General features: G+C 41.1%; 16 protein-coding genes, 1 long non-coding RNA gene and 1 pseudogene across 20 annotated transcripts; 5 read left to right on the forward strand and 13 right to left on the reverse strand.

The window, feature by feature from the left end:
• The first annotated feature begins 2,549 nt into the window (after positions 1-2,549).
• Positions 2,550-8,936, forward strand: LOC139223223 (kelch-like protein 33). Its single transcript, XM_070855199.1, has 7 exons — positions 2,550-2,573; positions 2,723-3,215; positions 4,701-5,143; positions 6,784-7,026; positions 7,140-7,390; positions 7,660-7,830; positions 8,408-8,936. The coding sequence occupies exons 1-7, from the start codon at positions 2,550-2,552 to the stop codon at positions 8,934-8,936; spliced, it is 2,154 nt and encodes a 717-aa protein (XP_070711300.1).
• Positions 8,937-11,439: 2,503 nt separating this feature from the next.
• On the reverse strand, positions 11,440-16,089 carry ltb4r (leukotriene B4 receptor). Its single transcript, XM_070854638.1, has 4 exons — positions 15,964-16,089; positions 14,438-14,948; positions 13,263-13,539; positions 11,440-12,439 (listed from the first exon to the last, which is right to left on the reverse strand). The coding sequence occupies exons 2-4, from the start codon at positions 14,923-14,925 to the stop codon at positions 12,053-12,055; spliced, it is 1,152 nt and encodes a 383-aa protein (XP_070710739.1). The 5' UTR covers positions 14,926-14,948; positions 15,964-16,089; the 3' UTR covers positions 11,440-12,052.
• Positions 16,090-16,795: 706 nt separating this feature from the next.
• Positions 16,796-20,676, reverse strand: ltb4r2a (leukotriene B4 receptor 2a). Its single transcript, XM_070855200.1, has 4 exons — positions 20,113-20,676; positions 19,343-19,543; positions 19,164-19,204; positions 16,796-18,335 (listed from the first exon to the last, which is right to left on the reverse strand). The coding sequence occupies exons 1-4, from the start codon at positions 20,674-20,676 to the stop codon at positions 18,044-18,046; spliced, it is 1,098 nt and encodes a 365-aa protein (XP_070711301.1). The 3' UTR covers positions 16,796-18,043.
• A 4,272-nt stretch (positions 20,677-24,948) lies between these two features.
• On the reverse strand, positions 24,949-29,040 carry LOC139223024 (E3 ubiquitin-protein ligase TRIM47-like). Its single transcript, XM_070854955.1, has 7 exons — positions 28,789-29,040; positions 27,900-28,277; positions 27,654-27,749; positions 26,936-27,172; positions 26,244-26,400; positions 26,106-26,165; positions 24,949-26,022 (listed from the first exon to the last, which is right to left on the reverse strand). The coding sequence occupies exons 1-7, from the start codon at positions 29,038-29,040 to the stop codon at positions 25,487-25,489; spliced, it is 1,716 nt and encodes a 571-aa protein (XP_070711056.1). The 3' UTR covers positions 24,949-25,486.
• Positions 29,041-29,631: 591 nt separating this feature from the next.
• On the reverse strand, positions 29,632-36,710 carry LOC139222980 (protein mono-ADP-ribosyltransferase PARP14-like). Its single transcript, XM_070854900.1, has 7 exons — positions 36,473-36,710; positions 35,553-35,674; positions 33,380-35,368; positions 32,249-32,485; positions 31,928-32,152; positions 31,681-31,750; positions 29,632-31,299 (listed from the first exon to the last, which is right to left on the reverse strand). Exons 1-7 carry the CDS (start codon positions 36,645-36,647, stop codon positions 30,185-30,187), a joined length of 3,933 nt encoding a protein of 1,310 aa, XP_070711001.1. The 5' UTR covers positions 36,648-36,710; the 3' UTR covers positions 29,632-30,184.
• Positions 36,711-38,221: 1,511 nt separating this feature from the next.
• LOC139222920 (E3 ubiquitin/ISG15 ligase TRIM25-like) lies at positions 38,222-42,357 on the reverse strand (annotated as a pseudogene).
• Positions 42,358-43,664: 1,307 nt separating this feature from the next.
• LOC139223073 (GTPase IMAP family member 7-like) lies at positions 43,665-44,633 on the reverse strand. Its single transcript, XM_070855000.1, has one exon. The coding sequence runs from the start codon at positions 44,631-44,633 to the stop codon at positions 43,710-43,712; it is 924 nt and encodes a 307-aa protein (XP_070711101.1). The 3' UTR covers positions 43,665-43,709.
• Positions 44,634-47,309: 2,676 nt separating this feature from the next.
• Positions 47,310-48,140, reverse strand: LOC139223225 (GTPase IMAP family member 7-like; the record flags this gene model as incomplete). Its single annotated transcript, XM_070855201.1, has 1 exon — positions 47,310-48,140. A coding segment is annotated over one exon (765 nt), but the record flags the coding sequence as incomplete, so codon positions are not given.
• A 172-nt stretch (positions 48,141-48,312) lies between these two features.
• On the reverse strand, positions 48,313-51,448 carry LOC139223226 (GTPase IMAP family member 9-like). Its single transcript, XM_070855202.1, has 3 exons — positions 51,400-51,448; positions 49,463-50,506; positions 48,313-48,344 (listed from the first exon to the last, which is right to left on the reverse strand). The coding sequence occupies exons 1-3, from the start codon at positions 51,446-51,448 to the stop codon at positions 48,313-48,315; spliced, it is 1,125 nt and encodes a 374-aa protein (XP_070711303.1).
• A 1,780-nt stretch (positions 51,449-53,228) lies between these two features.
• On the reverse strand, positions 53,229-56,964 carry LOC139222713 (myeloid-associated differentiation marker homolog). The gene is made up of 2 exons (XM_070854557.1): positions 56,859-56,964; positions 53,229-54,836 (listed from the first exon to the last, which is right to left on the reverse strand). The coding sequence occupies exon 2, from the start codon at positions 54,698-54,700 to the stop codon at positions 53,843-53,845; it is 858 nt and encodes a 285-aa protein (XP_070710658.1). The 5' UTR covers positions 54,701-54,836; positions 56,859-56,964; the 3' UTR covers positions 53,229-53,842.
• Positions 56,965-57,503: 539 nt separating this feature from the next.
• On the reverse strand, positions 57,504-60,395 carry LOC139222906 (myeloid-associated differentiation marker homolog). The gene is made up of 2 exons (XM_070854811.1): positions 60,335-60,395; positions 57,504-58,954 (listed from the first exon to the last, which is right to left on the reverse strand). The coding sequence occupies exon 2, from the start codon at positions 58,813-58,815 to the stop codon at positions 57,937-57,939; it is 879 nt and encodes a 292-aa protein (XP_070710912.1). The 5' UTR covers positions 58,816-58,954; positions 60,335-60,395; the 3' UTR covers positions 57,504-57,936.
• A 1,966-nt stretch (positions 60,396-62,361) lies between these two features.
• arhgef11 (Rho guanine nucleotide exchange factor (GEF) 11) lies at positions 62,362-80,157 on the forward strand. 2 transcript variants are annotated; one of them, XM_070854438.1, is made up of 41 exons: positions 62,362-62,970; positions 64,771-64,862; positions 64,974-65,078; positions 65,301-65,350; positions 65,439-65,496; positions 65,596-65,795; positions 65,891-65,962; positions 66,185-66,292; positions 66,685-66,733; positions 66,867-66,904; positions 67,029-67,121; positions 67,369-67,437; positions 67,599-67,703; positions 67,803-67,901; positions 68,011-68,053; positions 68,194-68,290; positions 68,400-68,522; positions 69,126-69,149; positions 69,337-69,463; positions 69,726-69,819; positions 70,172-70,201; positions 70,393-70,525; positions 70,667-70,873; positions 71,132-71,179; positions 71,388-71,536; positions 71,746-71,886; positions 72,454-72,530; positions 72,678-72,797; positions 73,095-73,212; positions 73,316-73,464; positions 73,584-73,659; positions 73,755-73,937; positions 74,040-74,121; positions 74,211-74,291; positions 74,481-74,536; positions 74,630-74,764; positions 74,997-75,230; positions 75,684-75,791; positions 75,944-76,251; positions 76,482-76,614; positions 76,705-80,157. In XM_070854438.1, the coding sequence occupies exons 1-41, from the start codon at positions 62,936-62,938 to the stop codon at positions 76,752-76,754; spliced, it is 4,299 nt and encodes a 1,432-aa protein (XP_070710539.1). In that variant the 5' UTR covers positions 62,362-62,935; the 3' UTR covers positions 76,755-80,157. The 2 variants fall into 2 exon arrangements, with proteins under 2 accessions (XP_070710539.1, XP_070710540.1); XM_070854439.1 differs by lacking the exon at positions 75,684-75,791.
• A 4,125-nt stretch (positions 80,158-84,282) lies between these two features.
• LOC139222848 (vang-like protein 2) lies at positions 84,283-88,485 on the forward strand. Its single transcript, XM_070854739.1, has 7 exons — positions 84,283-84,566; positions 84,796-84,919; positions 85,009-85,616; positions 86,835-86,971; positions 87,131-87,266; positions 87,493-87,742; positions 88,226-88,485. Exons 1-7 carry the CDS (start codon positions 84,496-84,498, stop codon positions 88,481-88,483), a joined length of 1,584 nt encoding a protein of 527 aa, XP_070710840.1. The 5' UTR covers positions 84,283-84,495; the 3' UTR covers positions 88,484-88,485.
• A 2,280-nt stretch (positions 88,486-90,765) lies between these two features.
• On the forward strand, positions 90,766-97,135 carry LOC139222849 (CD48 antigen). Its single transcript, XM_070854740.1, has 5 exons — positions 90,766-90,844; positions 92,980-93,189; positions 93,281-93,388; positions 95,283-95,558; positions 95,682-97,135. The coding sequence occupies exons 1-5, from the start codon at positions 90,805-90,807 to the stop codon at positions 95,822-95,824; spliced, it is 777 nt and encodes a 258-aa protein (XP_070710841.1). The 5' UTR covers positions 90,766-90,804; the 3' UTR covers positions 95,825-97,135.
• Positions 97,136-98,203: 1,068 nt separating this feature from the next.
• On the reverse strand, positions 98,204-108,002 carry LOC139222786 (SLAM family member 5). 3 transcript variants are annotated; one of them, XM_070854652.1, is made up of 9 exons: positions 107,923-108,002; positions 106,999-107,301; positions 106,588-106,857; positions 106,313-106,417; positions 106,169-106,184; positions 105,977-106,044; positions 105,810-105,860; positions 105,488-105,532; positions 104,704-105,373 (listed from the first exon to the last, which is right to left on the reverse strand). In XM_070854652.1, exons 1-9 carry the CDS (start codon positions 107,999-108,001, stop codon positions 105,366-105,368), a joined length of 945 nt encoding a protein of 314 aa, XP_070710753.1. In that variant the 5' UTR covers position 108,002; the 3' UTR covers positions 104,704-105,365. The 3 variants fall into 3 exon arrangements, with proteins under 3 accessions (XP_070710751.1, XP_070710752.1, XP_070710753.1); XM_070854650.1 differs by lacking the exons at positions 104,704-105,373; positions 105,488-105,532; positions 105,810-105,860; ... (2 more) ...; positions 106,313-106,417; positions 106,588-106,857 and adding exons at positions 98,204-98,665; positions 98,913-98,984; positions 99,101-99,159; ... (1 more) ...; positions 100,005-100,274; positions 100,416-100,718; XM_070854651.1 differs by lacking the exons at positions 104,704-105,373; positions 105,488-105,532; positions 105,810-105,860; ... (4 more) ...; positions 106,999-107,301; positions 107,923-108,002 and adding exons at positions 98,204-98,665; positions 98,913-98,984; positions 99,101-99,159; ... (2 more) ...; positions 100,416-100,718; positions 102,365-102,476.
• Positions 108,003-109,921: 1,919 nt separating this feature from the next.
• LOC139222492 (uncharacterized) lies at positions 109,922-111,470 on the reverse strand. Its single transcript, XR_011585920.1, has 3 exons — positions 111,433-111,470; positions 111,276-111,338; positions 109,922-110,333 (listed from the first exon to the last, which is right to left on the reverse strand). It is a non-coding gene; the product is annotated as an uncharacterized lncRNA (long non-coding RNA).
• Positions 111,471-117,869: 6,399 nt separating this feature from the next.
• Positions 117,870-121,940, forward strand: LOC139223227 (B-cell receptor CD22-like). Its single transcript, XM_070855203.1, has 6 exons — positions 117,870-118,103; positions 118,265-118,564; positions 118,687-118,959; positions 119,483-119,725; positions 119,909-120,019; positions 121,933-121,940. The coding sequence occupies exons 1-6, from the start codon at positions 117,884-117,886 to the stop codon at positions 121,938-121,940; spliced, it is 1,155 nt and encodes a 384-aa protein (XP_070711304.1). The 5' UTR covers positions 117,870-117,883.
• A 1,903-nt stretch (positions 121,941-123,843) lies between these two features.
• Positions 123,844-137,172, reverse strand: LOC139223228 (Fc receptor-like protein 5). Its single transcript, XM_070855204.1, has 22 exons — positions 137,093-137,172; positions 136,652-136,908; positions 136,017-136,280; positions 135,563-135,829; positions 134,913-135,191; positions 134,525-134,803; positions 134,064-134,363; positions 133,526-133,798; positions 132,760-133,002; positions 132,513-132,623; positions 128,613-128,645; positions 128,102-128,374; positions 127,705-128,019; positions 126,903-127,166; positions 126,315-126,562; positions 125,755-125,884; positions 125,588-125,603; positions 125,404-125,492; positions 125,213-125,242; positions 125,036-125,086; positions 124,849-124,911; positions 123,844-124,468 (listed from the first exon to the last, which is right to left on the reverse strand). Coding segments are annotated over exons 1-22 (3,870 nt in total). The 5' UTR covers positions 137,095-137,172; the 3' UTR covers positions 123,844-124,385.
• Positions 137,173-138,209: the final 1,037 nt, after the last annotated feature.

Here is a 138,209-nt window from a genome sequence, read left to right on the forward strand (position 1 = left end):
GCTGGTTAATGTTAGTTTCACCGATATTGATTCATACTGCTAGAAGGAACCTTTGACTACTAACTGAGGCAGACTGGTTGCTGGTTCAATAGGAATCTACAATGCACCCATATAAGAAATAACGAACGTGCAAGTGTTTGTCTCTAACCCGCTAGACAGAAGTATTGACAAAAGATAATAAAATTGTCTGTTAGGATGTTGTGTGAGACAACAAATGTGTTGTTTGTTTCCAGTCAGAACTGAATTTTCAAATGTATATAACCTAACATTGACATAATATTGTAAGACATTCCTACAGGCTAATGGTGTGAGTTGGCATATGGTTTCAATAAACCTACATTTCTATGAATAGCTTATGGTTGTTAGTATTAGCAGTGATAAACACTATTAAAACTCACCCAATAACCAAAAATGATCCCAATCAGAATACAAATGTTAAATGGGATTAAATTTTTACACTGTAAGATTTTAAAAAAATCTAAATTGAAAATCTAAAGTAAGAACTCATTAGATGTACTCACACAGGTTCTTCTATTCCAGATGAAAAATATTCCCTCTTTCACTTCATACTGCACTCTTTATAGATAAGTGAGGTTGGGGACTTCCCCTCCCATCTTCCTCAGCTTCCTGCCTCCTCCTCACACACACCTTATCACGTACACTGAAAGAAATTTTGAAATATCTTATACAAGATCATTTTGCATCGCAGTTTTTTTCCATAAATTGTTTGAGACAAAAGCAAATGACTCAGTTTATGATAAAAAAAAAAAAAAAAAGTTTGGTCTTTAAACAAACTGCTTCACCCACTCATTTGTACACTATTATCATCCTCACATGGCTGCATACAAACACAACATCTTAAATCTAGCATAATATTTTGACACAGGTGTGTAAAAGTTACATACAGTGTACTGTAAACTTTTTTATTTCTTTGATTTTCTTGGAAGCACACAGTGAAAAGTCACATTAACAGTTATTGATATGTTAAGAATATTAGTTATTGTCACTTATGCTAACACTGCTTGAGGTTTTTTGTCTTAAAATTTTCCAAATACATTTTTGAATTTGTTTTGATCTTAAAATTGTTAATCCTGTTATTCTAAATACAATTTGAATCATAAAAAGGACAGTGCGTGTTTCCTAACGTTTGGAGATGAGGCCGAGCTGTTTCTGCTGACTGTCTTTTTTTATAAATGGTGACTGTATATGACCAAGCTATGTTTACGACGTCAATTCACAGGAAGAAACTCCAGGTCCTCCTTTGCGGTCACAAGCTGCGCACTAAAAATAGTATGAGGCCCTCCTCTATTCTATTCTTTTCTATTTCCCACCAAATCTACTGCACGGACTTTTAAAATTCTGGAAAGTCTAAAAGCTAATTTTAACACACTTGCCACACAGCAGATAGTGATGTGAAATATTACACATGTGGAAACCCGCTCACTCTCACACACGAAGCATCTAATCTATTTTACCACACACACACACACACACAATTGATAAAATAATATCAAAGGTGTCAGAAAACCTGTGTTGATGATGTTGACATTTCTACACTGCAAAAAATGGGTGATTTTATTTCATTCTAAGGCCTTACAATTTGAAAAGCAACAACTTTGTCCACAAACAAAGGAAGCTTCATGAGGTTGGATAGGTTCAATTACCATATTCATCCATATGTTATTCACATTCTACCCAATACACCTAAACTTGTGAGGGCAGGTTTGAAATCTTGCCGACTACTCCTTTAATAACATAATCTCTCTTTCTTTAATTCTAGATCTGCTTTGAAAAAAAAGTTATGTCAAATCATTCTCCCTTTTTTTCTTTAAAAAAAAAAAAAAAAAAAGACTCCATACTGAGTGGCTTCTTCAAGGCGGAAACTTCTTGCAGTGTATTATTCACAGTGCCAGTACCCAGCTATTTTTAAACTTGCTCCATTACCTCCTTCACCCTACATGTTCACAATTCCATTGTGCCCTGGTCAAAGTCACTTTTTACACCCACACTGGTAGAGGAGTCACTAAGGTAGGTGTCTACGCAGAGTCTTGTTCCAGAAATGTGGTATTAACCGTTTGCAAAATGTGAAGACACTGCTTACATTAAACAGACGCTGGGGTGCTGGTTATCCCTCGTCTCTAAGCTGGTACATTTTAAAAATACAAAGTGCTTTAATATTTTTACTGTCAGAACTGGATAGAACTCCTCAAATATTGACCTCTGTGGAGTATGAGGCCATTCAGATAGTCAGGATGGCGCAACAGAGCAACATTTGGGACATTTTCAAATCTTTTAGCGTTGCTAAATCGAGTGACTGACAATTACAAACGGAGTAAATAAGTGCAATGACTACGTATGTGACGGTTCCAGGAATGCAGCGTTCACACCGTTCCTCCCTACTGTCTCTGCTCTGTCCTCATCTTTGCCTCTCCCTTTTCGTCCTGTTCAGGAAATGTCTGGTCGTCTGCATCGTGACGAGCAGGTGGGCGCTGCGACCAATTGTGGAGAGAGAGAAAAAGGTGGAGGGATAAGAAGAAGAGGAGGTGGAGATGGAAGAGGAAGAGATAGGAAAAGTAAAACAGAAATGGGGGATGTTAGGCCGAAAACAGCATCGAGAACTCTCCTCCAAAATCAAAAACGTGGTACAGACGCTGAATTAAAGCACATCGCAGACTCAAAGGCCCATCACCCTCTTCATGGTGCCCCTTCTCCTCTCCCCAAGGTCCCAGATCTCTTCTCTTACACCCTTCCCTCACACTCAGACACCATCTTCACTCGCCTACATAGCTTTCAGGAGGAAGAACTACTCCTGGACTGGATTTTTCCCCTCCATGGAAACTCCTTCCAAGCTCACAGACTTGTGCTGGCAGCTGCCAGTCAAACCCCCGATGCATTTTTTGGCTCAAAACACAAATTTGGGCTTGAAGTGGGGAACATAGCCGCTTGTTTGACACCAGTTGGGTTGAGGGCTGTTCTGGATTTTGCGTACCGTGGAGATGTAGCCGTGGACTTGAGCGAAGAGGAGGTGATGAAGGAAGTGCTGAATGCCTGCACGTGTCTAGAGATGGAGAGGCTGAGGCAAAGGTGCACGTCAAAGGTCACGACCTCGGCAGCCAAAGAGAGAGAGAAGAACCTGGCGGTCATCAAGGACATGCGGGAGAGAGCTGTTGGCTGTGACGTCACAATACAAGCAGAGAGCGGGGAAAGATACCTGGGTAAGAGGCATTCGCTTTTGTTTCTTTAACTAGGGCCACTTAACGTTAAGTACCAAATGCAACCAAACCAGTGCCAGATCAGAAAACAGTCAAATTAATCATTTTTTGTAACTGTTATGAGGAAAGGGGTTTCAAATTAGAAAAAAAGAAAAGTTTTTTATGTGAATTCTAGAAAAGGAAAATTATCCTTCAAATGCTACATGGTCACACATCACTAAACTCTATTAGGAATTAAATTGACAAGCAAGCAGTGATGGAAGAAGTATGCAGATCCTTTAAGTAACAAATACTGCAATATAGAAATAGTGCATTACAAGCGCTGCATTTAAAATGTGACTTTAGTGAAAGTGTCCTGAAAGTATCAAATGTAAAATTATACTCATGTAGCAGAGTGGACCCTGTTACAGTTATGATATTCTAATATTATTATAGCCCTGGAAAGTGGACAGATTTTACACAGTAAAGTCTGTTTACACGTCTTAGGGAATACTGTACGACTGCACATGTGAGAAAAGTTGTTTGAAGCCTGTTTTGGCTCCAGAGAGTGTTAAAAGGTAACGGACTACAAAATGACAAAAACCTGGGTGGGGGTGTGGAGATAATAGTCGTAGCGGCCCGCCCCTCATCTCTGCTTAAGGCTTCTTGACACTACTGGCAATAACATCCCCTTATCTCCAACTAAATGGTCGGTGATCGAGTTGCATTGTGGGTAATGTAGGCTGACAAGAAAGACTGTTTCTCGTTCTGCTGGGTCGATTTTGATAATATTAAGTGTCTATGTGAGTGAGTCCGACGATGTTACAGGAGTGCAAAGCCCTGGAGATCTTAACTGTTTTATATACTGTTGGGTATTCTAACCAATAACAATTTCGTGAAATTATCTATCAAAGCAGATCAAATGCTTTGTACGTGAAATTTGACTCTGCAAAGTAAATGTAGCCTTCAGGTAGGAGCGGAGAAAGAAGCAGGCTGTAAAGTAGTATCAAATAGACCAACACCTGCTCAACCTCTCATGTGCTCCCACCTCATTTGCAGATTTCCTTTATTTTTCTAATAACCCTTTTCCAGAATAATTCTGTAACCTGCTCCTATCACCTGTTGGTTATGCAGACAGGAGGAGATAGCAGTGTCAGTGAACGCAACTAGAGAGTCAAAGGTTTTCCTGTCATAAATAGTGAGTCACTTCTTTACTTAAGAATAGTTTTGCCTCCTATTATTTCTCCATGACACACGCTTACACATGTGCTGTTGTAAACGAAGAAAAACGCCAATTATTTAACGATGCGGTCTATATTTCCCTACTCTGCAGTATGACATGCTGGTGATTAAGTTGTAAGTGCATTTTTCAGGGGGCTGTCATTGGGTGGCGTCACAGTTTGTAGCATTTTGTAGTATTTTTAGACCAGTCATCCACTGACATTGTGTTTTTTCCCCTCATCCTTTATCCCTGTCTCTGCCTGTCTTCATCCCTCCTTTATCTCTCAGCACACCGTGTGGTGTTGGCAGCAGGAGGGGACTACTTCCGAGCACTGCTCTGCGGAGGATTACGGGAGTCCAGTGAGGACACTGTGTGCCTGAGGGGTGTTTCATCCCACGTGATTGAATCCATGCTCGACTTCATCTACACAGGTCAGCTCAGGCTGGGATGGAGCCAGATCTGGGAGCTCACAGATGCACTGTTTCAGTTCCAGCTGCAGGGGGCGCTCTCTTTGTGCATTGACTTCCTGCAGGACGGGATGGATGAAAGCACCTGTCTGGATGTGCTGGTGCTGGCTGAGACCTATGGGCTGGTCCAGCTGGGCCAGGCTGCAGAGCAGTATACCCTAGCCCACTTCCAGGGCATCTCTGCTGGAGAGAAGTTCAAGGATGTCCCCTGTTCCCTCCTGGACAAGTTGCTCGACAAAGACTCACTGTGTGTAGAAAGTGAGGTAATATTTTATATTTCTTTTGGTGAGTCGTCCCTTTGAGGCCTAAATCTCCCCATTTGGTCATCTTTTCATTTCTCTGTCCCTATCATAAGATCATAAGGCTTGCCATGCCCCTCCTATGTTTAGTGGGATTTTGTCAGCATGATGTCTGTCTATGCAGTATATTTTCTAATTCTCATCTAAAACTCTCTTTATAACCATCAATTTTCACTTTTTGATCTGAAAAAAAAACACATCTTCAAGCCACTGTTGGGGCTTTTGTTCAATTAGACTTTTCTACTATCTTAATACTTCTATAATAATAATAGTGGGGTCCCACAAAATGAGTATGCAGTTTGAAATTTAGAAACTTAGAAGCAACACTGTCGACTTGTTTTTTAGCGATTTACTAGTCAAATAGTACATCTCCAATGGAGAACTTGTTTTTTTTTGGCGCTATCTGGTGGAATATGTGGGAATGATCCTGTGGCAGATAATCTGCGGTTCCAGCTGGTTCTTCTTTTACATCAGGGGTGTCCAAACTTTTTTCACTGAGGGCCACATACAGAAAAACATACAAAGGGCTGGGCCACTCACTAGAAGTGAGCTATGCTGCTAACTTTAATCCACTAGAGGTGATGTATATGGCCTCAGCTCTAGTGCATTAAAGTTGGCAAAATCAATCAAATGTTGGTAAATTCTGCTTGATAACTGAATATGATTCAAGAAAAAAAAGAGCCTTTCCATTAGTGGGCTTTCATTTATTAGTTGTGGTACAAACTGGTCTTTGCCTTGTAGGCTCTTGTTCAGGTGATCAGTGAGATCCACTAAAAATGCCAACCAGAGAGGGTCACTGAGTTCATGAAGAGCTCCTTGTCTTTTCAAAACTGGTCCATTTCTGATCTCAGGGAATAAAACCGCTGCAGCACAGAGCCACGACTTAGTCAGCGCACATGAGAATGGTAGAGCAGCCTTACCTCCACTTTCTTGACCCTCAGCGGACACCGTAGAGGCCTGTCCCAGCTGGAGCCCCATCCCATTGTACCTCCACAAAGCCAGTCCCATTCAAGTCCCATCTGGCATGATGGGACCTGGCACAGCTTCAAAAACATCCTCACCCGTCCTGGTGCTCTTTAGACTGCTAACATCAAGCAGCTCCTCCATAAGGCAGAAGTGATCTTTTGCAACTTTCTAATCTCTTAAATTCCCTTAATTCGGCCATGTTGGGTCACCTGTAGCACATTTCTTCTTCTATTTCTCATTTTATAGAGAAGCTGCCTCGTTCAAGACAGTTACTCCACCTAGTGGTGAGACTAAGAAGTACAACACAGTCCAGTGCAGGTTCCATGTGTGGGCCGTGTTACAATACACTTTTAGGCCGTAGTTTGGACACCCCTGTTTTACATTTTAGATTGTGTACTTCAGATTTTTAACTGTTTTGACACAAAATAAGAAATTTAAAATTTTAATTTAAATTTACTCTGTAAACTTTTTCCAGTTTTGTTATTTACTCAGTTATGATGTGACTAATTACTGGAGTCCTTCATGCCTACTTTTTGCCAGTATTGTGGGTTATCCTGACAATTTTCAAATCAAAAGGGACAGTGACATTCTGATAAAGAAGTTGCAAATTGACATGAATTTTCCCTCCTTATACATAGATAGTGGTGTTCAGGGCAGTAGTGAGCTGGGTGGAGGACAACCCTCTAGAGAGACTACCAGCTCTACCAGGCCTGCTCCGCCATGTTCGCCTCCCCCTCCTCAGCTACTCTGAGCTACAGGAGGCCCTGAGCTGCCGCCTCCTCTGCCGGAGCCCCGGGGCCAGAGGGTCACTGGAGGCCATCCGAAGCCTCATGGAGGGACATTACAGAGGGCCTGAATGCCGACCTCGCACCCTAAACCAGGTCGGCATTCAGTGTGGAGTTTGATAAAACTGAAAAAAGATGTTTTCAGTTCAACTCTCTTTAGAAATATAGTTGATACTTATGCTTTAGAAACACCTGATACCCTGGTTTAGGTCCTGGTCCTGGTCGGTGGGGACGCTGTCGATGATGAATTCATGAAGAGGGTTCCCAGCCGGACGTTGTGGTTCGCTCAGCAGTTCCACCGTGGACCCGGTCTGATCAGAAGCATAAACTGGAGGCCGTTCGCCAAGCTCCCTGAACCAGCCCGGTTCAGACACTGTGTCTGTCTCCTCAACAACAAGCTATATGTCCTGGGGGGGCGCAAGTACTATGGAGCTCTGGACATCCTCAAATCTGCCTTGAGGTGAGGTGTGTGGGTATTAATAGGATGGCCTGTTTTGACTGATCAACAGTCAAAATCCCCAAAATATTAAGTTTAATATCACAAGACTTTCCCTTTAAAGCAGTTAAATAGTTAAAGGACAGCATCCACATCTTCTCCATTACATACTGTTAAATTGGGAATAGATTAGGACACCACAGGAAACTTGTTCTACCTTCTACCCAACATACCTGCAGCAAAAAGTATTTTCAGCATGTGAGCCTCTTCCATTTTATTCTCTATTGCTGTAGGTTTGACCTGTCTCTGTGTAAATGGGAGCGACTACCTGACATGCTGTGTCAAAGGGACTACTTTTCTTCTGTGTGTCTGGACGGTAAGGTCTTTGCTCTGGGCGGTAACCGTGACGACAGCCAATACCTGGATGCTGTGGAGTACTACACACCTGAGGAGAACTCCTGGAGGTACGGCGTAACGCTAGAAAACACTTACAAAACCTGTATTTGCACTTTAATGCACTTTCCTGAAACCTGGACATGACTTGGATGGAACAAGTCATACAGTCAGCTCTGGCTATGTTATTTAGCCTATTTAATGACTTATTGTCATTAAATCTACGCAAATTCTCCCTGTTCTATTACAGATACTGTGTATATGTACTGTACTAATAATGCAAAAGCAGCGCTTGAATGCTGCTTTTCTTTATTACCTGTGTAAGCTGTTTTTTTTTTTATTTAGACGATTATCTCCCAGATCCAAAGTTACTGAACATAAACTATGAACATGTTTCATCCTTTTTATGTTCAACTATGTGTAAGAATTTTACATTTGGGCAGAAATCTGCAGTCTGCAAAAATCACCTTGGGTTCTCAGCAGAAGAAGATTGTATCTTTAAAAAAGATGTCGTAGAAGGTTCTTTCTCACATTGAAGCCACGTTAGGAGACGTTTGAGGGACAGAGAGTAAAAATCATGTGTGATTTATCACTTTTCTTTGATACAGTACAGACTCGGCTACTAACCTTTGCTCTTCTCCCCTGCAGGCAGGCTCACCCTCTGGACACAGCTGTCTGCAGCCACGCTGCTGCTGTTCTGGACGGACAGATCTACATCTCTGGAGGCTGTGACCCCCATCAGCGCTGCCTTCCCCTTATGTGGCACTACCATCCTGCCCTTGGCTCTTCCACCAGGGCGCCCATGACTGTGGGAGCGGGACGTGCCGGCCATATCATGTTAGCCATGGGGAGGGGGTTAGTGGTAGCTGGAGGACTGCAGCCACTCTGGATGGGCTTCGGAGATCAACTCCTCTGTGAGCTGTACGACCCCACGCATGACTCCTGGTCCTCGATCCCCGCTCTGCCTAAACCTCATCTGTCGCCAGGGGCAACTGTGCTCGACGGACGGTTATACGTGGCGGGAGGGTCCTCAGCAAACACAGCAAGGGAAATCAAATGGGTGCATCGCTATGACCCTGTGGAGGGGTGCTGGGAGAACCTGGGCGCTATGCCACACCCATACACAGATCTGGCGGTTTGTTCCTTGCCGATTCCTCATCTGGTTCATGAGCTTTGAAGAAAACCGCTTAAAGAAGCTGTTTAAGCAAAATCTGATTGATGTCATTCTGCTGAAGGAGCTCTGATACATAGCCAGAAGTGGGTGCTAGAGGGCAACCAGGCCCTCTGCAGCAGGGCTGTAGTCAGAAACACTTAAGAAAGTCTGAGATGAGACAAAATCTCAGCAGTTTCAAGACTGAGTCAAGACAGAGCTTAAATATACACCAAAGACACAAAACAGAGGCCATTCTTTAATGTTCATACTGTGGAATCAGCAAGTCCTTTGGATTTAGAAATGTGATTGGAGACAGGAAACCACTAGTTGTACAGTCTAATTAAATACGGTCAACAGATTTAAAGCTACAATAACTTGGAAGCTGTGGAAACAAGTTGTGAACAAATCATTGACACATTAGGACCCTGTTTACTTGGAGTTGTGTTTGTAGGCTGTTGGCCTGAGGGCTAATGCACATGAAGCACAGCACCCCAGGTACCAACAAGTCCATGAACTAGTAAAATAAAGGGGAATGTCACTGATTGTACACATCGATTCACACGTCATACCGAGGACTCATCAGCCTGTAAAACTGTTGTACAATTTTTTTCTTACATCACCCTTGGTGATCTCATTATGACGTCATCTGGGTTACGAGACTGTACATTTATAACAGAAAACCTGAGATACAAACAGGGGCATGAAGTTGGGCAAGATATGGACAGGAAGGCTTGGAGGGTCAGACAGAATTGGTTGCATTATGGGAAATGTAGGATCTGTGTTTTGGAAGCTTTTAGCTTCAAAGTAGGTACTTGTGCCTCTTGTGCTTCAGTTTTGACAGTATCTCGTGAGGGTTAGGATAATTTTGTGTGTCTGGGTATGTGCAGTTTTCATTTTGTCTATTATGTGTTGTGATTTTATTCATGTTGTACTGGTCAAATGTTAAATTAGCTCAAAGTTATCTATATGTGAACACCAGCAGAGCCCCAGTTATGTACAAAATGTGATTTTTAGCTGGTGAAATAAAACTGTAAACAAAAAAATAGAAGAAAACACTGTGTGCACCAAAGCAGCGACCGACATCAAACTAATTCAACTGACATTTGTGTAAAAAATTCCACTTATTATTACAATTTGACTCCCCGACCACTTCAATCCAAAATGATGCTAAATGACGTCACACAAACCACAATGAATCCTCTGCTTTGCTATCTAATGCGCCACTGTTAGAACTGTGTGTCTGTGTTGCGCAGGCAAAGATAAGATGCAATTGCAACAACAGCTGCAATTTGTCATAGTCTTTTCTAATCTTGATTTTTTTTCTTTCTAGATTTTCCTTTCCAGCTTCTCATAAAACTAATATCCTCAGAAGGACAATGCTGTAGAGTTCATGATCCGCAGCTCTCTGACCTTCAGGTTTGGGGTTCTTCGCTTTTTATTTCATCATCAAGTCCTATTTCTAAGACTGAGGGGAACCACTTCAAACACCGAGGGAGTTCTCTGCCTTATTTGTCCTCTTTCCTGTATGTGAGTGGGACATTTTTTTAACATGATGGTGACCTAAATGGTGTGTTTGATCTCCTTAGTCAATGCAGCAATGTGAAAGAGGAAGACTAGAAAGGAAATTACACAAAAACCCATGACCGAGTCCGATTCCTCTTTGGCCTCTTTGGCCAAATCTAACGGTTTTGTTGCTCTGACTTTAGAAGAATAAAAGAAATGATTTATCTTTTGACTGTAGAAGACTTTCTCACCCACCTGCTCCTGGGTGTACTTTTGTCTTTTGGTACGAAATTTGATCCAAAGTTTGACATCAAAATTAATCAAAAATCAAGAATAATTCCCTTTCAGAAAACGGGAGGCTTGCATGATATTAAATAGGTCCATGCAGTATGCTTTCACAATCAAATGGGGTTCTCAAAGCTTGCGTTCTATTTCATAGATTGTTTGCCCTGTTTTTCCTGCCAAAGAAAATTATGCTTTTTATCTATCTTTTTATGATTTTATCTCACAATCCTAAGAGTTTATATATATTTTTTTAAATTAATGGAATGGAAATTAATGGAAACTTTTCTCAGAACTTGAAGATAATAATCTCATTCATTTGTAAAAAAAACAGAGCAGTTTGTTTTTCATGAACACTTTTCTTGGAACTTTATCTCATTAATTCAGAAAAACAGAGCAGATTTTTTTGCCATGAAAACTTTTCTATTGTCTATTTACTCCCACTAGCTAGCATTATCTATGATTCATGTTTCCTCTAAAAGTGTTTCTTTTTAGTCTTTTGCTCTATGAATCTCACAGGAAATGGAAAGGAAACTTTAAAGGAGATTACATAAAATGTTTCAGTCAGGTGTTGTGAAATAATGAACAGAGACGAGCAAAAGAGAGAAAGGACGGATGCTTTGGTGAAATGTTTCTTTTGCAATGTTCTGTTCATGCTTCTGAACATTGCATCAGTAGTCACAGTCTTTCATACATCTGTGATGCGCTTGTCTTGACCTTGTGAAAAGTACAGTTGCAAAAATTCAATATTTAAAAAAGCTTTATTGACCATTTTGACTTGTTGTTTTTGACTACAAACGACCATGCGCATTACCATTAAATACCTTTGCATTTAGAATAGATGTGATAATTTACATGGCTGAAATTATGTATACAAAGTCAAACATGACTTTTAGGTTATAACAAAAAAAAGAAATCATATCATTAGAAATCATATGAAATATACAAACAAATGATAATGATTTTATACATTTCTAAACCAACAATGATTTCATTAGAAAATGAGAAAAGAGCCATCAGAGGATCATCGAGCCATTTGGATTCAATGTCTGTACAAAATGTTGTGCCTGTCCACTGGATAAGAGAAAACTTTGACCCTCTGGTGGAAAAGTCTTTAGGGTGCATTCTCTGGTGACCATGACTTTTAAGATTTCCTGGTAATCCATTCAATAGCTGTTGAAATATTTCCAGATCTCAGTCTGGTCCAAAGCGGTGGACAGACCCACTGACCAACAAACCATGCCGCTTGCAAACTGCAGTCATTTTTGTTTATTAATATAAACAATTAAATATATACAAAAAAATATATACATGCCTTTGGCACGAAAACTTTGGTGTGGAGCATACCTTAAGTGCTACTCATGTTGCTCAACACTGGCCAGAGTCCTGAGTTCTGGCTCATAGATCTCTTTGCCTGCCACACTGCTGCTCCCATCCTTGTTCTTGCTTTTGAAAGGTCTCCCCACTTTGACCGACACCGTGTGCAGGACAGAGCTCTCATCTGGTGAAGAGCTGCTGCGGCCACCACGGGTGAAGGTGGACGTGGTCCTGCTTTCTGAGTTGGTGGCCTCGAAGAGCTTGCCCATGAAGCTGAGGCCGGCCTGGCGGATGTGAGAGCTGCCGGCGAACACGTAGAGGATGGGGTTGACGGCGCTGCTGAAGTAAGCAAACGCTGTGACGTTTGGACGGGCTGTAAGAGCAGCCTTGATCACTGAGTCATTGTTCTGCAACAGACCAACCACCTGTAGGAGGGAGAGGAGGCAGGGAGGTTGGAGAGAAGAAGTATCAGCAACACTGTAAATTCTCAACGCAAATTCTTCTTTTAATAGGAATACTGTTCTCACTCACTACTTACTGTGACTGCTGTCAGTAATTCTTTGCTTTTTTTTTTTATCATTTGGCTTTTAACTACTACTACTATGAAACTCAGCAGTTCCTGCAGCTGTTTTGCATTGAAAGCATAAAAATGTGACTGTTCAGATCAGGTTGGCCTCCAGCATTCCTGCTTGCTGCTTTCCCAAGAACTGCCCATCCAAATAAACTTTCTCTTAACCTGTTATACCAAGCCTTTTTTATACCTAGTCATTGCTAACAAATAGCAAAACTGAAAGATTAGGGGTTTGAGTAAAACAGTTTTACAGTAGACTCAGATAGAAAACAGTAAAAGAGTTAACTGAAGAGGAGCATTCACGTCACGGCATTCTCTCATTCTGGTTTTACTTCTCATTTAAAGACATGCAATATTACATCATGTTCACGACTATTCAGTGATGGTGTAACCGCATTGATATGCTTCTATTTTTTTTCATAGCTGCCTAAATCTTCATACAAATATGTGTGCTGTTACAGGTTTAAAGACTGTTTGGTTTACTTGCTCTGAGCATTATCCTCCTCCAGACTTTAATGTCCTGTTAGGGAAGCATTTTACCCTAAAACTGACGAGGGGAAGCACCACACACCTGTGTGGATACTTGCACATTTCTGGTATCTAATGGAATCAGTAGCTTTTTCTAGCCCAGTTAGGTCTCACTCTGATCCTGCCAACAAATAGCTTAATAAAGTCACCTCTATGATGTTGACGATGTGGTAGGGAAGCCAGAATATTGCAAAGGTGCAGATGATCAGCAGGATGAGGCGGCTGCCTCGTCCTTTGCTCTTGAACTTGGCACTTTGCAGACGGCAGACGACGGAGGAATAACAGGTGTTGATGAGGGAGAAAGGCACCAGGCAGCCCAAGATGGTCTCAAACAGGTACTGGAAGATCCGGTGACCCGAGCTGTTCCAGTGGTATGGGGCGCAAAAGCGCAAAGTGATATTGTTTGGTAGGGTCTTCTTCAGATTACTGTCAGAGAAGAAGAGAATGCGCAAATAAAAAGTGAAAAAAGTGTGACACAAGATAATCTCACCAGAAAAAAAACCAAAAACAGCAGGCAATCCATTTTTTCAAGGGGTTAAAATGAATAAATTTATGGCTAGCTTTATGTAATTCCTTGTAATTCCTCCACTATCTTGTAGGCCTGTCTATTACGCTCTGCTCCTGAGCTCTACAAAACATAAAAATATACAAAAACTTCAAGTTACATTCTAAAAACATAAACAAGTTGATTTACAGCCAAAAACAGTTACTGCAGACGAAGTATTTTCAAGAACAGCAGCAGTAATAGACTAATTGTAGCCTATGAATTGTAGTTGAAATATAGCTTGTGATACATGATGTATAATTTAGTGGACATGTGATTAATCATAATTTCTCCCCAAAATAAAGCCAATACTTTAAGACTCCTTAGATGTTACTTGATGTCCCCATATTTTGACCTGCAATGGACTCTGTCCATTACACTGTTGCCCATGAAGTTGGCATAAAATGTTTTTTACCTCTTCTCATGAAATGATTGTGACAATGTGATTTATTCTTGATAAATAAAGTGTATATCTTCTCAACTTTATTGATCAAACTCTTCCAAACATATCACAGTGAAACTTAAACCACAATTAACGTTTGAAAACTGTGTAGTCAGGCTTTAACAAAATTGGGGGTATTATATATATAAACAATTATTCCAACTTCATGTGCAACAGTGTAGAAGATTTGAACTGAACTGGCTGATGTGCAACTATGCCATCAAAACTCATGCATATACAAGAAAACAGCTTTTGAATAGCTGTACACTGTAGTGACCTCTATGCATGAAAGGGTTAACATAATACGTTCAAAGGGTCAATGGAAACGTTTGTCTCACCTGCGGTAGAAAGGCATCGGCAGTGACAGGATGAACGCCAACACCCAGACCCCCAGGAGGAGAACCAACAGAGAGCGCTTGGTTCTCATCCTCTGAGACAGAAAAGGCTTTGTTACAGCCAGCCAGCGGTCCATGCTCATCAGGCAGATGAGGTAAATGGAGACGTACATGTTCACGCTTGACAGGTAATGCACCAGCTTGCATGCCGCCGAGCCAAACTCCCAGCCCCGGCCTCCAGCCAGGTAGCGCAGGAAAAAAGGGGCGCTGAGCAGCACGAAAGCATCAGCCAGAGCCAGATTCAGCACCAACAAACAGGTCACTGAACGCTTCTTCACCCGGCAGAGCACAGTCCAAACCACAAACAGGTTCCCGGGGAAGCCCAGCACCAGCGCCAAGGTCAGGATGATGATACCAACCTGGGCTGAGACACTGATGGGCAGAAAAAAGGAGGCAGAGTCCTGGGTGTTGGTGGTGATATTGGTTGCCATCACAAAAGATTCTGAGGAATGGACTGTGAAGAAAACGCAAAGAAGCAGGAAACAGGATATAATGTGTGATGATGTGAGTGTGTGTCAGTGCTGTAAAACATTGCGCAATACATATTTTTTGTATTTCTGTCACTGTATGTTTCTGCAATATATTTCTGGAACATGGTGACAGCAGAGTTCAAAAATCAAGAGAGATCATTTGATAAAAATGTGTAACATTTATTGCATAAGATTTGTGTCCAGCCAATAAATGGAAGATTGCAACAAGTACAGTAGAAAGTACCATGCACTGTAAAATACCTATTTATACCTTCGTCATTATGACTCTAATATTGGCGAGACTGATTTTTCTTTTCTTTTTTGGTTTTTGCCATTTGATTTGGCCAAATAAGTTCAACAAAGAGGGGGAAGCTTCAAATTCTGATGCATTATTCTATTTTAGGTTTTACAGATCAGAGTTTTAGGACGTCAAAATGTGCTGAGATGTTGGAATAAAGATATCCCCTCCTTTCTTATATCTGTAAACCTCAATAGCACATTATTAGTACAAATTCATTTTCCTTCAGTTGTCCAAACAAATCTGTCAATTTAACGGTCTTATGAAGGAGTGTAGTTGCTTAATTAATCTTGCCAGTAATCAGAATTAATGTAGTTCTGTTAAAGGCCACATAATTACTAGGGAGTGGAAAAGACAGAGGATCACAGTTAACTTTCACAACTTTTAATCTTCTTGTCTTTAAAGACACAAGTTCCAGATAAAACTTTGTGTTTCAAAGCAAAATACAATTTACAAAGAGTCATGAAATATTCGTGAGTTGTCTTTAAATATTCCATTTCAGTCATTTTGCCTCATTTGTGTTATACAAATTCAGGAAACCCACAGCTGAGATTTGAGTTCCCGCTCTAACACAAAGTTGTACGAGACACGATAATATTTTAGCCCAAATCATGTGAGATCAAGAGGAAAATCTGTTTTGAAAAATGGGAAAGGTTTTGCTATTAGAATATTTCAAATAAGCTGAACTGCATAAAACTCACATGCTGATCTTCAACACCAGATCTCCTTTTTAAAGCCGGTAAATCCACTCGAGACGTCCACCACTTTCTATTTAACACCTTGCGCCTGATCTGTCGCTAACTCCAGACCTTCCCTCTTTGCTTGGAAGACTGCGTGTGGAGAGAAAAACGTATAGATATTGAGCAAGAGAGGTCATGTGAGGGGAAATCAAGTGACCACAGAAAGACAGTTTGAACTCACTGGGTTATGATGTAGCCATTGTTCCTCCGATACGTTCTATTGCAGATATTGCACCAGCCTCATGGAAAAATGTGTTTGCTTTGCAGTCATCCAGAAACAGACTTGAATGAATATGAATGTAAAAATTAAGCTGGTGCTGTTTTGTAATGTGATATATGCTAACAAATTAAAAGTCACAGAACTACAGCAACAACACAGCTTACTGACTCAGAAATGCAGTTGCTAGTAGAAGATAGTATTGTCAGGGAGAACGGGTATCGTTGAGAGTGTTGTGAAACGGATGGTGTCATTTTCAAGGAAGAGCAGGAATGAACAGCGTTTTGAGGGTGAATAAGTGGGAGGGCGAATATTCCAGTAAACTGTCAGGATCTTGTTGTTACATGAGATTTTAAAACATACCTCAATAGTGTGCATCGTCTGCAAATCTTGCACCAGAATGTTTTGAAGTATTACAGCATATTCCTCTCTGCTCAACGACTCACTGTCTGTCTCAATTTACTTACTGCATTAGGGACAGGGCGTACCGATTTACACAAGAACGTTGTTGGTGTGATGTGTCATGTTTTCAGGAAAAAAAAAAATGCTTTACATCATCTTGTATTTTTCTGTATTTCATCTTTTTTTACTGATTGCTTGTTCGCAATGAAAATATTAAAACACACCAGTTTAGGGTTTCCTCTTTAAAGCTGCACCAACAAATATTCTCATAACAACACTAGAAATCATTCAGTCATTCACTGGAGTGTCTTAGCGTTTTTTAGTTGTCATTGACACAAGGCAGTTTATTTCAGTGAAAGAAGCTTTGATAAACACCTGCGCAACTGCACAAACTGCCCAGCGTCAGACAGCAGACAGGCAAGCAGTAGGATTTTCCCCCACATGAGTGGGTTGAGACCATAACAGAGCTAAAAGGAGAGTGAGTATTGGACTTAAATTCATCAGACGAGCAGAAACATGGCTTCAAATACATTCTCATAGAGCTCTGTCTTAGTGGATATTCAAACACGACTGTTTGCTTGCACATTCACCACAATAACTTTATAAGGTCATGTGTTTACTGCTTGTTCTGTTGCCCCCAAGTGGACAAAAATGAATTCATTCAAATGTAAAAAAAAAAAAGACAGTAAAACATACCAACAAATGTAAAAACAATCACATCACTGTCTGTGTTGTAAAAAGTCAAGTGCTTCCGTCAAACCTGAGCTCTCAATTTGTCCTCGACATATAATAATATTCACTGTTTCAGTCCATTTTGACATTTCGGTGCTTCCATCCAGGGCCGGATTCTGGTACTGTGCGACCCTCTGCACATCTTTTTGAGGACACTGTAGGTGCAGAGGAACTCAAAGGCTCTGGTGGTCTGCTCACTGTCTAAACACACAGGGACCTATGGGTCCTCACATTGTGAGCGCCAAGGGGTCTGGGGGTGAGTAGCTAGCTCACACAATAAGCACCAAAGGCCCAGTGGTCGGCTTGTACTGTGTGCTGAGGGTGCTGGTGTCCCTTCCTCTGGAAGTCTTGTGCCTCGCAGGCAGCCTGAGGCTTGGAGGGGCCCCTTGCAGTCTGAGGCCCTGGGGCATTAGCCCCCACTGTCTGTAATCCAGCAATGCTTCCATCAGGCATTTTGACGGATAAATCATTTTATAAACAAAGGGGCAGAGATAAATCTTAGAAAAGAGGGTACAGTGACATTACAGTAAATATGTACAGTAAACACAAGTCACCACCTGTCTTTGAGGGATGGATGCTGAATTAAACAGGGCTGTTGTGGTCCTGCGTAATACTCCACATTTTTTCCTTATGAAATAGTTCAGAGGATCAACACCGGCTTCAAGCCAGCTGATTCTTGTCCTGTGTCCTCTACTTTCCATTCTTCATTTGATTGACATTAAGGTTCAGGTCTGGATCTTTCTCCTTTAGCATGATGGCATCTGCATCTCTGTCTTTGTCGCGGCTGTTCTGGCTGTTCTGTCTGCTCTTCCTGGTGGCTGAGTCCAGCCCTGCGCCCTCAAACAAGCGGGCCATGAATGCAAAGCCCTCTCGCCGGATGTAGGACTTTCCTGCGAAGAAGTAAAGCACTGGGTTGGCACAGCTGCTGATGAAGGCTATGGAAGAGGTGACAGCACGGCTCCTGTGCCATATTTTATCCAACCTGGTGCGTGGAGAGGATTTATTAGATTAATACACACAAATGACAGAAAATAAAACTGTTGACTTATTTGATTTTCATCAGTGTGTATGTTAAATATGTATGTAATGTATATAAAAGGGTCACAATGTAATACTAGCTTCAGCTTACGAGCTATCATTTGATATTTGAATTATTTTATTTTGTTTTATATCCATTTTTGGGATTTTATCTACTTTTATAATGTATTTTTACCGTAAAGTTGTTAAAATCATTATTATTTGTGACACTGTGCAATTTGCATACTCTATGATATTAGTATAACTGTAAGATTGATCGCACTCATATATATGTGTCTTATGTACGTCAAGTATGGCGCTTGAACCAGGAGGAAATTAGTTTAGCCTAGCAGAAAGACTGAAAGCAGCTAGTCTGGCTCTGTCTAAAGTTAGAAAATACAGCCTCGAGCACTTTTAAAGCTCAGTAATTATCATACAGTTGGGTGATGTAAGCATTTTTAGTAAACACCGGTTTATCCGTGTGCCCAGAACTTTTGTTCTGCATTGACAAGACAAGAAGGAAGGAAGGAAGAAGGAAAATCACTGCACCCAGCTGTTTTGCCGAGAAAGAACCATAGCACGTAATTCCCAGTGAGGCCACAAAAGCAATTATGGAGAGATGCCAAAATTTCACCCAAAAACTATCATGCCTAATTCATTTCTTTCCAATTGTAAGACCTTTCGTAAACAGCACTCCTTCACCCTGTAAAGGATGGTGGCACTGATGATTGGTTTGTGTTATTTTAATGTTCGCTACACAATAAGATGCACACAAAGTGTCATCATCACTTACGTGTTTTTTATTAAGCCATCTGGACACAATGCCCATGTAACCTGAGAAAGACAAAATTAATAACAGTAAAAAAATGAATAATCAGAATCTCTTTACACTTTTAGAAATAAAATCAAGCCTGGGTGCAAAGTGAATACATTTAAAGACTCTATATACTCTGTATGTACTGTGTGACATACTTGCACCATGTTGATGATGTGGTAGGGTAACCAAAAGAGGCAGAAGGTCAACACGATGGCCAGGATGAGCTTCTCGCTTCGAATGCGACGGGTAAACTTGGTCTTTCGGATCCGTTGTAAGATGCGGATGTAGCTGACTACAATGATTGTGTAGGGAATTAAAAACCCCAACACGAGCTCCAGCGTGTACTGGAGCACCGCCTGTGCAGAGGAGATACAGAGGGAAAATATAATGTGATATTTTAACATTCTGCATCATGTGAATATATATTCCATAGTGTAAATATTTATTTATCATCACAACATATTTATTTTGCTATTGCTTTATTTTCCAATGTGGCTTTTATTCACTGTTTCTTGTCTATTGTTGCTGCTGTAACATGTAAATTTCCCCCTATGGGGGATCAATAAAAGAAGTCCAAGTCTAAGTCTAAGAAATTACATGCTGGTTGCTCCAAAAAGGCAGCAAGAGCTGTTTGTCCCCACCAATGAAAACCGAATCTGCCATTGTTTTACCCTCACTACCGCCAGAAGGTACTTGGAAAGAGACTGAAAACAGCTGCAGCAGCTGCGTCTGGTATGAGAAAATTAAATCAAACCATGTCAATTTATTCTAGTTGGACCTCTAACTGAATTAGAAGAATATGGGATCTTCAAAGGTACAGCATTCTACAAAAATCAGCATGACTGCGTGTCACCATGGCTGTTTTACTTGTGCAAGGCACCAATGAAATGATGATGGTAAAATATTCAGGTTGTTGTTCACTCACATCGTTGTTTTTGTCATGGAATGAATCGCACACCGAGGTATTCCCCAGATTTCTCACTTCTCTGAAGATCATCGCAGGGACAGAGGCGACCATCACCAGCACCCACACCACCGCCAGCACCCGCAAGACAGTCTTCCCGCCGGTGATGACACTGACGCGCTGCGGCCACAGCACCGCCACCAGCCTGTACAAACTCATGAGCATGATGAGCTGGATGGAGGCGTACATGTTGACCAGACACAGGTAGAAGAGGATCTTGCACATCACGTTCCCAAACACCCACTTCTTCATAACCAGGTAGATGATGAAGAACGGGGTGAGAGCCATCAGTGAGCCGTCGGCGATGGCCAGGTTGAGGATGAGGAGCGTGGTGACGGACTGCTTTCGGGCACGTGCCAGGATGCTCCAGATGACGAAGAGGTTTCCAGGGAAGCCCAAGAGAAAGACGAGGCTCAGGATGAAGGCTCCTATACCGGTGCCAACTGAGTTGTCCACAATGGTCTCATTTCCTGCACTGGGGTGCGTGGGGTGTCTCAGGGGGGGAGAGATGTTACTCTGGCCCATCTTTGTTACCTGCCAGACAAAGAATATTGCTGAATGATTCTTATCAAAGGTTATACATAGAATATTTATTTCTACATTTTAAGGGACATAGAATACAGAAAGCGTGACAATACTAGAGAGCACATGACTATTTTTTGCTATTTATAATGATACAAATGCTAACAAACGCCACAATTGTGCTCAGAATGAGACAGTATTTCACGGTGAACTGACTTAAACAACTTTTAGGTGATTAATAAAGAGCCTCATCTCTGGGGTGTTTAATCTGGCACAGGTCTCAGTTTGAGAGTACACGTACGTGAATCTGCAGGAAAGCGTGGGAGTGTGTCGCAAGTGAAACAGGTTGCAACGGCGATTCTTAATTCCTGAACAACGAGACCAGACATGAGTGCAGAGCAACAGTCACTGTGCTAGTGTCAGGATTTGAGCAATGACTCGCTCTGAGATTTATATTCTCTCTTTCTCTTTAGGCCTGAAGAGGCAATTTTATTGCATTTTATAAAACAAAAGCAATTTAAGATGACAAAGAAATATATTAGTATTTAGAAATGAGAGAATGAGAAAAAGTTCTATCAATAAAGGTACAATAAACTATATAGAATAGGACGTGAAAAAAAAAATATATATATAGTTTATTGTGCCAGAAATCTCTGTTCTACCCAACAAATTAGCTTTTTTAATCTAACTGTTAGGGTTAGGGGTGCCAAACTCAAATTAGGGGGGATTATTTGTCAATGAAAGTACATTTAATAAATCATTTCCAATCATTTATCTCTTTAATAGAATCAAATGGGATTGGGGATGAGTGCAACAGACACAGTAGGGACTAAGAAATGTACTTAGAGATGGACAAACACATTGTTGGCTGTGGTCTGTAGGGCTGCACCATGTGTGGGACATGCAGACCTTGCTGGAGTGGGTGCTTTGAACTTTGCTGCAGGTGGTCAGAAAGTAAGATGCAGGATTTTTGCAGAATGAAAATTCTAGACATTTGTTCCTTTACGTGTGAGTCACTGATCAAAATGTCTTGGAATAACAACTACTTTATTAATTATAAGTGGCCCGACTGTGCATGAGACTGAACCCGGGCTCACTGACTTTGGCATAGACACACATACAAGGTACGGTGGCTCATAACGGCCACAAAGGACGGTCATTTAGCCAATGCATCTGCAAACATCGAATCCAAGTGTTTAGTTTAAATGCAGAGGAGAAAGTAATTTCACAATGTTATCACCCACAAGTATGCATCTCTTTACTAACACTACGAAGTAAAATAACATTTTTCCCCTGCTTGACTGTGCAGGCTGTAATGGTCAGAACCCGAAGCGGATAAAAATTTCAGGAAGAGATCCGAGTTAGCTGTCAGCGTTCAGTTAACAGAAGTACATCATTCAGTTCATACAACAAATGCAGCTCTTGCATGTATCCTATAGGCTCCTGAAAGGCAACATGTGTACAGCAGCTATTTCACGTTAGTGGAAAACTGTTTTAAAAAGTAACATGTCATCACTTGTTCCACATATCTTGACTATTAGTTTAAGAGCACGCCCTTTAGGCTGCAGACACCATGCAATTTTACTGCTCTTGTGCACGTAATCAGATATAATCACACCCACATCTGCTAAGTAAACCTGTGCGATATTTCTTATCAGCTTGTGCAGTAATTATGGATGATTACAGTGTGTAATTGTTGAGTTGGAAAGACTGCAGAGATTTGTTGCGTTTTTGAAGACATTTACTTTTAGTAATGCACAGTAATGCATGCTGCTGCTGTCTGGCTCACACATAATCTGTTGTGTTTATTTTTGTGGGGGGGTGGAGTCTTTTTGTTGAAATGAATAACCTACTGCTATCAGTTAAATCAATGAATTCAAAAACAACACAAAAGTGCTTTAGAGAGACATTAGATAAAATGCACTTAGATCATATAAACTAACAAACAGGTAAATAAGTTAATAATGAATTGCAATAGACAAAAAGAAAACTAGTGCTTTCACTATTTTTTGAATGAAAGATTAAAAAATAGACATTTCCAGCGGTACATGCGTGAAGATGTCCCATCTTTCTCAAAAAAATACACTCTATTCTTCATGCTAAGAACATCATAGATATTCATTTCCTTTTCGTCCTTTTCCTGCAGATGTATTTGCACCACTTTTCAAAATTCACAAATGTCAAATGAAAGCATTTTCTCCAGATTTCAGAGGCAGAGAGAGACCAAGAAATGTGACCACATGGCCAGTCTTTACTGAAAGCCGGTCAAACCGCACTGGCAAAGCAGCAGCAGCCGGTAAAAACGACTTATTGTGCAATGGGCCGACAATGAGACACTTACACTGACTATAACCTGGTAGTTGGTGTTGTTGTCATGTTGAGCATTTTCTGTTTCCTTTCCTCTTGTGGGTGTCTGTTGTTTGTTTCTTTAACCCTTCGTTTTCTTACAAAAAGGTTAAAAAAAAGTTTGTTTTCTTTCACTATTTTATGGTATATTTGTTCAAACAGATCTCCCTGTAAAACAAGTGACCACATCACATAATTTAAAACCTGACTGACTGAAAAGGTGTGTTTGTGTGTATTGTGTGACTCATGCACATACCTACTATAACGCACCTGTTCTGCCTACAAAGACAAACCATACAAACAGAAACTGTACAACATACAGAATAAGAGCATAATGCATTTAAATAAATCACAGCTGTCAAACCTGATAATAATAATGTCACAAGAGCTCAGAGAACACTTTGTATGTTCTCAAAAATATACAGCAACATATCGCAAATGAACAATTCCTGTAAGTCCTGAAAAACAACAACTAAAGTCACTACTTTCTCCTCCAACAGTAGCAGCAGCTATGATTGACTGCACCGATTTGTTGGCAGCTGTAGCCGCAGTGTTGTTACTGACAGAAGGCAAAACACACACTTGCGTTTGAAAAATGAGAGACTCACCAAGTCATCGACCGTGAATTCCAACAGAAGAAAGAAGACACCAAGAGCTGGAAAAGAAGTCTGAATCTGATGTAAATGTTCCTCCTGTTCTTTTTACCCTTTCTTCTCCACACCCACTCTCTCTCTCTCTCGCTCCCTCTCTCTCGTTCTCTATCACTCTCTATTGATTGATTTGTTATGCCTGCTGTAACATGCAGCGTAGTGAGAGGTGAAGGTGTGTCCCACTTACCTGGCCAGCCGCTGCCTTGGCATTCTGTCAACACCCTGACACGTCAGGCGAGGAATTTCATCTGTGTAGTGTCGACTGAAAGGGTTAATCCATCCAAAGTACAAAAAGACTTTTCCATAATGCTATCTAGCCATGCAGATCTCTGCTTGGAGTTCTGTTCATATGTCAAAACCACATTAACAAAACAAACCACACTACATGGCCAAAAGTATGTTTGCACTTAAATATGACAGATATGATTACTGAACAAGTCATTAAGTAACCATAGGCATAAATCTGCAGTTACAACTGCCTCCACTCTTGTGGGAAGGTGTTCCACAAAATTTTGGAACCTGGCTGATCCCATTGAGACACAAAGAGCATTACAGAGGTCGGGATTAGATGTTGGGCAATAACGCCTTGTTCATCCCTAAAGGTGATGGCTGAGGTTAAAATCAGGGCTTAGTTCTTTATACCAAACTGGGAAAAGCAAATCTTTATAGACCCTGCCTTGTACTCGGGGGCAAAGGGGCCAAAACCATAAAAGAGCTGCTCCAGGCCAAAAGTACACAAAGGCAGGTGCTGCATTTCTTTCGCCACATACTGACCACTTTTTCTCACTGCAATACATTTGTTTTCTTTGCATATTTGCTGTGTTGTTTAATTTTTGTTGTTCAAGCACTTTTGATTCCCTCCATCTTTGTAACGTGATATACAAATAAAAGAAGAGAAAGAAAAGAGAAAATAAAAACCTCCGAGCAGCCCAACTCAAACCATTAGAAAGTAGATCCAGTCCTGTAGTGAATCTTTATGGACATGCTTTAAATATTTAGCATGAAAACGCAAATCTGTGTATTTTACGGGCTGTCTTCCTGACCGGTGAATCCTGTGGTTTGTTTTGGTGCGTTGTCTTATTTTGATGTTATCTTTCAACAACAGTGCATGAAAATCCATCCATGCTGGGCCAGAGGAGGGGTACAAACAGGACACATCGCCAGTGTATATCAGGGCTAACACATACGCTTAAAGTGACATGCCGACACTAGCTACCGCATGAAAATAAACTCTCTTCCGTATAATCAATGCAGTTAAGTTTATTTTTTAAAAGCACCATCGATACTCAAGCTATTACAGTGCATTTTACAATTGAAGACATTTTAGAGTGTAAACGTTGTCTCATCCCAGGTTGGTTAACTGCTTCAGGCAACTTGCAATAACTTGCAAGTTGCATGAAGCCTTTTCTTAGGAAAACAGACACACACCATGCAGTTGCGTGGATGTACACTATTCGTGTTAAGGCAGGCTTCATCACTGGTTTAATGCTCTGCTACCTTCCCTCTTCGATTAGATGAAAGTCTGACACCACTTCTCTAATGCCAGCTCATCAGTCTAGAACAAAGTCCTGCAGGGGCATGAAGGTAGTTATGATAGATTTGTACAAACTTCTCCTACAAAGTGCTTTCTACGCCAATGGAGTGGTTAATAGAGGAAGCTAAATGTTTCATGGGGCAGGGCAAAAGTTTTTGCAGAAGTGTTTTTTTCACACTCCCATCTGTACTATTTCCCCCCCATTTCTCCTCTGGAGCGACGGGCTAAATAGTTATAGATAGTAATAGTGTTGTTTGGTCAAACTGCCACCACACTCACTATTTTACTCCCATAACTTGACCAGCTGTGCAAACACTCCAGCATCATACCATTCATAGTTCAGCCCAAGCCCAGGATAAAGAGGCTGGATGAACGTGGTCTGGACTCTGTGGAGCAGAACCATCACCTCATCAGAGACGTGATAAAAACACAGCGTGCCCACTTTGTAATCCAGATACACTCCAATCTTGGAGGAGCCGGGGCCTGGCACGTTCGTCTCTACATTATTGTGACGGAAAGTGTAGCCATGCGGTCCGCACTCCAAACTCCAGGACTTGTCATTGCTTCCGAACTGTGACTCATCCGACGTGCGGTCGATGTCGCTGTAAGCCACCGCCGCGGACAGAGTGCGAGCATGCCACTCCACCTCCCAGTAGCATCGCTCCGACAATCCCTCTTTGCACAGCACCTGCGCGAACTTAGAAAACCTGTCAGGCTGAGCAGAATACGGGCTGGCTGTGGGCCTCACCCTGAGGTTGTCGGCTATCGGGTGGAGATAGGGGTAGTTTGTGGTCACATCCAGTGTGAGGGGACAGCAATCTGCCAGGAAATTAAAGTGAGTATCAATATAAAAGCCACTAAAATGGTGATTACTACATTTGAGTAAAAAGGACTTATCTTACAGCGTAAAAATTCTTGTCTGGTTGTTGGTGCAGGCAGAACAGAGAACTCAACATAGGAGACTGTAAGAAAGAAACATCTTGAGAAAACGCCACAGGACATGAATGTGGCCACTGTGGGAATCAGAATTTGCAGGTTACCTGTGGCAGAGATCCTGGGCCATGCGTCACTCAGGACAATCTCTAATTTATCCCTCAGGTCAGACAAGCAGTCAGTCACCTCTGTGAAGGACCGCAGGGGACCGGCACCAGGTGAGAGGCCTCGACAGTCACAGGAAGTGGACAGAGATAAGAAAGTCTGAGGAGAAACGGGACAAAGTCAAAGTCAGAAAAACAATATATTAAAAAAATATATAAGGTCAAAATACAGGAAAGTAAAGATAGAAAAAAACTGGTCAGAAAATTAACTACTTTATCATGAATTTGGTTTGTAAACTAGGAATTTAAGACAGATGAGGCTTTAATTAAATTACAGTGAGATATAGTGTTAACATGCAACAATCGGTTCTTGTATATAAAAACATAACTTTCCTTTTAGTGTCTTTTATGCATATAGTATAATTAAACATCGTCACCCGTTAATAGAAATCTTTTTTTTTTTTTTTTAAATGATCCCATTCATCATTTCTATTTTTTATTCATTCACCCTTGTACTTTATGTGGGAAGCCAACTGTCACCCGACAGGTTTAGTTCATCTGCTGTAATATCCCTTTAGGCCATTCTCTCCCAACTGAATGTTCTAAAAAGGTTACAGTTAAAAAGATGAAGCTTTTTCTGTTTCTGCTCCACAAACAAACCCTTAAAACTTGAGATAATACTAAAAACTGTCTGCTACCTTAATCAGAAGGATGTGATCATCAGCGTGCGACAGCTCATTTAGCTCTACGTTTCTCCTCCACAGCTTCGTGATCTCCTCCAGCAGCCGCAGCCGAAGCTCCTCAGCCTGAGCGACGGCAGTTTTCTCCTGGTCTCTGATCAGCTGCTTCACCTCGCTGCGTCTCCTCTGCATGGAGGCGATCAGCTCTCCAAAGATCTGGTCAGAGTCCTTCAGCGCAGTCAGGGCACAGCTCTGTTGGCACACGTCAAGTTTTTTCCTCTAAATGTTGCTGAAACACGACACACGCTTCACAAGCTGGTCTTGACCTTTGACCTCCCAAGGGCCAAGATGAAAATGACTTCCCCCCTTCTGGATCAAATCACAACTGTATTACATTTTACACAAGTACTAATTCATAATAAACTTAAAAAGGGTCTGCTGCTCTGAAATGGCCACTAACCCCCCTAAAAAACTCATCATTTAAAGACCTAAATGCAAGTAGAGACCCCAAAATACAAATATCACTTGACATTGTTGTGCCCATTGTTTGGCTCATGATACTGAATGTAGGAATGGTTTTAAAAACATGCACTGAGAGAAACCTGTTCACATTATTATCTTCTGTGGTATTTCACAATCAAGATCTACCAATCGTAACAACACATCCCATTGAACTGTGAGCCCCATCGAGCAGCCCCACAGACTCGTACACCACTAAATCCTTGTTTCACACCTTGAGACTGTCCTCAGCTTGGCTCAGCTCCTGCAGCTCCTTCTCTCTCTGCTGAACCGTCTTCTGGATTTTCCTCTGACTACGAACCAGATATTTCTGGAAGGAAGAAAACACGATTATTTCTGGCAACACTGGAGGACTTCAATTTGCACCGGATTAAAATTAGGATTTTATTTCCCCATTTGACGTGAGCTCAAGAGTACTAACATACAACAACCCAACAGGCTTCAGTGTGAGAGATTCTACCTCCATCATAGCCTTCAGTACTGAAACAGGATTTGTTTCATGGCCCTTATGCTCCTCTACAGCGCACAGAGAGCAAACAAGCTGCTGGTCTGTCACACAGTAGATCTCAGTCAGCTTGTTGTGCTTCGTGCACATCTTTTCCTGCAGAGGGACTGTAGCCGACACCAGCTGGTGCTTCTTCAACACAGGAACAGTGCAGTGAGGCTCCAGGTGAGCTGGACAGTAAGACGCCAAACACGTCAGGCAAGACATCGTGGCTTTGTTGGGTTTGGTGCCGCTGCAGAAATCACAGGTGACATCGTCTGGGCCGACACAGGCCACAGCAGCGGCGGGGGGGGCAGGCATCTCTCTCTGCTGGGTCCTCAGCTTCTCCACCACCTAAGGATGACAGGAATGTTAAGATCAATATTAAACTTTTGACAGAAATTAGGTGAAGGAGTTAATTAGCTCAGATTTCTGAGGCAGATACCAATAGATATTTGAATTAAATAACACTTTACTAGTCAAAAACAAACAAATAAAACAATGCATCATGTAAAATTTTTTGACCTCTGATTTTTTGTTTTGTTTTCAGCTCTCTTTGTTTGTATTTCCACACTGACATTTTAATTATGTTAACATTTTATGTTAGGGGGTCAATGAATGCTGTACGCTGATACTAGTAGAAGTATACACGCAAAGTCAGTCAGTCTCTCCCCCCCCCCCCCCCACTCCTCCAGTGCAGTGTTTCCCAATCCTGATAACATTCATTTGAATGTGTTGTCAGGCTTCTGCTGAGCTTGATGACGAGCTCATCATTTGACTCAGGTGTGCCGGAGTGGGGAAACACATCAGGCCTCCAGGACCAGAACTGGGAAACACTGATATACTAATGAACATGCCATCTCACCTCAGACAGCGTGTTGTTCCTCTTTAGAAGGGGCCTGGGACTGAAGGTCTCTCTGCACTGAGGGCAGCTGAACTCTCCTTTCTCTTCTCTCTGATCCCAGTAACTCTCAATACACATTTTGCAGTAATTGTGTCCACAGTGAATAGTGACTGGATCCTTCAGCAGCTCCAGACATATAGAACAGCAGAACTGAGCCTGGTCCAGCTTGACTCCACATTGCTCCTCCGGCTGATGTTGTTGCTTGCCAGCCATTTTTAGCAGCCTTAGTCTGACTTATACTTGGAAAAGACAGGTGACTTTGTGCTCCAGCCTGACGAGGCGGGGCTGAACAGAGCAGGGGGAGGTCCACTGTTTTTAACCCTGCAAAGCCTGAACCATGAAATGATTGCCAGAAAATTCTAATTTTGTTTATTGAACCTTCTGACACAAAAAAATTTGACATATCAATTTGCGTATTTATATATTGGATGTCTCAATTGAAGGCCCTCTGGTGCATGAATTACTGATCCCGTGCACTGCATGTGTCTGATTGTATACATCAGGTTTTTCAGGAAAAGAAATATCGCACTGATGATCATGAAATCATTATTGCTGATTTTTTTATATCACATAAAAACAACATAAGTCAACTTGAGTTAGGCCTGGGCAAAGTCTGCACTGCACTGGATGCACCCCCACCTTGTTCTTGCTTTAGGGCGCCCCCTGCAGGTGTACTGTCACAAGAGAAATCCAAGTGTAACGATAACCAAGTCAGACAAACAGCCTCAAAAAACAAAACAAACAGAAAAAGTTATGAGCAATCAATGCTTTTATTGTTGAAAAACAGATTTATGCAAAACACACGATTCCTTAAAATAAAGAAAGTGATCAGTGGAAAAATAGTAAATCATCAAACATCTTGAAGTTAAGTAGTGTCTGTCAGATAATTAAACACTGTATTAATCATTGTTCGCTTTAATTGTATAAATATATATTTTCATTTATTGCACACTTTTCTTAAATTAGAATGATTCTTGCACAACTTACAACTTGAGTAGTGACTTTTTCCCTCCACCTTTTTCATCGCGTCTAGTTTTGATTCTGTTGCAGTTCTGAGTTCCCAAATATTCTTCCCCTCAGATAAACCAAAGTTTGTAGTATCACCCGACCCCTAAACTCTATGGAGCTCATTTAAGCTAGTTTTGGTTTTCTGGCCAGGAAACTCATATTCACCCTGTTTTATTGCTGTTTCATTTAAAAGCTCCAAACTGCAGACAGACAAAGTTAGTGACCTGCTGGTGAACATAGTTGAGCATTTAACATTCAGCATGTAGTGAATTTTGGATAAATAAATAAATAATCACGAGGTGGCCAGAAACCTGACGAAAGTGTCTACTAGATGTGTAAATACTCCTTTTCATAATTTTATGTTGCCTAACTGCTCCAAAGAAGTTTTTCCTTTGTTGAAGACGGCATTAGCTGCCCTCTCTGCTGCCTCCCATGCCGTTTCTGCTCCCTCGGCTGCATCATGTCCGATAATGCCCCCTACAACTCCTCCTGCTGCAGCGAAGCCTGCTGCAGACACACCTACCGCCACTCCGGCAGCTGTCAGCCCTGCTGCTTCTCCTCCTCCTGCTACTGCTGCTGTGACTGCCTTTCCTGCTCCTGGAACTCTATTCATAAGTTTCATTAATGCTGCAGAGTTACACAGAGCTGTGATAACTAATCCAACCATCGCTGCCACACCAAAAAAAGCTCCTAACATTGTCCCTGTTGCAGTGCCTGCCAGTTGGATCAGAAACCTATCAGACACTCTGGCTTTCGCCTGCTTTCTGATTTCTTTCAACGGCATGTTCCCTGATGACCGTATTATTAGCTCTTCTTCTTTCTTTATTTCTTGCTCCACTGTTTGTAAAATCCTGTTGATGTAGTAGCCTCCGTTGTTTTCCATCACCATCTTGTCTATTGTGTTGAGTAGCTCCTCCACCTGGAACTGGTTGCTCCTGTAGCTGTTCTGCCGTTTGTTCTTCCAGTATTCATTATCAACGACGTGGCACCGGCTGCCGCACTTCTTCACCAGATCACTCAGATTCTTATTCTGACTGACAAACTCCTCAATCTTCATTCCTTTGGGGAGCTGGTTACCATGAGTGAAGACAATTACAGCATATTTTAGAGCCTCTTCAGAGAAACACTGGCATACTTTAGTAATGACAGCCTGCTCGTGCTCTGTGAATTTCTCCACTTTAAGCACAATGAGAAAAGCATGAGGCCCAGGAGCGCACTCTGTGATACAGCTCATAATCTCAGGCTTCAAATCCTCCTCAGACCTGTTCGGATCAAAGAAACCAGGCGTGTCGATCAGAGTGATGCTTCTTCCATTGACACATTTGGTTTCTGCTTGGCACATCTTTGTTCCAGAGTTGGGAGAATGGTCTGTGGTGAACAACTCCTCTCCAAATATGGTGTTAGCTAAGTTGCTTTTCCCGGCTCCAGTTTTCCCCAGCAGGATGATCCTCTTTGTAGTTGACACTAGGAGAGAATAATGACCAATGTTAAATGCATTTGTCTCTTACTTGCTTTCTTTCTTTAGCTGTTCTCGTGCGTTTGGGGAAACAGCGGCCAGCACATGATGTAAAGTTGGGATCAAAAAGCACTCCTTGACGATGACATTAGCATGCTCCTATCTAGCAAATGAATACAACAATGATGTTAAATGCAAGGTATGCAACTTGAAATGGTTGGAGAGTCGACCTGCCTGTCTGCCTAAGCAACAAATACTGTTTTGATTCTGGTTGACAATATACACTTTACTGTATTACAGTCAAATCAAATTGATCTGAAAGTAAATCAGTAACAAATGCACTTGAAACATGAACAATTGGTGCCACAGGACTGAACATCTATACCTACCTGGATCTAGTTGGTGAACATCGTCAGTGAGTCCCTTGAATGGGAAAGCTTCCTCGACACACTTGAAGGCCTGCAGAAAGGAGGTACAGGGTTTATTACTAATTCCAGGATATACTCACCAGATGCAAATCCAAATCCAAGTTTGTAAAAGGCAGATTTGCTACCTCTTACTATATTTCATGCAAAAAAATTAGACATGAACACTCTACATTTTCATTAAGTTATTGGGGCAATGCATTTGTAGTACCTCACTGGCCTCATTGTCACTGGGATGGAGGACGATGCGGACCAGGAGTGGCCTTTTGCTGGCTCTGTTCTGGCCAAACGCATGAACTTCCTCGTGCAGAACCCTGGCTACCACGCTGTCAGGAAAACGCAGGGCAAGCCCAGCTCCGAGTACAGGGAGAGCTACAGATCCAAACCCACAACTCTCACAGGAGCTTAGGATTGTGTTGATGCCCAGTCTAAGAACCTGCAGAAGGTCAAAAATGTAATTAGTTTTAAGGCTAGACATGAAAATAGACAGTATTCTGTTGTAGAAAACTGGAAAACCCCTCCACTATTTCACCTGCACTGCTGTTCCATCTTGGTCGCCATCCCAGGGAACAAGGTTGAGGAAGAGCACTGCATTAGATGGAAGTCCAGACATGCCCTCCACCAGGACTGTGTCTCCAGGCAGCGTTTCTTCTCCTGCTTCCTTTCTAAACACTGAAGTCAGCTGTGATCCAACTATTTCTGACAAAGTGTTTCCAACACGGGTAGAAAGAGGATTGTGTCCAACCATGGGCGAAACCAGGGCATCCACCTAGAGCAAGAGCAGATTTAATGTTATTGTCTACTCATTTTCTCAGATTATTCCTTGTAGTGTTTGCTTAAGAAAATCAGCTGACACCCATGTTATAAACACATCAATCTCTCCCTAAGTTGGGTGCCCTGGTTTGCAGGCACATTGGATAAATATAAAACAGATTTCAGAAACAGGCAGTAAAAAGTACCAGACAGAAGTAGGTAGTCACCTTGCATTAACGGATTGATTGTTTGGCCACTTGGGGACAGCAGAGACGAGACTCTTGGTGATTATTTCCACACCCAACAGGCATTGGGCAACATTAAGACTCACTGGGAGTCACTTGGTGAATGTAAGTCGAAAATTCACCCTCCTTTTAGCTCAGTTTTGCTCTCAACAACTCCTGACTGAAATATTTGCCTCTTTAGCTGCTAAATGCCCCACTGCGTTCACCAGCTAGTCAACAACATTGTCTGCCTGCTGTTCGATGCTGGGTAGAGGGTTTAGAGGGGTTTTTTTTATTGCCACATGCTGCGTCTTGAAACAACACTGATGACAGCAATGACCAATAAAGCAATAAAAAAACAATAAAGCTACAGGCCTGAAAACCAAAGCAATAAGCTACAAGATACTGAAACGCTTCATAGAGCAGGAGGACCTGTGCAGACTCGGATGATTCTGTGGATTTGTCACTATGTGCGACCTCTTTGACATGTCTGATTACAGCAGCTCTAACGGACCAGTAATGTTACCATTGTATTATGCTGCATTTCCATTATTTCCACTGTTCTACTGATCATTTCCAGGAGCTTTGTGTAATGTTGGAGCTCATGAACATCAAACTGTTAGCAAGTCATCAAGGTAAGCAAAATTGGATATAATACCAGTCATATGGAGATAAAAGTTTCTCACCTGCTGAGTCTCGATGGTTCCCTGAACGATCTCTACACAGACACCCTCTCCAGGAGCTCCACCACTGTCTGTGTCTGGAGCAGCAGCACCCATCGGGAATCCCAAATCACCTGGAGCACTGTTTCCAGTACTGATCCCTCGCAGGAGCCGGTCACAGGCTTCATGCATGGCCCTCACCACCTCTCCTCTGTTATCAATCAGGATGATTCTGCTCAGACTTCGCCCTCCCTGACTGCCAAACTCTTTAACAACTGTTACAATGGCCTCACAGCACACAGCGATAGGAATCCCGAATACCCCTGAGCTGATACAAGGAATGGCTATAGACTGAAATTCCATCATTTCTGATAAATTCAGAGCAGAACGGACAGCTTTTTCCAGTAGGATCCTCTCTCTGCCGCCTGCTGTTCCAGCTACAGGCCCAACAGCATGCAGCAGTTTCTTGCAGTTTAAGTTCCCCCCTGTGGTCACCACCACTTCACCTGTAGCAACTTTCCCGATATACTTCACTAAGTTCGTGCTCTCACTCTGTACTTCAGGACCACCTGCTTTACTCAGAGCAGCAGCAACACCTCCACAGTGGTCCAGATCTTCATTGGCAGCGTTCACCAGGGCATCAGCATCCTGTTTGGTGATGTCACCATGACACACCAGCACCTGGAGCCCGTCACAAAGACTGTAGCTGGCAACTGTTGTGGCTCCTTCACCCAAATTCAATGATGCCATATTCTGTGCAACACTTGTGAGTTCATCTTCATTCCCACTGGGAAGGGAGTCCACTAATGGACCTAATCTGTTCCTGACCTCGGCCACTTTACTGGATGGACCTTCCAGCACAACCACAGACTCAGAAGATGTTAAAGGATGGAAGGTAACACCAGAACAGTCAAAACCATGCAGCCGCTGTGCTAACTCTGGGAAAGGGAGAATGACTTTGCCTTCTATGCTTGACTGGTCCAAAATAAACTGTGTGACAGCTTCACTCAGCTCCTCGACCTCTTTGGTGTGGCCCAGCAGGCACACCGAGGCGTCAAACACGACCTGAGCCCTATGCTGCCCTCGGTTCATCTCATTTGTCTTGAGCTTAAGCTTCTCCTGAAGCTCAGATGGCACAGAAGAGCAGTTAGGAACATTAATTTTGACTTCTTTGAATTCTTCTTTCAGTTTTTTTACTGCCTCATCCAGTTTATCAGCAGAGAGGGAGAAGAAACGCAGCTTTGTGTCTCGTAACTCGACTTCCACGTTGTCTCCAACCCCTAAAAAGCCCCCAAGCACCCCTGGACCTCCATACACTTTCCTTAGGAAGGCCAGAAAATGCGGGCTCTTGTCAGAAACTGTCCTTCCTAACACCAATCTTTCCATATCAGAGATCCTATCTCCAGCCTTCAGAATCTCCTCTGCAGAACCTTCCAAAACTATCTGACCTGCACCTCCCTGCATGACCTTCACTCCTGGAAAGTCTTGTGACAGACTGTGTTCAATGTCCTTCCAGAGGAGACGGACTTTGGCCTCGCCTAGTCTACGGATACTGGTTTGCCTTTCACATAAAGTTGAAGCTAGTGACACCTCTACATCCACCAACCGGGCGTTCACCTGAGAGCGTTCCCCAACCACAACAGCCATCCCAACCTCGCTGTACACCTTCACCTCATCTGTGGTCTGACGAGAGCTGCAGGACTGAAGCAGAGCTTTAACTTTATGGGAGTCCACCTCATAGTAGCACAGGTAGCCATCAAAAACTTTGTCTGCCTCGGCTTTCCAGTTTCTACCTTCAACTGCAGCACCAGGTTGAGTTAAACTCCTGACTAAAACCTTCTCCTCCTCTGGGTGAAGCTGAGCAGAGCAGGCAACAGAGGCCAGGTCTCTCTCTAGTTGCTTCCCAGCCTTGGGACATTCGTTTAGGTATCGAATGAGGTAAGAATCAAGTCGTAGTTGATAATTTTTATCACTTGGTGGAGGAATTGAGGCAGAATTGGACTTTGGGCTCTGCTGTTGGAGAGAGATCAAATATCAAAATGATGATAACAATATGATCATAGTATGCCCACATTCATTCATATTGTGTTTATGGTGCAAGTACACAGTTTCTTCGGTGATATATAAATACATCAAATGTGTAATTTGTTTTTTGAAAACACAGCTTTGACTGCGTGACGTAAAATGTTGTGCTTACCTGTGCTGGAGCCGAAAGATCTTGGCTTGCAGTGGAGGTGGTAATGGGAGAGGAGGCATCTCGCACAGTGAGCACCAGACCATCGACGACGTGCTCAGATCTCTGCAGGACACCCTGCTGATCTACAGCAGAAAAAATGACATTGTGAGTTTAAAAAAAAGGGGCATTGCTGCTTTTTTTTCCTGTTGACTAAAACCACAGACTTTATGTTAAATGAGACGTTCTTTCTCTTTTCTCTATAACTTATTGGTAGGAAACCAGGAACTTTAGGTTTTACCCTCTGTCTTTCCATATTCTCTCAATCTCCTCCCTCTATTAATGCCACAAGGCTGAAATGAACAATATTTTGTGCCCAGACTTTAAACCCAAGTCATAACACAGCTTCAACATGAGTGTGCTGTGCTGCTTCTCATACAAACATGCTTAATGCTTTAACAGCTGGTTTTAACTCCTCAGGTACTGTGCATCCAGTCAGCTGGTGCAGTGATTCCTTTTGCCTTGTGCTGTGGATCATTGTTGCTGTATTCCTTAGACATGTGCAGGGTCCACTTTACATTTCTCACTCTTAAGGGCATCAAGAAATCTCTCCTGCAGCTGCAAGTTTCACTACGTGGGGAAAACGAAACTTAAGGGTGAGCTATCCATTTCCTGTTGACTCCTGTTGTTGAATCACTGACCGTGTGTGTGTGTGTGTGTGTGTGTGTGTGTATACATACATATATACACATGCATATATATGCACATTGATTTTTTTTTCTTTTTTTTTTTTTTTTTACACATAATTTCTTTATCATTTAGGCGAACAAAATTAAAATGAGTGTGTTAATGCAGTTGCTTTACAGTTCAAACGCATTTCACCTACATTGAATCTAAATATTAAACCAGTGTAAATCCAAGCTGATTGTTAATCCACAGTCTACCTCTCTGATGTTTGAAAGCAATGCTGCACAGCTGATCTCTGACTCTCCTCAGACGGCCGCAGTCTCCTCCGCCTGATCTGCGTCGAATACGGAAGTAATTCTCGATCCTTTTCCTCTTCTCCTCCGTGAGGCTGTAGCACTCAAAGAAAACGGGATATTGGTAAGCATCAGCCATGTTTCAGCTCTGCTGGAGAGACGAATGAAGCCGAACATTTGCTGTGTTGTATTTAAGGAGCGGTGTTTTCACTCCTGCTGCGAGCCGAGCTGCGCCCCCCAGTGGCGCAACAGGGAGGCACACCATCACTGTTAACCCTGGAATAGCAGCAAACATTAAAACATACACTGACAGCCTGAATACTCCAACTAACAACAAGGTAATACACACAAGTTATTGGAAAAACACACTCTGACATTTGCATTTTGTTGATTTGGGCGTTATTTCCCAGATACATTTTTTAAAATCAATATATGTGTTTTCTTTTATTTTGACCTTATTAAATGTAATATGTAGATGAAAATGGGATTGGTAAGACTTCCCTTTGCAACAACCTGGATATACATATAAAGGAAAAACCCACCTGGAGTCTGGAAAAGAAATCTCTTGTCATAATACAAAACCAATTTCCCTGCACTGAAATCTGGGCTCTTATAGTCGAGCTAAATCATGATGCCCAAGGCCGTGATGTCTCGATTGGCTGCAGCAGCTCCCACATGATGGGACAAACTGGGCACTGCTGCATACCGTATCATATTCAGAGCTGTTATCTGTGACGCCAAAGCAGCTAAAAAAAAAACACTGCGCTCAGTGACAAAGAATATTAATAGCATGATATGCTGACCCTCTCTACTCATCATGATATTATAGTTATATAACCTTCACATCCTAAATGCTGCTAAATAGCAGCTTTAAAACTACATAAGCAGCACATTCAACAAACGTTAACTGATGGCAAAAAGCAAAAGACAACCATTAACCTAGCCAATACTGTGAGCCTGATACTACGACTAATAGCAATGATTCAGTTGTGCAGAGAATTAAATGCTCTATTACATACATGCCACAAAACATGGCAAATGAGGAGGATTGTCCAGAAGTTTTTATGAATTATGAAGTATTTTGAAAAAAGAAAAGTTCCTTTAAACCTCGGTGATGTGACTGTTAAGTGGTTTAATTGACTGAATCTCGTCAATGTGTCAAAATAGCACAAAAAGAGCAAATATTTCAGTCCACATGATCTTCCCTTCACACCGACGCCAATCGAGATCATCAAGATAAATCTTTGCAGAACCACGCCTGGCTGTTTGAGCTGTGACTCATCCTACAGGTGTGTCCTTTAACTCACATCACTAACTCATCCACACAATAGGGAAAAGGAGAAATAGAGCTACGTTGTGAGACACAGACGCCCTCTGGTGTCCATGCGACAGATCTCTCTTGACTGACTGTGACCCTTGACCTCTCGGTGAACAGGACAAAGACCAGCTGCTTGTCCTCCAGTTTGTACTGCTGTGTGGATGCCATGTAGGGATGACTACATCCCACTGAATGGACTAAAATCACCTCACAGTAAAACATGGCATATATAAATAATAAGGACTGACCAGACTAATGTTTTTCCCTACACTGTGTAGCTCCCTTCATAGAACCGTGTGAATTCAATTCAATGATTTTAGACGCAGCATGTGATGTAAAAAACACTCATTAGCCTACAAATGCTCTGCTGAGATGCAAATGAAAATCAGAAACAGTGGGATACAAACATTTATTTATTCTTTCTTTTAAAAAGAAAAATTATGAAAATGGTCCAAAACCAAATCTCCTGCATATGACAATGTGGTGGATTAATAACTATCACATGTCCATTCTTTATAAGCAGAGAATCATATTTGTAAAAAAAAGTAAGATAGTTAGCTGTAAATACACGTAAACAGATATAATGTTGGCAGGGTGTGCAAAAAGAGTTTGAAACAAGTGAACACATCTAACAAACATCAGCAGAACATCTTTTAAAAAAGCATAGAGCCACATGGTGCCTAAAGGAAAACATCTGTAAGCCCGAATGAGCAATGACTTTCCACTTGGAAAGCCAAAGTGAAAGGAAAAAAAATCCAAGAAATTAAAAAAGAAAACCTCTTTATGACAGAACTCCACTCGACCCTTTTACATTTAATGTGAAGTTGCAAACACATTTTCATCCAAGTGGAAGATGATGTATTTTTTGCAGCGTTTCTGCAGCTGCACTGAAAAGCATCAGAGAAAATTGGCACAAAACTCTGCCACAAAAGACGAGACTGAAAATGTGTGACTTTAGCAGGGCCTTAAAATTTGGGGCGAGGCTTGTAAAATCACATCCTCTCATCTGTCAGGTGATGTCCAGTGATGCAGGGGGGCCAATTATATCAACAGATGGCACACACTGACCGTCCACACTGTACATTTTATCACCACAACTTGGTCAGGTCTGCGTAATATCCATTCACAGAAAGTCCACTCCTCAACCTGAGGCCAGGATAGAGAGGCTGAGTGAAGGTGGTGTGTTCAGTGTGGAGCAGAGTCATTGTGTCAGAGATGCTATAAAAGGACAGAGTACCTGCCTTATAATCTAGGAAGACTCCAATCTTGGAGGGGGATCGAGGGCCTGACACCATCTTTCTTTCTGTGTTGTGTTGGAAAGAGTAACCATTTGGGTGGCACTCCAACCTCCACGACTTATTATTCCCTCCAAACTTGGAGTTCTGTGTTCTGCTGATGTCTTTGTACGACACGGCCACAGACCAGATACCTGCACTCCTGACCTCCCAGTCTCATTTGTAAACCTGTCTGAGTGAGCAGAGTAATAGTTATCAGCACCAAAAGTCACCCGTCGGCGTTCTTGTGAAATGGACAAACTTCTGTGTGCTGAGTTTCCATCAAGTGTTAGAGGACGGCAATCTGTCAGAAGGAAAGGTAGAAGGTAAAAAAAAATAAATTAACATTCAGGATTCTGTTCATTATTAAATGCACTGGAAAATTGTGGAACTACATTGAATAAAATCTTTTACTTACAGCGTAAAAAGTCTTCTCTTGTCTTTGGCAAAGGTGGCAGCACAACATCTATAGAGGACACTAACGGAAAAAAGAACATTCAAATAAATACCACTGGACTGGAATAAAACCACGATGTACATTTTATATTTCCACCAGGTACCTGTGGCAGAGATCCTGGGCCACTTGACCTTCAGGATGTTCTCCATGTCCCCCCTGAGCTCGGACACGCACTCGGTCACAGCTGTGAACCAACGTCGAGGACGAACCGGAGGACCAAGCAGCAAGTCTGGAGACTCAGAGGAGGTGGAGAGGGGCTGGAAAGACTGGAGGGAGTTCAATGAGTTAGAGGTCAGAGGAAAAACAAAGTAAAAAGCAGAAAACGTAACAATAATAGTTATACCTCATAGTTACTTTGAGGTTGTAAAAAAATCATTGCCTAATTTGGCCAGCAGATGTCATGTTCACTACATTCAGCTCTGGTTTATTTTACATGTTTGAAAGGTCCCACATTTTCAAGCTCCTACATGTACTTGGAGACCCTACCAGAAAAGATTTACATGGTTTAATGCTGAAATAAAGTAATCATTATTCTCATACAGACATGTCTGTTGCATCTGTTTTCAGCCTCTGTGTAACCCTAGCCCTACGTTTTAAAGGACCAGAACAATCTGCTGCTTTGCTCTCGCCTTCGACATCTTTTTTATTCCCTTTCTTTGTATGTGTGAACTGCTGCTGACTTGAAATTTCCCCATTGTGGGATAAATAAAGGAATATCTTATCTTATCTTATCTTATCTTCCTGTTAACATGAGCTGGTGGCGGAGAGGGGAAAATAATGGGCGGACAGCGAGGTTTTCAGTCTGCGGCGTCAGCCAGATTGCTAACGTGCTGGAGGAGGTAACGTGATCAACAGATCACGTTTCTGACATCATAAAGAGAGCCAAATCTAAATGGAGCATTATCACACACGTTTGCTGAAAGATGGTGCAGGAGAAAATAACTTATTTAGTTGTGTAGAATTCATAAGAGACATTTTTTCTTTATCAAAGTGACAGAGATATTGAAAAAAAAAAACAGATGCAGTTACTGCAAACTACACTGAGATGTGTCTGGTACCTGAATGAAATGGATGTGGTCGTCTATGTGAGAAAGCTGTTCCAGGTCGGCGTTCCTCCTCTTCAGCCTGCTGATCTCCTCCTCCAGCTTCAGCTGCAGCTCTTCGGCCTCAGCGACCGCAGCCTTCTCCCGATCATTGATCAGCTGCTTCGCCAAAGTGCGTTTTTTCTTTATGGAAGAGATCAGCTGATCAAAAATCTTGTCACTGGTCTTCCCTGCAGTCTGGCCACAGCTCTGTAGAAACAAGAAAAAAAAAAAACATCAATTTATCTTTTTGAAATGCACTCTTTTAAGCACAATGAGATTTGTGTCAAAACAAAAGAAAGACTTTTTCTCTTCTTCAGCATTCACACAGGATCAAATACTGAATTTCCAGACCTTGAAGTCCTTCAGAGCTTGGACCAGCTCATTCAGTTCCTTTTCTCTCTCCTGGAATCTCAACTGGACTTTCTTCTGACTCTCAAACAGCTGTCTCTGAAAGAAATGTTCAATGGTCCAACAGCAAATGCCTCATCATGAACAATTTTATCAATTCAGTAGTTACATTTTCTATCTTTTAAATTACATCTGAGTAAAACTAGTAATAAAGATTTAACTGACGGTCTAAAAGTAAAGAATGTTTTTTCTGTTGTTTTTGGAGCAGTCTACAGTTTCATGTTCATTGTTCTGCTGTGTTTTTGTTCCTACCTGTTCCTCAGCCCTCTCTGCTGCCGCTGACACCGTACAGTGGCTCTTATGCTCGTCTATAACGCACAGGTAACAGATGCACTTCTTGTCTGTCTTACAGTAGATCTCCATCAGCTTGTTGTGCTTCGTGCACATCTTTTCCTGCAGAGGGACTGTAGCCGACACCAGCTGGTGCTTCTTCAACACAGGAACGGTGCAGTGAGACTCCAGGTGAGCTGGACAGTAAGACGTCAAACACGTCAGGCAAGACATCGTGGCTTTGTTGGGTTTGGTGCCGCTGCAGAAATCACAGGCCACAGCAGCGGGGGGGGGAGCCTGCTGGATGCCTGACTTCTTCAACTCCCCAATAACCTAAAGATGGTTAAATGGAAGGTGATAATACAGGATATGTCTTATTGTACGTTATTCTAGACTAGGACTTCTTCTCAGAGTCGTAACTCAGTCAACGCACAGATTCATTTAACGGTTCCATGGCATCATTCCACTTCCTGTTTGCATCACCATTAGCAGGCTAGGCTAGTTTAGCTTAGCACAAAGTCCAGATAACCACTTATAAATAGTAATACACTTATAAAATATAAATAGTTGGATAAAAGTACTGGATACACAGCGAAAGTGGTTGACTAAAAGTTACGAAAAAACACTGATTTGTCATATCATGTCATGTCCAATTATGAATTTCAGTTATATTGCTACTCCAAACATATTGTAACATGCTGTGTGTTAATATATATACATATAAATAGAATCCATATTGTGACAGATAATGCTGAGTTTTAAAGGTGCTAGAAACTCTACATATATGTAACCATCACCTGAGCCAGCATGTTGTTCCTCCTCAGAGCAGGCCTCGAACTGAAGGTCACTCTGCACTGAGGGCAGCTGAACTTTCCCTTCTTCCCCTCTTTCTGCTCCCAGCATGCCTTTATACAGTCTCTGCAGTAACTGTGTCCGCAGGGGATGGTGACAGGATCTGTCAGCAGGTCCAGACACACTGAACAGCAGAACTGGCTCTGGTCTAACCCCGCGCCGCTTTTCTGCTGCTGCTCAGCCATTTTGAAGAGTTTGCACGAGGAGAGGAAACCCCCAAGTTTCAATTCCTCTTCAGACACTCGCACACATGGTATGCGTTTGTGGGTGTGTGACTACATGTGTGCTGCTTCTGCCCAAGTGCTTAATACTTTGTACTAATTAAAGTACCTAAAGTGAAAGTACCCAATTCACAATTGTATTTATTACTATACGTAGCGTATCGTATTATTATTATTAGTATAATTAGAGATACATTCATGTGCCTCACTTAATGTCACTTGTTTAGTCACTTTATATAAAGCTGGGTGGGTAAACCTATTATGATATAGGCCTTTATCATCATTTATGAGTTGATTTATATTTCGTGTTAATAATCTGAATCAGCGAAGTAACGCCATCAAACAAAATGGGCCTAATGGAGTAAAAAGTCCAATATTCTCTGAGGGAAAATACTTATTATGTTACTTACTATTTCTAATTACTTAAGGTAGTTATGTTCCACTTGTTTGAAAAAATACTTTTTCATTGTGGTTAATTAAAAGCCAAATATGTGTTAAAAATGATAAATTGTTATTATTAATAATGATAGTGTTAATAATAACAATGATGATAATAACATTATTAAGCACTTAACATTTTGGGTCATAACACCGGAAATGCATAGAAATAGTGCTTGTGCTTTTTATACATGATTCTTCTGTTTGAAACTCAATTTGGTCGTTAAATTTATTGTAGTTCAGAAAAACAGCAAATGAAAAAAGTTCACGGGCACATAGCAGTTTAATTATCATGTAACTTATATCACAAACAAAAACTTTCATTAAAAATATAAAATAAAAAAACAAAAAGGTATAAAATGTATATTAAAAGTATATTCCAGCAAGTCATGGAAACTGTAAACTACAGAGTAGAATATTTCAAAAATACCAAGATTATCACAATATCATTATAAATGTAAAGTTAATATTCATCAGAGCTGACACAACAAAAGAGGCACAATGAGACACAGCTGTTTACGTTTTGAATTACTCAAAAGTAAATGCAAAACCTATATAAGATATATATATATATTATCCTCCATCTCAAAATTATATTTTCCTACAAAATTATTCAAAATTTAATAACTTGTCATCACCAATATTCAGATTTCCTCTTATTATTTACAGTGTACTATAGAGCCCTAATCACACTGATTCTCACAGCTTGATTGCTAAATCCTTGTTTCCAAATAATGATTTACATGTCTTGCATGTGAATAAAACAAGTAGCTCATTGTTCACGAGTTGGTTTTAACGTGATATGATTTATATAAAAAGCATCAGCATCCTGCTCCACTCTGTTAATTCTCAATGATTTATTGGTTGTTTTGATCTGCTCAAACAAACTGGTTCCAGACGGCCTCTGCTGTCTTCTTTATGGCTTCCACTGGACCTTCTGCGCCTTCAGCTACATCAAAGCCTATCTTACCACCCTTTACTGACCCCTTTAAAGCGACTTGTGTAGCTGCTGAAGCTAGTGCTTTAAAATCTGAAAGGTTCTTAACCCTCGGCAAAGTTGATGCCACCATCGCTCCCACACCAAACAGAGCTCCTAACAATGTACCCATTAGAATACCTGCTGCTCTGGTCAAGAAACGGTCAAAAATAGTCTTTTTAGCCTTGTTTCTAATCTCTTCCTGAGACAATTTTCCTGCTGATGACTGTCTAATGCGCTCTTCCTCTCTCTCTATTCCTGTTTTCACTTCTTGTAGCATCTCATTGGTGTAATAGCTTCCTCCATTTGCCTCAACCGCCTTGTCAAGTGTGTTGAGTAGCTCTGCCACCTGAAACTGGTTACATCTGTAGTCGTCCCCTTTCTTGTTCTTCCAGTGTCTATTATCAATGACGTGGCACCGTCCTCCACACCTGTTCACTAGATCGCGGAGAAGCTTGCTCCGGTCAACAAACTCCCCAATTTTCATTCCTTCACGTAGCTGGTCACCGTGAGTGAAGACAACCACCGCATATTTTAGAGCTTCTTCAGAGAAATATTGGCATATTTTTGTGATGACAGCCTGCTCCTGCTCTGTGAATTTCTCCACTTTGAGCACAATGAGAAAAGCATGAGGCCCAGGAGCGCACTCTGTGATACAGCTCACTATCTCGGGCTTCAACTCCTCCTCAGACCTGTCTGTGTCAAAGAAACCAGGAGTGTTGACCACAGTGATGCTCCTTCCATTGACAGATTTGGTTTTTGCAAGAGAAAGACCTCTTTGAGAATTGGGAGTGTGGTTAATCTCAAACACATCCTCTCCAAACATGGTGTTAGCCAGGCTGCTTTTCCCAGCTCCAGTCTTTCCTAGTAGGACGATCCTCCTTGAAGTTTGCACTAAAAGAGAACAAGGAATCAGTTTTACTTGTTCTGTTTTTTTAAACCTGATTAATCTGCCGATGATTTTATCATTTAGTTGATTATTGTTTGTAAGTTCTTTGAGCCAAAGCTACCATCAGCATGCTAACACGTTCATAGTGGTTCATAGTGGTCACATGTGGATGTTTGACAGGCGTAATGTTACATATGTAGTTATATGTAGCAAAGTAATATTTCAAGTATAAAGTAGAATGAAATAGAAATACTTGTTCAAGCACCTCAAATTTGTACTTCAGTGCAGCAGCTTCTCCTGTAAATGGACTTTCACAGTATCATTAGTGTCAACACTGAGCGACATGCTGCACTTGAATCTGCCTCACTGCAGAAACAATTTCCATGATCTCTGGTATTCTTCAGGTGAATTGTGGTCAACTGTTGTATGAAATATTACTTGGCTACATATAACTGACGGATATAGTTATCAGTTACTTTACCAAGATTGTTCATACAAAACAAATATGGCCCACTGTTAAACAGCACTGAAAGTGTTAATAATGGCTCCACGTCGACCACCAACAACAATAAAATGCTTCCTCCACCACTGCACCTATAGATAAGGAAAATTCAACTCACCATCCATATTGTTATTTAAAAAAAAGTCCCTGTAGTCACTCGGACTGGTAGATCTTCGTACTGGATGATTTCTCTTTCTGTGCTTTGCCTTCACTTCAGCTGGTTGATTTACAGACACCTGAACAATGGAAAAACATGTGACTTCTGGTGCAGGCTACAACGCCTGTTTTGTCAGCACAGTCATTGTTCAATACACTGAACGTTGTTTTATTTTTATGCATATCAGATCTATGGTATTTTCATTCATACCTTTTAATCATTTTCACCCAAATGTGAAAAATAAACTCTTTCAGATCTCAGTGAATTTTGTGAGCACATAGTTTGTTGTGCTTGAAGTATGTGGTATTTCCTCGAGCTTTGCGTTGCAGTTGATCTACTGAGAACATCACGTGTTTCTCCATGAAATGCGGCCACTGATATGCTGATGTGTTTCAGTGATAATTTGCAAATCACATTTGTCTTTCTTAATTTGAAAAACTATAGTAGTTAGACCACTTTTTAGTGTAGAAGAATGCGTCAGGAAGGTGATAGCTGCACATGTCCATAGTTGTTCAAGGGCGTGATGGTGGTAGGAATGTACAGGTTATTTTTAAACAATTAATTAATAATTACAGCTACAATAGAGATGATGCTGCACCCTATCATACCCTATTTCAGGGTGTGTCATCTCTGGGCGAGACAGAACAAGTTGAACAGAATTTTTTTATCTGTTTTTAGTTTTGACTTGTTCAACTGCACAAGGAAACAGGCTGAAACAAAGTCCTTACTGTTAGCAGCGTGGCCTTTAGTCAGATACTTCCTTCTTGTAAATGACGAATGGGGTCTGAATATATTCTGGTTTTCTGGTTTATTCTTCAGGATCGTCACAAAATAAAAAAACACTGTTGATTGCTGTTTTAGGGAATGTCAAAAACTGCTTCCAAAAAGATATACTTTAAAAAAAAACTGACAAAACGCTTTTGGCACAACAATTTTCCTCCTGTGATTTGGTAGAAGGGCAGCAAGCAAGAATCAGCAGTGTTTTAGCAGTGTCTTATTTTCCAAACTTCAAACTCTAATTTCAAAGCTAATTTTCATCCTATAATTTCCTGATTGGCAATCTTTCTATAAAACGTTAAAACAGAACAACTGAGGACAATTCTATTATTTCTGGGACAACAATTGAGGTCTATGGCACAGAGGAATAAACTATATCAAGCTTTGGCTACACAGACATAAACTCATTGCTGGTGTTGGTATTTTAATGGAATGGATTTTTTATATATACTAGTACTTATGTGCTTAACTTGTATCTCATATGTATATACATCTGTATGTGTGTGTGTATATAGATATATATATATACACGTGTGTTTATGTGAAAAAAGAAACAGCTGAAAAGACTTGATCAGTACATTTATAACAAAGCAACACATATTAACAAATAACAACATAGGCATTAAAAAGAAAATCTTCACCTTAAATGCAACATGGTTTAGTATTGTACCATAAAGAGAACCACCATCACAAGAGACAGATTTAAAAACGGTGCTCAATATCAAAGAAAACAAAAAGGAATTCAGACCTTTAGTCTCTAGTAAGAAGTGAAATCAAACTCCAGGCTTTACAAATATCAAGCCCAAGACTTTTAAATCATTAGAGTCAGGCCTATTTTTTCAAACTTAGGAAAGCTCATCGAGAGCTACAGAAGACATTGTACAAATGTTTTTACAGGTTGAGTCGTGCTCTTCAAACCGAACTGCATGCATAAGATTGGCTGCATTCCCATTTAAAATACCACAAAGTCATAGAGAGTCATTTTCTAAATATTGTTTGCTTCTCATCTACTTTTAAATGATTTTTCAGTTGACAGGAAACGGCAAAGGTTTAAAGCAACAAAGACAAGGACCCATAAAGTTAATGGACAGATAAACCATAAACTAATCTATTTCATAGCTGACCCATTTATTAAAAAAAAGAGGAGCAATTACAATAATTTTGTATGAGCTGTAAATGGTTGCAACAATTGATATGCCAATGTCAGCCTCTGTTAAGACTTCTACTCTTTTTACCTGAGTGTTCAATGAAATAGATTGTATATTCTTTCATACAAAGCATAAACTTTTTTTGAACTGATCAACACGGCCGAGATGGTTGCGATCACTCCCACTATGACTGCAAAACCCACCAACTTTCTAATCCACATTTGACGTGCTTTGTCCACCTGCTTCTTAAACACTTTGCTTTTTGCCTGTTTTCTGATCTCCTCCTGCGACATGTTTCCTGATGACTGTCTAATGCCCTCTTCCTCTTTCTGGATTGCTCTCTCCACATCTTGGAGCCTTTCATCAGTGTAGTAGCCTCCATTGTTTTCCAGTATCTTGTCTATGGTGTGGAGGAGCTTCTCCACCTGGACCTGGTTGCTCCTGTACTCATCCTGCTGGCTATTTTTCCAGTATTTATTATCAATGACGTGGCACCGACCCCCACTGTTCTTAATCAGATCACGTAGACCGTCACTTTGATCGGCATACTCCTCAATTTTCCTTCCATCAGGAAGCTGGTCACCATGTGTGAAAACAACAGCAGCATGTTTGAGAGCACCGGCAGGGAAATATTGACACATTCGTTCGATAACAGTCTGCTCGTGCTCTGTGAATTTCTCCACTCTAAGCACAATGAGAAAAGCATGAGGCCCAGGAGCGCACTCTGTGATACACCTCACTATCTCGGGGTTCATCTCCTGCTCAGACCTTTCTGCATCAAAGAAGCCAGGAGTGTCGATCAAAGTGATGCTTCTTCCATTGATTGATGTATAACATACATGGAGTCCTGTGCAGTGATGTCAAAAAGGTTTTTGTTTTGTTTTCAATATAACAAATACAGTCTTCTAACTTTTGGTTTTGTTGTCTTTGCTGACTCAGACTAACAGCGTTGCGAATTATCAAATACATGTGTCCTACATTAATACTGGAATACTTGTTTTTCTAGATCAAAATAGATGGTGCCAGCTTTTCTTACCTCTTCAGGGTGGAGTTTTTTCTCTGTCCTAAGTGAGACAGTGGTGGTCAGGGATGTTATTTTATAATTGCTTTATGTGTGGCCATAGTGTCAAATTATATGAACGATAAACAGTAAACATTAACATGAATGAAGGCCTTAGATGAAACTGGTCAGTAAGCTGTGTTACTCCATACGTGTAAATGTTGCCAGCAGGCCTGAGTTTACTCACAATGAAACTGCAGCAGTATGCCGGGAACCTCAGGAATTTAGGATGAATACATGGCCATATTGTGGTCATCAAATAGTACAATTTACGGTAATATTGTATGCTAAATAGTTTTTTTATATTAGCAGAATGTTAATCACATGACATTCTGTTATTTTCTTAACATTCAATGTCTTTTTTTTACTGTTGCACAGTATAACTAACACACAAAGTTATTACCCCAAATAATTGTATTAATCGGCTTACTAAATCTAACACTGAACTATTATTCCTACACAGATCATCTCAATGCTTTAAAGGAGAATCATAAATCTGTCTACAAAAAAAATCAAATAAAATAGCAAAAATGGCGACGTTTGATATCGAAGCATCGAAATGATATCGATATGTAATGTGTATTGTTTTGCTGTCAAAGTAATAGCACAGACTGTCCCATTCGTAGAATGTAATGTAAGTCTTACTTACATACTCCTATAAAAGCAATAACCCTAACACTAACAACAAAAACGATAAGAATATTCCCAAAGATAAGAGGAGGGTCCCAAGGATTCGTACTTGGAGACCAAGTGATAACAGTAGCAGTGAGCAGAAGGCAACCACCAGCAGTGTGATTCCAACAAGTCGTGGCAGGGCCTTTAAAAGCTCTTTTAATTGGTAAATCTTTTGTGCTACCCATGCACATACCCATGCTGCTATTACCGCTCCTGCTGCTGTCACTAATCCTGCTCCTGCTAAGGCAAGTCGTGGCAGGGCCTTTAAAAGCTCTTTTAATTGGTAAATCTTTTGTGCTACCCATGTTGCTGTTCCCGCTCCTGCTCCTGCTAAGGTTCCTAATCCTGCTCCTGCTAAGGTTCCTATCCCTAGCAATAGTGAAAATACTGTTCCTAACACTCCCCCTACTATTCCTGTTACTGCCCGAAAAAACCTAAATAAAGTACTGAATATGCCTCCTCCTTTGTTTTCTGCTTTTTCTTTTGTTTCTATTGCTAGTTTGTTTTCGGCTTCTTTATCTTTTTCTGTTTTTTCCTCTGTTTCTGGTTTTTCTTCATCTGTTTCTGTTTCTTCTTCTGTTTCTGTTACTGGTCCTTCCTCTGCTTCTTCTGTTTCTGTTTCTTCTTCTGTTTCTGTTTCTGTTTCTTCTTCTGTTTCTGTTACTGGTCCTCCTTGCTCCTCTTCTTCTCCTCCTTCAGTTTCCTGCAAAACTGCAACAGCTGGCCCAAAGAAAGCTTCTGCCAAGGACTTTGCTGCAGGCCCTGTTAATTTGATCCACACACTCTTAGAGACAGCGTCAGCCTTACTGGTTGTGTCTCCTTGTGGCATGGTTCTGTTGCCCTCTTCCTCTATTTCTGTCTTCACTGCTTGCAACATCTTATTATTGTAGCATCCTCCTTTGCTTTCCATCACGATCTTGTCTGTTGTTTTGAGCAGCTCTGCCACCTGGAACTTGTTGCTCCTGTAGTCACCCTGATGATCATCTTTCCAATTCTTATTATCAACCACGTGGCAGTGGCCACCGCACTTCTTCACAAGGTCACTGAGACATTTATTCTGACTGACAAACTCCTCAATCTTCATTCCTTCAGGAAGCTGGGCGCCATGTGTGAAAACAACGGCACTATATTTGAAAGCATCTTCAGAGAAATACTGAAATACTTTCTCGATGACATCCTTCTCGTGCTTTGTGAATTTCTCCATTTTGAGCACAATGAAAAAGGCATGAGGCCCAGGAGCAAACTCTGAGATACACCTCACCATCTCACACTTCAGCTTCTCCTCAGATCTATCTGTATCAAAGAGACCAGGAGTGTCAATCATAGTAATTCTTCTTCCATGAACAGATTTGGTCTCTGCTTGACATTCACCTCTTCCACAGATGGATGTATGCTTTATTTCAAACACATCCTCTCCAAATATGGTGTTTGCTAGGCTGCTTTTCCCAGCTGTAGATTTTCCCAGCAGGACAATCCTGCATACTTTTAACACTAGAAGAGAATAATGATATAAAGTTAATACTGTGTATGCACATTTCTACCGAATAGTCTTGGTAAAACATCTAAATAGAGCTTTATGCATCTGGCCCCATCTTTCTGGATTTCCTCTTTTCATGCACAATGAGAAAACCATGAGGCCCAGAAGAGCACTCTGTGGTACACCTCTGTATGTCAGGCTCTAGCTTGCTTCATCAAAAATCCTGGTGTGTCAATCAAAGATGTATTTCTTACCTTCATACCCTGATAAAGGTGTATTGTGCCTGGCAATAACTGTAACTTGTAAGTAATTCATCTTTTAATGTCTCCAATATGATTTTACCTTTAATGCTTTTCCCAGCACGGGCTGTTCTTGCAATGACGATCCTTGATTGTGACACTAGAGGTACAAAAGATAAAGAGCAATTAATACTGACAGGCCTGTTTGCTTTTGGCCTCTTTGTCTTTCATATGTTTACTGTTCATTTATGTTGTTACTGCAAATGCCTGCATAATCCAAGCTTAGCTACTACTTTGTCACAGAAGGTCTTTTCCAGAAATGCTTTTCATAAACATGAAAAGCAACAACTGATAGCTTTGGACTGCAAGCATAACTGACAAATCAACTAATGCAGAATACTTTGCTCTAATTATAATCTTGAAAACTGTAAATATGGCTGTTATATTGTGCATTTGATATCATATTGTACATTCAGTTGTTTCCTGTTCCAGTGTTTTCTAATTTTAATAACCTACAGGAAATAAATGTGTAATCAAACTGATACAGAGCAACAGTACTCTTGGGAAAATGTAATATGTTATAATCTCCATCTAATCTTCCATTCCCTTTGTGCTACTAAATCAGTTTGACTCTTGGGAAAAATGGCACAAAAACAATCACTTTTTACCTGACACTGTTTTGACTCCTTCAGCGTCTTGTTCTGACGGTACTGTCATCATTGCTGCGTCATCGTCTTCTTCTGCTGCTTCGTCTTTTGCTCTGCTTCTTGCTCCTTTACTTTCATGCGCAACTACAGTAGTTGGCCCTAACAAAGCTTTCCCCAGTGATTCTGCTGCAGGGCCTGTTAACTTCACCCACAAGTCCTTAGAGACACTGTTGTGAGCTTCATTGTTGGTTGCTTCCTTTGGCATGTTTTATAATTTGTGGATTTGGAATGGTCCTTGTTAGCACTAGAAGTGACAAATGACAATGTATGATTGATAATAACCATTGAAAAATAACCAAAAATAGATATCTTGTCAGTACTGTACATGTAAAGTCTAACAGATTTTTAAAATTCTTCTTAAGATAGCGTTTTGGTCTTTCATTAAAACACTATTATTCAGTTCATTATTGTTATTACTACTAATTAAATTTGCCAAAAATCCAGTTTGAGAGAGGTTTTCTTACCTGTTTCTGTTGCTGTGTTAGTCTGGATATTTCGACTCAATCCTGTGTGTCTTTTCTCCTGTGCTCTGACTCTGCATTTATTCTATTTTACTTTCACTTTTTGTTTGAAGCATGTGGTTTATCTGGGGCGGGTTCACTGAAAAGACCTATCACTCTGTTTGAGTTGTTGGAACTACAGATACACAAATACAGTAAAGAGTGATACTTCTGTTGTCTAATAAACAATCTTTGGCAGAGTCTGGATAGTAACCACACATTAAGAGTCTTGCAAGATTTGTATGTTGTCTCTTATTCGTCTCATTGTGTACCCTAACCATAACTATAACCACAATAACCTAGCCCTTAACATGACCACAACCCTAAGCCATAGGTGCCTGAGCAATGGAGCAGGCGGTGCAGCTGTGTACCCGTCTGGGGGAGCAAATGTGTGCAGTGGTGTTTTGCACCACCACTTTTTGATCAGACAGCTTTGCTATTTTTAAATAACTGAGCTAGTTTTCTTATATAGACTCCGGACAATTCCCGGAGAATCCAGCTCAGACATCCGTAGTCACTCTTGTAGCACACAGTCACAGTCTATGCATATTACAGGTGGCTGACTGAGTTAGAAGTGTTACAACCTACTGAAATGCTCTGTTTGGTTTAGCCGAGGGCAGCAGGACGCTGGACATGATGCTAAAGTATGCTTCAGTCATAGCTCAGTGTTAAGTGTTTACCAAAAATAAAGCAAAAGCTTTTATTTTATGAGAAACAGCTTCACAGGAGAGCGTTCAGGCCCAGCTAGAACAAACAGCTAAAACACATTCTGGTTTCTTTAACACTTTTTTGTTTACTACATACTTCCATATGTGTTCCTTCTTAGTTTTGATGGCTTCAATATTCAATACTTTCGACTGGTACTGCATATACATACCTTCATACGTGCCACACAGCAGCGGCAGCAGGGGTCATGCCAAACTCTTTCTCATGCTCATAATTTCAGAAAGTCAGAATAAACCCATTTGCCAAAGCAAGCAAAGCTCCCTGATAGCATGTCCCACGTTAGTAATAATATGTTGCTTCATCTCTACTCGAAGGGAACATTCTCTGGAGAATTGAGATAATAGCTTGAAAAAAATATCAGTATCCATTAACGCTTTAACAATGATTCTTTGGCATCCATGTTAAGTATAGTAGTTGTAAAATGTCAACATTTCTGGTTCAAAATTAGTCTCTTAATCTGCATGTGTGGTGCTGCTTTCAAAGGCTCTCGGTCAAAAATATAAATCTACAATGAAACACACAGTGCAATCACCTTCACAGCACATACTGCAGTCTACAACATGCTTTAAATTAAAATATTTATTTTAACTGAAAAAAGCTGTATTTGCTCAATTGACATTCTTTCAAACATTTCAATACTGATACATGGTTACGAAGACAAACGGGCAGCTGAAGCATTTTTTTCTCCAAACCCTGACTAACAAAAGATATCAGGAAGGAAAATTCACCAAATCTTTGTCAGGCTGCGTGTGTAGCGCACAAGAGGCTTCCCCATCAGCAGCCGTGGTGTCTCAGATACAGTAAGTACATTTCATCCCTCTTATAAAACGTCTCCAGTGTGTTGACTCCATTGGATTCGAATGTATTTGTCACACCGTCATGTAAAATTCCACATTTAGATTGTTCTCGTTGCACTCGTGTTGTACATTTAGCACAGGTCAATTCACATTTAAGGTTAAACACTGTCACCGCAGACATCTGGGCACATTTAAACATGTACATACATAATGTAACTGAGTTTCTGGAGCTTTCCTTGCATCCACAGAATATCTCATTTCAGCATTTTAAAAATCCGACACCAAAAGGGAAGAATCGTGTATTTTTATGTTTGAAATTAGACATCGCCTACACTTTTATGCAAAGCCTCTCTTATCCCTTTTATTTCATCTCTTTTCTTCTCAGGCGCTGACAAACACGAGTCTGGCAGTATAGGCCAGGTCAGCGAGGTAAAGCAGGAAGTTGAGCGCGGTGAGCACCGCCACGGCGATCAGATTCGATGAACTGAGGCCTCTGCGCTGGTACTGGTACTTTTTGTCAAACTGGAACACGGGCCAGATGATGGTAGCGGTCACGTACATGATAACCGCCAGGAGGCCGTAAGCTGACAGGAACTTGGAGAAAGGGATGGGGAGATAGCCTGTGCACTCGCCCACACACAGCACCACCACAGCCATGGAGAGGATGAAGCAGATGCAGTACACGGCCATGCACCACTGGAGCGCTGCATGGTGGTCATACGCCACAGGGTCGCTGACTAGGATGAAGATAATACAGGCCACAAAGGTCTGGCATACTTTCATCAGGCCTGGAGCTGTAGCCATGTACCCTGCCACCTCTCCTGGCCTCGCTTTAGACAGGCTCACCTCCCCCATGTAGGCTACCGCCGCCAGGCAGGAGAAGACGGTGGAGGCGATACGATAGCTGCGAATGTCGCCGTAGAACTGCTGGCCCTTAATGAAAAAAAGTGGGAAGATAATCGAGGCAGAGAGGCAGAGGAGGGCGGCATAGCAGGCAATAGTGATGGGGAAATTGGACCAGGACACTGGGGCTCGGGCCTGGAGGCCGAGCTGCTCCACCAGCAGGACCAGCAGGGTGCAGGCGAAGCTGAACGCCCAACAGAAGATGCACCAATCAGACATGCCCCCAGAGGGCAGAAAGGCTCCGTGTGCTGCCAGACTGAACGCCACACAGGTGAACAGCAGGGCGGCTAAACGCACCCATAGCAGCTGGGATGTGGGGAACACTATCAGTGGCATTATGGGATATCGCAATCAGTCAGGAGTTGAGAGTGGATTCTGTATTCCGGTGAGGGTTAAGTCGAGTCTTTAACGCTGAATGATGGATCTTGTGTTGGCTGCTTGTCACGCACTCTGTCGATGTTTGTCACATATTCTGCAGAGAGACAATAACAGAAGGGTTAGCTAGTTAGTAATTAAAGCAAAGTTTGGTGAGAAGATGATGTGATTTTGAAATATGTGGCTGCAAAACAAAAGCAATGTTCTTCCTACGCTGCTTTATGTTGTAGCCCTAACTTAACTTTAAGTCCTTTAACAGCCCAGATTGAAGAAATGCCCATTCGTCCGGTGTCCTGTCTTAATTGCAGTGTTATTCACTCTAAAAATCTTGCTATACTGTTGTTGCACATTTTGCTAAATGTTATCAACAGGCATGTTTGTCTATAGGCTGGTTAAAGCCTGGCGTATTGAGCACATGAAAAGCCAAAATGTACTGTTGAATGGTGAGAAAGAGTAACATCAAAGCTGCAACATTCGATTATTAATAACTTTTCCATACCTGACTGATATGTCTAGGCCCAAGCTGAAGTTGCATAAACACTGAGGAATGTATGAGGAACCTTGGTTGGCTGTTCAAGCTGTGACCTGTGCAGGGTGGGTTTACAGGAAGTGGACGTTTGCCTGCTTAAGCTTGAAGGAGCTGGAAAGTCCCTCAGTACAAAAGGGAAGCACTTTTTTATCTCCAGGGTGGATTAAGCAGCTTGATACTAGTGCCCTCCAGTGTCCAGTTTTTAGTTCAAGTCAAAGTCTTTTTAAACTAAAATCACAAAGCACAACATGGGTATATAACAGTATATAAAAACTGGCCCGTGGGATGAGAGAAGTTTTAAAATCCTCTGTAATTCATTCCATTTATATGGTATAAAGTAGTGAAAAGCCACTCTTTCAAAGTTCAGCAGAGTTCAGAGGATAACTACAGTTAGTAGAGTCTAGTTCTCTTCTAGTTGCACATAGTGCGTATGATGTTTATCTCCTATAATAAAATGCAAAGCACAACGATAGACTGCATCAGGCTGTTTTAAGGTGGAGCGAGCAGTCCTCGCCACAGAAACATGCTTTACCCTGATATAAGAAAAACATTTTTATCTCTAGTTTTTCTGTGCCAGTTGCTCAGTTGATAAGGTGAGATAAGGGAAAACTTTAAACTTGAGAGACCATGACTGCTACTCCACAGGTCTGGGGGACGGTTGTATTTGGCCTGCGAGCGATTGTTCGTGTATTCTGCCGATGCAAACCCTAAGAGCTGCATCCTTCATTAGCCTTTTAGCCATTAATCTCGATGCCACGCTTCCTGTTCTGTGTAATGAGACTCGTACACAGGAAGCAGCTCTGAAGGCCTAATGGCACGTCCGCAGCAACAAGGAACCCAAACACTAATGAACACCTCTTTCCAGCTCAGATCTCAGCTCATAACACAGGGTGAAGCTTGTATTAGTATTAGTTTAGGTTTCTGTCTACGGCTGTGGCTTCTATGATCTAAACCTACTCTTGTTTCGTCGCCCAGTTTCATAGCTGACGGAGATGTGGGTTAACGCCTGAAATGAGTGAACCAAACCTGCAGCAGCACACTGAGAAAGGTGTGGTTGTGTGGTGTGTGTGGCCTCATGAACTCAGTGCTGACAGGAAGCCAGACTTTGTTTTTTTTTTTTTTTTTTGGTTTGATAGTTGACATACCATGCATGCTTGGTTGGCTCTTAATATAAATAAACCTGGGCTCTACTGTAGCTACTGTATCTGTACCTTAAATGTTGATGATTTACACTGGAACAGAGAAAACCTCTGAAAACTAACTTAGGCTTCCTGAAGTCTTCATACTTTCTGTTACAGCCTCTTTTAAGACGATCCTGCCTGCAAGCACACACAGCAGCATTATAATCCACCCAGGGGAGCAGGATTTACTTCCAATGGTACATTTAGTAAAGCAGACACATTATAACGGGCCTATGAGGTGAGCACTTCAGAGGTTTTCCGTCCCAAGTAGCGGACATACCGCGCCCCGCGCTGTGCCATTGTAATCTGTGCTGGCTCACTCCTCCAAAAACAGACCTGATAAACGCCAGATGCGAACTTTTAACAAATATTTCCCGAGAGAATATACAAGTCTGGAGATGGATCTTACCGGTTTCTTTGGCTTTCGTGCTTTTTCTCTAAGCTTCAAGTTTCAGGAACGCAGGAGCGCCGTGCGTGCGTGGGCTCCTCGGAGGCGCATCCCCTCTCTCCTCCACCAATACCTCCCTCACAGCAGCCCGTGTCCCACGCCCCGCACCGGCCATATTTGGTAAAGTGTTCAAGCTCTCACGAAGCCTCGGTAAGGTCATCGCAATTCCTCTTCTCAAGTGTTTCATATTACGTCAGTACGCACGCACACACACACACACACACACACACATACACACACTTTGGGATACTGAATTCACTTTTTTGGTTTCCCAACTTTGTGGGAAGCTGGAAATAAGATTCATAAGAACTGGAAGCAAACATCATGAAATCTGATCTGGAAAATGCACATTAAGTACACTTAAAAAAAAAAAAAAGATGTCCGGCCACAAAGCATCTGATAAAAAATGATCAGATGCTTTGTGGTAGGATCACACTGCCGTTTGAGTTATTGATGAAAATGCTTCAAGAATCCATCATCAACACATCCTTCAGTAGTCATACCCACATTAAACGGAAGCTTTCATTCTTACAACTTATTTTAACAGCAATTTATTAATGATCAAAGGCACTTTGATAAAGAAATGCCTAACTGTACAGTAACTTATACGATTAAAAACAACAATAACAGTAATAAAAATATCTCTGTGGTGTAAAAAAACAAAGACGTTTCTCCTCACCTGAATGTTTAGTGTGTCTTACACAAAAGATGGAAATGAGCACGAAACAGCTACAGCAGAAATATAAATAGACAAATAGATGTTCCGATCTGTCCGACAAGAGATCCTATATATGAGTGAGCTATAAGCTATAAGATGAACTTGTTCCATCGCACACACCATCATGTTAAAACCCACATTTAGATTGTTCATGTTATACGTGTGCATACATCATTACAGATGTCTGGGCACATTTAAACATATACATGCGGTGCACACATAATGTAAATACAAACCACCATTTCAGCATTTCACAACCTGACATCAAAAGGGAAGAATCAGCTACACTTTTACACAAAGCCTCTCAAGCTCTGAGCCCCTTTATTTCTGTTCTCCATCCCTCAACATGTGTCCGCTGTTCCTCTGTTTTCTTCTCTCTTCTCTGGCACCGCAAAACACACGTTTGGCAGTAAAGGCCAAGTCCATGAGGTAAAGCAGGAAGTTGATTGCAGTGAGCACCGCCACAATGATCATTTCTGTTGACAAGAGGTGTGTGGTCTGGTACCGGAACATGGGCCAGATGACGGCAGCGGTCGCGTACATGATAACCGCCAGAAGGCCGTAAGCTGGCAGGAGCTTGGAGGCGATGGTAGATTGACAGTCAGTGCGTCCGGCCACATACAGCACCACAACAGCCATGGAGAGGATGAAGCAGATGCAGTACACGGCCATGCACCACTGGAGAGCCACATGGGAGTTATACACAACAGGGTCGCTGACTATCATGAGGATAATACAGGCCACGAAGGTCTGAAACACGCTCATCCGGCCTGGAGCTGTTGTCACTTCAGACAGCCTTATCACCCTCACGAAGGCTATTGCTGCGAGGCCGGAGACGAGTTTGGACATTAAGAGATATTGATGGACATTGTCATATACCTGGTACTTAAAAGGAACAAAAGGTATTCTAGAGGCAGAGATGCAGAGGAGGCAGGCGTAGTGGGCAATAGTTATTTGGAAATTGGGCCAGGAAACTGGAAGTCGATCCTGGAGGCCGAGCACCTCCACCAGCACGACCAGCAGGGTGCCGGTGAAGCTGAACACCCAGCAGAAGATGCACCAGTAGGTCAGGGTTCCTGGAGGCATTGAGGCTCCAAACATTGCAACACAGAACGCCACAACGATGAGCAGCAGGGCAGCCAAACGCACCCATAGCAGCTGGGTGGCGGCACCCACACCAGTGTCACAGTTCAGTGGCATGATGGGATATCACAATTAGTCAGGGGCTGAAAGCCGCTTTTGCAGCCCTGCGAGGATGAAGACTGAGAAGTGAATGTTGGATCTTGTGTTGGCTTCTTGTCGCAGTATCTGTGCGATCTGTATATGTTGGTCACATATTCTGCAGAGAGACAACACAACATGTTTAGGACACATCATATTGATGTGTGAGCTGTTTATGTCAGTGTGTGTGTGTGTAACTAGGATGATGATTGCGCGTCAGCTGGAGTGAGAGCAGAAATGTGTCTTGAGTGTTTTGTCCCATGGCAGATGAGCTCCAGACGCATTATAATATATACATTGTGATGTCGTGAGTTTATGTGATGTTCCCTTTTATGGGCGACAAGAATGGAGTCTGACATGATGTTTGAGCGCTCGCTCCTTCAAGCCTTGGGATCCTTTAATGCCTCCATTGTTACACAAAATAGAAAATATGATGTGAGATGATTTTAAGAATTAACTTACAAGAGCATGCGGGACGTAATTGCCATATAAAATGAACAGTTCTATTAAGAAACGTTCAGATGGCCAATGTCTGGTCAAAAACATGCTATTTCATGTCACATATCTCACTACACGTTATCAATAGGCAGGATTCTCCATCGACTAACCAAAGCCTAATGTACTGGGTTAATGAAAGACTAAACCGCAATGTCGAATGGTGAGAAGTGGAAAATTTGATTCTTGAGATTTTCCAGGTCAGTAAATTTCAAAGTACTCAATAATGTTAAAAACTTGCATCACATAAGCTCATTTTATTCATATAATGTAAAATAACAAATCACAAATTTGCCACAGGGATATGACGCCCTCAAAGGCCAGCAGGATGAGAGATTCAAGTTTTAAAGTTCTCTGCAATTCATCCCATTGATAAGGTGTAAATGATTGAAAAAGGACTCTTCCCAACCTCAGTAGAGTTCAAATGGGTAACAGAGTCAAACAGGTCTGAGTTCTGATTTGGTGAGCAGTGGTTTTAAATTTGAGAGATGATGCCTTTATGAATAAAAATGACAGGATCTAGATCTCTTTTCGTTCCTAGTGAGGAGCAGCCTGTATTTTCATATAGCAGGCTACGCAGAGGAGAGTTTAATTATTTTATATAGATGTAAATGTATTTTGTATAGATGAAATCCATCGTTTCCTTCATCCCAAAGCTTTTGCCATTCAGACATGATGTTGATGCTGTTACTGCTTCAGCTTAAGCTTTTACTAGGAAGCTGTTATAAACTCGAAAGACACTCTGGCACGGCCGCAGTGACTAACAACACAAACCACAATGAACGCTTAATCACTTTCTTCTGCTGGTCTGGAGTTCGAGCTACTTAGAGATGCGGCTCTTTTCAGATCTCAGACAATGATACAAAAACGAAAAAACTAAGTTGGCCAACTTTTAATTCACTACGTCTTTCTCACTGTCGACTTCAAAAAACCTGATTCAAGCTTTCTGCTAACTTCTCCATAAACTCTTTAAAATATATAGATGTTTGAAGATTGAGTTTACCGATTTCTCGTCCGTGGTTTGTCGTTCCTGCTTCCTGCTTTTCGTCTGAGCTTAAACTTCCAGTAACAGTGTGCAGACAGGATGGGGCATGTCCTCTCTCTTCCACCAATACCCTGCAGCAGACACGGATGTAATGCATCTGAGTATTTATATTTGGTAAAGACCCCTCCCCAAACCACTCTGAGGTCATCACAATTCAACTGTTTGTCTCAGTGGCCTACATAAAGAAAAATAACAGTCGATCTGTGTCAGATTTGCAAAAATGCAACTCGAGATTGTCTCTGTGGTTTTGCTCTTTGGTGCAAACCACCATCTTTCCCCTTACTTGTTTTTTTTTCTTTAATGCAAAAGCAGAATAGACTACTGTAATGCTCCATTTGCAGGTTTAACCAGACAGTCAGTCCAAAGCCTCCAGCTCATTCAGAATGCAGCAGCATAATCATATTATATATATCATTATATCTCAGTTAACCACTATTTCTTATTGTTATTTATTTCGTTTATGTGAAGCACTTTCTAACGTTTAACAGCCGCACACACTTTTATGAGATCAGGAGCTGCAGCCTAACCGTGCCACTGCTTACACATAAAGTACACAATCATATGACTTTTTAACTGTGTTTGATGCAAAACATAAACAGGATGCACCGGGGCACTTGATTTGTATATTGTTTAAATGCTTTCTGCCTTATTTAATGAAAATTTAAAAGCAAAAAGTGAAAGACGGCTTTCTCTTTCATGACTAATCTTGCACTTAGCTTTTGCTGTTGTTCATATTTTGCATATTGTATGTGATTTTACAGTAAATCTTTGTTTCCGTGTTAGTTTAATGCACCGTCAAGCTGCCACAGTCCATCCATGCGGGGGCGCTGCTGTTCCCTTGTTTGCACGTCTGATCTTTGGGAACATGGTGGTGGACCAGCAGCCAGTCAAGACAGCAGGATAACAACACAGCAGAGATCATTATCTGGAGAACTGGGATTAAAAAATAAGGCAATTAATACATGCAACGATCTCGATTCACTTCTGAGTCGTCTGGCACACCACGAGAAAGCGAGAGAAGCAAATCCGGATTTTACCTCTGTGACTTGTTTTGGGAAAAGGACCTGAGGTGGAGCTTTACTGGAATCGTATTGCCTTCTAGCTAGCTGGCTATCGTGCAGCTTTAGGGCTTGATTTTGCACGAAAACGGGATATATCGAGCTGGAATTTACACGGACTACCATCATCTCGACCATTTTCATATATATCTATTCGCATGCACTTGGAGCCATGCTGGCTCCTCATATCGCAGACTTAGCTGGTTAGCTAGCTACCTCCAGAGGACCGACCCGTTGGCGCAGCTGAAAGCCGAACCCACGGCACTTTCGGGGGGACCGAGCACCAACGCAATGCCGAGGTTTGAAATAGGCCCACCGGTAGAGCTAACTTCAGCAAGCTAACGCTGGCTGGGTATAACGTTAGCAGGCCGCTTCAGATGGTGGTTATCATTCCTTAGTCTGGTCATTAGACAAGTCACAACTCAAAGTCGAGAAGCACCTTTAACTTTCTTTTCTGCACGGTGCTTTCATTTTTATTAGCCCAACGGCAAAACTAGCTAATGCCGGGTAATCTGCTAATTCGCTAACTAGCTAGTTCGTTAGCAACGGTAGCATCTGGGTTGGTTGTTGTTTACAGTGTATTAGCATGTGAATTTCTGCCAGATACAGTTAGCTTGGAAGCGTGTTGGGGTGGTGTGGTAATTGCCTTTTTTCCTAATCAAACTGAGGTACGTTTTTATGTGTACGGAGTGCTTTGCAATAACTAGCCACCTACATACAAAGCACAGATAATAACATTATTATTAAAAATCACTTAGACGCTAACATATTCTATGCAAGTTTATGACTGAGAAACGAGCGACATTTAAGGTCGTGTTCAGCCTGTGTGGGATTATACGGGTTGGCACATCTGCTCAAAGCCTCACATGTAAACAAGTCTAACTGCGTGTGAGGTTGTGGTTTTGGTATCTCACTGCACGGTGCCACTGGATCTATCATCACACGATAATGTCCTGTTATCTGGATTTGGGTTAAGCGTGTTGAAGCAGTTACTTTGAACTTATCTTGCAGGAATTAGCTTTACACAGACACTACAAGGCATGTTGACCTCCTGGAGCACAGCGAGACATATCAGCCATTCATTCATGATTGATGACCTTTGAGGAAGCAGACTGTCCTATATCCATTTTCCACTAACAGCTGTAGTTACTGCAGTTGATGTAGTATTTATTTTAAATGTAACCTAATGAAGAGTGATACTGAGGAGATTTGAGTGTTAGTTTTAGCAGCACTTTATTTTGAAGTCCCACTGACGCCTCACTGGAATCACTGGGGTGGATGGGAACATGAGGAGCGCTCTGTCTGATCTGAACCAGCTTCCAAGTAGCTTGAAGATCTGATCAAACGCACAACAACAGAGAGCCCCATTGTGTGGACTGAAACCCGAAGAGATGATGATGATGATGATGGGGATGATGATGATGGTGATGATGATAAAAGAGGCTCTGTGACAGCGTTGATCCCGCACCAGGAAGCAGAGGAGTGCCACAAGGCTGCAGACATGAGTCTCCGCCAACCCACCTCTACACTGGACAGGTATGAGCATCGCGTCCACTGCACCCGGACTGCTTCTCTTTCCGTGGTTAAAGATGCGTCTCAACACCTCTTCTCAGAAATGTAGTAGTCCCACATCAGCCAATTGACACAACTTTATCTAGCAGAGTCTAGTCACTGGAAATACTAGTTAGACAGGCTGTTTACTGGGGAATGATAAGGAACTACATCAAAGACAGAGAAAATACTCTATGCATGATAATTGTAGCAGCCAATGCATTCTTATTTAAAACCATCTTAACATAAAATACTTAGCAATCAAGTTTGTTTGTTATGGGTACCAGTCATCTTTACACTTTCATTCAATTTCACAACAGACATGCAACATTCCTCCATATTAATGCAGATAACTTAAACAAATTACACATTTTAAACCAGAATTAAAGCTGTTTCATATTGGATTTCAGCGGCATTAGAGCCTGAAGGTGCACCCCTTTCTAATTATTCATATGAGAACCTGGTTTTGTATCGATCATTTATTCTGAATCAAATCAGAAGATTCCCACCCCTATTGCTTACAGTTTTGGTGTCTGTTGTGTTGTGATTCTTCACCTGCTGTGTCCGCTTTGCTAAAACTGGATGCACTATAGTTCACCCTGTTTGTAGCCGTCAGTCATCACCACATTCACCACGTAGCCCTCCAACTGTGTCACTGTGATCGTCTAGTAGATGCATAGTTGTCTTGATCATGTGTCTTTCCTGTTTCTCCTGCTGTCAACTTTTTTCCCTGTGTGTGTGTGTCTGTGTGTGATCTTGTGCACGCGCCTACTACTGTGTCTGCGTGTCATGTGACAGCAGGGCAGCCAATAAGAAAAACAGTCACCTGTTCAGGTAGGACGGCTCTCCAGTGAGAGCTTGTGTCAGGGTTTGGGGTTAATGACACCTACAGATTGTACAGCTGTGGCAGCAAATTCCAGGGCGCTTGGGATACAGCACTATTTATTTAAGGGGAAGTCAAAGTATATTGCTTGTCCAAACCCCAAAATGTTTGAATATTAGGAGCAAATCCTCACATTCAGGATGCTAGAAAGTTTCTTCTTGATAGTAGATGTAAGAGAAGAATCTAGTTTGTTGTTGATTAGTTTTCCTACAATATACTGAGCCAAAGGGGACACTAGCTCAGTATCTCCAGATCTTAGTAAATCATAACGTATCTATCTAGATGGAATAATTAGTTTCACTTGCTTGGGGGGGGGGGGGGTGCATGTGAATTGTCCCTTTAAGCCAACCAGTCACCGCACCTCTGGAATAACACCAAATCACTTCAGTGTTTAAACTGTGCGTCATACTCCCTTAAATAAATATATTCTTGGAAGTCGCAGCTGCTCCCAGTGTTTACAATCTGTAAGGGTATAAAGGGCGTGGGGATGATTTGAACTCTTAGTCGGTTTCTCTGTGTCCCTTTCACTTTAAAAGACTGGTCTTCATTCTGAATTTTCTTCTCTCTCTGTCCCCTTTTCCCTGTTATCTTGTTGTTCCCTTCTTTTCTGTCATGCTCCGCTTTCAGCCCCTTTGCTGCTTGGTGAGTTTTCCCTTCAACTGCTTTCTTGTTGCCCCTCGTGCATTTTCTCATGCTCTCTTTACCCCACGTGTCTGACCATGCGCCTCCTTTGAATCTTCTGCCTCTTACCCCCCTCCCTTCGTAAGCTTCTCCCTCTCTTCATGTATTCCCTTCAGATCTCTCCCTCCCCACTCCAACCAGCCCTCCCAGCCCTTTGTTAAATCACCACGTTTAGTATTATTTCATGCTAAGCCTCTCTTTCTCTCATCTCTTAAACACAGGCTCAGCAGTCTGACCATCGGGGACTCGGAGCGCAAATCCTCTGCCACCCAGCAGAGGGAGCCAACAGCTGACGTCCCTGCTGAGAGTACTGGTAACTGCGACTTCCCATGCTGGTTTATGTTTTTGTATCTGGATCGATATGATATGATATGCTTTAACATCCCACAAACACCCTTTTCATCCTTCTGCCCTTCTCTCCCAGGTCCTGGTCTCGTCCAGAGATGTGTGGTGGTGCAGAAGGACCAGCTTGGTTTCGGCTTCACAGTGTGTGGGGAGAGAGTCAAGCTTGTGCAGAATGTCCGACCAGGTGAGCGCCGCTGATGTGTTGATGTTACCATAATACTTACACTCTTATTTGACCGTCCTCAAACTACGATAGCAGATTACGTCGGAGATCATTTTTCAAATACAAAATGATCTATGAAGTGGACGGTGATAAAGAAGCAGTTTGTAGTAGCATGACATATGAATCCAGTTGGTTTTCTCTCTGCACATGAGCTTCACTGCGTGCCTGCGCTCGTCTTTACAGGTGGTGCAGCAGTCAAGGCCGGGGTCCAAGAAGGGGACCGAATCATTAAGGTTTCTACTAGTTTCCATCACAGCCACTGAATCTTTGGGCTTCTTACTTATTAGTGTTGCTGATTTTCCGTCTGTCTCCCTCCATCAGGTGAACGGCTCGCTGGTGTCCTCCATGTCCCATCAGGAGGTGGTAAAGCTCATCAAATGTGAGTTTTTCTTTGTGTGTTTTGTGTGTTAGGTTTGTGTGTGTTCTTTTCCCTGTGTGTATCTGATTCAATTTTTTTTTTTTTTAAATCGTCCTACAGCTGGAACATATGTAGCTCTTACATTACAAGGGCCGCCCCCTTCAGCTGCCTCCTTGCCCTTAGAGCCTCTCCCTACTGACCTCGCACCCAATCAAAGAGCGTCAGTGGGTGGGGAGGCTCCTCCCCCTCCACCTCCACCTTTGCCCTCTGGACTGAGCAGCACCCCTTCCCAAAGAATCACCGGACCCAAACCACTACTGGTAAGTGAAATTACATTAAGGAGGAGGATCATCGTGCATCAGTGCTGAGTGAAAGAAATGATCTCCAATTTTGTTGTGAATGTGTTTTTTTTAAGGACCCAGAAGTACAAAAACATGCCACTCAGATACTCAGGAAAATGCTGGAGCAGGAAGAGGCTGAACTGCAGGTACTCACTCTCACACAAACAATATTATTTTAAGAGCTTGACACAGTTGTGATCCCTGAGAAAATAGAGAACTTCCATGTAAGGAGGCATAATGTCTTACATCATTTTATAATGAAGAATTCTATATCACCTCTTGTTGCATAGTGTTATATGTGTAATTAGTTAGAGTGAAGCTTTGCCCACAAAATCTGCTGTTTATAACCAAATCTGACCCATTTACAGGACTTGATGGAGGAGCAGTTGAGGAACCCGTCGCCGTCACTGGAGGAGCGGATTGAAAGTGCCAAGAGGAGAGCTAACCAAGTCAGGGTCAAGATTCAGCAAGATCTGGTGAGGAGACCCGACCGTTCATATTTAGTATATTTATTTATTAAGTATATTTAAATTCACTGGTCACAAATTCACAAAGTCATGTGACCATTTAAATACAAATTCAAGACGAAGTGGTCTGACAGAAACAATATTATTCATGTTAATATGATATTATATCTGATTATGTAGACAAAACAAGATTTTTAAAGATGGTCAGGTTTTAGTTCAGACAACGTCAAAGTGTTTTAAATTCAACTCATGTCAGTGTTGTGCTGACAGCTGTGTTCTGCTGCTCCCCCCCCCCCGATTGGCTCAAATCATTGAATCAATCCTGCTCAAATGATGACGCGCATAATTTGCCTTCGGAGCCGGTGCTGAAATTTAACTGATGCTTTATTCTGATTCTGCAGGAGGGAACGCGATCAGAATCTGTCACAAGCTACGTCATAGCAGGAGAAGGTTTGTATCTCTTTGTTGTAACTGTCTTAGAGGCTTTCTGAACAGAATGATTAATCATCTAAGTGCTGTATCAAATTGGCTTGAAATGGGTCTTCTGTTGTGGAATACACCGTCCGACTCTGTGCTTTGGCAGGTCGACTATCAATGGATTCAAGCGAAGGGGACGTGGAGGTAGGCTGCACAGTCTTGTGTCTTCAGAAACTAGTGAGACTGTATGTGTGTGTTTGTGTATGAGACGCTCCCACTCATCCCCGTACCCCTCATCCTCCCTGCTCCTGCTCCTCCTCCTCCCCAGGCCTTTGAGAGTCCCCACTCCTCCCCCTCATCCTCCTTCAGGACCCCCCAACACCGACGGCAGAACTCCGACACACACGCCCTGTCTGATTCGGTGAGATGGACACACGCACTTGCACTCACAAGATAGATGTCCCCGGCAGTAAGACCGAGAGGATGATTTACCACCACGACCCTTAATTCACATTTCACGTCATCCAACTCTTTTGCCCTGAGCACCGCATGTGCAGTATATGAATGAAAATGGCAGATGTGTTTGGACCCACTGTCACTGTGCCGAGCCTGTGACCTTCCAAGTGCCTTCCGTTACTTTAAATCTGTGTGTGCATCTGTGTTCAAAGGGCGGAAAGGCCCAGATCATCGGCCCTGAGGAAGAGGATGAAGAAGATAACGGCTACGCGTTTAATGAGGTGACAGTGACATTTGGTGTGACTGTAATCAAACCGCTTTCATGTGATTTTTCCGTGGTCTTTCCTTCGCCGCCTCTGTGTTTTCCTCCTTGTGCTGCACTGCATTCTCCCCTTCCCTGATTCTTTTACACTTTGTCACATGTTTCTCTGTCCTTCTGCAGATGGATGGCCCGTTCCAGGACATCGAGTTGCTGAAGTCACGACCGGCACACATGGCTGTGTTTATGAGATATGTCTTCACTCAGCTTCTGGACCCCAACCCTTTGGTCAGTCCACGTGAATTTAAATTCATTCTGTAATTTCGGGATGACTTTTTACGTGTGGGTTTGCTTGCTCACATTTCTAATTATATTTCTCTACTATAGTTGTTTTATCTCTCGGTCGAGGCCTACTTGGGTTCCAGTCCTAAAGACGCTCGCGCACTTGCACCTCAGATCTGCTCGCATTTCCTGGACCCAGATGCTGTACGTAACAACATGTCTTGTTGAATTATTTTTAGATTCTGTTGTATACCAGTATTGGCTGCTAATGTGTGATTATAATAGAAAATGGTGTTTTTTTCCCCCCTTATAGCCCCTGAAAATCAAAGTGCGAGAGGAATATCTAACAGATATAGGTAAGACAAGCTACTTGTGTTGTAGCCTCCAATCAAAGACTTGTAAGGTCTTATTTTGAAAAATTAATCCACATAGCTGCAATGATTGTTAGCTTGTGAGAAAGTGTACCCGCTGACATAACTGTCCATCGTGCCTTCAGAAAGCCGACTTCATGCCCAGGAGGACATCAGAGGACCTTTGTCTGAGCTGCAGCAGCAGGTGCTGCCGGACATTCAGGACCAGATACAGGACTACAGGTGCATTACTTAAGATTTGTTCTGTTTGTAACTTTGATGAAGTCTAACAGTAGGAGTCACTCAGTCAGTCCACATTAACCTGCTAAGCTTGTGTTTCTGTGTTTGATAGGAACAAGCAGATGATGGGTCTTGGCTCTCTGTTTGGAGAAGGAGACCTGCAGCAATTGGATGGAGACCCAGTGAAAGAGAGACAGGTGGTGGACAGACAGGTCACCGCCCTATGGGAAATACTGTGAGTCTGTCTTGCTCTGCTTTTGCGTTATCTTTTTTCTGTTACCAAAAACTGTAAAATTGCAATAACTTGAGCTTCGTGGTGAGGGCACGGGTTCATTATCCGGACAAGCTGACTCACCTTTATCTAAACTAGAGATGATCCAAATGTTTATTTTTACTGAAGTTGTCAAGTAAAGTCAAGATTCAAGCTTAAGTTCCCTAATTATACTTTGAACACGTGGCTCTAACCATGAAGTGAATATTAACACACACACATGCACACACTAAGACTGTTGAACCAGGTTTGCCTAGCAACAGGGTCAGCTGTTTGGGGCCCAATAAAATTGTTATTACAAAGCGACAGAAGGCGCTCACCCAGGCTATCATAACAAAGGTCATTACCACAGACGCAAAAGCTGGAAACCACATGACATTTACTTCTTTGATGTTCTACACACACAGACCGTCACATGACTTCTGCACTGCGGTCTGTTTCTTACATCGCTGTTTGCACCTGAGCGAAGTGGACTTCACTTCGAGGAATTAAACTGGATATCTCTTTTTATGTCTTGTGGAGGGAGTTAAAATCCATTTTGTGTGTCTCTTTCTGTTCCCGCTCCAGATCAAAGCATGAGGAGGACAGAAGGTAAAAGAAACATTTTGTCTCTTGGAATAAAATGGAATCAAACAGCAACACCTGTCTGAGGGAGTTGCCTTCTTCCTAAACGTCCTGTCTTTGTGGACTATTCCCCTCACGCCCCCCTCCCCCTCAAGCCTAACACATATGTCCTGTCTTCTCTGTCTCTCTCTGCCCCCTCGCTCGTCTCCCTCAGCTCTCCTCTGGCGTCGGCCGTGCTCCTATACCTGCGTCACTCTGGTATCAAGCTAAGGGACTCCAAGGTCTTCCCTGGCCTGAGCACTGAGAAGGAGAAGTGGCTCGCTTTCTTAAAGACGAAAAAGGTAAGAATGGCAACAGGAAAAAAAGCAGGGATGGGAGAGAGGTTATGTTGAAACTACCCACTTACAAAGTAACACTGTAGTATTTAGGGTATTCTCTACACACCTATAGTTCACCTGTAGGAGTCTTGTTTACCAGTTTGAGTGCACAAAAATGAACCGGTGTTGCAAAATAAAGATTAAAAAAAAGAATAGAAGTCAATGAATGATAATAAGGTATATACGTTAATCTTCTTGCACGGCCTCTCGTCTCCTCTCTCCACAGCTGAGTGGTCCCAAGAAAGAGAAAGATGGAGAGGATAAAAAGAGGAATCCCATCCTGAAGTACATCGGCAAACCCCGGACCACATCCCAGTCCAGTAAATACAACACACACACACACACACACACACACACACACACACATTCATACATGGAAAATGAAGACATTTACAGTAAATGATGACTAGTACCTCAGGCTTCATTAAGGGATATTTGTAACCATCGCTCGATCACTATCAGCTGACACTGTTGGTACACTGGCACACAACATTAGAGGCACGCTAACACTAACATGTGATGCTCTCACTCATTGTATTTGTCAGACGATATTGATTTCTGTCTGTCCTCTGTTTGCCCTTTTATTGTTTCATTTATTGATTTATTGAATTTTCATCATGTCTTGTTGTTCTGATTTCATTGTTTTCTGTTTGGTTCATTTTGTTTTTGTAGCATTCCATATCCCGTTGTCACCCACCGAAGGTACATTGCACTTGTGTTTTTACTATTTAGTTACATTTTGCTTTTCAACAAGCATACCCTACTAAGTTCTTCTTCGGGGACTGCATGTAGTTTGAAGACCACCGTGTACCATCTCATTTTATGAGTCAACCCTTTCTGCTGATCATGCAGCCGACTGTTTTAACATCCTGTACAATTACGTGTGTGTGCAGTCCGTCCCGGCAGTGTGAGGAACATCATTCAGCAGTTTGAGAATCACACCGAGACGACAGAGGAGGAGGGAGGTGACGCTGCTGACCCCCAGAGGCTCTCCTCCAGTAGCCTTGGGGAAGACAGCATGGACAGGTAGCTCTGAAGTTCTACTCAAACTACCATCATCACCTGTAGTATACATATTCAATATCGGCTTATTGCACCTCACTGAAAGTGTTTGATGCTGATTTTGTGAAACGCTGTATGTTTCTGTAACACTCTTTTTTTTCGCAGCCCTACAGTTTCAGTGCGTCTTGCACGTAGCGAGTCGCTGAAGGCTCAAGGAGAAGGGCGTCGGCGCGGCGTTGTCTCAGGAACGGAGTCTGTCCCTCGCTCTCGCAGTGATGTGGACATGGAGGACTGCGGGGAGGAGAGGGAGGGGCCGGGCCTCAGGCCGCTGCAGCACAGCACCTCGTCATCTGCATCCAGCAGCTCTGCACGGTAAAGATTCACGAAGCCGGACTCATCGGGGTGTCTTTTTTTTTTTTTATTGACTTTTGGAATCATCTCAGAGAAGATACTAAGATACAGACGTTTGTTTTCATCCTATAGGCAGGGATGCATTCAAATAAATAGATAAGCTTCAAGGAATCAAAACTCTCCCCCTCGGTTACACCCCTAACACCCCGGACGTTACCCCTGGAAGTGTAGGTTTTCACCTCATGCCATCTCTCTCTCTCCACTCTCTCTCAAACTCAGGTCTCTAGAGAACCCTACACCCCCATACACCCCTCGGTCTAGACGCAGGTGAGTCTCCATGTCCTCCCCAGAGATGGCTGAGAGGAAATATAAACAAAGATGGCTGACTTCTTTCCCACATTTTAGAATAGCTATTTTAGTGTACAAAATGTTTGTTTTTCCTGTCTCATTTGTTTTCTGCCACCATCTGTCCATGTGCATGTTGGTCCATCTCCCCTACCTGTATTTATGTGTGTGTGTGTGTGTGACTCTGTAGGAGTGTAGAGTCTCCGTTGGCCCTGCTGCCAGACGCCGCGGCGCTGGAGGAGGAGGTGTGTGACGGTCAGAACTGGCAGGACACAGTTCCTCCTCAGCTCCTCGCCACGCTCAGTCCGAGGGAGGTGGAACGACAGGCCGTCATATATGGTACAAGTCAAATTCAACACACACGTTAACGGCAGACATTTGACCATGATTGTAATGATCCTTTAACCGTACAGGAACAACAGCCTTGAGAACTTTAAAAAGCTTTTTTTAAAATGAGATCACAGGTATCTCATAAATGTGGTTGGAAGTAAGGCGGTAGCGCACTTCTGTTGATAACCTCCATTTGATCCTCTTGTCTTCATCATCAGAGCTCTTCACCACAGAGGTTTCCCACCTTCGGACCTTGAGGGTCCTGGACCAGGTCTTTTTCCAGAAGATGAGGTCTGTGCTGAACTCTGATGAGCTGGCCTGCATCTTCCCCAACCTGCCCCAGGTCTATGAATTCCACGGTCAGTGTGTGTGTGTGTGTGTGTGTCAGGGTATTTAAATGTCTTAATTTGGCAGTTACAAAAACAAACCTAGCACTTATTTGATTGTATGTACAGTAGGCTTGAACGCTTCATCAAAATATTATTAAAATCGCAATATGGCATAGTGCAACATTTAAATTGCAGGAGCTGTAACTTTTAAAGATAAAGGTAAAATGTGTCGCAACATACGGTTATAAGGGCTGGTGCTTGGTAAATAGTAATTAGTGAAGCAAATACTAAGCAGAGGTTGTAACTGTTGGGTATTAGCTCAGTCTGCAGCTCTACTGAGTCAATATGTATTCTGGGCTTTAATTTAGAGCCACCATGGAAGTATATGGTTTGATGTTATTGTCTTACTGGACTAGCAAATACTGGTTTGCACCATGGGCTGTATGATGAAGTTTTTATGCCTTAATAGATGATCTAATTGGTAGTATTTTAAATAATTGAAGTGATGATGGATGACCAGTAAAACTTTAGTAATGTAGTATAAACACTCTTTGACCACAGCAAGGCCCCTTAATGTTCTGTACATCTTCTTTGCAGCAAGTCTGTGCGAGGCGATGAAGAAAAAACGAGAAACCCCCGTTGTTCAGGACATTGGGGACGTTCTGCTTGCCAGTGTGAGTAAAATAACCATCGTTTTCATTCGCCGTCATTTTTTTTCTTCCCTCCGTTCTCATCGTCTCATTCTTGTTCTGCTGCAGTGTGAAAGGTGTTAATGTGCAGCGTCTCCACTGCAGTATGGTAACAGTGGTGTGTGTTTGTAGTTTGAAGGTGCAGATGGAGAGGAGTTTCAGGAACAAGTGTCCCAGCTGTGCAGCCAGCAATCTCTGGAGCTCATCAAGAACAAACAACGTAAAGATCCTCGCTTCGCCCACATTATCCAGGTACACACACACACACACACACACACACACACAGACACGCCTCATCTCCGTCTTCTAATATTAGTACCAACTGTACAAGTAGTTGTAACTATGTTAGTACTTAACTCCTGTTTGTCATTTGGATTATAAAATAGTAGGATTTAGTTCATCTTTTTAGTTTGTATGTTACCATACCTATAGAAAAATCTATGATTCGCCATAAACATTGTAAGCTAACCCAGAGGACGCGTGTCTCTGCCTCCTTCTCTGTCTAACGTCTGTCCTAACCTCGTGCTGATGTGTTTGACGTGTGTTCAGGAGTGTGAGGCGAGCCCACACTGTCGGAGGCTGCAGCTCAAAGACCTGCTGGTGTCAGAGATGCAGAGACTCACCAAGTACCCCCTGCTGCTGGACAACATCATTAAACACACAGAGGGTGAGGAATCAAGAGATGCACTGGGAGATAAACACCAACAGAGGAAAACTTTGCCAAAAAAAAAGGTAGATTTTTGAGACGGACATTCTTGTTTTTCCCTCAGCCGCTTCGTCGGACCTCCTCTCACTTCAGCGCGCCCAGGCTTGTTGCCGAGGGATACTGCAGGCTGTTAACGAGGTTGTCAGGGAAACAGAACACCGGCAACGCCTCAGCCAATACCAACGCAGGCTGGACGCTGCCCCTATATTCAAGGTAGTCAATTAGTTTATGCTGGTTGCTTCATTTATGTCTTTCCCTTCTCGTTCTGCAGGCGTGTCCCGTAGAAGCCTTTCCTCCTTGAATGAGTTTTGATGTGTTCTTCTCTCTCACAGAGTCTGGACCTCACCACTAAAAGAATGATTCATGAAGGTCCTCTCACGTGGAAAGTCAGCAAAGATAAGCAGATAGGTCAGTATCTCTGCATGGGCACATTCGGTGTCGATACGATCTCATAAGTTTGGTTTCGTACCGTTTAATCACACATCTCTGCGTCCCACCATCAGAGATTCAAGCGCTGCTGCTGTCAGACTGCCTGGTCCTTCTACAGAGGGGACCAGATGACCGACTGCAGCTGAGATATCCATCCCGCTGGCTGGGTGGAGGCGGTGGGGGCAGCGGAGACAGCAAGACCTCTTTTAGCCCTCTGGTGAAGCTGGACTCTCTGCTGGTCCGCTCGGTAGCCACAGGTAAGACTGTGGTCACACCCAAGGAGCTTTCAAGCAAGACTTGCTCTCCTGCTTTTCGTGGTCCTGATCAAATGTGTAAATCATGTAACTCTTTCTCTCCAGACAACAAAGCCCTCTACGTCATCAGCACCACAGAGAGACAGATCTATGAGCTGGTGGCTGGGACGTCATCAGAGAAAAACACGTAAGCTCTTTTCTATAACTGGTATTTGCCTCAGACAGGCATCCATCTCCTTCTTCGGCCTCCAGAAACTCATGATTTTTGTTTTTCAGCTGGAAAGATTTACTGGAGAAGACCATTGCATCATCTGGTGGGTCATCACCCCTGATCAATCACGGATCCATGCATCTTTCGTGAGTAAATCTTGCATCTGAGAAATAGATATGAATGATAAATGAAGTCATGTGTCTGAGCTCTTTGACTCTTTGACTACTTAAATTACTTTTAAAGTAGACCTTTTTTTTTTTCCATTTGCTTGTCATCTTCTTTTACACGTTAACCTTGCCTATGCTTAGCATGTGATATGTTTGTATTTTCTGTAGCACCCCCAGTCTACGCAGTGCATCCCCAGTCTCAACTGGTAGTAATGTCTATGCAGGTACCAACCACATCATAACCATCACCCACAAATATTTCAATATTCGTTTGATCGTTCTGTTTTTGGTGAAACTTCTTTTTGTACATTTCCCAGACAACTCCCTGACAGAGCAGTCAGACTCCACAGAGACTCATTCCTCCAGCGACGACATTGTGCTCTCAGCCAACACACCTTCGGACCAATCAGAAACACAAGCAGTCGGTGTGGCAGAGGCCGCTTTACAAGACGGTGAGAGAGAATCAAAAACAGCTGCATCACTTCTACAAACGTGTGGGCGCTGGACTTATTTTGTCTTTGAATTTGATATAAAGCATGTAATAATCTTATTTTAATTAGTTTAGAGTAATTCAATCTAGGTATAAGTATAGAAATTGCGTATTAGTAATACGCTGATAATCATCCACGAGGAATTAATTTCTTTGTCTTTTTTTTTTTCGTTGCTGTTTTCATGCCTCTACAGTTGAAACACTAAGGCAGCTCATATTACGAGATTTGGAAGAGGACGGCTGGAGCCACGACTCAGACGACACACCCACCAACGAGACGGCCAATGAAAGGAGCTCGTTCACCGAGAGACAGCGGCCAGAGTCTCTGGAGACTGTCCTCAACTTCAGCACCAATGACTGGGAGGCCGAGCCTGATGAGGTCCCGCCCTCAGACACAGAGCAGCACAGCGTTCAGGTCATCAGGAAAGGTAGCGGTCAGATTGAGGAAAGCTTTCAAATCATCAGTTCTTCAACAGGGCTGGCTGACCCCTCTGAGTTCATTCAAACCTCAGATACAAATTTGACACCGTTTATTTCAAGATAAATCACAACTGATAGGCGTAAACTCCCCATTGTTTCCCGTGAGATGAATATTTTGGTGGTTGAACTGAATTCAGCTGACTGTGCTTTCTGTTTCTGTTTTTGATAAAATCTGGGTATCTTTGATGGCTGCCTTCCTCCGCATGTTTTCTCTGCACTCTGGTGATTCATAATTTTGTTTCTTACACACTTTATCTCCTCTTTTTCTTGTGTCTGCTCGCTCCTCACAACACGACGACACACTGATCCCACACTCGCTCCTCCCTCACTCTTTGTCACTCTTCTTTCATTCACACACACCAAACACCTTTCTTTGTCACACGTCTGTCCTCTGTGCATAGCCATGGTTGCGGGTCCTTCTTCTTCTTCTTCTGTCCCTGACGACATCACTGATGTCACCCTCCCCTCCGACCAATCATCCAAAGCGAGAGGCGAGTCCACTACGCAGGGTAATGATAACTAAATTAGTCGAGCGCTGTAGGTTTTCTCAGACAAACGCATTATTTTATTGACGTGTGTAGTAATCATCAGGATAATAGATAGAAAATAAGATCTATACTGACCCCGGAAATGACTTACTGGCATGCTTTGTGTGCTCTAGGGAACACTTTCTACCTGGTAATGCCTACAGAGCAGGGAGAGAGCGTCATTGACGACCTCAACGACCCTCCAACACCCACCGCCAGCCACTTCCCTCAGCCTCTGGATGAAGTAATGTCGCCACAGACACGGCTGGAAGAGGAAACGCCCGCTTGCGGTCCGGAGCCCGTCCAATCAGACGCTACGCAACTGGAACAGGAAGAAGAAACGGGCCAACCGCAGGCTGAGCACCAGAGCCACGTGATCAAAAATGTGGACGAGATTTTCCACACGATTGAAGGGTTGATGAGCAAGTTGCGCCAGCTGAAGGTGAGTTTGTGTTAATATGGCAACGAGGCGCCTGATGTCCATCAACTCTCGTACTGTTTCAACACACAATGATCATACGTAGTGTTGATGAAAGGGGGAGGGACTGTAATGAATATGCAGCATGGTAAAAAAAAATGTCCACTCAGTCTCCACTTCTCAGCAGCTAGAATAGTTATCGTTATGTTCTAATCATATCATTTTGGCTTTTCCACGTCGTCACCCCTTCACAGGAAATAGAAAAGGCCCATCACACACTTTTGCAAACCCTCAGAGAGCCTTCTGTCCATCAGGAGTCAGAGGACCAACAGTGTCCCTCAGCAACCGTGTCCAGAACACCATCTCTGGATCGCGGCTCAGGAGAAGGTGACGAGGGCAAATTACAAAATAATGGCTGACGACAGAGTTTCAATGCTTTTCTGTACTAAGTGATATCTTTTTTCCCAACTCGACCAGGCAAAGAGGGAAGCGTAGCAGAGCCCAAGATTCAGTCGACTGGATTCTGACCCCGCTGCAGAGTGGATTTGCTTGCATTCGCTCAATCTTGATTGTTGGCGTACGGACGCACCCCACGAGTACCCACTGTCAGACTCGGGCGCCTCAGCCCCGCCTCCCCGCGCCCCTTGTCCCTGCATGCACTGGCCAGTGGGACAGAGCCAAGGAACGACCACGGCTGGTTTTGTTTTTGTTTTCTGTTGCGCTGAGACACGAGGGACGCTTGCCGCAATTTCTGAGGTCGGCCCAACTTCTGACCTTACCAGAGCACAAGGGAGTCGAGGGCGGAGTGAGGAAAAAGTATGAAGGAACAAACAGGCAGAAGACAAGTTGACTGGTGAAGAGAAAGGAAATGATGGAGTAATTGAAAGTGGGAAAAAATGACCAAGTCAGATATTCTTGAAGGAAAATGAGTCGTATGTGTCGCTTTAAAGAGCTGGTTGAAGGAACGGAGCAGAAAAGTGTTGACATGTTAATTTAAGGAATAATCCGAGGGACCCGTCACCCCTGCACTTTACCCACAATGCATCCCTCTGTTATGTACGTCCTCTACAGTGGACGGATCAGGGACTGGAGATGCCACTGGCTTTATTTAAGGGGCCGCCACTTGAGCCAAGATGGCCTCCGAGGGTTCCCTCCCCCCCCCCCTCCACTGGTTGCTTTACACTGAGTTCACCTGCCATCACGGCCGAAGGACTGTGTCTATATAATTCAGGTTATTTGCACTGGGTAAGAAAACCAATATCACACACACACACACACACAAACTCACACACATCATTTAACCATTTCATTCATCTCAGACCTTCATATCTGACACACTGTGGAGAAACCCCTTGTCTTTGAGAACAGTTGCAGCCGCACTGACATGTTCTTTAGCCTTCATTTAAGCTATAAGATGGCTGTTTGGAAGCATCAGTGCAACATATCGATCATTATTACTTTGTTCACAATGATTGTTCACTTTTATGTTTTGGAAACACTACTGCGCTGTTTACTACTGAAATGCTGGCAGGTTTTATTTTCAGCGCTGCTTCTGAGGTGTACAGGGATCTCAGCAGATAAGATAGCAAGCTCAGTGGATTCACACAGCTGTTCTGATCATGTAAAGTTGTTACGGTTGAAGCTCGGGAGATTAGGGATGTTTCGGGGCAAAGTTCAAGACGGGCAATGTTGACGACAAGTGTGAGGAAACGGGACAAATAGAGATTCAAACATGGAAACTTGAATTTTCAGTGAAAACCTGTTTGTCACTCAATCAAATTGCTGCCAAATATCACCGCCGACATTGCCTGTCTGCACTTCAACATTTGTGCATCCTTTCGCCCTCTCTCCAGTGTATTGTGTGTGTAAATACCACAAACGGTAAATACTGTGAACCAGCAACTTATCCCTTCTCCCATCTAGTGGTCGTACTGTACATAGTGTTTATATCCACCTAGCCCACATCCAAAGCCATGAAAGGACTGCGCTCTTTACCAAGTAGCTTTCCAGTGAGTGCCCCCCCCCCCACCCACACCTTCCTGCACAGAACAACTTATATTTACCGGGAAAAATAAAAAATAAAACGTTGTGAAGTTTAATTTCACAGACTCACGTATAGACACACGGTCCAAGTAAGACAACACTGCGATGTACAACTGTTCTGTGATCACAGCACAGTTAGATGAAGCAAAAATGAATTCCAAGGAATAATTTGGCATTTTGGGAAATACACTTTCATCCACCAGCACCTCTAAAGCTCACTAGTACCACGCCCTGAAGTCTGTTACCTTTTAGTCTCCACGTGTTTTTTTGCTGAGCTAAGCCGACCAGCTGCATGCTCCAGCTCTGTACTTACTCCAAACAGTACACGCAGAGTGGTATCATCTCATCTGACACTCGTCAAGACGGCAACAAGCGTAGTTCCCAAAATGTCGAACTATCCCATGAGCTATTTTCAGATCATATTAAGGGGTGATTTCATGTCCTTTGACATTCAGAGATGTTTTCCTGAGCCTTTGGTTGAGGCATCTGTAACCAGCAAAGACTGACCTTAAAGCCAAGTCATTTTCTCTCTTTGTCTCCAACTCCATCTGTCTGGAACTGATTCTGATACACGCTAGACAGAAAATATGTATTTAAGCGAGGGCACAGAAGAACTTCTTTAAGAGAAGCTATTTCATGCACCAGTTTAAATGTGTTTTCTCTTCGTTCAGAGCTTCGTTCTTTCCCTCATCGAGCTGGGCAGAATCACACGGGACTGAATTTTATTTGAGCTGGTTTCAAATACTAACCCATGAGCTCTTTAGTGAGGTACCCAGCCCCTCTACCAGCGTCACAACTGACCATACACTACCAAGCAAGGAGCCAAGTATATTAACACACTACCAGCCATTGATTTTACTATTAAAAATGATATTTCACTGCCTGGTGGAAGGTTTTCACTGTTTGGCCGACACTCGCTAAAAGTTATTGATGAATTGTCGCATGTGAACAAAAAAAAAAAATGAATTGCAGCTTCAAGTGAGAGCGACTGATCGGTAGGACAGCTGAGCTAAGCGGCTGACCCTGTAGGAACCGGAGGAATTTGTGCTGAAAAATGTAAAAATCTTCTACCAAAGTGAAATATCTCCTCAGAGGTGTTGAAGGGAACACAGACAGCTTGTTTGGACTTTTTTTTTTTTAGCTGATTTTCATGCATCTCAGACCAGAAGACACCAGCTTTGTGTTAAAAGACAGTTTGGACAGTACAACACACAGTCATCACGTATGTACATAACATATTTGTTGTACTTAATCTGACCCAAAAAAGCTGCCCGATGGTCTGAGCTGGTTGAATTAGGACCTTTTCCTCTCCTCCACACATCTCCTTTTATTTCCTCCCACCTCTAACTACAGCATTTTTCATCTCCAATTTCTACCTCTACACTTCAGTTTCTTTGTATCATCAATATCTTTTTTTTTTCCATACATCTATCTCGTACATTGACATGAGCGTTGTGGCCTAAACGGCTGTAAAAGGAAACAGAAAAAAGGCTATAATGGATTCCTTTTGTTTTTTTTTTTAAATGTTGCACAACAAACTTCCCTGCACGGTGCAAACTACTGTATGCATACACATCTTTAACTATCATCTCATTGTCTTTTTATTTTGTCTTTTTTTTTAAAAACAAAAATCTTGTTCACTCGTGTAATATAGAGATCAGACCCACTTGTTTTATATATGTTAATTTTTTTCTGTAAAGCCTTAGTCCTTGTATTTGATTTTATTTTTGTAGATATGATTAAAAAAAAAAAAGAGGATGTATAAATTATTTTCTTCTCCCTTGTTTTTAAAATTGGTGAGATTGTTTAGCTGCACAGAAGGAAAAAAAGAGCTCATGTCTCAGATTCATGTGTTTTGTGAGATTAAAAAGAAACTGGATAAAATTACTAATGTGGGCTGTGAGTTATTTTAGGCGGGTTTTAGAATTAAATGTTTGGTTTATTTACTTAATTTCACACAATGTGTATCATCACTTTTGGACCAAAGTAAGGATTTTCAAACTCTACCACATTTTTCAAACCATCCAATTTGAGAGGAATTGTTCTCAAACCCAATTCCAGCAAACACTTTTGTGCCTTTACTCATGAGCACATGGCTCTTCATCATCTTCATCTGTTCTCATTGCTCAGAGTTGCCATTTGTGGGATGTTATTCGCAACCACTCAGACTGAGCTGGTCATCTCTACAAGCCAAAGGAAATGGAAAAATAGGGTTTAATTAAGTTTTATGCTCCGTGAAGCCTAAATGTGTCAAGTATAAAAATACAGCAAGAATGTGACCGGAAATTGGGAAAGCTAGCCTTCAAAATTAAAGTTCTATGTGATCAAATAGCACAAGAATTATTTTTACAACAGATTCCACCTCATTTTTCAAGTTAGCATCTAATAATAATCACATTTCTGTATAGATCCACCATCATGTGAAATCTGTAACATGGTGTGATTTTCTTCATTTCCTTCTACTAGTTTTATACTATCTATCGGAATATGATGTATTTACATGTGCAGCTAACTAAATTAGAAATTATTCAACACAAAGTTGTGTAGGTACATTTATCTTTTACAGAATTATTTCTATTTTTTTGTAAATATTTTTGTCTCCGACTATTAAATGTTCAATAGTGAAGCACTATGGAACCATTTTCATATTGAAATAAGGAGAATATGTTGCAGTATTCTAACACAACTTTAATAGTTTATACAGAAAATGGAAGTCGGGTGTTGCTTATTCTCTGTCTGCTTACGTTCATTATTAAGTTTAACCCCTTCGTTTAATATCCAAGAGCTGTTTTAAAGCCAGCAACATATACCATGAGGCAAAACATTTCCTATTAATGTACACTGCTGAGTGTGCGCTTTCACTGAGGGCAGATGGAGGCATGTTTAGGTTTTTGAAGTTGTTTTTCTATTGGAGGGGTGTGGTATTTTATTTTGAAAAATCAGCACCGGAAGCCGTGGGTGCACCCTCTCTGACTTGACGCGGCGCGGCTCTCCGCCGGTGCTGGACGTCCTCACGGAGCCGCTCAGCTCAGCGGGGCTCCGCCACACAGCAGATGCGGAGCCGGGAAGAGGAGCGAGCCGCTGCCCCCTTTTTTTTTGTGCGGCCTCGGTGCTTCGAGCTGGGATGAGATTTGTAGCCGAAGGACCCCAAAACCAAACGCGGCCGCGAGGCAGGAACAGACGGACACTGCGGGCATGAATGAGCGCGGAAGCTGCGGGCGGATGAGAGTCCGCAGAAAGTGAATTTGGAGGCACTTTTGTTTGGGAGCGCTCGGCTCTTTGTGTTGCAGCTTTCCCCTTCAGGGACGGAGAGGTAAGACGCTCCTGCAGGCATTCTGGGTAAAATATGCCTGTAAGTCCAGTAGTAATCATGAGAACACTGGCTGGTTTGGGGTTTGATGCAAAAAATACAGAATACTTATTTCCTACCACTTTTTTTCCAGATATATTCTTTACATGTCTGTTTTTGTCCTCGTCTGTCAGGACTGATGAGCTGGCAGATAACACTATCGATCACAGATTCACCAGAGCTGGATTTCGCCCCCAGTGTGGTCGTGCAACTCCGCGTTTGTCCACAGACCCTCAGACTCTTATTCATAATCTGAACCCGCGCACTTCGTCCGTTTTGCACTTTTACGCACCGGGTGCCAAAGTGGGCACCGCGCGGCGCGTCCTGCCGGATTCTGCCTCCCTGTGTCTGCACGCGTGTGCGCTCAGTCTGCGGCGCCTCTCCATCCTGGAGGTGCTTCTGCTTTGTCTCCGCGGCTGCTTCCATTTTATCGTCTCGCTCGCTGGTGATCACGCCGGGTGTGTGTGTGTGTGTGTGTGTGTGTCGGAAAGGCCTCGAAGCCTGGGCTTGGGTTGCCTACAGGAGTGTGTGTTGAGGCGCAGCCACGCCTCGCTGGCCCACTGCCACCCTGAGGCCTGGAGGCCCCCGGGAGCCACCCGGGCCACCTGAGGCTGTACGGCCAGAGAGAACACTTAAAGAGATATTCCACCCAAAACTGAGGGGCGAAGAGAAACAGCTCAGCAGTTAACAAACTTTTCTTTAAGTGTAACAGTAAGAGTGGGGTGATCCAACTAATCCCAACATGATGCAAATCCTAAATCAAAGCAACTGTCCTTGAATGATCATCCCAGCATCAGCAGAGAGATTTGGAAAAAACGTAAGATTTGAAGTCAAACTTCTTGGCAAACAGGGCGGTAACGCTGTTTGTCCTGTTTATCACGCTGCACGTGGAACTTCCTCCATCCCAGATGATGGTGAACACAGATCCCAGTGTAAATCAATCAGTGGTGGCTCATCGGTGGATCGATGGGATCGACTGTCTCTGAGCTGGTTTACTGCATGTCTATGGGACAATACTGTGGTTTTAAATTGGCGAGGTGATTGTGGATTCTGGCATGTTTTAGAGAAATCTAAACAAGCCAGACAGACAAAAAGATGTATTTTTCCCGTGTGAGTCAGTAAAATGTGTCTTGTGTCCAGCTTTGTCTGATGAACACATTCCTGCTCTTGGCATACTTGATAAGTCTGCAGCACAGACCCAAAGATAACTCTTCATGTCACTGGAGAATCTGTGTGATTTCCATTTTTAGCCAGAGAGTGAGTACAGTGACAGTGATCCAGTAGATTCTCCTGCTTCTTTTTCCTCTTAACAGCATCTACAACATGTTTTTTTTTACTCTACTCTATTGTCTCTTCGACCACTCTGGGATATTTCCACCATTGTGAAGCCACTCCTGTGTAGCTTGGGCTCATTTTCTTACTGCACAAACAAAAGCTATCCCAAAGTATCAGACTCTGGATGATGTGCAGCCTTTAGTTTATCAAGTCTGATGGCTAAACGGCAACTTTAGCTGGGTCTCGACCCCAAGGTTCAAGAAACCGAAGTATTGTCCCTGGAACTGAAACGTCTCTTCAGTGCCTCATGAGTGCGGCCTTGTACGCCTGCTTGTGTGTCTGCTCGCGAGTCCATGTGTGAATCACATGAAAGCCATTTCTGCAAACTGCAGTGTCTTAACGTGGAAGATGGACACAAATTGATAGCGCGCTGAGGTTTGTTATTAGATTAAGAGTCTGTTTGTTCTACGTCCGGCTCAGAAAGCATCTGCTTGTGAAAAACACCGTCCAGCTGGAAACTGGAAAAAAAATGGAGGATGAAGCAGAAAACAGACTTGTAGAGAAATGGATCGAGTCAGACTGGCCTGGTTAAAGACTCGTGTCTGTTTCTGTCTTCAGAGGTGTGTATTTGAGGGGGAAGGAGAGGAGGGAGGGGGGTGTGGAGTTGATGATCTGGTTGTTATGGCAACTACCCCCCCTTTGTCTTTTCTCACCCCTAGCCTCCCATTCATCCCCATTGTGGGAGTTAAGCTCCGTTGCCCTTGGAGACCGCAGGGGACAGTTGGGGAATGCGGCGTCTGGGCGAGTGCGTATGAAACATGGACCCAAAACAAAACTCTGGAGACGAACGACAAAAACGAAAAGATGCTCTCATTTCTTATGACGGTCGCCGAGCTCGTGCAAGTTCGCTTGAATCGCCCCACGTGTGAAACGGGAACATTTTAGAGCTGCTCTGATGTTCTGCCTCCACCCCTGCATGTCGTGCACACACCGGAGACTTGTAGCCCAGAATAGAAGTTGGCGTAATTGCCCTTTATTGGCTGAGAACACTCTCGGGGCCAAATCACTTGAGTTTGCTCATAAAACTCCCTCAAAGCGGAAGAATGGGCCCAGCTATGTCCTGTGTGACTGAAAGCACACACACACACACACTTTCACACACCGCAGAGTGCCAACGTTTAACAATACAGCCTCTCTTCTTGTTGCTGTTGCTTGGTATGTTTCCCTCTGAGACGCTTTTATTCCTGTCTGATATGACAAATTATCCTTTCGCCCTTCCCTCTCTCTCCTCATTCGTCTTTCTGCCTCCCCTCTGTTCACTCTCCTCTCTCCACTCTCTCTCCGTCACACCCTTTCTGCCTCTTCCAAACTCGCCTTTTCTATCATCTATCTTCCCAGTCTTCCTCCCCCATCCTCCCTTTGTTTCCCAGGCCTCCAAGATAGATTCCCTCAGGAGTAAAGTGGACCTGCTGCGCCTCCCTCTGGCCCTCTCCTCCAAGTCCATCAGTGATCGTAAGAGCCAGCTGGGTGTGGTCTGGGAGAAAGGCGGCGGCTCGGGGGCTGTAGGGACCCGGAAACCCCGCCCACCGCCGGCCTCCGACATGGACAACGAGTCCACGTACTCGGGTTACTCGTACAAGTCGTCCCACTCACGGAGCTCCCGCAAACACAGGTAGAGGACGGCAGAGGTTCTGGTTCATCTGGAGTCTTGTTCAGTCTTTAAAAGGTTCTAATCTGCCTGAGCCCAAGTTAATGTCTTCAAATAGTTTTGTCTGACAGATGGTGGCTTTAATGCTTAGACTGAAAACAGTGAGTTTAAAGCTGTAGAGCTATACAGTAATCCTGACAATGTGTAGCAGGTAATGTAACCATGCCTGACTTGTACGCTCTTTTCCCTCCAGGGAGAGGAGGGACAGGCATCGCTCCAAGAGTCGTGACATCAGCATCCGTGGAGACAAATCGGTGACCATCCAGGCTCCTGCAGAGCCGCCGCTGGACGCAGAGTCCACCAGAGGAGACGACAGGGTCAGACTGAAATCCTTTAAAATCATTCCTCTGACGCGGCGCTCTGCGATGCATCACCGACACTCCTCTCTGCTCTCCTCTCTCTCCAGGATGACAACTGGGGCGAAACCACCACGGTGGTCACAGGCACCTCTGTGGACAGCATCTCCAACGAGGACCTGACGCGGATCTCGAAGGACCTCGAGGAGTCTTTGCCGCTGGACTGGCGCCGTTACCTGGGCCCAGCGTTGGGCGCTGTGCTGGGGCTCTTTGCTCTGGTCAGTCCTCTGGCCTTTCTGGCCCTCCCACAGCTCCTGTGGCGGGACACACTGGAACCCTGTGGCACACCATGCGAGGGCCTTTACATTTCTCTGGCCTTCAAGCTGCTGATCCTCCTCATCTCCACGTGGGCGCTGTTCCTCCGCCCGCCCAGAGCCACTCTGCCACGCTTCTTCATCTTCCGCTCTCTGCTGCTGGCGTTGGTTTTCCTCTTTGTTGCGTCTTATTGGCTCTTCTACGGAGTGCGGGTGCTGGAGCCCAGGGAGACGGACTACAGGGGGATTGTGGGATACGCAGCGTCTCTGGTGGATGCGCTGCTGTTCATTCAGTACCTGGCCCTGGTGCTGCTGGAGGTCAGGCACCTGCAGCCGGCTTTCTGTCTGAAGGTTGTGAGGACCACAGACGGAACAAGTCACTTCTACAACGTGGGTTATCTCAGGTCAGTGAATGTGGAACATCAGGAATGTTTGTCCTTAATGATTTTTAATTTTAAATTGACTTTATTTTCACTCTAGATTCAGAGATTCACAAAAAGATCTTACTAGTTCACAGTGATAGAAACAGAGTTGCTTGGTGGGAGGTTCAGCCACATGCCTAGGATTAACTCATCTCTTTTAGTTGTGGATAGGACCACTATAACTTATAAAGCAACAGTCAATGCTCATCACTCCTGAACTGTATGGTGTAAGGGCGCATATATATATATATGTGTGTGTGTGTGTGTGTGTGTGTGTGTATATATGTATATGTGTATATATATATATATATATATATATATATATATATATGGATTCTTTGGTTCAAAGTGATTTTTGAGCCACATCCACACAAATTTCTAAAACGTAGAAAATGATTTTGCCAAATACCTTTTTTCACCATCCCTGCTAAAAATATTGTCCATTTGTTTTTCTGATGATCCAAAAAGCAGAATAGACCAGATCCAAGAACTTCCTCTTCCCCTGGACAAACTCAGTCTTCCTTCCACTACTGGTGTATAGTTTATTTCCTCCTGTTTTTTGAAGTAACTACAGTGACTGCGTGTTGACCTACACTCAGTTCTGAGCCTGAATGCATCCTCTCTAAGCATCTAAGCATAGATGGAGGACTGATCTGTTACTAATGTGCTGCTCGCGCTGCTTCCTTTGTGGGCGCGGTGCCGTGCCGCCAAACGGTTGACCGAAAGCAGTCCGACACAGCAGCACCGCACCTGCAGCCATATTTAGGTCACACTTATAAGAACTAATAATCTCAGGGTGATCCTGCAAAATGCGATGCTGTTACAGCAGCAGCTCCACGCAGTGTGAATGGACGTAATTCAGTCACCATGTTCCTGAAACAAACATGTCATTGCCTGCATGTTTTAGCTACTTTATGGCCCCCAGGTTTCATTTTAAACTAGACTAGATAACTATAATTACCTTCCTGCCTTTTCTCATCACTCTGCCAGTCTGTGTTTGTCTGTTCCATTTATCAGATGTTGGGCTTTCCGCTCGCATGCAGCCCGGTGAAAAGTGGCTGTTCTCACACCTGAAGCGGTCCACCACTTCCTCCATGTGCACGCTAAAAGCGACCACCAAGCTGACAGAATGTCAAGTGTGATATATGCTGATAACGGCTCTCTGTTTTGAAATATGCACCTTTAACTTCTCTTTCTCAGTATTCAGCGGGCAGCAGTGTGGCTCCTGGACCAGTACTACAGCGACTTCCCAGTTTATAACCCCGCCCTGCTCAACCTGCCCAAGTCCATCCTCTCCAAGAAGATGTCTGCCTTCAAGGTCTACAACCTGGGGGAAGGTAAAGCCACCTTGTGTCCAGCATTTCGTCTTTAACCTTTTCCTATTCAGCCCACTCTGCATCAGAACATTTCTTATTACCGTGTGTATTTAAAATACTCTGAACTGGGGTGAGAAATAGACATCAACTTGTAAATGACACAAGTGTTTCTTTCTTCAGAAAACGGCACCAATAACTCGACAGGTCAGTCCAGAACCATGATCGCGGCCGCTGCTCGGAGAAGAGACAACTCTCACAACGAGTACTACTACGAGGAGGCGGAGGTGGAGCGGAGGGTTCGCAAACGCAAGGCCAGGTGAGAACACACTCACACAAATGGTCTGGAGTTTATCGGATCTGTCTCGCTGCTGGAAATGACACTGAGAGCTGTGAGAGTGAGCCAGAACACTAAAGAAGCAGATTGTAAAAACAAAACCGACCTTTTTCACACCGTGTGCAGTCATGTGACCCATCAAAATACTGATTATAGCAGCTTTAAATCGAAGTTAGTGTCTCACTCACTCTCCCCTGTCTCCCTCCAGACTGGTGGTAGCGGTAGAAGAAGCCTTCACCCACATTAAGCGTCACCAGGACGACGAGCCGTCCGCCTCCTCCTCCCCCAAACACCCGCGGGAGGTGATGGACCCCAGGGAGGCGGCCCAAGCCATCTTTGCCCCGTTGGCGCGGGCAATGCAGAAGTACCTCCGCGCCACCAGGCAGCAGTCGTACCACACCATGGAGGGCATCATCAACCACCTGCAGTTCTGCATCACGCACAACATGACCCCCAAGGTAAAGAGGGCAGTTTCAATCTGTATTTAGTTCCATTTTAGATTTGAAATTGTCTAAGTTGTATCTTAGTTTTTTCCATTTCATAATTTTCCTTTCAACAAAAAAACAGTACATATTAAACTTTTTTGCATTCACCTCAACTTTTAAACTTGTATTGTATATTTTAAGCCGCCATCTCACCTGAATTGTCCCTGTTTTCTGTAAATTGTGAGAAATGGTGTCCTCCAAGATAAGTAAACACATTTAATTTTGCATATTTAAATTTTCTATTCAAAAATAGCTACATCCTCTGTATTGATAAGCTCAATCATTGTACAGCTTATTGAAAGACTTAATATTTACATTTTAAACAACGTTTGAACCATTAAAATCACAGCAACATTTTTTCTTGGTATCGTTTCTCAACTGCATCAAACTCTTACTGACTGTATACTATTGGAACTATTGATCAGCTGATTTGCACATATTTCTCCTGTGTGTCAGGCTTTCCTGGAGCGGTACCTCAGCCCGGGTCCCACCCTGCAGTACCTGGACACCAGCAGGGGGCGCCAGTGGACACTAGTGAGTGAAGAGCCGGTGACGTCTGCTCTGCGTCAAGGTCAGGTCTTCTCCCTGAGACGCCTCGACTTCTCCCTGGTTGTCACGGTGACAGCCCTCCCCTTTCTCCACTTGGGCGAGGAGTTCATCGACCCCAAAAGCCACAAGTTTGTCATGAAGCTCCAATCAGAGACGTCTGTGTAGGAGGGGGGAGAGTATTAAGACAGAAGAGGGAGGGTGGTGAATCAAAGATACTAATTTTAGTGCTTTCAGGGTATTTTTTATACCTTTTTGTATTACATAGTTATTTTTCATTATCTGTATTCGTTGATAAGTGTGACTACCAAATATGCAAAACGAACATGGCTAAAATCCGTCTCTGACCATGTTCCTCTTTTGAGTTCTGGTGAACAAACTCTGACTGTGATCCCATGATACTAACAAGTAGGGCTGTTCTTAGTAGCATTTCACCATAAAGTGAATGGACCTTCAGTTAAAAAATGAGCATCTGAGTCTATGAATTTGATTTTAACCACATTTGTCTGTGGTAAATAATCAAGTCTTTTGAATGTGCAGTAACACTGTACAGCTGACCTTGTGTATGAGGCTGATCTTTCGCTTTTTCTCTCCGTCAGAGCTAATCGTACTTCTCTCTTCCCTTTTTACTTGAACTTCTTGTTTGCTGTTGAATTTGGCGTTTACAGGCTGTAAACAGGAATCAGAATCGGGCATTGAAACTAAACCAAAAGATCCCCTGGTCTTTTCTCACCTTTTTGGACGTTGAGTGGATTCACTCACTGAATCAAAGAAACTGTTTAAAAACTGCTTCCTCTGTTGTTGATTCCACTGCTTAGTTTTCTGAGAAGTTGTTATCCGTACTTTCCACTGAAAAGTATGAAGTAAGAAACACTGGATGGACTTGATGTACTGAACATTTCATAAACACATTGTTTGTTTTCCTTCCGTTCCACCTCCACAAATGTGTTTTTTTATGGCTTGCACTGAGAACAGATATACTATAGATAAACTATAATAATAATAATAATAATAATGATAATTCTAAGCACAATGTAGGCACAGTATAGGACAGGTTTATGTCCAGTAACACTAGTAGTGAGGTTTCCACCTCTACAGGTTTGAATTGGACTTGGTGAGCCCAAGACAGCCAAGTATCACCAGTGTGCTTCTTTTTGGCAGCTTGATGTTAATTACTGTCTTTGACATTTTGCAAATTGAGTGTGTGAATGTATGTGTGTGTGTGTGTGTGTGTGTGTGGTTGAGCATGGCTGGATCATCATCCAGATGATGAAGTGGGCAACTGTCCAGGGAGCCAAAAAGCCCCAAGTTGACCCCATGTAAGTAATTTCTGATTAATTGTATTATGTTTTTTTTTTTTTTTTTCTGAGGAACTTCACTGCTGAAGTAGAATATAAATTAAAACACGTCCTTGTTTCCAACCTTGTGGCCCTGTCTTGTAGAGGTGCCCTGTGCCCCCTTTGAAAGAGTTCTCCACCAATTTAGCATTGCACTTCTATAACACTGTCAGAGATAGTGGGGGGGGGGGGCAGATTTTGCCCTTTTTTTTTTATTCTTCTTCTGGGCAAAGTCTGGCACCTACAATACCCACAATGGAACTCGACTGCCCATAAAGTTGTTTTATCAAATTGCTTAAAAGCAACTGACTGACAGAAATGGTCCAAAACTCTTCAATGTTCAGTTTTACATCAAGCAAAGAAAACAATTTTGGGTGTTTTTGCTAAAAAAAAAAAAAAAAAGGTACTTACACAAACCATCAGTTTGTTACAGATTAGTTTTCTGCTGACTAACTATTAAATGGTCGACTAATCGTTCCGCTTCTAGGCTAATAGAAGTACTTGGCTTCTGAAAAAATAATGACCCTGCTGTGTATAGTGAGGATCAACAGGGGTTCATTCAGCCATAGGCCGTTATGTGTGCACATTAATGTCTTTTGTCACTCAAGTATGTCCTTTTCATATTACTGATGGAGATTGTGGTTCCAACCACAAGCAGTTTACACACTTGTACATTTCAATGCAACTTCCTGAAGTTGTATTTTTCTGTTTTTTCACTTTGTTGTACTGAAACCCAAGTTCCTAACACTTGTCTCTGAAGAACACTGTCTTTAAAAGCAAGCTTGTTATTTACTGTTACACTGGGTTTTTTTCATGTAAAGGCTTTTAATAAATGATTTGAAGTTACTCAGCTCATGTGAGTCACAAGCTGTCTAGTTTTTTTTTTTACGCGTCAACGGGAAGCGACACTTGTGTGTGTGTGTGTGTGTGGAGCAAGGATGAGGTGCAAAAATTTCCATTGTTTTATAAATGTCTATAAATATATTTAAATGTATTACACAACAATTCAATTTGTTGAGACATGCCTTAAAGAATTTAGAGGATATGTAGGAGGAATTGACCCAAAAACCTCTAGTTAGGCTCGTCACCAGCACAAAAGCGGAAGAAAAAGGAAGTCATGAGACGCACCCTGCTCCCTCTGTGTTAGTCGTAATGAAGCTTCCACTCGTTGTCGTCCTTCTAATAATTCAAGGTAGGCTCAGTTTTCTCTTTCTGAAAATATGAACCCAAAAGAACCTAAAACAACGATTCAGAACACAACAAGTAACTTGCTGACTTTGTACCACAGAAATACTCCAACTGTGGAGCTGTTGAAGTTTAAAGCTACAAATTGATGGATATTTATTAATACTAACTGAATTTTAATCACTCGTTTGTTAAAAGGTCTTTATTTTCTAAATGTCTAAAAGAAGGGAAGTATAGCATATTAGTTATTTTAGATAATCTCGCATCAACAGACTAAAAGTGGGAAGTGAAGTTTGTGGTTTTCAACGTGTTTTAACGTCAGTAAAAATGCCTCGAGGGACCTCACAAAAGTATATTAGTCATTTTAAAAGTTATGTCCTGGAAGTTTTGAGCGTTAACATACACCTTAATCCATATGTATTCTATACATGTTGTATTCACATGCGTATTCACATGTACCCTATTTTGAAAAATGTCTGAATGATACAGTTGCCATGCTGTCAGCACGAGGCACAGCAATGCCGTTCTGTCAGTCAGTCCACCCTCTAGTCTGAAATATCTATTAAAAACTATTACATGGTGTTACACCCGCAACACAAGGGAGATGACTCTCTTTCCATGCTCCCAAGGATGACCCTTGCCATAGGAAATGCAATACAAATAGTTGTTTTTTGTGAGTAGCTTCAGCTTCAGGGTGAGATCAGACCAAAGCAATAAGCAAAACATCTTATTAAATACATCAACTAAATAAAATGAAAGAAAATACAGGCCTGTTACCTATCTCCCTAAAGAGAAAACTAGAGAAAAAGGAATGAAAAAGAAAAAGGCTTCTCACCCCTACGACCACCTTGTACTACTTTAAGTGCACATTTAATATCAACTTGAAGATTTGGCACAGCGGGATCCCGTTGCCAGCCGAGAAGCAAAAGGAGTGGGGATGGTCTGAGCAGGTGCCACTCTTAAGGTGGACGCCATCAGGTCCTCAGCCAATCGGGAGCCACCACCTGCAACAGAAACATCACAGGAAATGATCCCAAAAGCATTAGGAACTGGGTCATAACCAGTGTTGGTCAAGTTACTTGGAAATAGTAATAAGTTACTGATTACTGATTACTTCTCCAAGAAAGTAATCCAGTTACTTTACTGATTACTTACTTTTAAAAGTAATTAGGTACTTTAATTACTTTACTTAGTTACTTTTCAAAAACATGATGCACAACCTGAATACACTATAAAACAATAGACCTTTCAGCCTAATTCTATTCTTTCTGCATATTCCATTATAGAAAATTGAATCAAATGAAACTGTCTTTTTTAAAACTTGTTTTATCAGTTTCAGTCTTTTAACTTTATGCACATAAACTTATGCACATTGCATCACTAAGTCCTGTCGCTCTCAAGTCTAGTTTCACCTGTTTAGCAGGAGAGGGGCCCTCCAAGTTTCGCCCGGTGGAACTGGATGTGGTAGCCGCAGCGGGCATGTCGGTGGGGGGAACCGGGGGTTTGACATTCCCGTGCCGGCTAGCTAGGTGCTTGGTTAAATTTGAGGTGGAATTTTTTGATGTGGATGAAGGTTTTCTTCCCACACACAGTGAACAGCGGACGCTAATATTTTTGTCACCTTTTACCGAGTCAAACTCAAAGTAATGCCGGTACTTCCAACCATTAAACGCTGTATGTTCCTGCTCTCACCTGCGCTCCATGTTGTCTCTTGTTCTTTCCTTCACCTGTCCATCAGTGGTCATAACACATGGATCGCCCCCAGTGGTGTCCAGTGGATGAAAACTCTTAAGACTTTGGTGATCTGAACACATTTCTTCTAGCAACACCAGAAGTTTTCAGTTACTCAATGAAATTTCTGTAAATCTACATAATGGATTGGCAGCACAGATATTCATGGGCTCCAGATGATGGATTATAATGATTTTGGTGAAAGACTCCTTCCCTTCTATTTAAAATACCCCACATGTAAAGACCTCCGCCAAATCAAGCTGAAGCTGCATGTTATGCTCAGTTGTCTTTGCTATCTTTCTTTGACCATCTGTTGTTGGGGAAGTGCTGCTTTTCCCCCAGTTTATTTCCGTAGAAAACTTCAGGAACTGTGTGCGATGATGCTGAACCTTATTCAAAATGTTTTTACAGTGGCACTAGTTGAATCCCTCAAGGAAGTCTGTGGGTACCTTGGGGATAATGTCACCTTGCCCTCGGGAGCCGACCCATCGTGGAATCTCACCACAATCGAGTGGTCAATTTTCTCAAACGACACGTGGATTGCCACCTATCGCGGCGAAAAGTTAAGTGTTAATCGGGTCTCTCGGTATGAAGGGAGACTCAGCCTCAACATCATCACAGGTACGAGACAACTCTATCACCAGTCAGTATAAAGGAATCATTACTTTAATTCTGGCTTGACAAGGTCTCACCGATGTTTTTCATTCAATAGGTGACTTGACGATTCACAATCTGAATGCAGGGGATGCGAGGGAATACACTGTGGACCTCAGTCCAAAGAAACACGACACTGTAAACAAGATTATGCTCAGAGTGAGACGTAAGTATCACTGGTGTCCTTTTGTCAGCATGTTGAATGTCGTGATGGGGGAATAAATCTTGTCGCACAATGTATATTCTCAGTTAGTTAACTCGACATCTTAAAACAGTGATTCCCAACCAGGGGCACTTGTACCCTCTGGGGTATTTCAGCAGGTACCGGGGGGGTAGGGATGGGGATACTATATCTTAACATGGTGTAGCTCAACTAATTAAACAGCCAACAGCTCAACAGCTAAAATGAATGTACATGGTTAAGAAGTAGCTAAAAATAATGAATATACGGTGGAAATACTCAACCAAAAGTAATGCTAATGTAGCACTTAAGATAGAACATAATATTTACTATATACTATTTATTTATGCTAGGCTACAATGAAGAGCATATAGGGCTAGTAGTAGGTTCAGCTCAGAGCTGATTGAGAATCAATAAACACAGCACAGTGTTGTGGTTACTGGTAATGTATTCAACGTTTCAAACAAAAAAATACTTGAACTTAGTCAAGGAATGAACAATGATCAAAATCAAGGAGCAAAACAGAGGCCTTTCAATACAGCAGTGTAAATGCATGACATTCAATGACTTTAAGTCTCAAGTTTCTCTTCATAAATTCAGTTGGTCTCTCTTTTACAGTGCACCTTTAACTTAGCAATGATCATGATAAATAACATGCAGAGAAAACACTCGGGGAGAAGCTGTCAGGTGGAAAGCTGCTAAAGCGGCAGTTCATGCTACAGTGAAGTCAAACTCACCGGGTGAGGGAAGGTCCAGGTGTAGTCTGAAGGTCCAGGTGTAGTCTGAAGGTCCAGGTGTAATCTGAAGGTCCAGGTGTAGTCTGAAGGTCCAGGTGTAGTCTGAAGGTCCAGGTGTAATCTGAAGGTCCAGGTGTAGTCTGAAGGTCCAGGTGTAATCTGAAGGTCCAGGTATAGTCTGAAGGTCCAGGTATAGTCTGAAGGTCCAGGTGTAATCTGAAGGTCCAGGTGTAATCTGAAGGTCCAGGTGTAGTCTGAAGGTCCAGGTGTAATCTGAAGGTCCAGGTGTAGTCTGAAGGTCCAGGTGTAATCTGAAGGTCCAGGTGTAGTCTGAAGGTCCAGGTGTAATCTGAAGGTCCAGGTGTAGTCTGAAGGTCCAGGTGTAATCTGAAGGTCCAGGTATAGTCTGAAGGTCCAGGTATAGTCTGAAGGTCCAGGTGTAGTCTGAAGGTCCAGGTATAGTCTGAAGGTCCAGGTGTAATCTGAAAGTCCAGGAGGGTTTCACTTCCCAAAGACGCTCCCAAATCAAGGAGCGGATACCTGGTGGCACAAACAGTATCTGATTGGTTCAGATTGTTTGTCTGACAGCTCAGGTGGCCAATAACAACAAAGTGTTGGTTTCGATCGACTGAAGGTGGGTGAACAACAACAAACTATACCGGAGTGATCGTATACAGACAGATGACAATAACTATGGCAGCATGTGGCTGTTATTTGACCAGCGCTACACTAAAGTAAGAAGAAAAATCGTTAACAACAACGGTGAAGTCCTGGCAAAAAGCAAACCAGAGCCTTTCCCATTTTTAGATAATTGTACTAATTATTATCAGTGTATGGTTTGTGTGTTTTCTTGTGTATTGTACAATTATTTTATTGTAATTTATGACATTTACTAACATCTGTATGTTTTAATTACACTGTACATGTAAAAGCCCAACTAGGGCCAAGAGTTGAAAATGAGCAATAGCTATAAACTCTCTGTGCATCCCATCAGTGCCAAGCTTTGTACTCCTATAAAATCAAAACAAATGAAAAAAAACTTTTGGGGAACAGACTTTTCTCATGTTGTTCTCAAGTTCAGTGTGTTTCTAATAAATATTTTTCTTGCATCTAACCAAGACTTCCAACATATATCTCCACAGAGCGCCTTCAGAAACCGACCACAAAGATCATCACCAGCACAGCTACAAAAGAAGGCTGTTGGTTGGGGCTGCAATGTTCTTCAGCGGATAAAGATGTTGAATTCTCCTGGCAGATTGATACTCCCAATGTGACTGCCTTCAACATGTGGGATTCTAATGGCCGCTCTTCAGCTCTTTTAGCATTTCTCAACACCACACAGAAGCATGTCAGATTCACCTGCACCACCAGCAACAATAGGGATAATGCCTCAAGTGTTATCACTCCAAAGTGCGATGGTAAGGTCACAATGGACTTAAACGGGAAAACATAACCATAACATGTGACACGATAAGATGAACTTTATACCTGTGTGATTCTAAGAAACTGATTTTCGATGTTTACTTATTGTTTTGTTTCAGATGGCGAGCATCCACCCCAACCAGAGCCCCTTCCCTTTCCTCAGCCAATTCTGCACAGGAATAGATATGCATTCATTTTTATCACAGGAGGTTTCTTCGGATGTTCACTGACAATGATTTTTATACACTCTTTTTTGAGGTGAGAGCAAAAGATTATCTTTGAAGGAAAATACCACACTCTGGTAAAGAATCAAAGCATCGAACCCCGCTTAACTGCTTGATTAAATTGCTCCAGCGGTTGACATTCAGCAAGAACAGCATGAAAACGACTGCAGTGCAGACATCATGACAATCAACATCATGGCACAGGTAGCACGGGAGAAAAGGTCCATTAATATGTCTAGGGGGAGTTCATTAACAATAAGCATTTCAGCTATGCCAGCTATACTTACAGGCTTCAACATATACTGAGTGGTTGCTGACGCCAAAGACCGTGTGACAAAACATCATACTTGTCAAGTTGTATTTTAAATCCCAGCCAATAGAAGCGAATAGTCATTTTTATCAAGGTTTCCTAGGGGACGCTGTACCATAGTTTGGGATCAAGGGCACTGGATCAATGAAGTTACTAGATAATACTTGGGAGCACCCAGCTCCATTGTATTGATAATGCTATGCTCAGTTCAATATGGCACCTTTCTCTGACTGCCAAGGTCATGAGAAAAAGAAATTGAGGTGAGGGACGTGTGGTTTCTCTTGCTTTCTTTGAAACACTTTCTTCCGTCAGCCATAGTTCCCCTCACAACCCTCCTCTTTTCACACTCCAGTTCACACGTCAAACCAAACCAAGGCATGAATTTGATGTTATAGCAACATGATGTATAGAGAAAAACCCACCTGTTCCAAGTTACATATCCTCTATGACTCACGGCACTTTCCATTGCCTGTTTTGAATGTATTTTTTATATTTATTTTTTCTGCCATTTTAATGTATCTTATTGTTTTTACTGTAAGGTGTCATTGAGTGCCTTGAAATGTGCCTTTAAATAAAAAGTATTACTATTATTATTTTAAACATCACAATGCCGCCCACATTGAGTCTGGGTCTGTTCCAGGTTTCTTCCCGTTAAAGGGGAGTTCTTCCTCCACTGTTGCTCAATATAATATCTGATGCTGTTCATGTGGGAATTCTTGAATCCTTTATTTTGAATTCCTGAATCGTTGGGTCTCTCTCTTAATTAAAGAGTTTGGTCTAGACCTGCTCTTTATGTAAAGCATCTTGAGATAACGCTGTTGTGAATTGGCGCTATATAAATAAAGACTGATTGATTGATTGTGCTTGTAGCCCAATTCTAATTCTTAAGCAACTAATAATACATGTTGACTTTTTTTTTAAATTATAGAACAAATCAAAGCTGTGTGGGTGCTATATGGTTGCTGCTTCAGAAAGTTATTTGTAAAGTTATTTTTTCCAGAAATTTTTTTTTTTAAATAAATCATATTCATAACAATAAGCTTCTGTTTCGTACATTTAGCTCGACAACTTGACAAGTTTCAAGAAGACAGAAGAACTTCTTCACCACAGAAACATCAACAATGAAGATGCCTTCAGTATTTTTTTCATTCCATATTCAGACTGTATATTTATTTATAAAGTGAAAGGAGGAACATGCGAATGTAGATTTACAGTCTAACGCAAACCACTGATACAACCAACTCAGAGCCCCCAATAGTCATTTTATTGTACAGGCGTAAGTGAAGTGCTTAGTATATACACAATATATACTATACTATAAATATACTATACTAACATCATATACTATATACTATACTATGTATAATACTTTTATTTGGAAGGTGCTGTAGTCCGTATATCTTTTCACTGTTATATAGATGTTGATTTTAAGTGCGCCCTACAACTCTGTGAGCTTTGTTTGATTGTAAATCCAGCCAACAACTATTATTAATTATTACAATTATATTATATTATTCTATTATATTAAATTATAATTTTGGTATAAACTTACTATATTCGTATGTAGCCAGAGAAGCCCTTAGACAGCACTATACAAAGTATGAGGAAGGTAGAAATATTAAGAAACATACCTTTAAAAACAGTTTTGTAAATGAAAGCGAGTGCAGCCTTGAGCAGTAGAGCATCAGGGAAGTCTGAGTGGCATAATTAAAACGTATTATTTCTATTGGGGAGGAAGCTGAGGTTTTATAACACCCCATAAAAAAAATAAAAAAAAATCTTCTATCAACAGCATTGTCCTTCCTGCAGATCACCGCTTAGGTCGGAAATTATTAGATGCTATCAACACATAGCTTCGTAATGCGTGCTGCCGTTTAAAACTAGGCCTGGGCGTAATTTATCATGTAATGTAAAATATAAGATGAGCCGCTAATCTTGTCAAAAAATTTGAATGCTTCCAATGTTGCATTTCATCACTGCATTAACATACAGTAAAAGCACAAAAAAATTAAATAACGAAAATATAAATAGTTAAATGTAGAAAAACACACGGTTACTTAAATAAAACATGTTTGCAAAAAATGATTACAAAATCACACATTTCCGGTAATGACAGTAAATGTAATTTAATATCACCACCTTTGCAGAATGAAACATCTCAGCTGGTTGTAGGAATGCCATCTTGAGTACAGTGCATGCATTACAAAACATATAAATATAGTCTCTGTATGTACAGAATTTAGCATCGTCATTAACAAGGAGTCTTTAGCTTGGGCCCTCCAAATATAATGTTAGTTTTTGTTTTTTAATATAATAATCAGGAGGTGTGAAAGTCTTGCCATGACCAAAAATAGAAAATATACAGAGGCATGATGTTATCGACTTGTACGCTGTCTGAAGCCTTCCCTTCATTATTTATCCTTAAATTTCTTTGGGCTGTGCCATTTCCCAAATTTTTTACTCGAGCTATACATCGTGTAGCCTCTGGCCTCTAGGAGACTTCTTGGTAGGGCGACACCGAGGGCTTCCTCACACGACTCAGCTGGATCTTGTCGTACACAGTCTGGGGCTGGATGAGGGACAGAAAGAGGTGGGGAAAAAATATGCAATATGAGGAAGAAACGTCAGAAGTCTAATTTTGTCCCTCATTGTTAGAGCATCTGGTCTGTAAGCAGCAACGGCTGATTATCCAACAAATCTTACCCGCCAAGCAAAATATAGGTTTAAATAAAAATGTTTAACTTTTTACAGAAGAAATAACACATTAATTCTCTTACAAATAGAACTGAATGAAAGTAGAAATTACATAAACTTACCCCAGGTATGACTGGGCCGACTCTGTTAGCGGTTTCATACACTGAGCGTGGGCTCGTGCAAAATGAATTCCCCTGGAGGTTTAAATGTGCATTTATCGCACAGAGACGAAATGAGAAACGGCAAAATGGGTAAAAAATGCACTGAATTCCTCTTAAAACTGACAAGTAACTTTTGTGGGCACACTTACTGCTTCAGTTGCAACCTCAGAGATGTCGGCGTACACGGTGAGGTCATTTGAGTCACTGCCTGGAGGTAAATTTAAAAATCAGTCATTGCATTGTACACAACTTGAGAGATGATGAAAAACTATTTACATTCTAAAGGTAAAAAGGGACACGCTGTAATGTAAAGTTTCTTACCCGCTTGATTTTGTTTGTGGTGACAAACGCTTATAGCTATTCCAACTAAAATGGCAATCATCAAGCAACTTCCTCCCGCCACACTCAGGATGAAGATAAAGTCTACGCTGCCTGCAAATGATGGTATTATCCCAGTTATTACTGTGACTGAATAACATTTGTGCAAGGTCATATACTTAAGAGCATATAAAGCAGGAGTAATGGCGAAAAAACAAATCATTGGTGAAATACAAAAAGTTTTCACTTGCAGTATTTGATGAGAAAACGGCAACGTCAAGTCAAACTACTAATCGTCATCATCATCATCATCATCATCATCACTATGATCCATGTTCTCCTCATCCAACATGGCCAGCTGTGATCTCATTTACCAGCTTGACAAGAGCCACTAATTACTACAATCTACAACTGCATTTACTTTCAAATATTATCTTACCCATAAAGAACAATTAAAATATCTGTCGTTGTAGGAAAGTAAAGGCATCATCATCTAAAATGATGACTTGTCAGAACTACTGTACAATGGAGATATATCAAATATGATTCATGATGTAATTTGAAAGGAGGCATATGGAATTAGCACTAACATCAGCCGTACTACACAAAATATAATCAGATATTTCAAATTAATGCATTCTTAACATTCCTGTTTCCAACATTTCATAAAAACATTCTTTAAAACACCCACAAAAATCCTAAACAAATAAACTATAATCACTTCTCTGCACACACTTTCATGTGTAGTGTTGCTGCACTTCACTGTTTCAGAGGCCGACTGATTGCTGACAAAATTGTGAATTGTGCAGGTGAATCTGGTCTCTTCGTCCTGTCCCCCGATGATGTGTCGCAGCCTGGAGCCACTTATGGTTTGGTTCCCCACAGTCCAGCTGTAGGTGACGCTGCTGTCAGAGGTTGCACTGCAATCCAGGAAAACCATACAGGACTTAGTCGAGGCGTTCCAGGTGGAATTGGAAGTCAGGACAGGCTGTTTGGTTATGGGCTCTAATGAGGCAGTGGGCACAGAGAGCAAAGACAGACGGCGGACACATGATTGATTTGGGAATAAATCATAGAATTTCTATTCCATTAAATAAGCAAAGGGGACTTTTCAACATTTACTCGACAGAAACAGAGGAATCTTACCATGAACGTGCAGAGTGATGGTGACTGTTCCCCTCTGTGTCTCATTCACCTCTGAGAGAAAACTGAAATCACCAGAATCTTGGAGAGTCAGTCTTCTCACTGTTAAACTGAAGTTTGTGGTGTTTAGGAATAATCTGTCCTTGAACTGATTTTTTTCTAAAACAACTGAATCTTTTGTGATTATTAACTCTCTATATTTCCATCTTGCCAAGCTGACCCACTCAGTTGGTAAACATGATGAAAGCTCAACGGTGTCTCCAACTTTTTTATGAATGACACGTTGACAACTGGAAGCCTCCACATCTGAAACAAGAAAGCAAACAACAGAGTGAGTATAATTGTTTTGAAATTTCACTGTCAAATTTGTGTCTTAACATCAGGGGAGAGTGTCTTCAATGTTCATAGAATAAGAGCAAAAAAACTGTAACCACAGGCTCTCAGTCTCAGACACAGAGTGTACGAGCTAACATAAAGTAGCACAGAAGCAAAAAATAACATGTTCGATACTAAAGCATGACAGCGTTACATGAATGACAAAACATGGTATAGCATGAGATGACTTATGAGCAGGACAGAACAGGACATGATCAGAAAACAAAATATTTTCCATTAGCTTTTCTTTTTTTTTTTGGCGTCCTGTTTTCTACCAATAATCTCCACTGGTTTCCGTTAACTATGACATTTCTATAACCACAACAATTAATTCTAGTTTCCTGACATGACCATACTTTAGGATCAGAAGATGCTCATATGAGTCGTGTTTTATATCATATAATCTGTTGGGGCTGTATTAACCAAGAATAAAGAAAATTAAATGATAGATCAACTATTAGTGCTAGTTATGTGGTGTCAGGTAGGCCGATTGGACCTGCAGAATAAGACAAAGGCCAGTGTTGTGGCTGTGAATAGCAATTGCTCATTAGCAGCTGAAACTATTGAAACAATAGTCTTTAAAACTGGCCAGGTTGCCACAGCCTCATTTCAAAAGACAAAGAGTTCAGAATAACCACAGACTCTGACCTCAGTGACAAATACTGAAGCTGTCATTATTCCGTGCTGTTCATCACTTTCAGTCTGCGCTGAAAGTCACCTGTTTCTGCTGGTATGTTTCGTGAGAGTCTAATCTTTAGATGAAAGGGTGCAGACAGTCAATTACTAGGTGTTTGCTACTAACTAAATGCTGACACAGCATCAAAAACCTTGACGGTTTGCATGTGATCTGTAAAGAAAGCCTTACATCCTTACACTCCCTCCTCTACTTCTGCAAATGTTATAAAAAAAGGTTCTCAATTGTTGTCCCTGTCTTTGCAGTCACCGTTTATGCTGTTTGACCAACTACGATCTATCAGAATATACAATATAAACATGTACAAATATAACTATACTATACTATAACTATAATCCTCTTAGACAAAAAAATACTGAGAGGAGGGAACAGAAACAGAAACGCTGACCCATCCCTTAGTTGTGTTTTTATAATTTGCGTCCAAGCAGATGCAGCAGGAAATTTGCTGACAGCGTGCGAAAAATATGCGATATATATCCACAAATATAGACCACAAGATATTATATTTTGCATATTTATAGAACTAAGAACACTCAAAGAAGTGCAGAGCTTAAATTTTGAACAAACATTGAACACATTGTGCATATTCTGACTTTTATAAAGGGAGAACATTGAAGAGTTGGTGCCTTGAATTTATTTCTTCAAGTTGCATGTACCAGTAATTACAACATCGCCGTGCATTTGCACAAACCCATTACACAAAGGCTGCAGACATTTTCCCTGGAATACACGTCATTTCCAGAAATGACATGCGCACATCCAGTAAATTCAGCTATTTTGACCGACATGCTCTCTTCTGAGCACGGAGTGCATCAGGTAAAAAAATAGTGCTCACAACAGTAAAAAAATAAACCCATAAAGTTATGATCAGAGTTGTACCTACCATGGGGGCAGACCCCAAGAAGCAGCACAGCACTGCATGTAAAGAAGCAGCTCAAGCAACGAAGGCGACCACCACCCATCATTGCGGGTAAAGGAACAGCGTCTGTTTCCTCTTCTTGTCTATGACACAGTGCTGTGACAAGTTAGCACGAATAAAAAAAGAGGTTGGATGGCAGATAGTGGGGGAGGTTCCTTTTGAGAAAGAAGTAGAGGAAGAGGCCATGAGCCAGTTCGAACATGAGAGATAAAAAAGTAGCACAACAGAAAGAAAATATTAAAGTTGACAGTTTCATAAATATGATTAGTCAGATCTTTAGCTGTCACAGCCAGCTGTTGTGCATTAGACTTCACCATTTTATCATCACACTATGTGTTTCTATTAGGTGACAATACTATGAGGGGACAAAAACTGAATGCTCAGTATTGTCTCACTTGACTATTTGTTGTAAACTTGGGTATCACTGATCCCGACATCACATCACCTGAGGCTTGCAAACTAAATATGCATCTACAGACTACTGCAAGCAGCCATATCTGCGCTGGGTGAGTCCACATCTTTAAAACCTTTGAGCATGAGGAAATAAGCGACATCCTGTCATCAGATATTCTTAGGTGAGGAGATGCGTAGTGATTATTATTTCACACTGGCCAAGAGTAAATATCATTAAAGGTTAATCTCACCCACACAACTAACAGAGAACGTAGAACATGCTCAGTGGTACAGTTAAAAAAGATGTGTTTTTTGGAGCAAGTGTAGTGGACAGAGAACTGGAGTAGTGAAAAGAAAACCCGGGGAGGTTCAGCACCAACTGGGCTTGAGCATCCTGGATTACCGTTTTTGCCGTACCTGCATAATATTTCCTGAAAATAAAAATCTTAATTGTTGTCTGCTGTTTATTCGGCTGCGTCTTTGCGCTTGATAGCATCCAAAACTGCATACATCCTATTTATGACTTATGGTTTGTGTGCAGCCTTGAGAACATGTGAACATAAAAGGAAGTAAAGTACTGAGCATCAAGATTACGGCCCTGTCTGTGGCTCATTACCGCTAAATGGTGGTATGCATTTTTTGAGCTGATAACGAAATGCTCTGCGATGTTGTTATTAAAATGTCTTACTCTATAAAAAATTTGCATTTCGTGGCATAAAAATGGCTCATCGCGCCATCTACTCTTTTGAAATAGCCCAGAAACGTCCAAGGCTAATGTTGACATAGAGGACGTATCTTTGTCATGAAGTTTACGTAAAGAAGGAACGTTAGCGCCCTCTAACCGATAAGATGTCGCAGAGCAACAACTCCCCACCCCATTACCCCTGAGGAACCACATTATACCAAATTATAACAAAGATGGTTATGCATAGTTTAAAACTTTCAACTCAGCTTATACAGCTTACGTGACAGTTCTCACAGTTGAGGGTCGGTGGTATAGTGTCTCAGCAGCAGGCAGTAGAAGATTGTGGTTTCACTAAACTGAAAGGGGAGAGATATTACTTGTAGCCACCGTCTATACAAAGCCAGCAGCAAACTGCACCTCGCTGAGTGGTGTTTCTGCAGAGGTGGTCTGCGCACTGGCTGCAATCTAAGTTGACTTCCTTTGCACTTTAAAGCGATGGCCTTTTCACAGTTGAACCTCGCTGTGAAACCCACAATGCTTAACACAAGCAGAAATGATGCTGCCCTCCTATAGCAGTGGCCAAATAAAGTGCGTTTCATGCTTTCCACTACGCTTAAATCACTTCTCTATTAATCCACACCTTGTGTCTGTTCAAACTCTTTGACAGGTTTTAAATGATTCATGCTAAACTTTTATCCCCTCAGCAGTTCTAGGGCAGAAATATATGACATGAACAGAGCAGAGCATTATACATAGAGGGAGGTCTCCTTGTTTGCAGGTGGGAAATATTAAGTAAGTAACTCCCATTCTTCTACTTCGTCACAATATTCTCAAATTCAAACATCCTTTTATCCCATTTAACTTCCATTCATTTCCAACCTGTCCCCGTAGACGTACAGGAGCATCACCTGATCAGCTGACCAGCCGCTGCAGTGCATGCTGAACATGTTAGCTTTCTTTTGAAGGGAGAAGTGAAACCATGACAGTAAAGTGTCGCTGGTCAGTGAGTTGTTAAGGAAACACAACCAAGATACAGCAACACACCCTGACCGTTCACTTCCTTTAAAAGAAAAACTCTGCAACTCACACCAGATGAATTCAAAAGTGTATATTAATTTATTTCACAATAATATTTCTACCAAGTCAGGGCTGTTCTTTCATTTTTTATATAAAACAAGGTTATTGACTTAAAAATGAATCTGACAATTGTCATGAATATTGAGAATTACATAAAAGATAACTTAAGTACAGTCATATACAGCATACATTTATAGTATTTATGAATTCAACAGTAAAGTACTTTGCTCGAATGGAGGAAAAACAATTTTGAATTAAACATCTTAAATTGATGAAAATAACCTACAAAGCACTTTTATCTGATGATGTGACACAGACACATGAAATACATTCGTGCACTCACCGATGCATCTGCAATGATATCCGCCCACATGCTGAGAGGGAAGCCACATGGCAGCACCAAGGGGCTAAAAATATCAACCTGCATGCATGAGTATTGTTTTTGGTATTTCTTATTTACAAAGTACTTCTTAACACTATGAAAATCAAACTTTCTAATTAAAAGATTAAAAAAGTCCACTTCTTCCTCCACGATATGGAGCCAACTGTTGATGCTGCTGAGTTGAAAGGACAGATGAATACGCACACATGTGCGTTCTTCAACAGCAGCTCATCACAGCTGAAAAAATAGTTGCTGTCCTTTAATTGGCTTTGTAACTAAACTCTGAATAAGACGCTGACTTTGTGCTCATACGTGCTTTTGGCATGTAGCATAAAAAATCTTAAAACATTAACCTGGGTGCTGAAATAAACGGTGTCTCAGCATGAATATCAAGTTTCATGTTGTCATCTTTTGTTTTGAATTTCTCTTTATGGACCTGGAACCAAAAACCAAAAACAACAGGAAAAAAAACAGACTAAGATGTATAGACTGAGGTAGATGTATTAAAAATAGAGATATTATTGAGGGGTAGAGAGAAAGTACACTGTACCAATTGTAGCTTCTTCACAGCCTCTCATTGATTCATAGACATCACCTACAGGATAGTGATAATCAAAGGCAAAGTCACATTAAACACTTATCACATGTCTGTGATACCATCAAAACAACAACAGCAACATTAACCCTAAAAGGTTATCAAGGCTCGTTCATGATTTCACTTCAAATGAACAAATATTGGGTTTATCTTCCCGTTACATAGATGTGTTGTTATGATGATGTTTTAAAAGGCTGTGCACTCCCTCATTATACCCCATTTTCAACTTTCTTTTAGGTTCTATGTAAATATGGGAACACATTAGCTTATACTGCACCTGTTCCGACATCTTCAGAGCCTCTAACTGTTTCATAGACACAACCATCACCTACAGGTCAGAGATGATACAGTTCACTATTACCTGTCTTGCCAATTTAAAAAAAAAAAAAAAAACAGATGTCAAGAATTAATCTTAAATAGTTAAAGACGGATTGAAGAACTGACCGTGGAGAAGAGAGGAGTACACTTGCTCTTGAGTGTTGTAGTGGTTGACTGTTTGAGACTGAGTGAGCCTGAAACATGTAGTTGAGATGTATATTATCAGGGATTTCTAATAACTAGGAAAAGTTAAAAAAAACAAGGACATTAACAGTAAATTGCTGCTGTTAATTATAGATGAGGGAAGAATGTGCAAACCTGTTATGACATAAATCTGCAAAAAAAAAGAAAAATAAATGTTTACTTTTTTAAAATCTTTTTGTTTTCTTAAACCAGTGAGTAAACCATTTTGTGACTTTTCAGTGATCTTGCTTATCCAATATCAGCAAGAGGAGGTCTCACCCTTTGACTTTGTGTAGAAAATCACCAAGAAGAGCAGTAGGAATATGAATAAAATTCCAGTGACCAGCCATATAGTCAGTGGTGCAATAGATGAGAAGCTGAACCCTGGAATAATAAACAAGTAAATCAATAACATTCAGTACTACTTTCCGTAAAGGGAATGTATAAAATACTTAAATAGGTACTTGTGTTATAATGCACTACCAACCAAGCACATGCAAAACATTTAAAGTGCTAAACCTGATCTTAAACTATAATCACTTCTCTGCACACACTTTCATGTGTAGTGTTGCTGCACTTCACTGTTTCAGAGGCCGACTGCTTGCTGACAAAATTGTGAATTGTGCAGGTGAATCTGGTCTCTTCGTCCTGTCCCCCGATGATGTATTGCAGCCTGGAGCCACTTATGGTTTGGTTCCCCACAGTCCAGCTGTAGGTGACGCTGCTGTCAGAGGTTGCACTGCAATCCAGGAAAACCATACAGGACTTAGTCGAGGCGTTCCAGGTGGAATTGGAAGTCAGGACAGGCTGTTTGGTTATGGGCTCTAATGAGGCAGTGGGCACAGAGAGCAAAGACAGACAGTGGACACATGATTGATTTGGGAATAAATCATAGAATTTCTATTCCATTAAATAAGCAAAGGGGACTTTTCAACATTTACTCGACAGAAACAGAGGAATCTTACCATGAACGTGCAGAGTGATGGTGACTGTTTCCCTCTGTGTGTCATTCACCTCTGAGACAAACCTGAAATCACCAGAATCTTGGAGAGTCAGTCTTCTCACTGTTAAACTGAAGTTTGTGGGGTTTAGGAATAATCTGTCCTTGAACTGATTTTTTTCTAAAACAACTGAATCTTTTGTGATTATTAACTCTCTATATCTCCATTTGGCCACTGTGATCCACTCAGTTGGTAAACATGATGAAAGCTCAACGGTGTCTCCAACTTTTTTATGAATGACACGTTGACAACTGGAAGCCTCCACATCTGAAACAAGAAAGCAAACAACAGAGTGAGTATAATCTTTTCGTCATTGTTAGACTGATCATGATATCATGGCTGCTGGTTTGAAGATTGAAGAGAAACTGAAACTTTCAACTGGGGAATGAAATAACACTCCTCCGTCACTTGTTAATCGTCTCTTAAACGTAGGGTGACTGATAAGATTATGTTCCTGTTAATCATTTTGGAACCCTGAAATTGGGAAATGTATTGAGAAACAACTCAGTTTGTGATTTTAACATTAAGGTTTGTTGAGAAAAAGCTGCATTTTTCAGCTGTGCTGTTAATAACATGTATGCAATTAGACAAAGTAAGACAAATTAAACACAGAGGCAGTGCTTTGCTTATGGCAAAGAAATTCAAATAGAACAACAGTTGAATTATTACAGTTATTAATCAAAATTATATTTGTATTGATGAAAATACAGTAAAAAGGACATTTTGATTTCATTTAGCTTAACAGCTCCAGATAATATGCAAGCATCCAGGAAACAATGTGAGCTTGACCTGCATACTACAACTGTGCAATTTTAAGCTCATCTTAGCAAACAAATGCCTCGCACACCAGTAAAACTGTACAGCCTCAGTGATCAGACATATACATACCATGGGGGAAAGCCCAAAGCATCAGAACAGTAATGCATGTAAGCAAGCAGATCAAGTAGCGGAAGCGTCCGGCAACCATCGCTGAGAGAAACAATGTTAGTTTCCTCTTCTGGTCTAGCATCTAACTGAGAGAAATGTAAGCAGAACATGGTGTCTGGCCACGCCTGGTAAAAAAGTAGAAATTAGAGCTGAGGAAGAGATCATTATATAGATCTTTTGGAGAATTACAGCCAGCTGTTTTAGACAAAATACCACAAATAGTCACAAATACCAAACCAGATGAACTCAAAAGTGTGTATTTTTTGACAGTGTCTATAAAGTGAGAGCTATTAGTAATACTGAAATCCCACTGGTTATTTGCTAAAATGAACAAAAGAAAAGTTAATTTCCTTTCCATGTTCAAAGGAACATATTATGCTGAATGCATATATTAATGTCCATGTTTTATGTTGTTTTGTTGTTTTATGCAGCCGATAGCGGAAAGGGGGGACTTAAAGAGACAGGGGCTAAAATGGAGTATTCAAAGAAGGCGGAAAAGAGCAACAGAATGAGAAAAATGTAGCATGTGCATGTAACATAACAAAACATTATGCACTTCATCCTGTGGGCCTCCGTTGGCTACAGCGATTCTGAATGCCGCAAGGTTGCTTTGCTGCCTGAAATTTTTTCAGGGCGAAGTAAAAAGTGAGAAAATATAGCCAATAAAGGAACACTCTCCAAATACAGAAATACTCTCTAAGTACAGGAAACACAACCACATAGTTGCAAATAACACAGAAACAAACAGGGGACACTAAAAAGTGATAAACTCACCCAGACATGGCTGAGACATAACACAATCTGAAACATCATGAGGCACTGTGAGAGACATCATAATATGCAGAATGGTATGAAAATGTCTTTTTAACTGAAATATACTATAGGAAGTTTCTCAATGAATAAAACAGTTGCTGAAATATCAAAATTGGTCGTTTTGCTTGTTTGGAACTTGGACACACTCCCTGTACCAAATACTGAGTGGGTCAGGGTCAGTATCAGGCTGCATTTGTCACTTTAACTAAATATTATGTAGTCAATGCAGATACAAAACAAGCACAACATTAGATACAATATACAGATCGTAGCTGTTGTTTGAAGTGAGAATGAATTCCTTTGCGTGCTGACATGTTATTTGTTTAATAATTGCATTGTTTTATAGGGTCACTTCTTTGACTTTCAAGCTAAATCCTTCCCCTAAATCTTTTTTTTTTTCAAATGTCATGTTTCCTTTTATCAGTACTCGTTCTTCACAAAGAATTTCTCTGACCAAGACGTAATTAAAAGCATTGAAAGGATACAGTATGTTCTATTTGCACAGAGACCAGCTGCAGCACTCATGAAGGAACTGAGGTTATTGTTGTTCATTGTGAAAGTAGATTGTGACACATGGCGGCAGTGCAGCCTTGGACAAAAGCATATACTGAAAGTAGAAAGAGCACTAAGGAGGCGGCAAACACATAAGAGGCACAGATTAATGGATAGCAGAGCAATCACTACCAACTACACATAGTGAAAATATGCTGCACGTGTAATAAAATCCGCTGTTCTCGAGTCAAACCGTTGCTGCTGTTCCAAATCTGTTCAACCGTCAAAGAATTCATCTTCATCTGAGTAAAGAGGCTGAGCAAACATGCTATCAGTAGCTTGTTAGCAGGGGTCATGATCTGCTCCATTAATTCATTACTTATGAAAATGCAAAGATCACCTCTGGATTTTTTGTCTCTGAAATTGAGAAGCTCACTAAAAAGGGTGAACTAGTCAACAACAACAGAGAACATACTTGTGTCAATTCACTTATTGCAGATTAATAACCAGTAATAGGAAAAATAGAGATGCAATAAAAAAAAAAAAGATACAATATACTCTAAGAAATGATTTTGTTTTTCACTTCAGTTTAATTCAGTCACAACAAAATATACGACATTGTTACATTTCATTATCACTATACTGAATCCCGTGATTGTAATTTAGGAAGTGCGTGGCAACAGGCCCAAAATGAGGAGCAATGAGCAATAATGAGGTCACTTATTTTCAGTAAAGATATAAATAAGCTAGCTCTTATTTTCACATACAGGCTCACCCTAGCTAACCTGCTTTCTCTCACAGGAATACTAACATAATGGCAAAACATATACATCCATAAATGAAAAAAAGCAAAACACCTAAGCAGTTTGAGACCAAGACAGAATTATATCCACGTTGTATTATCTGCTTTGATTTACGATGACACTGAGCCAAAAAGTACGAGTCTGACAGCAAAGCCATGCAATCCAGTTGTGTTGTTGCTGCCAAGACTGCTTAAACATGACATGTTTTAATGTTGTCATCTGTGCCTCTCTTGTTTTGTTGATGATGCACTTCTCTTTATGGACCTTGAACAAAATCACAGCATGAAGATGAGTAGGCTTTATCATACATCAGTATTTCATATAATGTACTACACACCTATGTTTTATAGTTACAACAGAACACAAAAAGGCAAGATCGGATGCTGTCTGATCATAAAAATTCCTGAAACAAGCTATCGTGGGTATTTGGCAGCACAAATATAGACAATGCAGGCAGTTTAGTAAGGCCCATGTGATGGGGGAGCATGGAGAAAATGGGCCCTCCAGTGATGTACTGGGTAAATTATAGGTTTCTGTAAGATCTTCAGAGTGCGACCTTGGACTTATTTATGGACTTATGTTTGAAGAAGTGTTCATGTCAAAGTTATTAATGTGCCATTTGTTATACATGTCCTCGAAACACGAACACATGTCCATTCTATGAATCTGACAACAACATGCAATTTGTCACACTGACTGCAGAAACTGTTTATGGATGTAAAAAAAATAAAAAATTAACATTAGCTCTAGTCACTTATACATACTACTACTTATACTACTTATAGTAGCATGTAGGCTAGTTATCTAGCAACTCGCCTAGCTACTGTGTTTGTTTGTTTTTAAACCTACATACCTTCCCCATAACAGCTAATGGAATGTGGGTGTGCTTCATAACTAGTAGCTTGCATGCACTACGGTCCATCGTATCTACATTACACCACTGGTTATTCTATTTATTGCCAACTAGAGCTACAGAAGCAATGAGCCAACACATTGCTAGTCAGCATGAGTGAGCACAACTCCACTTCTGAGTTCCTCTTTCCACATCCTTTTCAAGAAGTTTACAACATACTGTATATCTCAGTTTCACAATCTCTATAACTAGATGCATATGCAAAAAACATGCTCTTTTTTATATTTAAATGAATAGTATGAAAATATTTGAATCAGTTTAATATGTAGGGTTATAAATTCATGTTTTTGTACCTGTGGCCGATGATAGGTTCACGTAGTCGTGGTCAGAGCTCTCGACTGGATCATCATGTTCACCTGTTTAAATGATCAATATATATATATATAAAACAAGAGTTTCATATCAGAAAAGTATTTTGTTTTTATGTCATGTTACAATTTTTGTCAAGACCTTTAAGCTGAATCGAGGGAAATGTAACATCACTGTAGACGTTTGCTGTCCCACCTGAAATAAGTATTTTTACTAGCTTAATTTTGACAATTACAATCACATAAACTTTGGTGATTCTATCATTTTGGATGGCTGTATGTTACGAAGAGCTTATACTGTACCGTCTCCAGTGTTTTCAGAGCCTCCGATTGAATCATACATGGAAACATCACCTACAGGCCGGTGAAAAATCAAGCCAAAGTCAAGTTTGTCACATGATATCAATTTAAACTTTGAAAGTCTTCATGCATCATTTTAAGATGATTTAATTCAACAGTGTTTAACCCACAGCAGAGGGGATGCTTAAAGTTCTATAAGTCTTGGAGAACTGGATGTTAAAAGCATGAAAGTCCATGCTCGCCTCTGATCTGAAGAAGTGCTCATACAGCAAACTAAAGAATCAACAAGAGCAAGTCTTACAGTTTGTAGCACTGTTGAATTCTCTGTTATAAACCAGCAGTGGTTGAAATGGTCGTGAACAAATTATATGCAAGTCTGACCTCGGATAAGAGAACAATATATGTGGTGTTGAGCAGTTGGTTGTTGGTCTGCAGGAGAGCTCTGATTGGTGCTCGGAGACGGGGTTGGCCTTAAATACACAGTGAATATAGTAAATGTAAAAAGAAACTGGGAATGTGCTGCTGTTTTATTCAAGATAAGAGAAAAGAGAGTCGCACCAACCCGTCAAAGCATGGATCTGTAAAAAAGACAGCTATCATAAGATGGTGTTGTAAAGAAAATTGTTCTTCAGTCATGTCACCTTCTGTAATTCTAATAGACGAGTAAGCATTGAATTGACATTGTCTTACCCTTTGCTTTTTTGTAGTGACGCAGCAGGAGCAGGAGAATAGTAATCACTACAATTCCACCAAGGAGCCCGATAAAAACCAGTAAAAGAGGCGAAGGTGCTGAAGCTGCAGGAGGAACATTATAGAGAGCTGGAGTCAGGACGGCACGTCTGGATGTGCTTCTGTAACTCGAGTGTATTCCTGGATGTTGTGGCTTAGTCCTACACTTTAGCCGCTACTGCTGCTAACATAACCATCTTATGTCCAGTGCTTTATATCGGAATGCATTTATTCTTATGAATGACTACACTTTGTAATGTGCATAACGGAAACATCAATTACTCTTTGGAGGTTGGAAAGTGGGAGTTATTGTCGTCTAGTTCACAGGCTTTGCAATGTCCAATGGCCAACAGTAGCTTGTGTACTGCTCGCTAATAAAGTGTCGGCAAAACCAAGTAACATTTTGATCTCATCTTACTTTTTACACTATAACATGCTCGTACATCTTAGCATTGTTTTGGGGAATTATTGTCACAGTAGAGGTTGAGGTTGAAAAGGAACAATGGGAAAATCAAAGGGGGGACACAGAGGTTTTTCTGCTGGAACCTGGAGATGTGATTAAATAGCTGTTGTCTTAATAGTGACCCTGGCTGTGTTACAGTTGGATGTAAATGTGTCCTCTGCTGCACTGATGGATGCACAGATGAATGACAAGATGACATTTTCACCATAAATGAAAGATGGGTAAACTTACGAAATACTGTCAACGTGATGGGCTCGCTCCACTCAGTCGAAGAATGCAAGTCTTCCCTGTGACTACCTTTGCACCAGTACTTTCCATTATTGGAAACCAGAGCATTTCCGATCTTGTAGTCATTGCGGCTCAATGGTATGTTTGAGGTGGGTGTTATCCATTCATACACCCACTCAGTGCCTCCACCTCCATGGATTTCACATCTGAGAGTGATAGTTTCACCACTGAATATCTGAGTCCAGTTGGGCTGCAGAGTCGCAACAGCCCTGTTGGAAACTGGTCACAACGAAAAATACCCAGTTAGGAGAGAAATATAGATCGAACATAATTTTCTGTTTGGGCACAAGTAGTGCTTGATCATAAGGGCAATCATAAATGCACTTCACTTTATTCGGAGACAAATGACTATACTCACCAATTTTATAAATGGTGACGCTATTGCTGTCCTCTGAGAAAAACATTGAGTCTTTTCTCTCTCCTCTGCACCAATAGACGCCACCTTTCATAACACTGGTAGTACCATTCAGGTCACCTGTGCCATTTCTCATGAATATTTCTTCAGAAGAATCTGTAGTTTGTATGAACCACCGGTATTTCCAGCCAGAGGTGTCATCAGCATCCACAGAACAGGTCAGCGTCACATTGCTTCCTTCTGGTGCGGCCTTTTTATCAGCTCTCAGGGTGGCATTAACTTTTTGTGCTGCTGAATTTTAAAGTGAAATATGTTTTTCACAAATGTACATCTCGTTTTAAAACAGCTATTTAAGCCAATCTAGCTGTTTCATCTACATGTTTGCGTGTCTGCAATATTAAACTTTAAAGTTGTGTTTTACGGCCCAAGTAAAGTTTCAGATCTGTTGCACCTCAAATTTGAGGTGTCTAAAACAGCTCCCATGGAACAGGATAGGATCAAACACATCCAGTTCTCTTTTAAATCATAAGTTTGCAGACAGAAGGAAATGATAAAGAGTGACAGTAGTTGGAGAGATCTTTAGTGAATAAGTAAAAAAAGAGAAATAGAGATTGTGTAATCACCTTCAACTTGTCCATACTTCATGAGTGGATTCACCACTAAAAACAAGATTTATATTTCATCAGGCACATAGTTTCTAAACACGTCAATATAAATAATACAATTTCAATTCAACATGTGGTACTTTAACTGTTTAACTATAACGAATGTGTTTGGGTATTGTACTGTATTGTACAACTTTTGTTTAAAAATGTAATGTCAAATAAGATACAAGCAAAGACATTTGCAATGCAGGTAACACCAATCCAACAAACACAGGCTAAATGTCAACTAACAACTAAACCAAAAAAGCTTGACAACCTGCTGATGATTTCTCCTCGCTAAAACGTTTTCCTTAATCTATACCAATTAAACAAAGACCATCTCTGGGGTACTCACAGAATAACCCCAGCGCACAGAGCAAAGTGTGTCCCATCTTCACATCCAGCATCGCCACTTGGTCACTCTGCCTCTGAGAAACCTTTTCAGTTAAGCCTGAATGCGAGACTTCACCAAGACAGCAGACAAAAAGGATAAGTTGGATTTCGTGCCAGTTTCGGCTCAGGCTTCCTTCCCCTTTCATATAGCAAGTTTGAATCAAAATGTGGACATTTTTAATGCTTAATGGTGTATTTGCTAAAAATGCATTTAATACTTTGATCATTTTGGTTTTAAATTTTTTTTTATCCCTTTTCCATAAATACTAATTCCTAATACACTCCATGATTATGTGTGTGTAAAAGTGTCCAAAACTACCAGGACTTGTTATGAGTGGAGAACTCAAAGACAGCAGGCAGTAAAGGGAAAAAGTCTTTACTTGCACAGGTCAGTACACACGTAGGCAGCCAAACAATCCAGTGAGGTTTAGGCAGAGACAAAGTCAGGACATGAGCAGTGATCACACAAACCTGGGACACCATACACAAGGAGAGAACGCTGGAAGGCTCGTCACAAAGGAACGAAACCAAACTGGCACAGAAGGAAGGGAAGATACACATGGGCAGGCAGGAGGAAGTGAGGACTGAAATGAGAGGCATGGTGAGTTAAGAAAATAAAACAGGAAATGAATTCATGAAAAAGACAACATGGACTGGGAAACACAGTGGGACGTGACAGGAATGCCTTTTGTACTTGTTTTTTGTTTAACTTTATATTAGAATATTTCTCCCTACAGACTGCATACACAAATGAACACATGATATATGATGTGATGATTCATTTCCATCATGTCTTGTTTCATGGATGTTCAATGAAATTTCTGATTGTTCATGCTATTTTATTATTTAGGAACAAACCTGAACCAATATATCTTTGCAGTGGGCAGGAAGTGTAAATAAAAAAGTGATTGTAGTGGTCAAAGCCACTGTTGTGGTCTGAGCTTTGTGTAAAAGGGAAGGAAGGACAGACAAGTTATTCACAGACGGAGAAACAGAGAAAAATTCTGCTGTCATATTTATATGAACTTATTTCTTCTCTCTTTCAGTTGCATTATCATCGATGCAAAGAACTAGAACTACATATTATGATGATTGCACAATACGTCCACTCATTCATTGATGATTCACGAAGCTGTGCTTCAGGAGCAATTTGCAGTTCAGTTTCTTGCCCAAGGACACACTAACACGTGGACTGAAGGACCCGGAGATCGAACTGGCGTTTGGTTTTTGGACAACCTGCTCTACCTCTTAGCCACAGTAGCCCAACAGCCCCACAGCTGCTATTGTGTCCAACGGCGGAAAATACATGTGTAAGTGCAAACAGAAATTGGAAAAGAGGTATGTGTTAGTGATTTGGTTTGGTGTAATATGCAGGATTAGTGCTCAGACCTAGTTTCTTCAGTTTATTTTCCATTACTATGTATGAACAGCTACCAACCAGGTTGTTGTGTCCCTGCAACCCAACTGGCCTCTGATATTCAGTGATGAGACAGTCACTGTTATATCTGAGATCTTTGGAGATGGAGACAACGAGTGGGAGTCTGAATGAAGTAAATCAACTCAAACACAGTTCAGTGAATACAGGATTAATACAAGCCTGCATGAAATGTGCCAGGCTTTGAAGCCAATTTTACATGGTGGCCAAACCATGTAATTACAACAATGACATCTGGCAAGTGACTTTCATTTTGTTTGGAGTCACCCCTGTGAAATTACTTGTTTTACCAGTGTGTTTTTTTAGTTAAAAGATTTGATTTAAATCTTAAGCATGTTTTTAAGCGGGTTTTGGTTCTTTTGTTTTTGGTCTATGTATGAAATCTAATTTTGACAATAATTCTTTTTCAAAAATAGTGTACAGCTCCTATATGGATTTTCCTGCAGAGTGTTTCTTCAGTTAGTTCTTCTGAAGGGATGAAACATGGTCTTATTCTGTATGTATTCTGTCTATATTGGAGGCACCTTGTCATATTAACCAAGAGTTTTTAATGTTCCCTTTATTATTAATTTACAGTGAAGGTGAATATATAAACAGGAAATGGGAGAATGGAGTTTGACTTGCAACAAAGGTCCTCAGTCAGAATTAAACTGGGAACATTGTGAAGTATTCCTCTTCAGCACAAGGCATTAAGTTTGTGAGACACTGTTAAAATATAACTGGTATTTTTAAACCTGGGCCTTAATTTTACATATTTCGGGGTCAAAATGACTACTAGTTTAGAAGAAAAAGGTTTTGGAATTGGTCCAGTAAATTGCCTCAGAAGGCAGAAGTATGATGGTGTCATGCATACAATGGAAATCCTGCGTCACCTGCTTGCTGAGAAACATTCGCCTCATTATGTTGATTTTCTTAATTTCCACAAGTGCTAAATCGTCACTGCAGATGTTATTGCTCTTTTGATTGATAAAAAGGCAAACACATTTGTATTTCAGGACTATCAAATACAAATCTACACTCAGGGGCAAATAGCTAACCGATCCAGTCACACAACATATAGAATCACTTCCCCCTCAAATCAGTGTGGGTGTGGTGGCTGAATACATACATGCATAACACAAATGAACACTTGATAAAATGCTAAGGTATGCATGGCTGATATGATTAAATTCAGTAATCTAATGTTTCATGGCTGCACAATAATTATTGTTTATGCTATTTCTTAATTAGGGTTCGTTTAAGGAACAGGAACAACAGTTTGCACAAGAGAGGAGCCACTGTGTCTTTGCAGTGGGCAGGAAGTCTAAACATGCAGTGAAAGGACAGTCAGGCTACACTCTGCTCTCATATCTATATAAATGTAAAGTGTCTTTCCCTTCTTTCTGCTGCATTATTATTGATCCAAAGTAGAGACTTTTCTTGGAGGAGGAGCAGTAGAGGAACGCAGTCATGGATGTGAGGATGGGGCACCCTTTGCTCTGGGTGCTGGGGTTACTCCGTAAGTAAAACATCAATGCCTTTCCAATTTTATTTCAGAGGCAGACTCGTGTCTATGGTATAATGTGCATAGCTTTTAAATTGAATGTGTGTTATTTATTTCAAATAATTTTATATGTTAATGTCTTTTTGTGTTTTTTAACCTATCCCCTTACCAATTTACAGAATATCATCAGAGAAATGTTAATGTTTTTGATGACGAAACTCTAGCTAGTTTGACCTATTGTCTGATAAAGTCTTGATCTTTATTTTAGTGCTGAATACACTCTTCGGACATGCTGAAGGTAACTAATTGTCTTTGGTTAACTCAATAATTATTGATTTGAAAAAAAAAAAAAAAAAAAAAAAAGACTAAAGACTTTCTGTTATGATGTAGATTTAATGTTTTGGTAATTTTGAATCCTTTCTGGGAATTCTTGAACATGAACAGTCCCAAACAGGGCTGTTGTGACTCTCCAACCAAGCTGGCCTGTGATATACGGAGGAGAGATGATCACTCTAAGATGTGAGATCAAGGATGGAGGAGACACTCAGTGGGAGTATGAATGGAACACAACCAGCTCAAACAAACTTCCAGAGCAAAGCGAATACAGGATTAGTTATGCGTTTCCATCCCACAGTGGAACGTACAGGTGCAGGGGCAGAACAAACAACACAAAGCACTCTTCAACAGATTGGAGTGAACCCATCACCCTGACAGTATCAGACAGTAAGTCATTCCACACCTCTCTCAAAGGGAAAATTATACAATTCATTAAAAAGATGTTTTAAAAGTAGATCTTCCAGCTTGTATTTATAGATCGTGTACCTGATTTTATTCCACTCACTAGCATAACATGTTTTCATTCTGGGAAAATCCCTTTTCAACAGAACCCCAGCCTGTCCTCACTGTGTCTCCATCATGGCTCAGTCCTGGAGACTCCGTCACTCTCAACTGTGAGGTTGAACATCCATCTGCAGGATGGAGGTTCTACTGGTATAAGGCTGTTCCCAAACAATCAGGTTTCTCCTACAGCTATGTGCTGCTACCTGACAGCCTCAATGGGTCTGAACAGGATTCCTACGTCATCCATGGACAGACACGCACAGCAGGATATGTGTGCACAGCTAAAAGAGGAAAGCGATGGTATTTTGCGCGTTACAGTGAACCTAAGTTTGTCTGGTCTGCAGGTACGTTTGTAGCAGATGTTATGTCATCACGTCGGCTCATCTATTTCCTGTCTGTGACCAACATTCAGTATCTAATAAACCCCAGCCTGTCCTCACTGTGTCTCCATCATGCCGTTTTTCAGATTTTCATTCATCAGCACCTGTCACAGTGAGTCCCAACAGTGTGCAACACTTCACCTATAAATCTGTCTCACTGAACTGTGAGGGAAACTCCTCTGAGTGGAGAATGAGGACATTTTCAAAGGACAGCCAGCAGAAATCATTACCTTGCTCCTACTGGGGTACAGTGACTGGATCCACATGCAACCTGTACAGTTATGGGCAAAGGGCTGCAGTGTACTGGTGTGAGTCTGGATCAGGAGAGTTCAGCAGTGCAGTCAACGTCACTCTACAGAGTATGGGTTCATTCCATTTTCTTTTTTCTTCTATTTTATTGATCCAGGATGTTTGAAGCAGACACACATTTGAGGTTGCTCACGTGCCTCAAACCCTTTGTTCATGTCTGATCAAACAAAAAATGAGTATTTCTATATTCTCACTGGCATGTTTGTGGCAGTAGCTCTCCAGCAGCTGTACTTGTTTCAAATGTACCCATTAGTGATGCTACAGGCAGGCTCCTCATATATCAAACTACAAGTGTTTCCCTGATTTCAGGTTTTAATTAGTGATCTGTACTGACACTTTCATGACATGATCACAGTTTAAGTGTAGTTTGTTGGACTTTGTGTACACTTGCTGTTTATTTGGTGAAAACTTACTCGCACAGTTTGACACATAAGTTGTATGTGCACAAGATGAAACGTCAGATTTTAGGATCAATAATATGTTTGATCTGTTGTCGTCATTGTACATGACGTCCACTCCTTCTGCAGCAGCTGATCTCTGACTGAAACCTCATTTCCTTTGACTGTTTTACAGATGAAGATATCATCCTGGTGAGCCCTGTCCATCCTGTCCCTGAAGGAGGGTCTGTTAGTCTCAGCTGCAAACTGAGAAGAGAAACGTTGGTTTCTAATGTGTTTTTCTATCGAAATGATGAACTAATTCAAAATGATACCAGAGGGGAGCTAAACATCTCTGCAGTGTCGAAGTCAGATGAGGGTTTCTACAGCTGTCAACACTCACAACAAGTGTCAGCACAGAGCTGGATGTCAGTTACAGGTCAGTAGGATTAAAACAACTGCTGCATTTTCTTTTATGTAAACTGTGTTTCTGCTTAACTGAATTTGAAGCAGCATTAGGTTCCAGCTTATTTTACCTTTTGAGCTGAGTGAAATGACTCTTTTTTAAATCACTCTGTACATTTAGTTTAAGAAAGTGTTTAACAGTCATTATTTATTATAGCTGTGTCCAGGCCTGAACGCTCTTCATCTCCTGTACCGCTGATTGTTGGGTTGGTTTTTGGACTTCTTATTCTTCTCCTGCTCCTTTTGTATCGCTACAGACTGTCCAAGGGTGAGGCCTTCTTCTTCTATTTTCACTTATTTTACACTTGAATTATTCAAATACACAGATGTATTCTGATCTCAGCTCGCAGTGTAACAACTTCCAATACAAAATCATGTAACAACTAATGTCTTTTTCACAGATTCATGCTTTACCAGGTATTAGACTCTTCTCTCATTTTGAGCACAACATTGATCCAGTACATCGTTGCTTGTACATGTTGCTTTTTAAATATATTGTATTTTCTACATGTCATAGGCCAGTCCAGTTTGAGAGCCCAAATCTGGGTTCTGCCTTACATCCTGTGGTCAATGAGAATGAGGCTCAACGTGATGAATACTCCACTCTTCTCTATGGTAAGCATGTAACCAATTTTAGATTTTCTATATATTCATATACAAAATTATTCAAACCCCATTTCAAATTAGGTGTATTGGCAAAATGTACAAACTGTCAGCTGTGTTCAATGATCAACTCAAACAAGAACAATTAAAATAGCTCAACACAACTAATATTACAGGTGGTTTCTCACAATTAAACACAGTATGACTGCTGTAGTCTCAAACTGTATATTGTTAGTTATTGTCTTTTCACACCCTTTAAGACATGTTATTTTTAAATATTGTGCTAATCTGTATCGTGCACGAGAATTAATTTAACCTTGGCTTGATTTTCACCACTCTTCAGTTGATGCGAGTCTCTATGAATCAATTAAAGGCTCTGAAGACACTGAAAACGGTACAGTATCAATCTTACATAAAAAAGATTTTAGATATGAGCTTTCATTTGCTTGATAAAGCTATTTTGGCTGCCAGTGTACTTGTTAAGCTTTCTTTAAATTAATCACAATGTATAACTACCAGAGGGCTTCTATTATTAGATGTTTCATGCTTTAAATCATTCAAATACACAGGTGTAAGTCTAGTCTGATGTCTGTATAACAACTTACAATACAAAACCATCTTACAGCAAATGTCTTTTTCACAGATTCAGGCATTACCAGGTTTGTACAACTCTCCTCTCTCATTTTGAATTCAACAGCAATACAGTAAGTGTTGCTTTTTCAATATACTATATTTGCTTCATATTGGAGGTCAGTCCAGAGCACCAGTCTGGGCTCTGCCATAAACCCTGAGGCCAATCACGATGAGGCTCAGTGTAGTGAATACTCCACTCTTCTCCATGGTAAGTATGTAAACACATATACAAACAAATATATATATATACACACACACACACATATACATATATGTGTATATATATACATATACATATATATATATATATATATATATATATATATATATATACACACACACACACATATATACACACATATATATATACATACACACACACACACACACACACACACATATATATATATAGAGAGAGAGTTGTTTGTTTGTTGTGTTTTTACACCCACAATTGGTATCAAGCAATCGGAAATTTTAATCAAAGTAAACTTTGGCTTGGTCCTCTCCACTTTGTAGGTGATACTTGTCTCTACGAATCACTTAAAGGCTCTGAAGACACTGAAAATGGTACAAGTACAGACCTTTTTATTAACACACACTGCGAAAATGACAAATCAATCTTAAATGAAAGTATTTTAGATTTGCTTTGATACAAGCAGTTTTAGCTGCCAGCATCCATACGATTTTTTTATTAATTAACTAACTAATACATATGAGTATGAGGGATTGATATGAAATCCTGTAATTTAAAGACATGTATATTTCAGATGCAGTTGAATACCAGAATCTCACATATTTAACTCAACTTTAAAATACTGGAGAAAATGGTGAGTACTCTGTATATACACAATAAATGTTGGGTTAGGGTTATTTTGGGGCAAAATGAAAAAAGAAAAGCACTGCTTTACTTTTTGCCTTTATGGATTCGTCTGATTATCTTGACAGGGAAGTGACCAGAGGAGAGCGCTGTTGGCTCTGATGTGGAGATCTGCAGGCAGTTGTGCTCAAAGCTTGTATTGAATCAGTCGCTTCATTACACTGGAGGTAATTATGGGCTGCTACATACCACCACTGTGCATCATTAGAGTTGTAAATTGTCAAATCTTAGTCATATCTAAGGCCTTTTAGACTTTTGGGTATTTCTAAGTTTGTCTGTTTCATATACAGTTTGTGACTGTGTACTAATTTTTTCATTCTGCTCATGCTGTGGCAGATTATGAAATAGGTTGTACACAGAAATTCACCTTCATCTTTTCTTCAATGAGGTGGCATCATTAGTAGTCAATAACATGACTGTTTTGTCTTTTTGTATGTATTGTAAAATCTTCCAGGTGTGTAAAGTGAGCTGTGACGCCAAAGAAAAATGGTTGTCAGCATTTTATGACATTATTGTGTGCGCCTCTGTTGCTCTTCAATATTTTGTAGTCATTTGTTAGCAGATTATATGGGAGAGGATTTAATTAGACTCAAGACTACCGAGGCATATTCCCATTTACTGTGTATGCACTGCATTGTAATTTGTTTTCATGTTTTACAGTTTTTTTTTTTTCAATTATTCTTAGTTTTTGTAGCAAACTGAAGATGCTACAATAGGCAGTAGTTTATTACGTTCTATGTGAAATTTAGTACCCAGGTTATAGTACAGCTTTATGGTCCCTTCTTCATTGTATGTATATAGTGTACAATTATCTGCAAACAAAATATCACATGTACACATTTTTGTATTTCAAAAATCTGATAATTTTCTGGGACTAATTCATTGGTAGAAATGATTCATTCACTTATTGTTAAGGGTCACTGGAGGCTGGAGACAATCCTAGCTGACATTGAAATAGACCCACACCAATTTTTCAAACAAATTTTTCTCTGCGTGAAGAAACTGTTTCTACTGTAAAACATGAGCATTTCAAACATTTTTTAGAAACAATCTGAAATTAAAGATCACTGTTTGTTAATGATAATATATGCTCAATGCTGCTTTATCAGGCACATTGTACAAAATTATGTAAATGCAATAGAATAGTCTTCCACTTCCATGAAGAGAAGAGCATCATCAACAAAACAAGAGAGGTACAGATGACAAATTTAAAACTATGTTCATATCTAAGCAGTCCAGACACTGGATTGAAGTTAGAGTCGCAGTTTGTGCCTCAGTTTCACCATGAATCATAAGTCTTTTGCTTGTGTATTTGTGAATGTATATGTTGTAATTTCAGAAATTCTGTCTCAGATAATGCTCGTTGTGAAATCGATTTAAGCCATCCTCTTTTTTTTAAATCATAAACCACGATGACAGTTGCCTTTATTGCTGTTGCCTGTTCAGCATTGTAACTTGTAGTATAACCACATAATATTTTCATTGCACTATCTTGTAAATAATATTTCTAGAGTAAATTGTTATATGCAGACAGAAATTATCTAGTGTCATTGTGATGACGACACTGTCTAAATATCTACCCAGCAGGGTGTGGGTGTGAAAAGGAAGTGAAGACGACTAATGATCCCAAACTGATCAGCAGTGCCTTGGCGTCTTTTCCCCTTAGGCTGTAGTTGAAGCAAGAAATGGCATTTTAATAAAAGCTCAGGTGATTGAGGCTGTTGGTGTAGTTGTGACCAAAGCAGAAGCTACAGATTCATTTCAATGCAGAAACGTCTTGATGCATCTTCGGCCTAATTACATGTAACTACACTTCATACTTTTCTAAAAGTCAGATCATCAGAGGTGATGAACCAGATAGAGGAATCAGTATCTCACACATGCATCTACCACTGCAGAGAAGGGAAATGAAACTCAGTTTTCTTCACAGAGGGCAGTGATGCGGACAAAGACGAGGGTCATAAGAAGCTTTGCTGCAGTTTATTGATGCATAAAATGATCGACCAAAGGTTATGAAAACAAAAACACCAGGTGAAAATAATGTACATGATATTATAGTATAACAAATCATATAAATTAAATGTTAGAAATGTGTAAAGCATTTTCAAAAAACTGAAGATCCTGATTTTAAAGGAGCAGTATCACCTGAGGACAGAACTGCAAAGTAGCAGTCTCTATACTGTACTAAAGAAGAAATACAGGACAAACTAAATGGAAACAATTGAGTTATTAAGTGTGGTAATCTGTTGTGTCTGTAAATTACAACAGTAAAGTAAAGCTATACGACATTTCTTTTTAAATAATCTGATATTTGGATAGCAGCAGTGCAACACAATGAATACATACAAGCTGCAAATACAAGGTTGTGGTTTTTCATGTTGTAGAAAACCACAGGAAAGACACAGGGTTATTTAAGGATGCTGCTTTATGACATTTTACTTTCATCTATAGCTCATTTAACTGTCTGTAAAATAGATAATAGTGATGAATCCCAATGATTAATCTCAATGTGCATGTTATATTAGGCTGCATCACCACCAAGAGCTGTTCCTGGTTTGACTTCAGAATAAACCATTTCATCCACTGCTGCAGAACTCGACATTCCTATGAACAGAGGGATGATTAGTGGGTTTTTTTTAATGGCTGCCAGTAATCCCCGTTTTACAATGCTAACATACATGAAAGGTCACAATATCATGACCATACTAACATAGTAGTATATTGATTTTAGGAATATTATACAAAGTATGCAAAAAAAACAAACAACAAACAAAAAAATATGGAAATTACAAACAGCTACAGGGCACAGCACAGAAAGAAAAGCAACACACTTTATATGAGACAAAACTACCCCAAAGGGTTAAGCTCTCTTAAACTATATGTGCAGGATTTGACCATTGCTGCACATGGCAGCGTTATAAAATGACAGCACAGCAGCAAATACAAACTTGAGATGAGTCGTTGCAAGTTGTACTTGACCGTACCTGCAGCCGATCCTATCTTCACATTTGAGTAAACAGAGCCGTCCTCTGGTTCATTATTCACATCTGTTAGGAGGATCAGATGACTGCATGAAGAGACAGCGTACTATACTTTGTTTAAGCACTGCTGTCCTTCTAAAGCACATCAACTATTAAATGTAATTCTCAGTATATGAAATAAAGTACTCACCCTTCTTGTTTTTAAACTCAATCAACGAATATGTCACAACGCCGGATTCATCTGGAATAGATGTTTTTTTTTTTATAACTTTTGAGGAATTGTCAATCAGTCATTCACAGTTACCTTAAAATCATCTTATTCTAGTATTTCAAACTGCTATGTGTTAAACAAAAGTATGTACCATACCATTTTTGGGTTCTTCGAGACAAACATCACCTACAGATTTGTGAAAATCAAACTAAAGTCAGATTGATAATTTTAATCTCATTGAATGAATCCCATTATCATAAAAAAGATATAAATATTTTATAAATATAAAATAGAAATGTTAGGTTTAAAGTTAACATATCATGACATTAATCAGGATCAACACCGACCTTGGTGAGAAGAAGCGTATTCTCTGTGCCAAGTGTCATCCTGGTTGATCACATGGTCTATAACAGAGCTCTGATTGGTGCTCTGAGACCTGGTGGGCCCAAAATATGTCAGAGAAAATTGATTAAGGAAAGGGTAATGTACTGCCATTATGTTCAGAATGAGAGATAAGAGTGATGTACCAACCTGATAAAACGCAAATCTGTAAAAAAAACAAAACATTTTGTTCAGTTGTTTTATATTGCAAATTATCAAACTGTTGTTACATCAATGCCTAATCACATAATTGCAATAAATGACAGATTTTGACTAAGAGTCTGATCAATCTTATATCAGAAGGAAAAAAATCTCACCTTTTGACTTTCTGTTGCAACACACAAACAGCAGTAGGAGAATAATCAGTAAAACTCCACAAACCGGCCCAACCACCAACAGCACAGGAAACGGAAAGCTTTCAGGCCCGGACGCTGCCATCATAACAATCTGTATTAATATCTATCCAAATTTGCTTTTTAAAAACAGAGTTGAGGTCACAATCAAGCATCAGTAACAAAACTCAAAGAGCAGGAAGTCATGACTCATCCAGGACAGACGAGATAAAGGGCAAATATAAAACAGCAATATTCACTCATATGCACATATACATCTACCACATACGCACTAATACAAATACACTTAAACCACACACTCAAATAGACTCATGAGAACCTCTGACCGCATACCAGGCATATTCTGGATCATTTTTTCAAGTATCAGTACAGTCATACGTGTGCATACGCAGGTATAGTGTGTATGCATGTGTGAATCTGTATGCATGAAATTGTGTGCACACTTAAACGTCTCAAAAGTAATATCCTTTTGTATATTATTATATTTATTTATAGAAACTGTTTTAATCATACTCACATTTTACAGACATCCAACTCTCCGGCGACATCCGGCCCTCCCAACCTTGCCGTGAATCTTTACACTTATAAAAGCCTTTGTCTGACTTTGACACCGCAGCGATCGTCAGCTCCTTTCTGGTGTCATTTTGGATGAGTTTGCCATTTTTATAGAAATTCACACCAGAAGGAAAATTTCCTGTTCTCAACATGCAGCCAAGAGTGACAGAGTCTCCCTCAGCCACAGGGTGGACGGGGCTCACCAGGATCACATCACCTGTCATCAAAATGGATTTTACAGATGCATACAGCGGCTGAGTACCTGATATTTGGTTTGTATTCAGGTCAAAAAAAAAATCAACCAGCTGAAGCATTATAGTACTTGTTTCAAATTCACTCATTGACCTCGTCAGTCCAATACAGATCACAATGAAACCAAGCCTTTTATTTCATCAGGTGGTGATTGCAGGTGTGGAATCTTGGATGGGGAGGATGTTGACCATTTGTTAAGTTACATATGATAAAGGCAGCAAAATATGGCATATAATATTAGAATATATATATAATATATAGAAGATTAGAATAATTCAGATACAAATAATGTGATTAATACTCACTGTGTCCGGTGATATTGACCGCATTGCTGAACTGTCCTGTTTCAGACTCGCACCAGTACACTGCATTATTCCCGTAGCTGTCTATGTTGCATATGGATCCAGCCATTGTCCCCCAGTAGGAGCACTCTGTCAGGGTGTCGGCTTTAGAAAACCTCCTCACTCTCCATCTCGTGGAGTTTCCCTCACAGCTGAGTGACACAGAGTCTCTCATGAAGTGCTGCACTCTGTCAGGACTCACTGTGAGAGACGCTGCTGAATGGAAACCTGAAAAACACCAGTTCAAAATCACTATAACACAAACACTTGTTTATTTGATGATTAGAAACAAAGGGTCACACCAATAGGTGTATAATAAAATGAACACCACCACACTGGAAATTAGCCTTTGGGTTTATTGTGGATTTTCATTGCTAAAAGTTAAACGGTTCTGAAATGTGCAACAGTATAAGGTAAAGGTAGTAATGTAAAGGTGGAACTGCCCTCTGGGTGTATTGCTTCTCCTTGATACCAGGAAGAGAGCAAGCCAGCATAACCAGCAGGAAGGAATGGAAGAAAAAACAAACAACTACTAATTGAAATACAGGACATTAATTTATGAAATGAAAAACTGTAAGATATATTCCCAACTGAAATTAAAAAAATGAAAATTAAAAATAAGCATGACAAATTATGTGTCAGGGTGAAAAGGGAGTCAGGAGATTCTGAACATTTGACCTGTTGCTGGTGTGAGGGAAAAGCTCACAGGGTCACAACAAGGTGCGCATTTCTTTCAGTGTGTAAGCAGAAGTCAACACAAACATACCTGCAGACCAGACAAACTTAGGTTGACTGTAACAAGTGTAATACACTGGCTCTCCTCTTCCAGCTCTGCACACATATCCTGCTGTGTGTGTCTGTCCAAGGATGACGTAGGAATCCTGTTCAGTCCCACTGAGGCTGCCAGGTAGCAGCACATAGTTGTAGTAGCTGTCTGACATTTCGGGAACAGCCTTATACCAGTAGAACCTCCATCCAGATGGAGATGGAGATGCAGATGGAGGTTCAACCTCACAGTTGAGAGTGACGGAGTCTCCAGGACTGAGCCATGATGGAGACACAGTGAGGACAGGCTGGGGTTCTGTTGAAAAGGGATTTTCCCAGAATGAAAACATTTATGCTTCTGTGGTGGATTACATGATGGCTGATGGCATGTGACTTACTTTGAGACGGCATCAACATAAAAGCATCACTCCAACCTGTTGAAGACTGCTGTGCATTTTTCATTTTGCCTTTACACTTGTATTGGACTGATGAAGAAGCATGTTCAATCGTGTACTGTCTAGTCTTTGGAGTTGTGGATGAGGAGGATGTAAACCATTCATACTCCCACTCAGTGTCTCCACCATCCTCAATTTCACATGTAAGAGTGACCGTCTCTTCGTAGTATGTCTCACTCCTGTTTGGTTGCAGGGTCACAACAGCCCTTTTTGTTACTGCTCAAGAAATCACATATTAAGATAAGAAAAAGGTTAAATAAATAGTTTAAGGATTAATCATGTATATGCAATGTTTTTTTAAACTATAACCCCAAATTGACAATTTTGTCAATACTGATTGCATCACTGTACTCTAGAAACACAAGATGCATAGAGTGTGATAAATGGCAAAGAGTCACACAGTGGGTGGATAATCATCTTGACGGGATGAATAGAATAAATAAAATTGTATTACCTTGAACATGTCCACTGTAGAGTATACTCAGAGCTGAAATAAAGGTTGAAACTTCAGACACATAAAATTGATATAAACTGTAAAATATTCAACAACCTCAGGCATTTAAACACAACTGGAGGTGGCAATTTACACATAGAAATGTACTGATGTACTCACAAAGAAAACCCAACATACTGAGCAACGTGCGTCCCATCGTCACATCCAGCACCAACACTGTCACACCGTTTGCGAGATTTCCTTCAAGTTTGTGTAAAGTGAAAGCTTGAAACTGCAGCTGCAGCATGTTAAGAGAAAGAAGGAAGTGTAGGGGAGCAACAGATACAGATCTCATGCAAATACTGGACCAGTGTTGTCCAACTTCATCTTGTGAGTTTTGCTGAGTCTGAGTGCATTTCCAATCTGTGAACACAAAGCCAAGTATGATTTTGATGAATCAAATTGTTGCTCAAACTGCTCTGGACAAATTAAGTTCAAATGCAAATGAGTTTCAGATGCAAAAATAATCATCTGAAGGCATTAGTGGTTATTGGCAAAAACCAGAAATCTCACTATGAATGTGTTTGACCTTGTTTACAAGCCACAAACATACAGGGACTGACATTTACCATTGACCTTGCTTACTCATATTTACTTACTTTACTCAAAACAGTTTCATTTTCCACTAGAATTAATGAAGTGCCTGCCTGTCTACAGTGCTGACTGGTTCAGCGTGACAGTCCATAGGCTCTCACTGAACTGTTAAAAATGTACGTGAAAATATGCTCATTCTTCATCTTTAGCACAGAATCTCCTTGCACGTCCTCACCTTATGATGAAATTCTGGTTTAAAGTATAGTTGGACTTCAACCAGACAGAAATAGTCTTACCCCCTCTGTTCGAGGTTTCTTCCCCTTAAAAAAAAAAAAAGAGGAAGTTTTTCTTGCCACTGTTGCCTAATATAATATCTGATGTTGCTCATGTGGGGATTCTTGAATCCTTAAATTCCTGAATCATCGGGTCTCTTTCATCATTTCAAAGAGTTTGGTCTAGACCTGCTCTTTACGGAAAGCGTCTTGACACTATAGAAACAAAGAAGACTGATTGATTTTTCCATCTTCTTATTATCAGACCTACATCTTGCGAATTGTAACAACAAAAATGGGTTGTAGGCAGATTATGTCATTCTTTCAAGGATTCACACTCAAAATACTGTGTAGCTCTGATATTTAAGCAGCAAAGACATGACTGCTGCACTGAATAAGCATAAATGTGGTTATCATTGTTGCTCTTTATTGATTTGAAACAAAATCACAACTCAAACTGAACTACAAATGTTACTTAAAATACATTCAGTGAAATACATACAGTATCTGTACATTTGTTTTAAACATCAGAGGAAAAGGCACACATGTAAGAATATTCAATAGCAGATTACAGTGTTATATATAAAAGTCAATGCTGGAGATCTTAAAACGTTTAAAGAGATGCTGAGTTTAAAGCTTCACCATCACCACATGGCCACCAAAGCTCAAACATACTGTATCACACGGTTACCTGTAGAAATGCATTTTTATAGTTATTTGGAAAAACTACAATTCCGTGCATAAATACTGTCAAGTGTTAGGATTAGGTTAGGTTTCAATAATCATTTATCTTCATTAATTGTTAACTTTACTGTGCAGCTTCCCCACTTGAAAAAAGGGATGATCCCCTCTAGCCAGGCTCCAACTGGATTCCACTCAATGAACAGCTGATTTCCCTTCTTTTATTTTGCAGTACAGCAATCAAGTGGCAGCAAAGTGACACGGTGTCAATGTGAAAAACTTCTGGTTAGAAACAAAGAAAAATGTTTTGCATTCTATTGCAAATATAAACCAACATTTCCTTATATGTAAACTGTTTAGCCCAATCACACACATGGATCTTTACTGCCTGTTAAAAGAGACAATTTAAAAAAAAATACAAATTCAACATTTACCTTATCAAACTTTTTAAAACTAATTTTTATCAAACCTTTTATTTTCTTTAGCATTTTTATACTTTTTTTACTTCCGTTTTTTAAACTCTTTCAAATCCAAATAAAGTGCAATATACCCAACCATTTACACATGTGGACATGAAAAGGTTAAAACTATGAGCCACTCAAATGGTGCCGATCTCCGTGTCTAGAGCTAAAGCTAAAGCTAATGCTAAAGCTAATGCTAATGCTAATGCTAAAGCTAACACAAACTCACCAGCAGCAGACTTCCGCAGGTTAAACAGTTTCTTTGGAGTTCTGCATCTTACCGGCTGCCACCCGGATACAATTCTTATATCTAATCTGCTGAAAAATTAACTGTACAAAATACTGAGCATGGCTGATATTTGAATAACAAAGGTGCACACAATCATTTGCTTTAAAGTGCGTTTGACCAGCTGTCTTTGCCAATATAGCTGCATTTCCACACCTGGAACAAAAACAAATAAACAAAAACATGGCGTTATTTAAGATGTATGGATGCTTTCTGGTGTTATTCCGACTTACACAATAAATTAATTATCTATAGAATAAGTCATTACAGTATTCACATCATACGGCTGCTTATTACCAAGAGCTGTTCATGGTTTCACTTCAGAATAAATTGTTTCTTCAGTTGGTGTAGGAGCAGATTTTCCTACAAATAGAGAGATGTTTAGTTTCAAACAGCTGCCACGAGTGTCATCATTAATCACGATCATGTACTTTACTGTAACAGGCAGGTACACTGATAGTTTTGTAATGCCCAAAGTGCTCACACTCAGTATAATAGCTTTTACAGAGCTGCATGTAAACTGTCCATAAACCATGCATACATGCAAAAGACTATAATGAATATAAAGATAATTACAATTGTAAAAAATATTGACCACATTGCAAAACAAAAACAGAACTTTCCTTACCTTTGTTTCTCTTGGCTTTATCTTTTTTGTGGCACCTGATGTGAGCATACATCAGATTGTCGTCTAAAACAGAAACCAGATCTCAGAATCAGTTTTTCCCACCGAACTTGAACTGTACAGTGCAGCTGGACGGATGAATGGATTGATGAACAACACACTGTACATCCTGAATATATTCTAAACTTAGAAATACGCTCTGTTGAACCCTTGCGGTGGGATGTAGTAGCTACCCAAGGTAACACATCAACTGAACTATATGCTGACCCATAATTACCTCCAGTGTAGTCACAATACAAACTTTGGGCATGACTGCTGTGACTGACTGTACCTGCAGTTCCTGTCTTCACGTCAGAGTAAATAGTGCTCTCCTCTGGGTCTCGTTGCTTCCCTGTTAAATCCGTCCATAAAGTAAAAAAGCACTTCAGGCCAAAACATCTCTAAACTATGTTGTATTTATTGTATTGGGAGTACTCACCCTTCTTTCCAGTGTTTTTTAATTCAATTAAAGAGTATGTAACATCCTGGGGTACATCTGAAATATATGTTTTTTAGTTAATGACAAAAAAAAAAACACTTACTTTAAGTGAATTATTATTCACAGCAGCTAAATTTGCTTATGACAAGCAAGCTCAAGTCAAAAATGTTTACTTGCTTACCATGAACAGGAGAGGAATGTTCATGACCCTGAGCCTCATCGTGGTTGGCCACAGGATTTGTGGTAGAGCCCAGAGTGGTGCTCTTAGACCGCATTGACCTACAATATGAAGCAAACACAGTATATTTAAAAAAAGTAACATGTACTGTGTTGGTGTTATGTTCAAAATGAGTGTTTTACCAACCTGGTGAAGCATGAATCTGTGAAAAAGACATTTGTAGTTTTGTAATAATTTGTAGTTTTGTATTGTAGGTTGTTACACTACATCATGAGACCAGAATACATCTGTGTATTTAAATAATTAAAACATAAAATGTGCAAAAAACAGAAGAAGAAGGCCTCACCCTTGGACGGTCTGTAGCGATACAAAAGGAGCAGGAGAAGAAAAAGTAGAAGTCCACAAACCAACCCAACAATCAGATGTACAGGAGATGAAGAGCGTTCAGGCCTGGACCCTGCTATAATAAATAGTAACTGTTAATAAACATATAACACTTAAACTAAATGTACTACAATACAATATGTGTCTATCTGAGACAGAAACACGGTTTACATAAAAGAAAATGCAGCAGTTGTTTTAATCCTACTGACCTGTAACTGACATCCAGCTCTGTGCTGACACTTGTTGTGAGTGTCGACAGCTGTAGAAACCCTCATCTGACTTCGACACTGCAGAGATGTTTAGCTCCCCTCTGGTATCATTTTGAATTAGTTCATCATTTCGATAGAAAAACACATTAGAAACCAACGTATCTCTTCTCAGTTTGCAGCTGAGACTAACAGACCCTCCTTCAGGGACAGGATGGACAGGGCTCACCAGGATGATATCTTCATCTGTAAAACAGTCAAAGGAAATGAGGTTTCAGTCAGAGATCAGCTGCTGCAGAAGGAGTGGACGTCATGTACAATGACGACAACAGATCAAACATATTATTGATCCTAAAATCTGACGTTTCATCTTGTGCACATACAACTTATGTGTCAAACTGTGCGAGTAAGTTTTCACCAAATAAACAGCAAGTGTACACAAAGTCCAACAAACTACACTTAAACTGTGATCATGTCATGAAAGTGTCAGTACAGATCACTAATTAAAACCTGAAATCAGGGAAACACTTGTAGTTTGATATATGAGGAGCCTGCCTGTAGCATCACTAATGGGTACATTTGAAACAAGTACAGCTACTGGAGAGCTACTGCCACAAACATGCCAGTGAGAATATAGAAATACTCATTTTTTGTTTGATCAGACATGAACAAAGGGCTTGAGGCACGTGAGCAACCTCAAATGTGTGTCTGCTTCAAACATCCTGGATCAATAAAATAGAAGAAAAAAGAAAATGGAATGAACTCATACTCTGTAGAGTGACGTTGACTGCACTGCTGAACTCTCCTGATCCAGACTCACACCAGTACACTGCAGCCCTTTGCCCAGAACTGTACAGGTTGCATGTGGATCCAGTCACTGTACCCCAGTAGGAGCAAGGTAATGATTTCTGCTGGCTGTCCTTTGAAAATGTCCTCATTCTCCACTCAGAGGAGTTTCCCTCACAGTTCAGTGAGACAGATTTATAGGTGAAGTGTTGCACACTGTTGGGACTCACTGTGACAGAAGCTGATGAATGAAAATCTGAAAAACAGCATGTGATAAGGAGTCAAACCCAGCTCAGTACACTATGTAAAATCACCCAGTGAGGTGGAAAGCAGGAAATTTGGCTTGATGCTGATAAGAGAGGAAAAACCATAAGATCACCTCGATCGATGCTTTAATCGAAAGCATGAATGCACACAGCTAATTATCTGTCAAAAAAGTTAGTTTTCTAGATCCTGAACGTTGGTCACAGACAGGAAATAGATGAGCCGACGTAATGACATAACATCTGCTACAAACGTACCTGCAGACCAGACAAAGTCAGGTCCACTGAGATGAGTGTTATACACTGGCTCTCCTCTTCCAGCTGTGCACATATATCCTGCTGTGCGTGTCTGTCCAAGGATGACGTAGGAATCCTGTTCAGTCCCATTGAGGCTGTCAGGTAGCAGCACATAGCTGTAGGAGAAACCTGATTGTTTGGGAACAGCCTTATACCAGTAGAACCTCCATCCTGCAGATGGATGTTCAACCTCACAGTTGAGAGTGACGGAGTCTCCAGGACTGAGCCATGATGGAGACACAGTGAGGACAGGCTGGGGTTCTGTTGAAAAGGGATTTTCCCAGAATGAAAACATGTTATGCTAGTGAGTGGAATAAAATCAGGTACACGATCTATAAATACAAGCTGGAAGATCTACTTTTAAAACATCTTTTTAATGAATTGTATAATTTTCCCTTTGAGAGAGGTGTGGAATGACTTACTGTCTGATACTGTCAGGGTGATGGGTTCACTCCAATCTGTTGAAGAGTGCTTTGTGTTGTTTGTTCTGCCCCTGCACCTGTACGTTCCACTGTGGGATGGAAACGCATAACTAATACTGTATTCGCTTTGCTCTGGAAGTTTGTTTGAGCTGGTTGTGTTCCATTCATACTCCCACTGAGTGTCTCCTCCGTCCTTGATCTCACATCTTAGAGTGATCATCTCTCCTCCGTATATCACAGGCCAGCTTGGTTGGAGAGTCACAACAGCCCTGTTTGGGACTGTTCATGTTCAAGAAAAGATACAAAAATGACAAAATATTAAATGTACACCGTGACATAAGGCCTTTAGTCTTTTTATCAAATCAATAATTGTGAAAACCAAACTCACTGATGTTGTCGATACTGATTGCATCACTGTACTCTGTGTAGTAAACCGGCTGTCCTCTCCCTCCTCTGCACCAGTAGCGTCCTCCCTGTGAGACACTGATCTCTTCATTTGAGGGGAAGGCAGCATCTTGTGTGATCAAGGGATCAGAGGTTTTCTCTCCTCTGTACCAGTAGTATGTCCAACCAGATGATGTAGGGCTCACAGAGCAGGTCAGGGTCACACTGCCTCCTACTGGAATGGCTCTGTTGTCAGCTCTCAGTTGGGCCTTTGGTTTAGATGCTGTTCAGTTAAGAACAAAGACAATGTAAAGCAAAGGTCATTACTGTTTGTGTGAATGAACTCAAGCGAAATACTTTGATGAACATTAATACATGATGAGTTTCACTCATTCTCGGGGGTGGTCATAGAGCTAACTGTACCATGGCCACAGGAAATACACATGTAATCCCTGCTCTTTGACTTGTTCCTTTGTTTTTTATTTTAATCTGTGAATAAACAAATATTCAAACACATTTTAAGAGCTACTGTGCACTGAATGATCCTTAAGTTCTTCTTACACACACAAATAAGAAACCTTCAATTCATCACTGAGTTGGATAGAAGTTCAAAATAATGATATTTCACATAGAATAAAATAAAATCAAACTTACCAGGTGTCAGTGTGAAGGGATCACTCCATTCTGTTGAATACCTTTCAGTTTTGTGTTTTCCTTTACATTTGTAGCTATCATAGTAAGAGGTAGCGCTGGTAACCAAGTATTCACTGTGTTTTTCGTGTGCATATCGCCTGGGTGTTTCCCATTCATACTCCCACTCAGTGTTTCCATCACCCATGATCTGACATCTGAGAGTGACCGTCTCTTCGTAGTATATCTGAGGCCAGTTTTGTTGCAGAGTCACAACAGCCCTGTTTGTGACTGTTCGTGATCAAGAGGCCCCAAATACAAAAAATAGAAATAATTAACTTACATAACTTAAGTAACAGAATGTTTTTAGTGTTACCGTTAGATGAACAGTCTTTATCATCATTTATACTATGAACAATTCTTTTATTCTGCATTTTGTATTCAATATCATATTGACAAATTGACATTTTTTCCTTACCAACTACATCACTGTACTCTGTGTAGTAAACCGGCTGTCCTCTCCCTCCTCTGCACCAGTAGCGTCCTCCCTGTGAGACACTGATCTCTTCATTTGAGAGGAAGGCAGCATCTTGTGTGGTCAGGGGATCAGAGGTTTTCTCTCCTCTGTACCAGTAGTATGTCCAACCAGATGATGTAGGGCTCACAGAGCAGGTCAGGGTCACACTGCCTCCTACTGGAATGGTTCTCTTGTCAGCTCTCAGTTGGGCCTTTGGTTTAGATGCTGTTCAGTTAAGAACAAAGACAATGTAAAGCAAAGGTCATTACTGTTTGTGTGAATGAACTCAAGCGAAATACTTTGATGAACATTAATACATGATGAGTTTCACTCATTCTCAGGGGTGGTCATAGAGCTAACTGTACCATGGCCACAGGAAATACACATGTAATCCCTGCTCTTTGACTTGTTCCTTTGTTTTTTATTTTAATCTGTGAATAAACAAATATTCAAACACATTTTAAGAGCTACTGTGCACTGAATGATCCTTAAGTTCTTCTTACACACACAAATAAGAAACCTTCAATTCATCACTGAGTTGGATAGAAGTTCAAAATAATGATATTTCACATAGAATAAAATAAAATCAAACTTACCAGGTGTCAGTGTGAAGAGATCACTCCATTCTGTTGAATACAATTCAGTTTTGTGTCTTCCTTTACATCTGTAGTCACTATAGTAAGAGGTAGCGCTGGTAACCAAGTATTCACTGTGTTTTTCGTGTGCATATCGCCTGGGTGTTTCCCATTCATACTCCCACTCAGTGTTTCCATCACCCATGATCTGACATCTGAGAGTGACCGTCTCTCCGTAGTATATCTGAGGCCAGTTTTGTTGCAGAGTCACAACAGCCCTGTTTGTGACTGTTCGTGATCAAGAGGCCCCAAATACAAAAAATAGAAATAATTAACTTACATAACTTAAGTAACAGAATGTTTTTAGTGTTACCGTTAGATGAACAGTCTTTATCATCATTTATACTATGAACAATTCTTTTATTCTGCATTTTGTATTCAATATCATATTGACAAATTGACATTTTTTCCTTACCAACTACATCACTGTACTCTGTGTAGTAAACCGGCTGTCCTCTCCCTCCTCTGCACCAGTAGCGTCCTCCCTGTGAGACACTGATCTCTTCATTTGAGAGGAAGGCAGCATCTTGTGTGGTCAGGGGATCAGAGGTTTTCTCTCCTCTGTACCAGTAGTATGTCCAACCAGATGATGTAGGGCTCACAGAGCAGGTCAGGGTCACACTGCCTCCTACTGGAATGGTTCTCTTGTCAGCTCTCACTTGGGCCTTTGGTTTAGATGCTGTTCAGTTAAGAACAAAGACAATGTAAAGCAAAGGTCATTACTGTTTGTGTGAATGAACTCAACAGCACTCAGTTGCACTTTTGGGATGTGTGCTGTTTGATTTGGAACAAAGACATAAAAGAGGAAATTACAGTCACTTGTGATTAAGTCCAATTTAAATAGTGCAGACCAAAAAAAAAAACAGTTGAACTTGAAAAAACACTTCTGAGACTTAAACTGGCATTATGTGTTATTAATACTAACTTTGACTTTAATTCAGACATACTGGATACATATTTAGTTTTGTTCTTTTGTTGTCCTTTGTTTCTTGTCTGTATCTCTGCTGTAACTATCCTGGATTCAAAAGCTGCTGTTCTCTGCTTTTTAATCTCAAAACAAAATAACTGAAAAGCAGCCAGTAATCTCATGATATTTGTTACTACGGAAAGAAATGTTTTCTCTTTCATGTAACATTTTGAGAGATGATCCAACTTACAATGTACTGTCAGTGTGATGACATTACTCCACCCTGTCGAGTAATACAAGTCCCATCTCCCCTTACAGCTGTATTCTCCACTGTGGGAATGATCTGCACTGCTGATCGTGTATTCACGGCGTGTTGGCGGTGTGTTTAAATGTTCTGGTTTCCACTCATACGTCCACCCAGAGTATCCGCCTCCCTCGATCTCACATCTGACTGTGATCGTCTCACCACTGAATATCTCACGCCAGTCGGGTTGGAAGGTCAAAATAGCACTGTAGGGAGCTGTTCACATAAAAAAGGCTCAGATATGATACAAACAGAATTAAAAACAGAAGAAATGGGATCATATCAATACAACTCAACAGCTGAGGATG

Source organism: Pempheris klunzingeri, chromosome 23 (assembly GCF_042242105.1).
Source record: "Pempheris klunzingeri isolate RE-2024b chromosome 23, fPemKlu1.hap1, whole genome shotgun sequence".
Taxonomy (NCBI): Eukaryota; Metazoa; Chordata; class Actinopteri; order Acropomatiformes; family Pempheridae; genus Pempheris; species Pempheris klunzingeri.

Bases quoted from the DNA above. Each gene is read 5' to 3' on its own strand.
- arhgef11 (XM_070854438.1), top strand. From the start codon at position 62,936: ATGAGTCTCCGCCAACCCACCTCTACACTGGACAG. The intron at 65,796-65,890 runs GTAAGTGAAATT...GTTTTTTTTAAG, and splicing joins CCGGACCCAAACCACTACTG to GACCCAGAAGTACAAAAACA. The intron at 71,887-72,453 runs GTCAGTGTGTGT...TCTTCTTTGCAG, and splicing joins CCAGGTCTATGAATTCCACG to CAAGTCTGTGCGAGGCGATG.
- ltb4r (XM_070854638.1), bottom strand. From the start codon at position 14,925: ATGGCAACCAATATCACCACCAACACCCAGGACTCTGCCTCCTTTTTT. The intron at 13,540-14,437 runs GTGAGACAAACG...CTTCTCTGACAG, and splicing joins CCGATGCCTTTCTACCGCAG to TAATCTGAAGAAGACCCTAC. The intron at 12,440-13,262 runs GTGACTTTATTA...TCCCTCCTACAG, and splicing joins ACATCGTCAACATCATAGAG to GTGGTTGGTCTGTTGCAGAA.
- LOC139223223 (XM_070855199.1), top strand. From the start codon at position 2,550: ATGGAAGAGGAAGAGATAGGAAAA. The intron at 2,574-2,722 runs GTAAAACAGAAA...CCTCTCCCCAAG, and splicing joins AAGAGGAAGAGATAGGAAAA to GTCCCAGATCTCTTCTCTTA. The intron at 7,391-7,659 runs GTGAGGTGTGTG...CTATTGCTGTAG, and splicing joins ATCCTCAAATCTGCCTTGAG to GTTTGACCTGTCTCTGTGTA.
- LOC139223226 (XM_070855202.1), bottom strand. From the start codon at position 51,448: ATGACAGTACCGTCAGAACAAGACGCTGAAGGAGTCAAAACAGTGTCA. The intron at 50,507-51,399 runs GTAAAAAGTGAT...ATTCTCTTCTAG, and splicing joins AGGAGTCAAAACAGTGTCAG to TGTTAAAAGTATGCAGGATT. The intron at 48,345-49,462 runs GTACTTTATTTA...TGTCTCACTTAG, and splicing joins CAAAGGAGGAGGCATATTCA to GACAGAGAAAAAACTCCACC.
- LOC139223073 (XM_070855000.1), bottom strand. From the start codon at position 44,633: ATGTTTGGAGAGGATGTGTTTGAGATTAACCACACTCCCAATTCTCAA.
- LOC139222906 (XM_070854811.1), bottom strand. From the start codon at position 58,815: ATGCCACTGAACTGTGACACTGGTGTGGGTGCCGCCACCCAGCTGCTA.
- LOC139223228 (XM_070855204.1), bottom strand. The intron at 126,563-126,902 runs GTGAGTATTAAT...TTTTGATGACAG, and splicing joins GGTCAATATCACCGGACACA to GTGATGTGATCCTGGTGAGC. The intron at 125,087-125,212 runs GTATGGTACATA...CATCTATTCCAG, and splicing joins TCTCGAAGAACCCAAAAATG to ATGAATCCGGCGTTGTGACA.
- LOC139222849 (XM_070854740.1), top strand. From the start codon at position 90,805: ATGAAGCTTCCACTCGTTGTCGTCCTTCTAATAATTCAAG. The intron at 90,845-92,979 runs GTAGGCTCAGTT...ATGTTTTTACAG, and splicing joins CGTCCTTCTAATAATTCAAG to TGGCACTAGTTGAATCCCTC. The intron at 95,559-95,681 runs GTAAGGTCACAA...GTTTTGTTTCAG, and splicing joins TATCACTCCAAAGTGCGATG to ATGGCGAGCATCCACCCCAA.
- LOC139222786 (XM_070854650.1), bottom strand. From the start codon at position 108,001: ATGGTTGCCGGACGCTTCCGCTACTTGATCTGCTTGCTTACATGCATT. The intron at 107,302-107,922 runs GTATGTATATGT...TTCTTGTTTCAG, and splicing joins GCTTTGGGCTTTCCCCCATG to ATGTGGAGGCTTCCAGTTGT. The intron at 100,275-100,415 runs GTAAGATTCCTC...CTGCCTCATTAG, and splicing joins CATCACTCTGCACGTTCATG to AGCCCATAACCAAACAGCCT.
- LOC139223024 (XM_070854955.1), bottom strand. From the start codon at position 29,040: ATGGCTGGCAAGCAACAACATCAGCCGGAGGAGCAATGTGGAGTCAAG. The intron at 27,750-27,899 runs GTAGAATCTCTC...TCTTCCTTCCAG, and splicing joins TACTGAAGGCTATGATGGAG to AAATATCTGGTTCGTAGTCA. The intron at 26,166-26,243 runs GTAACCTGCAAA...TCTTTCTTACAG, and splicing joins GCCCAGGATCTCTGCCACAG to TCTCCTATGTTGAGTTCTCT.
- LOC139222713 (XM_070854557.1), bottom strand. From the start codon at position 54,700: ATGCCACTGATAGTGTTCCCCACATCCCAGCTGCTATGGGTGCGTTTA.
- LOC139222980 (XM_070854900.1), bottom strand. From the start codon at position 36,647: ATGGCTGATGCTTACCAATATCCCGTTTTCTTTGAGTGCTACAGCCTC. The intron at 35,369-35,552 runs GTAAGCACAACA...TCTCTCCAACAG, and splicing joins ATCTTTCGGCTCCAGCACAG to CAGAGCCCAAAGTCCAATTC. The intron at 31,751-31,927 runs GTACTACAAATG...TCCTTTCTGCAG, and splicing joins GTGACAATGAGGCCAGTGAG to GCCTTCAAGTGTGTCGAGGA.
- LOC139223227 (XM_070855203.1), top strand. From the start codon at position 117,884: ATGATCACTCTAAGATGTGAGATCAAGGATGGAGGAGACACTCAGTGG. The intron at 118,960-119,482 runs GTATGGGTTCAT...ACTGTTTTACAG, and splicing joins AGTCAACGTCACTCTACAGA to ATGAAGATATCATCCTGGTG. The intron at 119,726-119,908 runs GTCAGTAGGATT...TATTTATTATAG, and splicing joins GAGCTGGATGTCAGTTACAG to CTGTGTCCAGGCCTGAACGC.
- ltb4r2a (XM_070855200.1), bottom strand. From the start codon at position 20,676: ATGGGCCAGAGTAACATCTCTCCCCCCCTGAGACACCCCACGCACCCC. The intron at 19,205-19,342 runs GTATGTCACACA...TGTCTTTCTCAG, and splicing joins ACATCATCAACATGGTGCAA to GTTACATGGGCATTGTGTCC. The intron at 18,336-19,163 runs GTAAGTGATGAT...TCCACGCACCAG, and splicing joins GATGGCTTAATAAAAAACAC to GTTGGATAAAATATGGCACA.
- LOC139222848 (XM_070854739.1), top strand. From the start codon at position 84,496: ATGGACAACGAGTCCACGTACTCGGGTTACTCGTACAAGTCGTCCCAC. The intron at 85,617-86,834 runs GTCAGTGAATGT...TCTCTTTCTCAG, and splicing joins TACAACGTGGGTTATCTCAG to TATTCAGCGGGCAGCAGTGT. The intron at 87,743-88,225 runs GTAAAGAGGGCA...CCTGTGTGTCAG, and splicing joins CGCACAACATGACCCCCAAG to GCTTTCCTGGAGCGGTACCT.